The sequence below is a fragment of the Camelus ferus genome, chromosome 6 (assembly GCF_009834535.1).
Source record: "Camelus ferus isolate YT-003-E chromosome 6, BCGSAC_Cfer_1.0, whole genome shotgun sequence".
Classification (NCBI taxonomy): Eukaryota; Metazoa; Chordata; class Mammalia; order Artiodactyla; family Camelidae; genus Camelus; species Camelus ferus.
Window position 1 is genome coordinate 70,326,089 of NC_045701.1, and position 119,253 is coordinate 70,445,341.

The 119,253-nt window shown below is 44.0% G+C and overlaps 5 protein-coding genes and 1 long non-coding RNA gene across 34 annotated transcripts; 2 read left to right on the top strand and 4 right to left on the bottom strand.

The window, feature by feature from the left end:
* Positions 1-4,945: 4,945 nt before the first annotated feature.
* On the bottom strand, positions 4,946-18,112 carry PGF (placental growth factor). 10 transcript variants are annotated; one of them, XM_014559141.2, is made up of 7 exons: positions 17,181-18,108; positions 15,934-15,973; positions 11,435-11,631; positions 10,591-10,667; positions 8,536-8,565; positions 8,369-8,431; positions 4,946-5,720 (listed from the first exon to the last, which is right to left on the bottom strand). In XM_014559141.2, the coding sequence occupies exons 1-7, from the start codon at positions 17,253-17,255 to the stop codon at positions 5,693-5,695; spliced, it is 510 nt and encodes a 169-aa protein (XP_014414627.1). In that variant the 5' UTR covers positions 17,256-18,108; the 3' UTR covers positions 4,946-5,692. The 10 variants fall into 10 exon arrangements, 9 of the variants coding, with proteins under 9 accessions (XP_014414627.1, XP_006184536.1, XP_032338271.1 ...); XM_006184474.3 differs by having other exon boundaries at positions 15,934-15,976; positions 17,181-18,103; XR_004320836.1 differs by having other exon boundaries at positions 5,596-5,720; positions 8,294-8,431; positions 15,934-15,976; positions 17,181-18,107.
* Positions 18,113-29,972: 11,860 nt separating this feature from the next.
* LOC106729595 lies at positions 29,973-53,226 on the bottom strand. Its single transcript, XR_004320838.1, has 2 exons — positions 52,645-53,226; positions 29,973-30,103 (listed from the first exon to the last, which is right to left on the bottom strand). It is a non-coding gene; the product is annotated as an uncharacterized LOC106729595 (long non-coding RNA).
* Positions 53,227-53,357: 131 nt separating this feature from the next.
* Positions 53,358-65,303, top strand: EIF2B2 (eukaryotic translation initiation factor 2B subunit beta). 4 transcript variants are annotated; one of them, XM_032482384.1, is made up of 8 exons: positions 53,358-53,604; positions 53,724-53,844; positions 53,999-54,147; positions 55,043-55,206; positions 55,837-55,932; positions 56,519-56,656; positions 57,654-57,720; positions 64,265-65,303. In XM_032482384.1, the coding sequence occupies exons 1-8, from the start codon at positions 53,442-53,444 to the stop codon at positions 64,315-64,317; spliced, it is 951 nt and encodes a 316-aa protein (XP_032338275.1). In that variant the 5' UTR covers positions 53,358-53,441; the 3' UTR covers positions 64,318-65,303. The 4 variants fall into 4 exon arrangements, with proteins under 4 accessions (XP_032338275.1, XP_014414626.1, XP_032338276.1 ...); XM_014559140.2 differs by lacking the exon at positions 64,265-65,303 and adding an exon at positions 58,971-59,531; XM_032482385.1 differs by lacking the exon at positions 64,265-65,303 and adding an exon at positions 64,107-64,180 and having other exon boundaries at positions 53,359-53,604.
* A 3,803-nt stretch (positions 65,304-69,106) lies between these two features.
* MLH3 (mutL homolog 3) lies at positions 69,107-98,173 on the bottom strand. Of its 11 annotated transcripts, XR_004320839.1 has the most exons (14): positions 96,626-96,757; positions 92,079-95,420; positions 88,983-89,081; positions 88,183-88,268; positions 87,345-87,449; positions 86,256-86,328; positions 82,350-82,442; positions 80,970-81,081; positions 79,812-79,971; positions 74,994-75,017; positions 74,810-74,888; positions 72,222-72,373; positions 70,831-71,110; positions 69,107-70,145 (listed from the first exon to the last, which is right to left on the bottom strand). XR_004320839.1 is itself a non-coding variant. In XM_032482386.1 (13 exons), the coding sequence occupies exons 2-13, from the start codon at positions 95,353-95,355 to the stop codon at positions 70,988-70,990; spliced, it is 4,383 nt and encodes a 1,460-aa protein (XP_032338277.1). In that variant the 5' UTR covers positions 95,356-95,420; positions 96,985-98,173; the 3' UTR covers positions 70,709-70,987. The 11 variants fall into 11 exon arrangements, 7 of the variants coding, with proteins under 7 accessions (XP_032338277.1, XP_032338279.1, XP_006184533.2 ...); XM_032482386.1 differs by lacking the exons at positions 69,107-70,145; positions 96,626-96,757 and adding an exon at positions 96,985-98,173 and having other exon boundaries at positions 70,709-71,110; XM_032482388.1 differs by lacking the exon at positions 69,107-70,145 and having other exon boundaries at positions 70,709-71,110; positions 96,626-96,922.
* Positions 98,174-98,645: 472 nt separating this feature from the next.
* On the bottom strand, positions 98,646-111,475 carry ACYP1 (acylphosphatase 1). Of its 2 annotated transcripts, none has more exons than XM_006184470.2 (3): positions 111,169-111,475; positions 105,572-105,669; positions 98,646-99,076 (listed from the first exon to the last, which is right to left on the bottom strand). In XM_006184470.2, the coding sequence occupies exons 1-3, from the start codon at positions 111,329-111,331 to the stop codon at positions 98,861-98,863; spliced, it is 477 nt and encodes a 158-aa protein (XP_006184532.1). In that variant the 5' UTR covers positions 111,332-111,475; the 3' UTR covers positions 98,646-98,860. The 2 variants fall into 2 exon arrangements, with proteins under 2 accessions (XP_006184532.1, XP_014414544.1); XM_014559058.2 differs by lacking the exon at positions 111,169-111,475 and adding an exon at positions 106,090-106,215.
* A 101-nt stretch (positions 111,476-111,576) lies between these two features.
* Positions 111,577-118,906, top strand: ZC2HC1C (zinc finger C2HC-type containing 1C). Of its 6 annotated transcripts, none has more exons than XM_032482397.1 (3): positions 111,577-111,940; positions 112,566-113,401; positions 118,341-118,492. In XM_032482397.1, exons 2-3 carry the CDS (start codon positions 112,585-112,587, stop codon positions 118,352-118,354), a joined length of 831 nt encoding a protein of 276 aa, XP_032338288.1. In that variant the 5' UTR covers positions 111,577-111,940; positions 112,566-112,584; the 3' UTR covers positions 118,355-118,492. The 6 variants fall into 6 exon arrangements, with proteins under 6 accessions (XP_032338288.1, XP_032338284.1, XP_006184651.1 ...); XM_032482393.1 differs by having other exon boundaries at positions 111,582-111,972; positions 112,566-113,916; positions 118,341-118,906; XM_006184589.3 differs by having other exon boundaries at positions 111,582-111,940; positions 112,566-113,916; positions 118,341-118,906.
* The last annotated feature ends 347 nt before the right edge of the window (positions 118,907-119,253 follow it).

Genomic DNA, 119,253 nt, shown 5'->3' on the forward strand with positions numbered 1-119,253 from the left:
CCTGGTGTTTCCATAGTAACGAAGTTACTTCAGGGACTAGAAACGCACCATCTTTTTGGCCTGGAGCCCCGTGGCCTGTGAGGTGGGGCCCACAGACGATTAGCAGGGGCCAGGCTCCCATCTGCCTTAGACATAGCCAATGTTGGGGGAGGGGGAACGCTCCAGGCTTGCCCCAGGAAAGGGAAGGGTCAGCCTTCTCCAGGAAAACAGCTGCTGGGCTCTGGTGCTGACAGAGCCATCTTTCCACACCAAGGCTCGGTCCTGTCACCGCCCTGTCTGGAGCTTGGGTTTCCCACCAGAGTTTGTGGAGGGGCCTGTTCTGTCGACCCACCTCACAGATGTCTGGCCTGTTTCTCAGGTTTGGGGCAGACACAGTCCTCCTCCCCTCTGGCTCTCCTCTGCTCTCCATCCTGAGAAGAGATGATGTGGTGAGGGGTAGAAAGCACAGGTTTTGGATTCAAATCTGAATTTAGATCCATCTCAGTCACTTACTGATAAACTGTGAAATTCTGGCCCACCTGACTGCCATGGCTTTGAACACACCTGGCCCTCAGCTTCTTCATTTGTAAAATGAGGAGGCGGAAATGGGTTCTCTGCACATTTTCTTTCAGCCTTGAATTCCAAGATCATGTCACCCTCCTGCTTAAAAAATTTCAGTGCCTCCCGCTGCTTTGCAAAGCCCTAACTCCCTGGATGGCGTCCAGGGCCCAGCCCAGCTTCCAGCCTTGTCCATCAGGCCTCTGCTTCACATACCTTAAGCATCAGCCAAACTGAAGCACTTGAAAATCCCTGGGTTTTCCACCTCTGGGTCTCTGTTAACGGGTTGCCCCCACAACGCCTTCCTCAGCCATCTCCTCACACCCCATCCTGCCTAGCCCTCAATGTCACTGACTGCAAAGCTGACCCTGATTTCCCCCACGTGTCAATCATCTCAGGTGGCCCAGATTGCTTTAGTAGCAATTCACCTGTATTTCCGTAAGCTCAGTGGGCTTCTTTCCTTCTATTATGATCACCTGTGCGTATCTGACCCCTTTGACTAACTTTAGGATCAGGGACAATGTCAGCTATCTCCGTGCAACCCTGGCTAATCCGGGTGTTCCACTGGGCTCGGTCTCTGCCTGAGAACAACAGGGCCTTCAACATGAGGGAAATGTAGCAACATTCCCCAAACCCTTCACTCCCCACGATGTCTTATCATCAGAAGCTCCGAACAAAACACAAGGCTCTCTTGCTAGCTCTCGCCCTGAGGTCTTTCATTTTCCTCTCCCATCGTGTCTCCTCTTACTTCTGTAGGTAGACATCGAGCCTGTCCAGCTAAGACCTCTCTCCTTGTGCTTATTTCTTCCAGAATGGGATCTTCTCTAGTAAGTGGGGAGACTTGCATGTACTAATATATCGTGTCCCTTCACACATGTATTTACTACAAAATGCCTGGTCCGAGACTCAAGAAATGTTCATAAATGAGTGATCAGGGAGCCCACGTGCATAATTAAGACCAAACTACCTACTTCTCTCCATCTCCAGTACTTCTTCCTAGACAAGCCACCATAGTTGGTTGCCTGGTTTTGCTGTCCCTTCTAAGTGGAATTTGTACCTCTGGTCCTGCACTCCTAGGGTCCATTCGCCACACAGACGGCAGAATGATCTTTCAAATGTCACTTCATTCCCCTGCTTGAAACCATCCAATGGTTTCCCTCCACATTATAAAAAAATGCAGACTCCTTACCCTGCAAAGCGCTTCCATGATCTGCCTGCCTCAAACTTCACATCTCCTGGCCCTTCCTCCCTTGCCCGGCACACTCCATCCACACAGCGATTCCTTCTAGGCCTTTGCATCAACTGAGTTTTCTGTTTGGAAGGCTATTGTCTGTTTTGGAGTGATCGTCACATGACCAGCTCCTTCTTGTCCTTCAAACTTCACCATAAATATCACCTCCTTAGAGAGGCCTTCCCTGACCTCCTGGTCTAGACAACCTTCCCCAAACACTGTCTCATCACCTTTCCTTACTTTCCCTTCAGCCCCTATTGCTGCATAACAAACAGACCCCAAACACTTTGTTATTATATCTCCTAATTCTACAGGTTAGGAAATCAAACCAGGCACAGTGGGTACAGCTCATCTCTCTTTTCTCTGTGGGGTCTGGGGCTTCAGCTGAGATGACTGTAATGCCTGGGAGCTGGAGCAACTGGGGCTGGCTGAGCCTCTCTCTCTCTCTCTCCCTCCTTCCTCCCCACACAACCATAAGTTTGGGCTTCCTTCCAACATGGTGACCTCACAATAGTTGAACTTCTTACATGGCAGCTCAGGGTTCCAAGAGATCAAGGCAGAAGTTGCCAGTCCTCTTTAAAGGATTTGGAACCATTATAGGGTCCCTTCTGCCATATTCTGTTGATCAAAGCAGACCCTGGTCAACTCAGATTCAAAGGGGAGGCCATCTCTAATATGCCAGAACCATATTCTGGCCATAAGACATTTTCTCATTAATTTCTTTGTTTACATGTATAAATTGCTTATTGAGCAAACAGTGGGAGAACAAACAAACCAGTTTCTTTCTCTCATCATTGTTTCTAGTTGAACCATGTGGACTCTCCTTTTCCTGTTTCTTAATAGCATCTTGGGCAGATCTTCTGATGTTCCTGTCACTTTAATTTATTAAAGATCCAGCCCCATCTGGGCTGATCTACACAATTTAAGACTAACCACTTTCTCTCCCCCTGGGCAGGGCCTGGATTTGGCTCAAGGGAGCAGGAAGAGGCATGGTCTGCCCTTGTACTCCTCTCCAGAGTCCCTTTTTCTATTTTCTCAGGGTCAGGAAGGAGAAATGAGGGGAATGTCTCTCTCAGCTGTGCCCGTTTCTTCTCTGGCTGTAAATGTGCCTGATATGACAGGCATCCAGATGCCAACTCTCCTGTGGGTGTACCACAGGGTCACCCCGCAGCACTGTTCCCTGATGTGTTCCCCTTCCAGACCTATACCTGATACCCGCCCTCTATTGCCCTGACCCTGACCCTGCACCCACAGCCTGTAGCCTGTGGGGTCTCCTCACCTGCATGTCTCCCTCTTGGGAGAACACGGGCAAGGCAGCTCACTGCCATCCACCTTCCCCCATGTCCCCCTGACCCATAGGAAACTCCCGCCGGATGCCCCGAGGTGTCCGCTGTCTCTGTCCTCTGTCACTATTCTGTTCTCCCCCACCCCAGTTCCCAGCCAGATAGCACATGGGCTAGTCTGAATGGCAAATCCAGCTCCAGGGAGAGAAGAAGGGGTCAGCAACCCAGGTCTCCGGGGACTTCACCTTCCTCTCTTTCCCTTCCCCCTCCCTCGTTGTCTGTTTATGGAGACAGAGGCAGGCGTTTCTGGGTGATGTTTGGGCCTAGCAGAATTACTCTGGCCATCTCTTAATCCTGTAGGCAGATGTGTCCAGCCCTAAATTGTTTCTTCTTTGTTTTAGAGCATGGAAGACTCAAGACTGCTTTTTCCTAAGCTCTGGTCCAGTCCCCAGTTCGAAAAACAATAAAGTCCACCCAACATCCTGTAACACCTGATTTTGGTCTGTCTCTCCACTCAAATACAAGATCCGTGAAAGCAGATCCTGTGTGTTTTATTCTCCGCTAGGTCCTTGGTGCCTCGGACAGCATCAGGTACACAGGTGGGGCTCCACAAATACAGAAAGAGCAAATGAAACAGGGCTTGTAGGACCTAAACCATTTGAAAGGACTGCCAGTGTGGCAGAGGGACAGTGAGTTCCTTTCTCACTCGCTCCTGCTGTGCGGCTCCTGGCCATGGATGTAGATTTTTGTTTCTGGCCTCTGGATGCTCCCCTGGTCTCTGTTAGTTCTCTCCAGGGGTGGCTGGTCTGGGTGGGGAGGTGGACCTCCAAGTGGGTGACTTTTGAAGCCAAGCCTGCAAGGGCTGGGCAGGGGTCCCTGGGGCCCTGTCAGAGCCTGACCAAAGGGGAGGGGTACTCATCCCACCTCTCAGTCCATCAGAGGCAACAGCTCAGAATGGGTGCCGCCCCAGAGTGGAGAAGCAGGAAACAAAGCGAGTTTCTTCTGCAAAGCCTGTCCCCCAGGGCTGGCCCACACCCACTGTGATCACCAGCCAGAAGCACATTCTGACCAGAGTGTCCTCCAGGGGGCCCAGGCCTCGGTGAACTGACCACCAAGGGCAGCTGCCTCAGCAGGGCCACCCCACCCCACCCACCCCACTGGACCATCCATGGCTCCCCTCCAAAGCCTGAGGTGGCCTCTGCCCCCTGGGCCCTATGGCTTTGTCCTGAGCAGCCTCCAAGGAGAAAGAATGGGGATTCCCCTTCTTCTGCAACACAACAGAAAAACAAACACACCTTGCAGGTCAGAGGCACAAGGGAGTCTTACAGTAAGTGGTTTGGATTGGAAAAAGAAAAAAAAAAAGCATTTTTTTCTCATTTCATGTCAAGGCGCTCAGGAGGAAGACAGAGGAAGATGGAAGATGGGAGACAGAATGAGGACGAAATCAGGCAGCATCTGCCACTCCTTGCACTCAGCAGCCAGAGTGAGCCGGACATGGTGTGGTTCAGTCCCCTGGGGCCAGGGTCTGTGGAACCTAGGAGTCCCCCCATTCAGGCTGGGTTTAGAGGGCTGGGCATCGGGCTGGGTGTTGGGTAGCCCTGTGGGGAGGGGAAGGGGATGGTGCTCTTGAATTTGAGGGTAGCCAGTGGTGGCTGGGGTCAGAGCCCCCAAGTGTGGGGCCAAGACTCCATCTCAGGAACCCCTTCTTACGGGAAAAGTGGACCTCAGGGTTTTGCCTAAAGCAACCGGGAAGTACACACCCCAGGGAGCTGCAGGAACAGGCTGGAGCTACCCCCCGGGCAGCCCGGGAGCCCACAGCCCCTTTGTTCTGTCCTGCTTCCATTTCCTGCAGTTGCCCACTGCTCTGGCAGACACACTCCGCTGGACAGCTGTATTCAGACTAGAATACTTTATTCAAGAGAATCTGACTTGGCAGTCAGACAGCCACGTGGGGGCAGTTTGCTCCATGTCCAGCCTGGGGCCCACTCTTGCCATGTCCCTGAGAGGGGCAGGATGGTGATGCCTTGGCTACAAAGAACAATGTCCCAGCACAAGCAGTGGCAAGATGTGAGGTGAGACCTAGGGGACAAGGAGTGGCAAAGGCCCCCAGGCAACCACTGTTCTCCGGAGCCGAACGTTCTGATCTCCAGGGTGCAGAGCTGCCGCCAGGAAGAGGCTGTAAGAACTGCTGCTTGCCCTCCCTCCCAGCAGGGGCCTTGGCGGCCAGAGCAAGCTACCCCACACCACCCTGGCCAGCAGCTCCCCGAGCAAGGGCTGCCTGTCTGTGCAGAGCCCAAGGCCCAGGGACAGGCTGTGGGTCCCTATGTCCTTTCCTCTCCAGCCCCCTGGACACCTCTGGGGCCCCGAGGGCCTGGCCCGCCCCTCACAAAGCCACATGGCTGGCTTCTTCCCAAGCTGAAGCACACCTGGGTCTGTCTTCTTTCTTTCTCTCACGTTCTGTTTAAGGCACTGAATTCCTGAGGGTCCTGTCCCTCCTGCTTCTCATCTTGGAGGGGGTGAGTCATTCAGCAGGGATACAATTGGCTAATAAATAGAGGCAGGTGCCAGCAGGGAGGTAACTGAGAGTGTGACGGTAATAAATACACGAGGCGGGTGTGGGGTCTCTCCTCCGAGGGGCTGGTTACCTCCGGGGAACAGTATTGCCACACCTGCCAGAGACCAAACACAGAAAGCGGGTATTAGCACAGGGTGGAGGGTGGGGTCCCTCCTATGGGAGGGGGGACAAACCCAGAGGGGAAGCTTGGACAGGGAGCGCAGGGAGACTGCAGCGCTCCTGGCTGTCTGCTTGCACCAGCCCAAGAAGAAGCTAGGAGTCGCCCTTCACAGAGCACTTGCCCAGGTGCCCAGCCCTGTGCTAAGCACTCTCTCATTTACCCTTAACAATAGCCCAAGGGGAAGGCACAGCCACTATCAACCTTTTGCAGATGAGGACACGGAGGCTCAGAGAGGTTAAGAAACTTGCCCAAGGTCATACAGCTAGTCAGTGACAGAGCCAGCTTTGAACCCAGACTGGTTCCATGCACCAATGCCTCTGGTTACTCTGGGACAGCTGTCTTCAAACGAGGATACGGGCACTCCTAGGTGGACAGGAAGATTATCCAAGGTGTATGTGAATATTGATAGTTTTAAAGGAATCTGTTTTCAGCCTCCACAGGTACTCGGCCTGAAAATTGTCTGCATGAGAGGTTTGTTTCCTACCATCTCATTTCCAATTGCCCTTCTCCCTTAGAAAGGGAGGAATTATCACATTCATTCCAAATTCTGTAACAGTACTTTGACCCAAGGTAAAAAGGATTCCAGGGGACACTGCATAAAAGAACAATTTGAGATATGGGTGTAGGTGTTGAGAAAAGAAATATGGTGAGTGGGTAACTGAGCCTTTTGCAGGTTGGGTGGTTTCCAAGTCTGCTTTCTACAAAGTTGAAGAATAAGGTAACCGAATTGTCAGCTAATATGTCATGAGAAGAAATTTTTGTAGCAGATCACCTTGAGGTTTTTGTCAAATAACTTGGAAGGAATTCGAGTGACTGAGTGGAATGAATGCTGAATCCTGCCTCAGTCTGGCAGGAGGTAACATTCATTACTGAATTCATTAACTAATTGAAATGAAGTAGCTATAGTCATTTCACTGAGATGCATTCCTAATTAAGATTGACTGTACTTTTGTGTTTAGCATTTAGTAAAATACGATGTATTTGTGCTGTTTTGATCAATCGGTACCACTAGCAATTATTGTGATAATTCATTCCAAGAGAAAATTTAATTTCAAGTTTTTTGCTCAGAGGAAATTTAAAATAATTCAAACTTATATACCATTGTTGTGACAGATAACTATGACAAGGTGATACATAAAAGACTTTTGAATATTTTAAAAAATTATATTATGCTGAAATTCGGTGGGGAAAGTGAAATACAAGTTCTAGGAAAGAAGCAGCAATGGAAATATTAAAGGAGAGCATTCATGTATTTTTCTTGTTGCTGTTGTGCATTCTTTTAAAGGTGGATGAAAGTGAGTATTAAATTAGGATGGCTTGTTCCACAGGATACATCTGAAGAGTTAAATAATGGCTTTATATTAAAATATGATAAAATGTAAATGTATAATAAAATAAAATATTATATTACATTAAAATATAATATTCATAATAGGTCAGAAATTATATCCTTTGCAACTATTTACAATTTTGATGAAAACTTCATGGTCAACTTCAAAATGAACAAAGAAGCACATGGGCTTCTGAAGTCCTTTCAAGAGATTCCCGAATGAAACATTTGAAGACTGCTGTCCTAGCAGATAGAGCGACAGGCTGCTTTCTATTTGGAGCTGCCCAGCAGGGGAGCCCTGCATTGACTACACTTCCAGCTTCTCCCCAAGTCACTGATTTGGTCCAGGGGAGAAATGAGGGCCACACGCCTGCGGGGGACCAACTTCCCCAGAATCTCTATCTGCACGGAGCGGAGTGGAAGTCCCTGTCAGTGCAAGGACGGGCTCATGTGGTAGGACTTGGATCAGCTCCAGTCCCATGGCATGAAATGATTTCTTGAGTCTTGTTGCTGGGAGGAGACGGGCCCTGAAGGAGAACCACGGGGAGACTGAGTTACCGGGCCTGTGAAATATTTTCTTTCTATTCTCACAGTGTGGATTTTCCCTTCTCTAATCCTTCTCTCCCAGCCACTCAGGCCTGGACTTCTGCCTAGGCCTCCAGATGTGAAGCATCTGGATGGGCAGGTAACATGGGGAGGGAAAGGGAAGCTAGTGGACCCTGGGCTTCTACCCCGAGGTGGAAGAAATACTGGTCTGGAAGCCCATGGCAGGACTGCACCTTTCCCAGGGCCACCAGGAAGCAGCCCGGCTTAAGCCTGCAGCTGTTGGACTTTTTATCACTGGAATGAAAGCACTGTGAGAGTAGGAATCTCGTTGGTTTGCCCACTGACATACCTGGCAGACATAAGCGTGAATGTTTGTAGAATGACTGAATTCCTGGTGAACCCCCTGACACCTCATTCTACACACAGAGGAAAACTAGGTTCAGAGAGGTGACGTGACTTGCTCAAGGCCACACAGAGACTTAGAGCTAAGCCAGGACAAGAACCAAAGCTTCCTGGTTCTTGTCCTGGTTCACCTGAGGCTTGCTAGACCCTGGGATCTCTAGGTGTGCAGCTCCCTGTTCTGGCCCCTGACGCTGCCCCAGCCTCGCTTTGCCCCTTCCCGACCACTCACCCCTGCTGGCAGGGCGGGGGCTCCCCTCTGGCCCAGCCTCCTTGCCATCCCTGGGCCCCACCCCCGCGCACTCACAGGTGGCAGTCTGTGTGTCTCTGCTTCTCTCTCTTCCTCTTCCCCCTGCCCTTGGGTCTCCTCCTGCAATAAGCCAAAGCGTCAGGACAAAGTAGCTGGGGGCCCCCATGCTAGGACAAGGGCTGTCAGGCCCGAGAACAACCCGGTGCCCCAGCCAGGCCACTTACCTTTCTGGCTTCATCTTCCCCCACAGAGGCCTAAGAAAACAAAGACAGGGGAGGAGAGAATGAGGAAAGCAGTAACTGGGGGCTCCCTGCTCTCTGGCCATTTCTCCGCAGACATCGCTAGTGCTGGTCCTGTACTTGGCACTGAAGCCACTAGGGGGTAGTATAGAGCTAGTGAGGGAGAGATGCCCAGAGGCCTGGGGGCTTCCACTCCCACTCTAGGCTCTGGTGACCCCACCCAAAGAGGCGAGAATGCCCTCTTGTGGGTCCTTTCCACACCCCTCTGCTCTCATCTGCCTCTTGGCATCAGATCTGGGGACTGAGTGTTCTCTGCTATCTCTCTCTGATCACTTCCTTCCCTCATCTGCCCTTCCTTCCAAGGTGCCCTCTGGGAGTTTCCTCAGGGACGGTGAATGAGGTCAAGGCCACCTGTCAAGGCACAGCTGCCACCCCTACCCTGGGGACCTGTGACTCTGCAGGCAGCCACAGAGGGCGCAGGTGAAGGGGTGGGGTGAGGGGAGGGGAGCGAGAGCCCCACAGTCACCAGGCCTGTCCTGGCTCTGCCTCCCGGGGCTGTGGCTGTTGGCCCAGAAGAAATAAGAAAGGTGGCCCTGTTGCCCAACCCTCTGGAAGGGGCCAGGGCCTCAGTATTCCCTGGGAACCACAGTGCGAGCGTGGGGCAGTGTGGTGACAGTCAGCTTTGGGGCCAGGAAAGGCTGCCTTGGGCTGGCTGCCTCCCCTGGGAGACAGGGCAGGGTACCAGGGCCTCCTGGGACTGCCTGGTCATGTCTCTGCCACCTGGGATCTGTCAGAGACACTCTTGGACCCTTAGTCTCCTCATCTGCCTGCTCGACAGAGTGGCTGTGAGGGCAGAGGTGATGTGGAAGGTGAAAAGTCACTGTCTAGCACTGTGACCAGAAGGGTTCATTACTGAACTATTGTTACAGAGCCAAGCCTTGGCAAGAGGGGATGGGAGGAAACAGATTGAAGCTGGGCCTCTAACAGTGGGGTGGGTCCAAGAGTGTGGCCAGAGCCCTGGACACCGGGCAAGACCAAGCCCAGGGCAGTACTGAGGCTCCTGGAGAGTGTGGTAACAGCCACGAGAGGTAGCATGAGAAAGGGCAGACTTTTGGATTAGGCTGGGGTTCACTCACTAGCTGTGGCAAATCATGTAACCATACCAAGCCTCGGTTTCCTCATCTGTGAAATGGGATAACAATAGTACCTACCTCCCTGGGGTTGTTATGAGAGCAGGGACCTGTCTGTCTTGCTTACCACTGTATCTCAAGCATCTGGGATAGTGCCAAGCATAGAGTAGGTGCTCAATAGATGTTTGTTGAATAAATGAGAAAACATATTCAGATGTCTAGCGTGGGACAAGGCACAGAGGAGGCACACCATAAATGGTGGTCCTCCCCATCATCCCACCCCAGGAGAGGGCTCAAGATCTCTATTCTGGTGCCTTTATCCATGGTCTGAGGGTACCAGGAGAGCATCTGAGCCCTTTTCTCTCTTCCCTGAGCCTGGTTGGCAGTGCCAGGCCTGCTGCTCCTGGTAGCTAATGTTCAGAGTGCCCTTGGCACTGGCAGCAGGACTGGTGCTGGTGAGAGGCTCTGCCAGGTGGTGGCTCAGTGTCTCCTTCCCTCTCTGCCCCTTTCCTCCCGCCCCGGCTTGTCCGTCTCTGGGCTCCTCAGCCCAGTTGCCCCCTCCTGTGGGCACCACCCTGGGCCAGAACAAAGTCCAGGCACCTCTTCCAGGGCCATGGTAGCTGCCTCCCAGCTCAGGGAGGGAGGTGGTGTGCCCCACGCCCCTGTGAGTCTGGGAGGGACCCAGACCCCCTCTGTCCCTGTAGCTTCTCGGCAGCTGTGCTCCAGCTGCTGGGACCACCTCTCTGGGCAAAATCGTCTGATAGGGAGACAAAAGGCAGCTGCAACTGGTCGCTGATTTCCTTGGTCTCCCTGAGCCAGGAAGGCAATGCAGCCTGAAGAAGGGATGGGCAGCCCCTTGGCTGAAGCTGCCAAGTGGGTGGCGGGTGTTCTGCCACACCTGAGGACCCACCTGCACTCGCAGCGCACGTGCTGAGAGAATGTCAGCTCCACGTAGGAGGGCGGGTCCCCAGAGCGGATCTTTAGGAGCTGTGAGGAGAGAAAGGTTGGATGCCTGGACTGGGGGCTGGCCCATGGGTTTTCCATACTCTTTCCACTGTCCACTTTGGGGAGAAACAGATTCCCTATTTCCCTCCAGCCTTTGGACTACACACCCTCATTCTGCTTTGAGTGTGAGGCAAAAAGCTCCCCCGTCCCCCCATGTGGATCTGAGGGAGGCCCCTGTCCCTCCCTTCCCAGGGCCACCAGCATAGCAATACTGTAGGAGGGGGCCCATGCTCTGAAGTCAGAGAGACTTATGTTCAAATCTTGGCTCTTCCACCTGCTGAGCCAGTGAAATAACATCTTGGAACCTCAAGTTCCTCATCTGTGAAACAAGAATATCACTTGGCTCGAAGGACTGAAGTCGAGGTAACATTTAGGAAGCGTCTAGCACAGTGCTTGGCATTATTCAATGAGTGCTCAAAACACCACTGTGGGTATGGGTGTGTAAGCAAAGCTCAGGGCACCAAATGCTCCTGGTATAAACAGGGACTTCCTGAATCTGAATGGATTTCTTTTCCAACCTCAACCAGATATCCTGGGTCCTGGGGTAGGGCTAAGCCAGAGCCTGAGAGAGCTAGTAAGAAGGTGAGGGGGCTCCAGAAGGAGGGGAACTGTGGCAGAAGAGCCTGGGACCCTGGTCTGCCCTCTTTCCCTCTCCAGGTCCCTTCTCGGGGGAGGTTCTGTGGCCCTCTGATGAGCAGAGTGTGGACAGCGGGGAGGGCTGGGACAGGACACTAGGAGATCCTCCCTACCTGCATGGTGACATTGACTGTCTCTACCGGCATACAGTGCAGGTCCTCATCACCACAGCAGCCGGTGCAGCGCAGCAGGGAGACACAGGACGGGCTAAATATGTGCTCCACTTCGCTGGGGTACTCAGATACGATGTCCACCAGCCTCTCCAGTGCCCGGCAGTAGCTGCGGCCCCACACTTCCTGGAAGGGTACCACTGTGAGGAGGCACAGACAGCAGGGTCAGGCCAAGAGGGGCCGGCTCCTTGAAGCCCCTGCAGGGCTTTCCAGGTTCAGCCCACACCCCTCCTCCAGGAAGCCCCCAGCCTATGTATGCTCCCTCAGTTCTGAACTCGTGATGTGATCCCTCTGGGACTATAGCTGGACCCCTCAGCTCATCTACCTAATGGAAATCCCAGCGGAACAGAATTTCGCGACGTCCTAACCTCTCAGCTCTCGTCTCAACTCAGGCACCCATGTCTGCCTTGGTGCCTTGGGGCTTCGAGGAGCGTGCCCTGGCAACTCCCCAGGCCCTCTGGATCTTTCTCAGGCCTGACCTAGTGCTTCCTCGGTCTTGGGGAATTGGCAGAAAACAGTCAGTTCTGCAAGTTCTGTACAATTGGCTGGCAGAGTCCCACGGGGAGGGTTGGCCTTCCCCTCAGTCCTTATTTCCTGCCCCACTCTAGCCAGCTCCTCTGCCTGGGGGCCAAGATTGCAGCCAGCAATGTGCCCCATCCCCACTCTCCATTTTGGTCAGACCACCCGCGCACGAGCCTGGGCTGCACCCCCATAATTCCCACCTTTGGTCTGGGCTCCTTGCCCTCTTCTCATTTCTAACCAAATAAAGCCCACCACCCACTTCTCAAGGCCTGCCTCCCTGCCTCCTCTCTGAAGCCTTCTCCAACTTGTCCAGTACGAACAGATGTTCCTCTTTTGAGCATAACTTGTCCCCGCCTTATCTCTGTCACTGGTGACTTTTATCTCCTTTACAAGCAGGTCGATGCTCCCTGAAGACAGGGACCCAAGCACCCCGTAAACATAGGCTAAGTAACTACTAACTGATTAGATGATAGTTCACTGAAGATTCACAGGGACATCCCTGACCCAGCACGATGTCCTGGTGGGCGTGGCTGGGATCCTTCGGGGACTGATTTGGAGTCTCTCAAAAAACACTGGTCCTTCAGGGGAAGGCCTGGGGAATGGCCCCAAACAGAGGCTCACAGAAAGTGAGTAGCCAGAGCCAGAAGACCTGGCTCCTCATCCTGGCCCTACAGTGGCTGTATGACCTTGGGAAGGTCACTTCACTTTTCTGGGTATATCAGTTTCCTCAGCTGTGGAAAAAGAAGAAGGTTGGGCATAGATGGTTGCTAAGGGACCTCCCAGCTCTGACAGACAGACTGTGATCCGTGCAACCAGCCCAGCCCTGGGACTGCGGGCAGAGACACGTCTCCAGCCCTGGGTCATCCTGCCTCGCACTTGATGGGCGTCTTCGGCTGGTAGGGGAGGATGGGGAAGCTGGCATACCTGGGGACCCCACACTTCGGCCCAAGAGCAACGGCCTCTCCTAGCAGCCCCCTCACTTCCCTCCATGGCCCTTCCTAGGAGGCAGAAGGGCCAAAGTCCATTCCACTGACCCTATGAGGAGGTGAGTTGCAGGGTAATCTCAGAAGAAAAATAAACTTCAGCCCTAGAAGAGGCCTTCAGGAAAGGCTGCAAGCTGGTGGAAAATACCCAAGAGGCGGCGTGTCCACGTGAAGCTGGCTGAGGCGGCCACGGAGCCATAAACCGCGCTTATCTGGGTGTCTGCTGCTCCATTCTGCCCTGCCTGCTTAGGGGGCACTAGGGCTGGGCCCGGGAGTGGGCGGGGACCAAAGGTCTCTCTGATCCTACCTCTCTAGGTCACTGGCTCACTCTCCCTGGACCGTCTCCCCATACGTGGCCCAAAGATCTAGGGAAGAGGCCTTTGCAAAGAGAGCTAGGAGGAGCACCTCCCTATTGTAACTCTGTGAGTGCATGTTTAGTCTAAAATCTTCACGAGCACTTTGTAACTCTGAACATTTAATCTTCGCCTTGGAAAACACAAATAACAGCGGAGGAATAGCCAGCTGCCAAAGTGCCATTGAAGGCTCAGGCTCCTGCCTTGGGACCAGCCATCAGGGAGGGGATAGCAGCAGAGAAGGGGCACCCCAGTCTCCTACTATTCCGCAAGTAGACTCACCCAGCCCACTCAGACGGGCTGTCGGGCCAGGGCCAGGTTAAGCAGAACCGCAGGGCCTTGGCGGCAGAAGAAGGGATTTCCTTTCCTCACCCCCACACCCACCATGCAGACTGTGTCAACAGGACCCAGGCTCCAGGGCCCTGAAATTCACCACTTTCTGGCCCACATGGCCTGTCGGTGCTGTGAGAGGGCTGAGAAGGAGGTGGGCTGGGCCTGGTTTACCTGGCAGCCACTAGGAAAGAGGGCAGCTCATCCATGGGGCCTGCTGTCTGGGTGTGTGGGAGAAACAAAGGGGGCTGGGTGAGGGGCCGGCTGAGGGAGTGCTGTGACTGCTCCCAGATGTGGGCTGAGCCCCTTAGCAAAGCTCTGCTCAGCCGCTCCTGAGAGCACTTCCTCTAGCCCCAGACCTGCTCAGAGGCTGGGGTGGGCGGAGAGGAACGGGAGGCTGTGGCCCAGGCAGGCGCTTAGCTGCTCCCAGGGCCATGAATGGGCTCTCGGCTCTCTTGCCAACCTTTTGGGCAAGACTCCTATCTGGCTCCAGCTGCCTACCACCCAGGATGGAGGAGACCCCAGAAGGGAAATGTTTCATCCTGAGCACAAGCTTCTGGGGAGGCTGCTGGGAGGCGGAGGTTACGGGACTGGGCAGAGCCACTGGCCACTGGCCCAAGCCCAGCAGGTGTCCTTTCCATGGTCACTGGTGGGGCACACAGCCAGCCCACCACAAGGGACACCCTGCTCATGCCTGCTCAGCTGTGAGCCATGGGGAGGTTTGGTGCCAAGCACTCCAGCTCTGCCACATGTACTGAGGGGTGTCTGGGGATTTAGGTGACCCCAGGACCTCTCTGAGCCTCTTGGAGAATACGAGTGCCTTCCTTGTTCACAGCCTGTGGTCAGCACAAAGTTAGAGTAAATGCCTAGTACTGTCACCATGTGTAGTAACAGTAACAATTAGCATCTGTGGCCACAGAGGACAGGCTATGCTGTTTCTTGCCTGGTGTTAGGGGGGATGACACTTTTCGGATTTTGATAACTGGGGTCCAAACCTCTTTCCCTGGTCATAATATAGGCTCCCTAATTGATCAGGATGACAGGTGAGCTGCCCTAACACTTCCAAGCCTCCTCACCCAAGTCCCTGGTAGATATATACCCCTGTGTCTGATTCCATTGGAGTCAGAGAATCCTACAATCTAAGAAAAAGAACCTTAGGTAGCATGTAGTCTAACTCTTCCATTTTACAGATGAGGAAACTGAGGCTCAGATGTCTTTGGTAGCTGTTGCCTGAAATATACTAAAAGCATCAAAAAGGCCAGGGGTGGATAGAGATGGATGATGGATGATTCTCCAAATTCCAGAAAACATAATATTGTGCCAGTTCCAGAAGGCACAGCAGGGGGAGGGGGAGAGTGTCAATGAAGTCAAAGGCTACTCCCACCCCCACCATCTCAGTGCCCAAGGGGCCTGGGACTCAGATGTTAGAGCCAAGCCCGGCTCAGGAGAGGCTGGCCACCAGGCAGGGGGTGGGGGGGGTGTGGGCAGGCCAGCAGAGAGAGGGTGTTCCCAGCTAGAAGAGGCTACCACTCGTGTGCGTGTGCACGTCCCTACATGCTCCCTTTCTTCCGTGGGAAGTGGTGTGTGGCCCGGCTGCACGTCTTGGAGAGGCTGGGAGGGAGGAGCAAGGCAGGGGGCCTGGCATAGGCCTCCTGCCTTCTGCACGTATGTCTCTTTGGCAAATGTCTCGCCCTTTGAAGATTCCTTCTTGATGCAACCCCAGGCTGGGGAGGGCACGACTCATTCTGTCTGTTTGTAATCAATGGAAAGACCTGGACAAATTCCTGCAGCTTCTCCAGGGTTGGGCTGCTGGGAAGGTCCCCTTCCTGATCCTCTTGACTGCTCACCCACTGCATCCAGCTCCTAGACCTCCAGGGTGGCCCTTGGCACTCATTGCCTACACTGCCCTCCAAGACCCCATCTGCCTCCTTACATCATGCTGTGAAGGGGCTCTGAGCTAACCTGACAAACCCGGGGTATGTGGGCCCCAGCCCTGCTCTCTGTGTGCCAGGTGACCCTGGCCCAGGAATATACCTCTCTAGACCTCTGGGTCCCAACAGTGGGTCCCCTCAGGGTCTTAGGCCCTGCCAACTTTGTCAGCCAGGGCATCAGCCAGCTTACAGGCTCTCCCCAACTTAATATCAGCCTACTCCCACCCTACATGCCAATCCCTTCCCATCCTCTACAGAGGCCTGGGAGGTGAAGGCTTGGTGAGCTCATGCACACCACCCCCTTCCCCACCCAGCCAGCTTACCTTCCACCTCTGATGAGCTGTTCCCAGCAGACAAGGCCCACTGCTGTGGACAGAAAGGTGCAGAGATGAGGGGAACAACCTGGGGCCTCTGCACTCTGGAACCCAGTGTGATGGCAAGAGCATAGAGGCCCCTCTGAGCTCCTTCCCACCCGCTGCACATGCTCGGCTCTGTCTCAGAGACAACACTTTCCAGGTGCAACTAAAAACTCAGTGAACCCTGGGTGGGTTCCACCCTTCTCTCTGGCCTCAGTTTCATCATTTGGAAAGGGTGGGAGGCTGGAGGCTTTTGGAGACCTTTGCCTGCTGTGTCCCAAAGACCTTGACATCCTCTGGGGTCTCCCTTCTACCCAGCCCCCAGGCAGCCTTTCTGGGCCCTGTGCATCCCACCTTGGCTGGGTGCCAGAGCCCAGAGGGAGGCGATCAGCTGGTGGGAGCCGAGGTGCTGGAGCAGGTAGCGCCATGAGCTGGTACTGCCGGTAAAGTTACACCTCTAACCAGCCCTGCAGCAAGCGGGTAGTAGGGCTGTTCCACCCCTGTGGGACTGCCCAGCCCACCCACTTACTAGGCTGGGGCCCAGGACTCCCAGGGCAGCAGGACAGCACAGTGGGAAGGGAGCACATTGGCTTTGTCAGGATTTCACTGCCCAAACTGGCTCCTGGCCAGACTCACCCAGCTCCTGGGAAAAGGGCCCTGCTCACTTCCCCAGGCCCTGCACTCAGGACCTCCGGCTGCCCACCCGGGGAAGAGGGCACAGCAGGACCCTTGTCTCGCCCCCAGCCCACCCAGAAGCCATGGGCTCAGCCAGGAACCCTGGTGGGGGCAGGGCCTAACCTCTCCACCAATGGCTTCTTTTGCCGGTTTCCCCTCCACCAGGCCGGGTCAGAAGTCCTGGGGGCGCCTGCCTGGTCATGGGGCCTTGACCCTGACCACAAGGCCAGGGACTTGCCTGAGATTAGTGGAGAGATGCTTTTAAGCAAAGCCACCAGGGCTCTGGGGGCCAGACAGGAAACCTCCCTCCCTTCCCTGCGGCTTCCCCGCCCCCGCCAAGACAGACCCCAAAGCTGGAGTCTAGGACAGCCCAGCCTGAGGTCTCCTCCCAGACGAGGCGGTCCAGCCTGGCTCCTGGGAAGTGTGTGGACATCTTTGGAGATGCCGGTCCCTGGAATGAGTCTGTGATTTCAGAGACCCCTGCTCCCAGTGCTGAGGGTGAGAAGATCAGGGGAGCCAGGCTGCGGGTGGGTTCTTACCTGGGGGGGCACAGTAGGCAGCGCTAGTCCAGCCAGGAGCTGCAGGAAGCAAGTGAACAGCCTCATGGCAGGCATCTTCTCAGACGTACTAAGCCTGGGGGCTCCAAGGGAAAACCACCATGCTAGTCCCCTGGGGGGAGTCCTTGGCACACGAGGACAGGAGGTGAATGAGGGGCTGGATGCCCCCCTTTACTGCTGCCCCGAGGTCCCCGTCGGTGGCCCGAGCATCCTCTGAAAGCCCTGGAAATTCTGGAGCCCGCAGGTGAGGCTGCGGCTGGGGAACCTGATGCAGAGGCCCCGGCGGGGCCAGGAGGTGCAAGGCAGGCGGTTCCCTGGGGAGGGTCCGTCGGGCGCCCAGCGCGACCCTAGGTCCTCTTGTGGCTGGCCAGTGAAGATGCAGTTTCCTCCTCAGACAGCAGCTCTCTTCTGGGACTGAAGCTTGGCGGCGGCTGGGTTTCAGGGGCCGCGAATGGGGCGGGGCTGCAGGCCCGCCCCGCCCACCGCCGACGAGGCTCCAGACCCGAGTCCCAGGGAGCGGCCGTGAGCGCCGAGCCGTGTCAGCGGGCGGCCGGCGGCAGGGACCTGAGCGCGCTCGGCCCTCAGTGCGTGGAACTGCGATCCCGACGCGGACCTCACGGCCGCAGGACCCCAGCCTGCATCCTCCCCGGGGCCGCCTGGAGCCTGCTGCCCGGGACCCCGGCTGCCCCTTGCAGCACCCAGTGCCGGCCCGCGGAGAGGGGCCCATAGCTCCGCTCCAGCTCTTCCAGTCCGGCCACCTTGGGTAGGGGCAGCCAAGTGTGGAACCCAATTCCTGCGAACAAGGCTCATGACGTTAGCGGCCTCTGCAGAGACTGTAGCTCCAGGCCCCCAGGAAGGCAGCGATTTGGTTTGGCACTTCACGGTGCCACCTTATGGCATCCCCAAAATCCTCAGTGATGAAAGGATCAGGAACCATATTTTATAGACAAAGAAACTGAGGTTCCAAGAGTGCCCCTGCCTGTATATGTTGTACATACATATGTACTCTTGAAAAGTGTGTGCGTGTGCGTGTGCGTGTGCGTGTGTGTGTGTGTATGTGTGAGGAATTAACAGAGACAAAACCCAAGCCATGTGACTGTCTCTTCACCCCATGTACCATCCTCTTGGCCGGGCACTCAGGCAGCCAGCAGCCCAGCTGTGGGCACCTGGCTGGGGCTTCAGTACTATTTCCTCTTGTGGGAAGCAGTTTTCCCAGGCCCTGCCTGTAAACTCACCACATGTGGGTTGGAGAGTGGCCTAGTGCAGCATTTCCTCCTGTTCCCAGGAGGAGGAAATAATCCAATGTGGCAGGGGTCTGCCGACTGGGGTCTGTGTGTGTACATGTGTCTGTGCATGTGTGTGGGCATTTATGTAAGGTTGTGAAGATCCACGTGTGCTATTAGTCTCTGTGTGGTCTGAGTGTCAGTGTGCATCTGCTGTAAGTGCAAATGTCACTTGTGTGAGGGCCTGGTCTTTTGGTGTCTCTCTACATGCTTGTGTGATTATGTGTGTGTTTGTGTGTGTGTGTCCACTGTGTCTCGGCTGTGTTTAAAAGTGTGTCTGAATGTGCATTTCAGCAGGATTGTAAATTTATTTGCCTGCCTCTGTGTGTGTCTGTGTGTGTGTGTGTGTGTGAATATATCTGGACTGGCTTATGCGTGTGACTGTGCCCTCTCTCTGTGCATTTGTATGTGCCTCCCATGGTCCTCAAGCATTCATCACCACCACCACTCTCCGCGTACAGCTTTCAAACTGGCAGGAATTTGCAGCAACATGGATGGACGTAGAGATCATCATTCTAAGTGAAGTAAGCCAGAAAGAGAAAGAAAATGCCATATGATATCACTCATACGTGGACTCTTAAAAAAAAAAAAAAGGACACTATGAACAAAATAGAAACAGACTTGCAGACATAGTAAACAATCTTATGGTTACCGGGGAAAGGGGGTGGGAAGGGGTAAATTTGGGAGTTTGAGATTTACAAATGTTAGCTACTATATATAAAAATAGATTTTAAAAAAGTTTCTTCTGTATAGCTCAGGGAACTATGTTCAATATCTTGTAATAACCTTTAATGAAAAAAATATGAAAATGAATGTATGTATGTATATGCATGACTGGGACACTGTGCTGTACACCAGAAACTGACACATTATAATTGACTGTACTTCAATTAAAAAAAAAATGAGAACCAGGCAAGATTCAGGGTCATGGGTTAGGCTGGGCCTGAGGCTGGTGGGTGGTGGGTGGCAGTGGGAGGGGAGGGAGGCCTGAAAGGTGGCCCCTATAGCTCACATTCCATCCAGGAAAAAAAGAGGCCAGGGCAGCCCCGGCTCTCACCCCAGTGACCTCTGTGTCCATTGCCTGCCTGCCTACCCACACAGGGCTGCTGGAGACGCTACCTCCTGCCCAACCAGCCCTAAGCTCGGAGGTCCAGGAGCCAGGGGCCAGTCACCAGCCAGCTAAGTGGGGACTACAAAGAACTTCCTGATGAGCTCCAACATGCTAGGGCTCATGGAGCTGACAGATGCGTTCCTGGACCCAGGGTCTTGGTGGAGGACGCCGGGGCATCACTGTGTATGTATAGGGGTGAGTAGATGTGTGTTTGTATATATCTGGAACATATATTCTTGCCCATAATATCTGTGTATACATATGCATGTGTTTACATGTGTCTTTATTTTGGATTTGGATTTGTGTATGTGGGCATGGGTGTGCATTGTGCATGAGTGTGTGTACTTAAGCATCTGTGTATGCTTGTCTATAACTGAGTGTTTTGAGCACTTATGCACTGGGCACCTTTGCTTATAACTGTGTGTGTATAGGCGGTATATATTGCGCACATGTGTGTTTGTATCCATTCATTTGTTCCTTCATTCAAATGTGTTGCTTCAGCCCTACTATGCTCCAGGCACTTGGCATGTGATGCAGAGGTTCCCTTGACATTTACCTTCTCGAGGGATGGGGGTGTAGAGGAGGTACAGATGGCTGTGGATGTCACAGTTCTCTTTCTTTTCTCCAGAGTGAGCTCAATGCCTGGGCAGTGTCTGTGATTCCTGCAAGTGCACCTCAGTCTTTTTGTCACCAAACTGGAGACTGTATCCTTCTAAACCTGGCTTCTTGGGTTGAAAGATGAATTAGTTAGGCTAGACTAAGGGAAACCAATTAGACTTCAAAATGTCCGTGGGTCAAATAGGGGCTGACTCTTGCTCACATCCAGTCCAGCGCAGGTGTGCTGGTGGCTCTGTTCCCCCGGATTGTAACTCCAGCCCTTACCAGCTGTATAACTTCAAGGAACTTCCTTTGCTTCTCAGGGCCCTGGCTTCCTTCATCTAAAGTGGGAATAATAACAGTGCTTACCTCATAGGTGAGGACTGATAAAGCACCTGGGATCCAGGAAATGGTAGCTGTTAGGCATGATTTCTAAGTTAACTTTTGATTCTTATTAGAGGTATAAAAACACTACAGTTACAGAGCAGAGTCCTCACCTTCCTGGACAAGAGACAGAAAATGAAAAATCTCATGCTTCTGCCAATTGCAGGGGAGTGAAAGGACGGAGGGATTTGCACATGCATGTGTGGGCACACCCACAGGCACGTACATATACACACGTACAAATTCTCACAATCACCATCCAGGCGATCAGTCCCCAGCTGGCACTGAGGCTTTCTGAGTAGATCCAGGTACTGGGCAGATCCACTGGTAGAGTCATTGTTCACAACTCAACATTTAACTGTGTATCATCACAATCATTAGTTATTGTTTCAGGGAGAGAACTAGTGTTTATTATATGCCGAGCAGTGTGCCTGGTGCTTTAAACACTTCCACTCACTGAATTCTCACAACCTTGTGAGGTAGGTTTTAATTATTCCCATTTTGAAGATGGGAACATGGAGGCACAGGGAGTTTAAGAAACTGGCCCAGAGTCATTTAACTACCAGGGAACAAACAGAGCTGAGGATGAAGCCTAGGTCTTTCCCCAGAGCTCTTTTCAGTGAGCACAAGCTCTCTCTGCCAGGCAGATTGCAAATACATTGAAGGCAAGGCTGATGTCAGAACTTTTCTGGGTCTTTCCGTTACTGGAACAGAGTGCATGCTTGACAAACTCTGAAAGTTGATGTATGGGAGGGAGAAGCCCATCCCAGGCCCAGAGCTGACCCTGTCACAGGGAGTCAGGCAAATACAGGTAAATACAGGGGTCCAGGCCATAGAAACACCAAGCAGACCATGACAATAGTCACCATGGCAGCTGTGGGTTCTAGTCCTACATGCCAGGCTGCCTCCCAAGGCAAAACACAGGTCTTCCCACACCTTGCATTAGTCATGGCCTTAGCCTGAAACACCTGCCCCAACCCATCCCTATTTCTTGGCTTCTGACTTCCTGACTCATTTTCCCACGTTGGCCTGGCCTCTTCATAGTCTTGACCCTCTGACCTGTTTCCCAACGATGACCCCTCCCTTGATAACACTGGGCATCAGCCTCTGGAGCAGTGTCTCCGGTGGCTCTAGGGAAGCACACTCCCTCTGACCTTGCCCTGAGCCCCAGACCCAGGTGTGGCCAGAGGTGGGTGAGAAGCAGAGCATCTAAGGACTAGAATCCCGTGCTTCCTGGATGGAAGGGAGAGTGGTGGTGGGCAGCTCGGGCCGAGGGCCTTTCCACTTTATAGGCTGGCCATGCTGTAGCCGTCTGCTAGCCAAAGTCACCAGCAAGAAGGTGCTTGTTTGGCCTCTACGCCTTCTCCTCCTGCCTCCTGGGCTGAGATTTCCTGCAGACTCCTCCCAGTCTCAACCCTGAGCCCCTCTCCTGTCTGTGCACTTCGTCCAGGTTCCAACAGCCTCCCTGGCCGCCATCACTGGGCGAGACATCCTCCTCTAGGCTCCCCCAGCTCCTTGAACTGCCCTTGCATTATGGCACCTGGCCCTCAGTATCATCACTGCCCAGCTGTTTGTCTGTCTTTCCTCAACCTGTAAGATCTGAGAGGGCAGATGCTTGTTCGCCCTTGGATCCCCAGCACCTCACACAATGCGTGGCACATGGTAGGGGCTTAATTGATGTTTGCTGAGTTGGGCCAATCCTCAAAGCACTCTCTCCTCTTCCCACAGGGAAAACATCCCAAGCCTGCTCATTCCTTGCCCAAATGTCCTTCAGCCTTCAGAGGTAGCCCTTCTAGACCCCATGCTTGAGACAACGTGGGTGGGCCTCTCTGGTGGGGGTAAGTGTAGAAGAACAACCTCCTGTTACTGTGTAATCACGCCCTGGGTTGGTCACCACAGCCCCGCCAGCCCCCAGGGGACAAGGCTCGTGCCTCGGGCCAGAGACCAGAACCTGGTGGGAGGCCTGGGGTGGGGCCGAGTTGGAAGGGAGACAAGAGCAGAGCCCACAGGGGACCAAGTGGTTCCCAGGGGTGGGAAACAAGATGGCACCTGCCACGAGGCTGTGAACAAGGGAAGCCAGGCGGGGTGCCCGTGGCCTTGTCCCAGGCCTTTGGGGCGACGTGTCGTCACCAAAGAATTGGAAACCTGTACTTTGGGAACTTGGCAGCCAAGGCTGGGTTTTTCATGTTTTCTGTAATTATTTCCCCTTTGTTCTCCCTTAGTATTTAGTAAAGCCCTTTGTGAAAATGCCAGCTGGTCTCAGCTGTGCTAAGGGAGTGACAAGGGGATGCTCTCTGCATGCCTGGCCCTCTGCTTTAATGGAGGGACCTAGCTCAGTGGTGGCAGCAAAGTCAAGGAACACCAAGGACACAGGGAGTCTCTGCAGCCACAGCCAGCTCCTCGTGTCCAGCAGCCTCCCTGACACTGAACATCCTTCCAGGCTTTTCCAGGCTCCAGCCCGAGCTTTACTGAAACCAGAGGGGCTGGAGGGCCAGCCAGTCATGGTTGCTTTGAGGGAGGGCATTTGTTCAGATCCCAGTGTGTCCAAAGCTCTCAAGAAATCCAGGGGCTGGGCACCTGCTGTGCTCAGGGTACCCAATCAAGGGCAGTTGTCCCCAGCCTGGGGTCCTTGGCAAGCTGCTGCCCAGGAATCAGGCCCACGAGCTGGTACCATAGCTGCCTCCCCTTGCTGCCCTCACAACTCAGACCCTTGCTAAGCCTTGGTCCCCTGCCTGCCTGCTGCCCACCAGGGTAGACACAGCGGTTCCCTTCCCAATTGCTGGGACCCTCCACATCCCACTTCCTGTGACTATGTGCCCTTTCTCTTCCCAGCCCCTCCTTTCTTTCCCATTGTGTCTCAGCTCCTGGTGAGAGAGGGGCCAGGGAGACTGTCCTCCTCAGGAACAATCTCCCCTTTCTCTCTGTTGTGTAAGTGATACACGAGGAGAGGAAGCAATTTGTAACTAATCGGCTGTGATGTGGAACAGAGCTTTCTGAGAATGGAGAGCCTGGGATAGCTCGGGGCTGTCCGCCTCGGCAACAGCTGGGTGGCTGGCGACGCAGGTCACCCTTCCCCTCCCCCACTCCACCCCAGAAGGCCTGAGAGATGATGGCGGGTGGTTGCTCCTGTCCCTGTAGCACCGCCTGTGTGCCAGGCAAGCAGCAGAAGGGAGAGGGGTGGATGAGGACCAGCTGAGGCTGTACAAGGAGGCAGTGTTGGGCAGGGATTAAGAGCCTGTCTCTTTCTAGTTGTGTGACTTTGGACAAGTCTTTTCAACTTTCTAGCCTCATTTCAGAGGTTGGTTGTGTGGTTTACGTGAAAAAGTGGAAGTTGCTCACATAGCATAGTGTCTGGTACACTATGTTTAATAACTTTAGCTGTTATAGTCATTTCCTGGAGAGAGGGTAAAGACGTGGGCCAGATCACCCCCAATGAGTTTCAAGCAGACCCTGCCATGGTCACCAGGACCATAGTCACCATGGTCACCACTGATGGCAAGAAGGTCTTCCCAGAGGAGGCAAGGTTTCTGGGTTATTCCTCTGCCCTCTGAGGGGTGGAGCCAACCTCAGAAACCTCCTTCTCTATAGGGTGGAAATGTGGGGAGAGGGTGGGAGGGCACCCTAATCAACTGGGCCCTTTCTCTGTGCCATTCATCTAAGGAGTCAGAGATGCTTCCAGTTCATAGACAATCGCAGGTAACGATGAATTAGCCTCTGAGGAACCAGAGTCAAGGTGCAAAGTGCTACAGGAACATAGAGGGTGGGGAGGATGATGCTGGTGTGTGAGAGTGTGTGTGTGTATCCCTGTAGGGGATCAAAATAAATACTGGATCTCCCTGGCCTGGGAACACTTACCATCCCTTCTCCCAGGAAAGGCACCAACCCAGAAACTGGAAGAGTTCGTGCAAGGGGAATGGAAGTGGCCCCTAGAATCAGGGCCTGATGCTTCTTGGGGAAGGAGGTCTTAATGCCCCAGTTGTGTCTTCAAGGTGGCAGTGTGACAAAAGTCTTCTGCAGGGGCTCCCCAAAGAAAATAAAAGTAAAGCCTGCTTTCTGGGTAGTAACTGAAGAACTTCCTTGAGCACCTGGGACAGAGGGTGGGATTGGGAGGAGATAGAGGGAAATAGCAACCAAAAGACCCACACCCACCCTTCACCCTCAGAACACCATGTCCAGAGACTGCAGTCTGCGGAGGCAGCCAGTCTGTCCCAAAGCCGACGTTCGGCCTCCCAGAGCTGGCAGGCGACGAAGGACCTGGAGTCTCTTCGGAGCTGCCCTGATGTTGGGAGCCCAGGGAGCGGCGAGGGGCTTCTGTTCTTGTCAAGTTGTCTCTGTTATGGGTCGAAAGGTTAGTGGAGACAGTATAGACTAAACATCTCATAATTGGAATGGCGTGGGTCTGAGTGAGGATCACTGTGAGGGCCCGTATCTGTTCCATTTTAATGTCATCCCCTGGAGTGTTAGTCCCTTGTCAAGCTGTCATTCTGTACTTTGGAGGGAGGAGGGGGCTAGGCCAGTGAATTGGCAGGACTCTGAGCTACAATGGGGGAGAGGGAGCTGCGTCTTCTGTTGGTCCTTCGCTCATTCAGCCCTAATCAGTGGAAGCCCCTGGGCTCCCTGCGGGGGACACCAAGACAATGATAGCACTGGAGGAGCCTCTGATCCAGCAGGAAAGGCTTTAATGCTGTCTTAAACAATACCAAGTCCGTGCAAAACCAAGCCCTCCAGGTCCTCTGCTGCAGACCCTTGCTAGCACACAGGTGAGCAGCTCTGAACCTTAGCTGGCCATCTGCTCGTGGGCCTTCAGACATGTGAGAGGGTATTCCAGAGACTTCTGAGGAGGTCTACAGAGGAAGTAAGGGAGGCTCTGCATGGAGAAGACACGCTTGTGCAGCATCTCACAGAATGAATGAATGATTATCAGGAATCGAAGGGTGGAAAGAGCAGTGCAGTCAAGGGGAGTAGCTTGGCGAGGCAGGGATTATTTGAGGGACACAGAGGAATCTGGTGGGGCTGGACTGTGTGCAGGTGGGGAGGGTGTGCATCTGTGCCTGAAGATGAGGCTGGAAGGGAAGGCTGGAGTCAGACTGTGAAGAGCTTTCAAGGCCATAATGAGCATTTGTAGTTTATTCTAAGGGCTCCAGGGAGCCACTGTAGGTTTTCTTGAGCAAGGGAGTGAGATGGCCAGAGATGGAGGGTTCGACCTAGAGGCAGGAAGACCAGATCTGTGCTTACCACAGAGCTGAGAGTGGCCTTAACCAGGAGAGTGGCTGTGTGAGGAGACTGGCTGGGACCCAATCCCATTCAGATAAAAGAGTTCATTTCCCAGCTCTCTTTGGAGCTGGCTACAACCTTATGACTAAATTCCAGCCCACTTACCCCCTTAGGGCTTCTTAGAGTTCTGGGTGTTAAGTGACAGTTTTGGGTTTGACCCTTGGAAAGTCTCCTTAAATGAAGGAGCACATCTTTCTTCTCTATCTGCCAAGCTTTTGCCTGGAACTCGAATATGATGGTAGGAGTTCTTGCAGTCACCTTGGACCTTAAGGATCAGTTGAAAGGAAACTGGACCCCTGAAAACTCTGCAAGGTCTTCATACCAGCCCTGGCTTATTTATATCCAAAATTACATTATGTGAGGAGAAAATAAATTTCCATCTTGTTTAAGTCACCATTATTTTGGAATTTTCTGTTAACACGAGTGCTATTCCACATTTTGCCTTATAAAGTTTAAGAAAATGAGTTCCACAGTTCTCGATGAGTTTTATAGAAAAAAGGCTGCATTCTTCCATGACTTATCTTGGAGAGTGACTCAGATCACTGTTTCCTGGGAAGAACTGGGGCTCTCCCACCTCTTGTCAGTTCGAAGCAGGAACGGGGAGGCCACTGTTAAGGATGCAGATGTTGTGGCCCAGCTGAGCTGGACCTGCCTCCCCAGCCGCATCCCTCTTTCCCCAGCTCTCATCTTCTCTCAGAGAGCACAGGAAGGAAACTGTGTTGGGGGCAAGGGGTGCAGAGGGGAGCCAGATTAGTTCCTCTTATGGTTGGATTCCCAGGGGTAGAGGAGACAGAAAGTCTAGCGGAGCCTTCAGCAGACAGACAGTGGACCTCTAGCTGGCCCCTTAGGCCCCAGGCTCTCCTATGAGTCAAAGAACACTTGGCTGTTTCTCCAAAGATCCTCCTCTGTCTCCAGCTCCCCTGATCTTAGAGAAGATCAAGGACCTCGAATATATAGGCCAGGAAATGCTAAGGGGCAGCACTGGCTCCCGCCTTGTGTAGTATGGGGTGGAGGTGGGAGATGGGAGTGCAGGTGGGGCTGACAGCTGCACTTTTACTCTAAGTTTCCAGTTCTAGCTTTAGATCAGGACAGATTTGGGGAGTCCAATTCTCCCCAGTTATGAATCAAATGCTCCACATGACATCATATACCATGAATCACTTCCCTAGTTTTCTTCCATGGAACCTGCAGGAGTTCTGTGGAACCCACATTTACTGAGCATGTACTATGTGTCAGGTCTCATGTACACATGTGCGAGCTCACACCATCCTCACAATAGCCCTGAGAGTCTACATTGCCCCAATTTAGCAATGAGAATGATGAGGCACAGAGAGGTTAAGTAACTTGCCTCAGGTCACTCAGCCAGTAAGTGACTGAGCTGGAACTTGTCACGTGATACTAGTCATGTGACTCCAAAGACCAGGCATTTGTGCTGGACAGCACCGGGGAGCCCCAGTGGCAGGGGAGGCCTAGCCCCGAAATCAGAGAGGGCAGTTTCCAGGTCATCTAGATCAGGTTGTGATGGAGGGACCCAGTCCTTGGCATTCTCCCTTTCCAGCCCTCCTGTCTCTCACCTCATCTTACCACCCTCTTTTCCCCCAGCCTCATCTTCACTTCTCATTTTCTGTGTGCAAAAAGTTTTGAGTGACACTGGATTTGTGATTTGACCAATAATAGTATTAATGAACCTAATAGAGATTTTCTGATTTCAAACCCATTCCACATACTTAGTGTGCTGAAAACACCCCTTGAGGCAGTCGAATGAGGAGATGGAAGGGACTTGTCCAGGGCTACACAGCTATGAGTATAGGGGTCAAGACCAGAACTCAGTTTCCCGGTTCTCGGTTGGTACTTGGGTATGGTAAATACCATACGCTGCATGGAGCCTGACTTCTGATGTCAGGTCTCGTACCACTTTCTGAATGACATCTATCATGTTCCAGGCCCAGTATGGGGTAGTACTGGGGGAGATTTTGAGACCTAAGACACTCTTGGCCCCTGAGATGTTCAAAACCCAGCAGTACTAGGAAGAAAAAGCTGAGGAGTCACCCCTAAGATCAGAGCCAGTGTAAGCAGCGATGGAACTGGGGGGGTGGGAGGGTGGGGATCTCAGAAGAGTCAGTTGGAGGAATCACTCCCCACAAAGGTGTCTGCATCCCTCCAGGGACCAAAAATCTTCACAACCACGTGTCACATTCAAGAAGCTTCCCATATTCAAGTACTACCTACACTATTATTTATTTGTTTGTTTAGACTGATTTTTTTGACTTAAAAATATTTTAAAGGAAACTTTATATCACTGCCTTACATAGCAAAATAACTGTAAAAATAAATTATAGCTAGATATTGCCAGTAAAGGCTCTGAGCCTGAGGTCTGCTCTTTGTTAAAATAGGACACTTAGAAAGTGTTAATGAAATAAATGTTAGAGACACATTAGCCCCTAACTGAGGCTTGCAGATGTTGTGGCCCAGCTGAGCTGGACCTGCCTCCCCAGCCACATCCCTCTTTTCCCAGCTCTCATCTTATCCCTTTAATTCCTTAGGTGGATGCAAATAGGATTGTTAAGAGGACAATTTTCTCACTACATGTTTTGATACTACTAAAAGCTAGCTAAAATCATCTCAAACACACCTCAAATCATCCCATATGTCGTTCATACTTTGAGAATCAGTGGCATAGAAAAACAAACATTCTAATTCAACAGTCAGGGTGTAATTTCTGGGGAGCAGAAACTCACTGGCAAGCCAACTGGGCAATTTGGAAGGGTCAAGCCATTCTCTCTCTGAAAAAAAACACAACAGGGATAGGCAGGCTTCTCAGCTTTGGTACATCCTTTTACAACTTGCGAAGGGATTTTTTTTTTAAGCAGGTGAAGCTCACAACCTGATGCAGCCCCAAAGACCTCCGGGTGATTCTCCTCTATTATGGCTGAGAAAGCTCAGGTAGAAAAGATCACAGGGCACACCTAAGGTCATCCAGTGGGTTACCCCATGAAATACTGTGAAATGCTTGATGGTCCTCTCAGTAACCCTTCCTCGGTAGGAGAACGCAGCATCCACTTTGTACAGGAAGCCTGTCCCGCACTGCAGTAAACCCAGACCCTCAAGGCTGGCCTGGAAGAAGAGCTTCTGAGTCATCCTGGTAGTCTAATCTCTGCCCTGAAACCAGATTCACCTTCCCGTGGGGGTCTCTCTCTTCCTGATTCCCGCTTCTCCCACCCTGTTGGTCCTAGTGGGTACTCAAGGGAAGGAAAGAGAAAGGAGATACAAATACCAAGGGAAAGGGAATGGGAACAGGAACGGGAATGGGTCCAGAGCCTGAGACATCTGCCCTCCAGTGTTGAGGGCCTGGGGTGAAGCAGGGGGGTGGGAGGGGTGAGGAGGACTCAGTTCCTGGCCTGCACCTGCCTCCATGAAGATGGCTCACTTGCAAGCCTACCATCTAGGTTTCCTCCTACATTTGCAGCCTCTTCCTGGTCTGGGTCCAAAGAATCCTACTCCCAGGCCTCTGCCTGGCAGGCTTTTCAGCTCAGGGCTGGCTCTCATGCCAAGGGACACACTTTTCATAACTGGTCTCAGCTGAGCTTTCCCTTCCATTGACACTCACCTCTTACAATCAGGGTGTGGCCTAGCAGTATAAACAGTCACTTTGTTTTAATTAAACAATATACAGTCAGCCCTCCATATCTCAGGGTTCCCAATCCAAGATTCCCAACCAACCATAGACTGAAAATAGCAGGGAAAAAAATTCCAGAAAGTTCCAAAAAGCAAGCTTGAATTTGCTGCACACTGACAACTATTTACATAGCATTTACATTGTATTAGGTGTTATAAGTAACTCAGAGATGATTTAAAGTATGTAGGAAAATATGCATAGGTGATATGCAAATACTACTCCATTTATAAAGGGACTTGAGCATCTGCAGGAGGTCCTGGAACCAATCCCAGCAGATATCGAGGGATGACTGTATAGTCGTTGTAGAAAATATGAATTAGCATAAAGAATAAAATAAAAATCACCCAATCTCATTGCCCAGAGAAAACCTCTATTAATATTTTGCTTTATATCCCTCCAAACATTTTTCTCTGCACCCGTACCTTTTGTCTTATAAAAATGGCATCATATTGTTTGTAGCATGCTCTTCTTTATTTCATCATATTTTGGTAATGTCTTTTCATATCAGCAGTAAAAATTCTACAGCCTTGATGCTCAAAGTGTGGTCCAGGGACTAGCAGCATCGGAATCCCCTGGGAGCCTGTTGGAAATGCAGAATTTTAGGTGTCATCTCATACCTGTTAAATCAAAATCTTCCATTTTAACAGGATTCAGGGATATTCTTGAGCACATTAAAGTTTGAGAGTGCTGCTATTTGGCATCATAGTTAAAGGTTGTCAGGGAATACTTTTCACTGCATGGTTAAATTTTTCTTTTCAAATCCACCTATAATTGGGCATTTAGGTTACAGCTAACATTTTCTTCATTATTAACAACACTACAGTGTGTTCACTGTACATATTTGTTGCTTGTGTCCCTTAAATTCCTAGAAGCAGAAATTCTGGGTCAAAGGCTTTTGATGCTTACTGTCAATGTCCCTGCAGTAAATCTGTTCCCTTCCTCCCTGCAATGCCCAGAATGATGAGATCCCTACACCCTGGCAGTTCATGGTATTATCATTCTTTTACATCTTTGCCATCAGATCTGGGAAAGTCATGTCTCAGGCTGGTTCTGGATACATTTTCTCGATTACTCGGTAGTTGAGATTAAGTATTTCTCCAAATGATTATTGGCCACTTGCATTTGTTCTGGCTGAGTGTATGCTTGGGTCTTTTTAACCCTAAGCGCATCAAGATAGTGAGAGATGTTGCCAGTGTGGGCTGCAGGGACAGTGGTCTGAGTCCAGTCCTGGTGTAGAGTTCTGTTGCTGCTGCCGGAGGGCATAGTGGTCTTGAGCCAAATTCAGACCCCACCTGCCTCTCTTGAGCTGTGTCCAGACCCCAGAACAAGTGCCCAGCCAAGCCTCCGCCCCCTGGCCTGGTCAGGGCTGGGGGCTGGCTGCCACCCAGGACACTGTTCTGATGCCTGGCTATGCACCCCATGGTTCCCCAGGCAGGCAGCCCTGCCAGGTGTGCTGGGGGAGCCGGCAGCGTGGACAATTCAGGGAAGTGACCCTGCCCCATGGCTGAGCACCTGCCCCAGTGAGCATTGTGAGCTGACCACTGGCCACTGCTGCTGAAGCTGCTGACGATGGCAGCAGGAAACAGAGCTTACTCAGCCCCGGCTGCACGTTTGCTGCCTCACTCCGCCCAGCCTTCCTCCCAGGCACAGCCTGGCCAGCCGGCAGCTGGGAGAAGCAGTGCGTGGGGAGGAAACAGGGGGGACCACCCCCCACATCCCCCACAAGGCTGCACCTGCGCTCTGCCAGCCCTGCCACCTGTTGCCTGATTGGACATGAGGACTGCCTAGGGCCTCTGTGGCCAGCAAAGCACAGGGCTGGAACATGGGGTGGATTCTGGCCCAGGAGCAGGCAAGCTTGGAGTCACTGGGATGTAAGTATTATTATTTCCCTCTGACAAACAAGAAATCAAAGCTCAGAAAATAAGAGTAATAATAGCCTAACCTAGAGATTGCGTGTTAGGTGCCAGGAATTCTGCTGAACGCTCTGCAGATGTTGGTAGATCCATTTTTGCCAAGGAAACTGAGGCATGGAGAGGTGAACGAACTTGCTCTAGGTCACATAGCCTGTGAGGGGCAGATCTAAGTATCTCACTCCAAAGCACACACACTTAACCATCCCTCACCCTGGCCCACCAGGTGACACCTCCAGAGCCTGAGACCTGGGAGGACAGTAGCTGTGAGGAGGGGCAGTGGGAGGGGTCAGCCCACTCCCTCATTAGATTGTCTCAGCAGTGGCTCCACCTCACACAGGAGGATCCAAGCTATCCTTCGAATGGGCTGCTCAGCGGGAGTCTCTTGATCACCTCCCAACCCCAACTCTGTCTCACCATCCACTTCGGTGTCTCCTTCTGTGACCAGGTATCCTCAGGGACCGTGTCAGAGGCTGTGTCCTCTGGCTGTTTCTATCTTGCTATTTGACCCTGACTCTGGGTTCCTCTGGCTCTTCTCTCTGATGGGCAAAAGGGGCAGGGAGAGGGAATTTGCATGGAATTTGGTAGACGAATTGTGGCACGAGTTACTATGGGCAACAGAAAAGCGTCTCCTGGCTGGGAGCTGAATGGGTGGAGGATAAAGCAGAGGGAAGGGAGGGAGGAGCCTGTTCAAGGGCTGGGAACCCTCAGGGCAAGTGTCTGAAGGATGAGAGGTGCCTGCTCCCCAGAATTGGGGGGGTGCAGCAGCCCTGGGCCCCCACACACCCAGCCTCCTTTCACCTTCCACAGCGGAGATGGTGGCCCCAGGCTGCCCTGAGGGCTGCAGCAGCTGTTGCTGCTGATGCAAGCTATTGGCTGTAGGAGGCTGAGAGGGCCAGAGGAAGGAGGGAGTTGTTCTCAGAGTGAGAGTCTCTGCCTAAGCCTGTTGAAAAGCTATCAAATCTGCAAGATGGGACTCCCGGTTCTCAACTAGATTCACTTCTGTCCCAAGTGGGGCTCAAGGCCAGGACTCTAGGCCTTTGGCAATCAGGGTGGGGTCTAACTGCCAGCTGTTACGGCAACCTGCATCTCTTACGACTGCACAGAAAGGCTAGAGCCTGCAGCCCAGGGGACCAGGGGCTCAGAAGTACGTGGCAATGGGCAAGCCCATGGGTGTGCCAGGGAGAACCTTACGGGGTAGGGCCCAGAAAGCACCCCAACTTTGGCCCAGCAGCTTCCTTCTAGTGCTTGCCTCTTCCCAGCAGTGTCTCCTGAGTCTGGCCTAACTAAGCTGGACTTCAGCCAAGCTGGCTGGCCTCCAGGTGGATTTGGGTCAGACAGCTGGGATGTGGTGTTTCCCGCTCTGAAGAGATGGAGGCTGGAAATGGGGCCATGGTGGGGATGGAGCTTGGAGGGCTGGGCTGCTTGGCCACAGATCTCAGCAGGATGGTGGGGTCATGAGTGGGCGGAGGCTGGCTAGAGTATCTTTTGCAAGGTTTGCCAGCGAGGGGATGTGTCAAAGGATCAGGGCCAGCTGGTCCCCATACCTTTACCCATTCTTTATCTGGGTGTGCCTGAGACCTGAGCAGTCCCTCTGGAAGGCCAGCCAGCTGGCCCTGAAGCCTCATCCTGTGTCCTCGCCCTATGGTTCTCTCTCATTCAGGAGAAAAGTTCCTCTCCTCTCTGAGGTCAGGTCAGCCTGCCCCAGGGTAGCATCAGGCACTGGCTTCATTTTGCATGTCCTGGTAGACTTGGTCAGAGCTACCTGGACTCCTGATTCCAGCACAGAGACTGTATTCAGCTCCTCAAGACAACTTACGCTTGGCTCTATGTGTTGCATGTGAATAACACACCTCTTCCCCCTACCCTTCAGCTGCCAGGGTCAGTTTCGGACCTTCTTCCCATCCTTCCTTGTCCGGACGACTGCTGTCCATCCCTGAAGGCCCATGTCAGATGTGAAGCTGTTCCTGCTTCCCCCATCTGTTCCAGGCAGAATCCTGGAGCACAAAGCACTGAGTGAATGAAGCTTCCCAAAGAGCCATTTTGATCTTGACCCTCTCCTGCTCAAACATTTGCCATGGCTACCTTTTGCAAAAAAGGCCTTTTGCACTATTTGGCTGCATTATCCCCTAGCATCCCCTAGCCGTGCCAGTGAACCCCCCACTCCAGGAAAGCCATCCCCCTGCCTTGCCCCAAACTTGGCCTGAAACTCCCCCTCTCCACTTCCTTGCTCAGGTGAGCCCCTCTTTCTGGAACACACACCACCCATTGAAATCCTACCCACTCTGCAAGGCCTGGGGTCTCCTGGTTCCCGGGAGGCTGATGGCTCCTGAAAGGGCATGAGAGAAACTTCCCTTGAGGGCCCAGGATTCCTCTTCCACTCCTTCCCTGCTCTCTAGAGCCAATGGCTTTTGAACAACCTCCATCCTATATTCCATAATTTGAATCAAGCAGTAGCTGAAAACCTTCCATTAATGTTCCATGTGAATGCACATGAAGCAAGTCATTGTATGTGGATGAACGTATATGTTCATGGGAAGATACTGGGCAGCATGTGCACAGGGAGCTACATGTGTGTTTGGAAATGTGTGGGAATGAATGTGCCTCTGCACGTGTGAAAGTGGGTGTGTGCACACATGTGTGAACCTGTGTATGGACATGAAGCTGTGAAGGTGACCCCATGCTTATGTGCCAAAGCATGTGCGCACATGTATAGGGGTGTGTGTGTGTGTAAGTAGGCGAATCTGTCTGTGCACACAGGTGTAAGTGTCCTTATGTGCTTCCTTCTGCCCAGCCCATGTGTACTGGGGAAGGCGAAGGCTGGTCAGTCTGCCTTCCATGCACATGTCCCCAACCTCCAGGAGCACGGGGGAGGCACGCTGCATCCTGACTTTTGACAGAGATAAATGAAGCATCCCGGTGCAGTTGCCCAGCCATGGCAACAAGCAGCTGTGAGTAGCAGGGGTCTGGCCCCACGGTGACCTGGCCCCTGGCCTCCAGCCCTCGGCACTCCCTGTCCCCCACATAGCTGGTAACCAAGACTAGGAGGGCTCAGGAAGGGTCTAGCAAGAGGTAATGGTTCTGTCCTTGTCCCAGGCAACAGGAGTTGCATATATTGCATACTGGCAGTGGGGACAGTGACAGGGCCAGAGTATCCACAGAATGCTAGGGCTATGGTCCTCTTTCCTCTGGGGAGTGAACTTTAGAAGAACAAAGCAACAGGTTAATGCTGAGGGAGGGTCCATTTCTGTGAACTCACTTTAGGTAGAACAAGGAGCTACAGGCTTAAAGTGCATCAAGGAAGCTTAGGCTATACCCAAGGAAGAAGCACCCTTCACTGACCAAGGCCACAAAATCTGTCTGCCAAGATTCCTCCCTAACCACCCACATGGTGGTGGAGGGAGTCAGAGGCAGGAGACTGGCCTGGGTGTCCTCTGCAGCTCTGAGGGGGTCTAGAGGGGAGTCTGGGGAGAGGATTAGCCAGGCGCACTTTCTGGACACTGCTCCCAAGACCCCTCCCTCCACTCCTGCCTCCGGAACCTTCTTATCCTCCACTTCCTGCTGCCCTTCTCTCACCTCCAAGTGGCTGCCCCAGCCTTGCCCCCAAAGTGGCTTCCTCCCTCCCTCCCTCCCTGCTGCTCCAGAATTCGGGAAAGAAGCCACATATTCTCCCAGAAGACCACTCCCAAAGGCCCAGCCCAATCCTGCCTGGTCCCTGGAGTGCAGCCCTAGGTCTCTCATCCACAGAAATGGTGCTTAGAGACCCAAACCAGGAGGGGCACCCCTGGAGTGCAGGGAGAGGGCATGCCTCAGTGGGCATAGTCCCCAACAGGGTGGTCCTGTGGGAGCCAAGGCTGACTGAACGTGAGTGTGTGCCCTGGGGCCACCACCTCAGTCCTGGGTCCTCCTTCTCTGAGGAGCTTCTCTCAGGGGCCTTTCCTGGTGGCTTCCTCTTATTCTCAAGGGAGTGGCTATGGGAGAGGTGTTTGGGGATGGTATGGGGATGGGGGATGCCCCTCATGCTCTGGGCTCTCCACCCCTCCTCCTGGAGTTCCCGTGCCTTCCCTGAAAGGTCTGACCCAGGCAAGCGCAGGGACATGGGGAGGAGGTCATTAATCACCGTTATTTATTATTTCTTATGTAATGGGTATTATGAAACATGGGACCTTGTAACAGGCACAACTGGGAATATGTGGAAGATGGTCCCTACCAGTAAGAGCTTCCTGTGGGATGACTAGGTAGGCCAGGAGCCATCAAACCACCTGCAGACCAGCCTGGAAAAAGGGGTGCCGAGTAGGCTGGGCTCTGGCAGGAGATGGGTTGGTCTGCTGTGATCGCCCACTACCTCTAGGGGCCTCAAGGCAGGAAGGGAGCTGGGTTTGAGGCCCCCTGCACCACAACAGGCTCAGATCAGTTCTGGCTCCAGGGTGGCCTGGGTCACAGCTGGAGTTGTCACAATATTGACCCAGGGAGGAGATAACATCCACAGGGCTTGGAGTCCTAGTCGGACAAGGAGGGGGATGTCGCCGGAAAAGATCCCTGGCCCCCAGAGGGATCAAACTAAATGGGGCTTTAATAGGTCTCTTCCAGCTCAGATTTCATGGGTAATTGGAAGCAGGTCCTGAGCTGAGCAGAGTGGGCCGGCCTAGTGGTCTGCTGGGCGGGTGCCGCCTCCATGTCACCCCGCACATCCCACTGAGGCCTCACTGGGGGCTTCTGGACTCCTTTTTCTCTGCTTCAGAAGTGCTGCTGTTTTAACCCCTTCAGGGAAAGAAGGTGGATAAGTGAGGGGAGTCAGAGTTAGCTTGGCAGGGGGTAGGGAGTAGGAGAAGCATGTCCCCTCACCAGGTTCATCCATCATTGATTCATTCATTGATTCATTCATTGATTCATTCAAAAAATATGCATTAACATTTAAAGCTGGCAACAACCCTTTAAGATCAAAACCCTACATTTTTAAAATTACAAAAGAGGTACATGTTGAAATAAAATTCAAGAAATGTCTAGATACATTTAAATAAAAAGTAAAAATCCTCCTCCCCCCACATTAATGCTCTATTCCCATCACCACTCCCACACTCCTGGGGTAATCTCTGTCTATAATTTATTGGATATCTTTCCAGATCATTTTCAATGCATTCCGTGTTATATCCTGCTGTTTTCAGTCAACAGTGCATCAATAGTACCCTTCCAAGGCAGTAAGTGGAGTGTGGATAGTCCTAACTCTCATTTTAAAGATGAGAGAACTGAGGTTCAAAAAGGTTTTATGGTTGTCCCAGGCTGCAGAGCCAGGCCTTCTTCTGACTCTGCCACAGCTTCTAGCCCCTTCCTTGCAGAGGGTGGATATGACGCGGCAGAGAGGCTAGGGAACCCGAGGGAGGGTTGGGATGGGAGAGAGCAGCTGGCAAATGAGAAGGAAGCAGCAGCCTAGGGAGAGGGTGCAGGCTCTGCTTGGAGTGCCACAGTGCCCCTCCTCCAGTGTCCCCCAGAAGCCAAGCTGTACTCATGCCCAGGGGCCTGGGCGGGGCAGGGCTGGTCAGCTAGCAGTAAAAGGGTTTTCAAACCAAACCTGGCAGGAGGGAAGGAAGAATTGCATTTCAGCTCCCAACATGCCTGATGGGCCTCTGTTCTCCCTCTAGGGCTACTGTTCTACATTCCCCTGCAGCTCGTAGCTACCTGGCCTCTAGCATGTCCTCCAGTGGAGGATGGGCTGCCCCTTATCCCAGCCAAGACCCTGAGCATCCAGGACCAGCTCCTACTCACAGATGGCTTGGGGCACCCCCTCAGGAAGGGGACTGAGGGAACAGGCAAGTGGGAGGCCAGCCCAGCCTACGCCTCAGCTTAAGTGTAAATAAGACAGGCTCTGAAAAGGTTGTGACCCAGAGTCCTCCACACCAGACACCTACCCTTCCTACTTCTTGCCTGGGACCTCCAAGGGAGGGACTCTGGGAAGCTGAGAGAACACAGAGGATGGACAAGAAAGAAAACATCCAGTGTTCTTTCCCCCAGCCGTACGCATGGACGTGCACACACACACTAATGCAGGAAGGGAGAACTCAGCCAGAGTGTAGCACAGCTGCCCATCAGAGATGGATTAGGAGATGCTGCTCGTACACAGGGGCGTGGGCCAGTGGCCATGGACCAGAGCTCTCTATTCCTGAGACTGGAAAAATGCTCCCACAAGGACCACCCAGACCTTGAAGGGGATCACGGAGAGTCTCCCAAAAGGCACTCAGGCCAAACAGGGAAGGGAGCACTGATCTGCTCACTCTGCTAATATCCTTGACAAACCTACCCTGTGCCAGGCACCATGCTGGGCCTAGGAGTACAGAATGTGCCAGCACCACTGGGCATATGGGAATGAGGGTCCCTACTGGCAAGAGAGGGGCCAATCCCTCCAGATGGGATTGGCTGAGCAGTCACTGAGGGGCTGCAGAGTGGTCTTTGGCCATACCTAGGATGAAGATCCTCATCCCAGACCCCACCTCAGCTAGTGCCCAGGAAAAAGTGCCCCAGAAGACCCACATCTCCTCCCTGCTCCCAACTCACCCGTCCCCACAGTTCTGGCCTTGGCTGGGGCCCCAGAAAGAAAATCACTAAGGAGGATTGAGTGTCAATTCACAAGCTAATCCGATCAGCGCAAAGAGCTACAGCACATGCTGTTCCCCGCACCGCCACCACCTCCCCTGCTCCGCAGACCCTGGCGGCTGCCAGCTGTCGGCCTGGCCCCTGCCTGGCTACGAGGCCAATTACAGCAGCCTTAATCACCACGGTGGCGGCGGCGTTAACAACTGTCTGCCCCTCAGTCTCCTTCCCGGGGCGTCGCGGAGGGGATGACCCCTTGCAGCTCTCCTCGAAGGAGCAGGAGCGTGAAACTGGATCCCAACAACAAGCCGGTGGCCGCCATCCAGGGTAACGCCCGGCTCCTCTCGCTGCCTGCTGGTCTCCTGTGTGTTTGCTGGGCTCTTCCTGGCCCTAGGGCGGAGAGCCCACCAGGACAGGCCTGGGGTCTGAGCATCCCCTGAGCACTAACGCCATTACTCCCTTCCAGCCACCATTGCTGCCAGCAGTAGAGCTGGGGAGGCGTTGCTTTCTGCCAGCCGCCGGAGCAAAGTAGGTACCCGGACGTTGAGGTCTGCTTGGCATTTCCTCTGTTGGCTTTGGCTGGTGAGGCCAGGCCAGTAGGCCGCCCTCTTGACCCGAGCTGAGTCAAACAGGCACGTCTGGGACTCTAGAGCCCACTGACTTCTGCTCTGTGCCCCATAGGGAATCCTGTTCCGGAAAAAGAAGATCACCCCTCCCTGCCTGGGATCCCACTGAGCTGCCTTTCCTTGCCTTGTAGGGTGCTGTGACCGCATGAGGCCTGGCTGGTCCCCAATCTGGCTCATCTCAACGCATGTTCCTCAGGCTCAGGAATGGAGCCCACAGAATTTGAAAATCTCTGAGCCTCCCTGTGCTTCCTGGATGTGGTGAGGCCTCTCGGGCTGCAGGCTTTCAAGGCTGGGGTTCACTGGGGTGGGCATGGGGGATCTGAGCTCCTCTGATCTCCTGCCCCCATCTGTCTGTGAAATAATTTCCTTAGCCCAAGGCCTGTTCTTTGCCTGGACCCCAAGGGGCAAGGAGGCTGCTCTGGGCATCAGTATCCAGGTTCCAGCTTGGGAACATGCAGGAGCTCACATGCCCAACCCTGCAAGGGCCAGCTTCACCTACAGCATCAGCATTGCTGGCTCCAGTTCCTCAGCCCATGTTTTCTTTGGCTTTGGGTCCCTAGGACACCAGATTGTCCAAAACAAGACGACTTTGTGATACTCATTTTCCCAAAGAGCAGAGTCTGCAACACAATCAGACTCTTTGTGTGCAGAGCGGTCCCCAGCAGCTCCCTCCCGGGTGGCCCCCATCCCTGCCCCACCCAGGTCCCCTTGGGGCATAGAGCCCTTCTCATTCCCAGTGAGCAGGGTCTCTGGCTTAGGATTTGGGCAGGCTGGGCAGAGAGGGCAGAGTGAAATTCCATTGCTATCACTGGTCCACAGCTCTTCCTCTCTCCCTCTTGGGGTGCCAGCAGAGCCCCTGTGAGAAGAAGCAGGAAATGGGAATAGTCTAGAGCACAGGTTCTAGAATTAGAGACACCTGAATATGAATCTCAGCTCTACTACACACCAGCTATCTGCCTTGAACTAGGGACCAAACGGCTGTGGAATTCAGCTGCCTTATCAGTAAAATGGAGACAACAGAGGTACCTATGGCCTAGGGTTTGTGAGAGGAGTCAATGGCCTAGCATACAGTAATCCCTCAATAAATGGCTATCCCTTTGCATGGGGTTGGCTGAGCAGTCAGTCACTCAGGGGTCTGCTGAGTGGTCCTCAGGCCATATCTAGGATGGAGACCCTGAACCCCTACCCCATAGTTGCTTCCTTGCAGGCTGGCTCTGCACTGCAGTCTCCTTGAATAGGCTCCAGGCTCAGGCTGGCTCTCTCCTGAACACTGCCCCATGGCCATCAGGGACTTGCCATCTCGACTGGACAGGCCAGCCCACTAGGACAAAGCAGTCTTGCGGGGGTGGGGGCACTCAAAGATGGTTGGGTACCTGAAACCCTACTTGTGGAGGTCTCCACCTTTCTCCAGGGGAAGAGAAGACATAGCACAAACATCCTTGGCTCCTCAGGGCCAGGCACATGAATGCTCAGAAATCTGCTAAATGTGTAGTAAAGGAAGTTAAAAGGCTCTGGATTTCCTACACTGCTCATGGGAGGAACAACAGACATAATTTTTCTGGAAAGTTTAGGGTGATATTAATCAAGAAGACTGAGGAGGGTTTATCACCTTGATGAGCAAGTTCACTTCTGGTACTCTCCCTTGGGAAATAATCTGAAATGCCAGAAGTCAGACAAGGCTTGAGGAAGGCCCATAAAAATTTCTACAAAGATGTTCTTCTCAGTGTCGTTTATAATAGCAAACAAACAAAAAAAACAAAGAAGATACCTCAGTATCCAATGGCAGGAGTATATTATGCTATATCCATCCACATAAGGAATTTAAAAGAGTAAGCACTAAAAATTATGTCTAGGAAAAAATTTAATAAAATGGCAACATCTGAGTAAAAACACAGCATATTTAATTGCTGACATAATCTTAATTATGTGAAAAACAGGTTATAAATGGATGAACAAAATGTGAAAGATATATATTATATATATAATAATAATTATTATTATTATTACTGTTACCATTCAGCCTTAAAAACGAGTAAATTCTGACACATGCTACAACATGAATGAACCTTAAGGACCATCATGCTAAGTGAAATAAACCAGATAGAAGAGGACAAACACTGTATGATTCATATGAGGCACTTAGACTAGTCAAATTCATAGAGACAGAAAGTAGATTGGTGGTTGCCAGGCTGAGGGGAATGGAGAGCTATTGTTTAATGGGTACAGGGTTTCATTCTGGGAAGGTGAAAAGTTCTAGAGAGGGGGATGGCTGTACAAGAATATGAATGTACATTTTAAAATAAACTGTACTGTTAAAAATGGTTAAAATGGTAAATTTTACATTACGTGTATTTTACCACAATGTTCTTAGTGAACATTTTCGAGTGGAGGGATTATGAGTGATCTTTATTCTTTTTAGTTTCCAACATTTGCCCCTAGTAAATGAGATTTTTTTGTTTTGTTTGTTGTTTGTTTTAAGGAAGCTTGCTGCAGCATCTCCCAGATGTGTGAGGGGGTAGGGTAGAGGGAAGAGGCTCAGTCCGGCTGCAGCTGGAAATGAGGGGAGAAGTATGGCCTGCTGGGGGAGGGCTGGCGCAGAGAAGGCCTGGGGTCTCCCCTAAGCTCTCACTCCCCACCGGCTGGCCTCTTTCTCTGCCTTGCCTCCACACTCCGCCCTTGCCCAGGGACCTCTCCGTAGGAACAGCACATCACTAGCCTGAAAGGGCTTTCCCAGCCCTAGTGGGAATGCGGGCTTGGGGCTTTCTCAGATAGTCAGTACCCGAGACGCCTTCCCCGCTGCTATTCCGCCCCAGCCCAGCTGCAAAAACAACAGCCCATACCCAAAGCCCTGTTATTGTAGCCCAGAGTGGAGCCTTGGTGCGCAGCAGAACGAGTGGGATTGAGGCTTGCCAGCCCTAAAGAGATCTAGGGTGGTTGGAGGGTCCCCTCCTGCTCCCCTGGGGAAACCTGGCTCCAAGGTGTGGGAGTAAAGGGCTTTGGGAGGCCTGGGGGACTGAGAGCCAACTCTGCTAGTGGCCTCCCTGGTTCCCTGGGGACTATAGCGGGTGGTGGCGGAGGCGGGGTGGGGGGGTGGGAGGAAGTCAAGCCACTTGGGAACCCACTGAGCCAAGCCGTGGGCAGGAGGAGGCACCACCATGGCTCCCAGGCAGGCCAGGGCCAAGGCTTTCCCACGGGGTGCAGCTGGCCACCGGGCTCTAAGGAGCCATCCACCCCAGCAGGGCCTGGGAGCCCTGGGAGGTTTCCATGCAGTCTTCCCTTCAGGGGGTAGGGACCGGCAGGAAGAGACCCCTCTCCACCCACCACCACCCTCAGGTGTGTGCAGGGCACCCTAGCGAGGACAGGGCACAGGCTCGCAGAGGCCTGCCACTCAGCTTTCTCAGCATCAGCTCGGATCTCATTCATCAGCTCCTTACTCATGTGACAGGTAGGAACGCAGAGTTTATATCCCCAACATCCTGAAGACCTCAGGCTGGTGGAAGCCTAGCCCATTTGACCCCTAATGACCATTCCTCCCACTCTAACGTGAAGAGAATAGATGTTGTAGAATTAGGAGGCACCGTGGAAGTCTCTGGAGACAGACAAACCTGGATTAGAACCTAAGCTTTGCCTCATTGGCTATAAGTCTGGGCATATCACTCAACCTCTCTGAGCCCCGGCTCCCTCCACTGTAAAATGAAGAAATAACATTTACCTTGTAGAGTATTGGAAAGTTTAGATGTAATATATGTCTCTGGAATAATGTAGGTGCTTAGTAAGTGAAGGACGCTGTGATTCTTATTTCTCAAGCCTCAAGAAGTGATACTAGTTGAGATTAGAAAGAACCTCCTGATCTCAGTGCTCAGCTCAGTTCTCCCTACCCGCCACGCTCTGCACAACGTACACAGCATGCTTGAGAAAATTCCTTATCTTTCCTTTTTCTACTCAGGTTGGGAAGCAGTTAATCAAACTACAGTTAGACAATGACTGCCTGTTGTTAAGGATGTTCCTGGCCACAGGCATCAAACCAGGGCTAGAAACTGTTCCAGGGAAAGGAGAGCCAGACGGGAGTGGGTGGGCCAATGGAAGCTACTAGCAGTCTCTGTCTGCAGGTTAGTTGCTGAGTGTCACTTATGCACCAAGAGTGGCAGGAAGCTGCTCAGACCCAGGCTTCCTGACTGGGTTGCACCATCATGAAAGGTCTGTAGGTGTTTTGAAATGCTCTCAGGTGGTTACGCTAACTGATTCATGCTTGAAAGAGATGAGTTATAGAAATAAAAGCTAGTGACTAGGAATAGACTTACCATATGACCCAGCAATCCCATCCCTGGGCATATATCCAGAAAGAACCCTAATTCACAAAGACACCTGCACCCCAATGTTCACAGCAGCACTATTTACAATAGACAAGACATGGAAACAACCTAAATGTCCATCAACAGATGACTGGATAAAGATGTTGTGGTATACTTATACAATGGAATACTATTCAGCCATAAAAACAACAACATAATGCCATTTGCAGCAACATGGATGTCCCTGGAGAATGTCATCCTAAGTGAAGTAAGCCAGAAAGAGAAAGAAAAATATCATATGATATCACTCATATGTGGACTCTAAAAAAAAAAAAAAAGAAGACAAATGAACTTAAATATAAAACAGAAACAGACTCACAGACATATAATACAAACTTGTGGTTGCCAGGGGGGAGGTGGGTGGGATGGGACAGACTGGGGGTTTGAGATTGATGGATACTGACAGGTACATATAGAATAGATAAAAAACTTTATACTATATAGCACAGGGAAATATATACAAGATCTTGTGGTAGCTCATGGGGAAAAAATATGAAAATGAATATATGTATATGCATGTATGACTGAAAAATTGTGCTGTATGCCAGAAATTGACACAACATTGTAAACCGATTACAATTCAATAAAAAAACAAAAAAGAAAAGTCACATGCACCCCCATGTTCACAGCAGCACTATTTACAGTAGCCAAGACATGGGGAAAAAAAAAGAAATAAAAGCTAGCATTATTTTTATCAGGACTACCCAGTTTTCAAAATTACCACCACATCTTTATTAAGTAAATTAGAATCACCTTCTATGGAGATTTTTAAAAATTCTCTTGATTATGTAATGAGTATCAGGACCTACTGCTTTAAAGATCAATAGTAGTATGTCTCTAAATCTTTAAGATCATACCATTTATCAAATATCACTATTATTATCATCTCCACTGACATACGAGATCACATAGTTTTAGGAGGGGCAGGACTGAGATCTAAACTGAGATTCATATGACTTCCAAACCCAAGCTTTTGAACAGTTTAGCATTCCATTACACAGCTACCACAGCTAAGAGGGTAACTGTGGGCCTTGGTCTCCACATTTTTTCCCCCCAGAATCACAGACTACTTGTTTTTTTTCAACCTATGTGCTTGGTACAATTCTCACTTAGGATGGACCTATCAATTGTAGAATAACTGATGTCTTGACCAGAACCAGCTCACTTCATATGGCTCTTTAGAGATGAAAGGAAAGAAGGAATATGAATGTCTTCAATAAAAGGCAAAATCCTCTAAGTGTAAGAAATGATGCTGTTTATTACTACTGAGTCTCCCCCAGTACAGGAGTTGTTTTCCAATATGCTATATAGTACTTGGTATAAAGAAGCTCAATAAATATTTGTTGCATATGGAATATGTTGCTCTATGAAGAGCAACTGTTAATACACAGTACTAATAACACCAGTGTAGTATTTTTTCTTTTTTTTAAACACCTTTATTGTGGTATGGTTCCTGTACATATTTTAGACATGCAATTTGATGAATTTTGATAGATGTATACACCCATGAAACCACCACCAGAATCAAGATAGCTAACATTTCCATCATTCCCAAGAGGTACAATTTTCAAATTCCCAATTTATCCCTTCCCACCCCCTTTAACCCCTGGTTAACCATAAGTTTGTTCTCTATGCCTGTGAGTCTGTTTCTGTTTTGTAGATAAGTTCATTTGTATCCTTTTTTTTAGATTTCACATATAAGTGATATCATATGGCATTTTTCTTTCTCTTTCTGGGTTACTTTACTTAGAATGACGATTTCCAGGTCTATCCATGCTGCTGCAAATGGCATTATTTTATTCTTTTTTATGGCTGAGTAGTATTCCATATAAATATAAATATAAATATAAATATAAATATAAAAATAAAATACACACACACACACCACATCTTCTTTATCCAGTCATCTGTTGTTGGACATTTGGGTTGCTTCCATGTCTTGGCTATTGTAAATAGTGCTGCTGTGAACATTGGAGTGCATGTGTCTTTTTGAATTAGAGTTTCCTCTGGATATATGCCCAGGAGTGGGATTGCTGGATCATACAGTAAGTCTATGTTTAGTTTTTTAAGGAAAGTGCAGTAATTTTTCCTAATCACATGCCCTGGGACCACTACCGTGTCTCTCATTAGAATTTCCCTCCAAATTCCTAGCAATTAACCATGTTTAAGTGGCAGGGAATCTCAAGAACAGAGCCAAGTTTCCACAAGAATATAAATCCACATTTAAACAAAGCTTAGCTTCTACTCGAGCAGAATCAACTAGTAATACATTCTTACCTGGGCTAAGAATAGGGTTGGGCCCCTTGGAGGACAAAACAGAAGCTTAGTTAAGGCTCCAGCAACTCAAAAAGTTAAGCCAAAGGGGAATTTGTTGAGAAGTCCAAGGGTGGCTCTACCTTCAGGCCTAGCTAGCTCTAAGGGCCTAACTCAGCTCATTTGCTCTTTGCCCTCTCACTCTAGGACTTGGCTCTGCTTGCTTCTGCTTCTCCTGGAGCAGCTGCCTGACTTTCTCCTGCAGACAAGCTTTCTCCATGAGGCAGGAAAGGTTGCCACTGATAGTCCTAAGCCATCCTCCCTACAGTAGAAGAGGAGCAAAACCTGCTCTCTTCTGGGGGTCAATAAAGTCAATCACGGGGAAGGATTGAATGGCTTTGCACAATCAGGCAGCGTGGAAGTGGAGGACTGACCAGACTTGGGTGGTGTGCCATCCTTGTGGTGAGGGGCCATGTTGGGGCACCAGGAGGCCCTGGGATTGACAGTTCCACCTGAATGACACATGCGATGAGGAGGGGCAGTTCCCAAAGGAAAGGGGGTGCAGGGCAGACAAAAACAACAGGTGTCCACTACAATAGCACTTGTTCTCAGGTTGCGTAGAGACATGACTTATCCACCAAAACAATCAGAGAAGGATAAAAACAGTAGTGCATTCACATGCCCAAGCATTGAGTCAAAGCCCTTCAGGAAAAGGAAGTGATATGATGGAGATTCTTTAGAACTGAAAGAGAAAGACACAAATATTTTGGTCGGCCTCCCTCCTCCAAGTTGAGAATCATCATCATACTCACCTTACTCTCCAAATTAAGTTTGGAAACTGTTATTATGCAGATAATTAGTCAGAATGTTTGAAATTGGGATACTTTGGAAAACTCTGGAAGATTTGGTCAATTTACTCCTGCTTGAGAGAATGGGCCTGATGAAGGATTCTTCTTTTTCTTACAAATAACTTTTCTATCTGACTATAAATGAGATATGTTTATTGTAGAAATCTTGGAAAATACAGAACAGCACACAAATGAAAATAAAAATCACTCTTGTATCTGTTAGGATCAGGTGTGACTGCAAGTGATAGAAATCCCAAGGTAACAGCTTAAACGAAACTGAAGTTTGCTTTGCTCTTAGCTACATGAAGTCCAAAAGCCTGGTCTGGCATGGGAGTTCTGCTCCACAAAGGCCTCAGGACACCGAGGCTCCTTCTAGCTCCCTGCTCTGCCATTCCTGCAGTGAGGCCTGCATCCTCATCATCTAAGCCGGCAGAAGAGAAAGGCAGCAAGAAAGAGAAAAGGACAAAGAGGCTAAGGACCCACGTCAGCTATCTGGTAGGGAAGGTTCTCAGAAATAGCAACACAGCACATCCACATCATTGCATTGGGAAGAATGTAGTCACCTGGCCATATCAACCTGCTGGGGAGACTGGGAAACGTAGTCTTTTTTTCTAGGTGGCTATTTGCCCAGATAGAACTCTACTACTATAAAATAATGGCTTTTGAGGCAATCAGGGGTCTCTGATAAATCTGTTATCATGCCACCCAGAGATAACTACTGTTAATATCTTGGTATATGTCATTTATACAGACACAAACACACACATACACCTATATATAGACAGATAGATATAGATACATGAAGATATATATAAAGGTATATGGTGTATGTATATATCTTTGTGTGTAAGCATAAGTGTGTATATGTTTATATATATATATTACATATGAATAACATATAAATATTTTAAATGAAATTGAGATCCCACCAAATATACTATTTTTATCCTGCTTTTTTGAAAAACTGCAGATCTGAAAGTCTCTTTTATTATCTGTTTTAGTATTGAGTCATTTAATGATCCTAGTTAGAATAGTGTAATGCTTTATGATTCTCTCTTTTTTTTTTTTCTTTTTTTTTTTTTTGTGGGGGAGGTAATTAGGTTTATTTATTTAATTTGTTTTTTAAGTGGAGGTAGTGGGGATTGAACCTAGGACCTTGTGTATGCTAAGCATGCGCTCTACCACTTGAGCTATACCCTCCCTCCCTTTATGATTTTCTTTTAAAGAGATATTTTTATTTTATAAATCCTGGCTTATGGAAGTTTTTGTTTATTTATTTTGAAGTAATTGTAGATTCACAGGAGGTTGAAAGGAATACATCCAAGGCCCATGCATCCTTCTCCCTGCTTCCTCCAGTGGTAACATCTTATACAACTACAGTGCAGTATCAAAACCAAAATATTGACACTGGTACAATTCATAGAGCTTATTTAGAATTCACCAGTTATACATGGACTCATGTGTAGCCTTGCCATAATCAAGAAACTCAACATTACTATCCTTTGTGTCACTTCTTTATAGCCACACTCATCCCACTCCCACCCATCCCTAACTCCTGGCAACCACAAATCCATTCCTTATCTCCATAATTATGTTACTTCATGATATGTAACATTCATGAATTAGGCAGTATGTATGCTTTTGAGATTGTCTTTTTTCACCCAGTGTAATTTCCTTGAGGTTCACCTACATTGTGAACAACACATCACAATAGTTTTGTCCTTTTTATTGCTGAGCCCTATTCTATGGTATGGATGTACCACAGCTTGTTTAACCAATCATTTGGGTAGTTTCCAGTTTAGGACTTATTACTAAGAAAGCTGCTATGAACATTCATGTACAAGTCTATTTGGACATATATGCTTATATATTCTCTGGGGTAAATGACCAAGAGTGCAATTGCTGGACTGTATTATAAATCCATTTTCAGTTTTGAAAGGAACTGCCACACTATTTTCCAGAGTGGCTGTATGTGACCCGCTTTTTAAACTTAACAATATGTTGTCAACAATTCTCCTTATCATGAAGAAATTCCTACATCATTAAATAGCCTTCTAAAACATGATATTTCATTATATGGCTGTACTATAATTTCTAAACAATTTCCAAATTTTGATTATTTAGGAATATTTCTTATTTTTGTGTAATAAATAATAAAGTGAAAAATATTGTGGATAAATCTTTGTGCCTATTTTGGATTATTTTCTTAGGATAAACTTCTAGACATAGACATGCTGGTTTAAAGGGTATGAATGAACATTTTAAAGTCTTTTGCTTTTTTTTCTCAAATTGTCCTACTAAAGGTTTCAATTTACAATCACATAGCAATAGATGAGAATTGGGAAAAGTTTCTAAAAACACTAATATTTCAATACAAACTAATTCAATTCAAAGTCAAATAGTTGGTATACATAATGTATAAATAGATCTTATACGTCAACTTGAAAAAGATAAATACCCAATATCAAGATGCTTTGGGATACAAGTGACAGAAATTTCCAATTAAAACAATAAAGAAATAAATTTCCAATATAAACAAAGAAATTTATCACTCCACATAATAAGAAGTCTAAAGGTAGGGCAACTTCTGAATTTATTGATTTCACTCACACAACTTTAAAAAAAGGCACCACAGTACAAAAAATAATGATGCAGGCCCTGAAGCTAGATTGTTGGGTTTATATTCCACCCCTTCCACTTATTTAGTGTACGACATTGAGCAAGCTACTTATCCTATTTATGCCTTAGTTTCCTCTCTTGAAAATGGTTATATTAATAGTATCTATCTCATAGAATTATTTTATGGATGAAAATAGTTAATACCCATCAAGTAAAATACCCATCAAGTGTTGATATTATCAAGAGCCTAGGTTCTCTCTGTTTTTCTGTTCTGAAATCCTCAGCATGTTAACATTATCCTCAGTCTTGAGATCTCATGGTCACAAGACAGCTACAGTAACTCTAGGAATCATATCTAAGAAGGCCAGAAATATAAGCGACTAAGCAGTCTTCTCTGTTTCTTTCTTAAGAACAGGCAAATCTTTCCAAGAAGTCCCAGATTTCCCTCATATCTCACTGGTAGAAAATGAATTACCTGACACAAATCAGTAAAAAAAGGAGAACAGAATTACCATGGATCAACCAGGATTTACTCATAAGCTAAAATCACCGTCTCTGTGGGAAGAAACCAAACAAAATCAGTTCTTTTTAACAAGGAAGAAGGGAAAAATGGAATTGAATGGACAATCAGAATGTCTGCCATACCTCATATTAGAAAAATGGGCAAACCACATGCATCAGCAACTCATAAGAGAGCAAATGCAAATGATAAATAAAACATGAAAAAATGCTCATCTTGATTAACGAGCAAAGAAATGAAAATTAAAAGGAGTTTCTATATTTCCTCTATCAATCTGGCAATGATAAAATGAAAAATAATCATCTACAATAGCAACACACATATAAGGTGCCTAGGATTAATTTTATACACAAGATATGCAAGACCTATATGGAGAAAATCATAAAATTTTTACTGAATGACATTAAAAAAGACCTAAACAAATGGAGATATATACATACTGTTCGTGAACATATATTATATGTTCACAAACAGTAAGACTTAGTATCTTAAAGATGTTAATTGTCCTCAAATTGATTTATAAATTTAAAGCAATGCCAATCAAAATCTCAATAGAGTGGGGTTTTTTTTTGAAAAATAGACAATTTATTTCTAAATTATATATGAAAGATCAAAGGCCCAAAACTAGTCAAGACACTCTCAAAGAAAGGCATATGTAAGGGAATTTTTCTTACCAGATAGCAAGACTTGAAAAAATAAGACAACAGTAATTAAAATAATGTAATATTGGTTAAGGGATAAGCAAATTTAGCAATGGAACAAAATAGAGGGTCCTCAAACAGATTCACACAATATAGAAACTTCACATACTACAGTGGGAGCACTGAAAATCACTGGAGAAAGAATGGAAAAGGAAAATAAAGTTCGATTCCCACTCCTCATCCTTCATAGAAAGTAATTCCAAATTATGTGTAAAGGTGAATTTTTTAATTATTCAGAAGAAAATACAGGAAATTGTCTTTATTCCCTTAGATTAGGGAATGATTTTCTAAATAAAACACAAAAAAACATTAACTATAAAAGACAAGGTTGATACATTTAATCATTTTAAAATCAAGAACACTGTTCAAAGACATCTCAAAGTGAATAAAAAGATAAGCCATAAGCTATGAAAAAAATTAGCATGCATATTATATAAAGAACGCCTATAAATCTATTAGAAAAAGATTTTAAAAATAAAAAGAAAGTAGGTAAAAAGACACAAACCCAGATTACTTCACAAAGGAGAAAAAAACATATGACCAACAAACACTTGAAAAAAGGAAATGAGTCACCTCATTAGTAATCAGGAAAATAAATTAAGATTCCAATGATACATTCATTTATATTCACCTGATCCACACACCCCTCCCCCCCAAAAAAGTTGATAATATCAAGTGTTGGTAAGAAGGTAGATGAACTAAAACTCTTTAAGCCCTACTGGAGAGAGCATAGAAGGATTTAACCACTTTGGAAAACTAGCACTGTTTGTAAAGTTGAATATTCACATAGCCTATGACCCAGCTGTTCTACTTGTAGGTATGCCAAAATATACACAAGAATATTTATAGTTTATGTTCTCCCACCCTCAAAAAAGATTGGAAACAATCCAAATATCTGTTGAAGGAAAGAGAATACATAAATTGTGGTATAGTCACATGATGGAACATTACGCAGCAGTGCAAACAAGAGGACTATAGATAATGTAACAACATGGATGAATTTTAGGCATGTCATACTGAGTAAAAAAAGCAACTTGTAGAAGATTACATTATAATATCATTTGTAAAAAAACCCCAAAACAAGTAAAATTAAACAATATATTGTTTAGGGATTATAAATATATAATAAATTTTTTAATAAAGCAAAGGAATATCAATCAAAATTTACTTTAGTGGTTTCCTTGAGTATAGCAGAAGGCAGGGAAATGGGGTAGGAGAAGAGCACATTGACATGATGTTACTGGCAGTATTCTAGGTTTTTTTTTTTTAATATCACATGTGTATTGATTTTTTAATATTGTGGTAAAATGCACATAATATAAAATTTACTATTTTGACCCTTTTTAAACGTGCAGTTCAGAGGCATCAAATGCATTTACATTGTTGTACAATACAAATGCACATCCATCATCAACCATCCATTTCTAGAATGCTTTTCATCTTGTAAAACTGAAACTGTCATTAAACAATAACTAATCCTTCACTCCAGCCTCTGACAACTGCCATTCTACTTTCCGTGTCTATGAATTTGAGGTTTTTTAAGTTGACAGATGGGTTCATGGGTGTTTATTTCATTGTCATGCTTCATAACTTGCATGTATATATTATATACACACACACATATATACTTTTGTATGTATAAAGCAGTACATATTGGCTTTATTACCTGGAAAAATAATGACAATATTCCAAAAATGACCAGAACATGGTAGGTGCTAGCAAGCATGTAAATTAAAACAACTTTTAAGACATTTCAAACTTAACACACAGTAAAAGTGAAAAATATTTTATGGCTTTGGGGAGCTATTATGTTTTCAATTTTGGTTTCTTATTATTCATTGACAGTATGTAGAAATATGATTGATTTTTGTGTGTTGACCTTGCATTCTTGCTAAACTCACTTATTCTAGGAGGTTTTTTGTTATTATTGATTCTCTGGGATTTTCTATGTAGACAACGATGTTTTCTTTGAATAGGGACAATTTTCTTTCTTTCCAGTCTGTTTTTAAACTTTTTTTCTTGCCTTATACACTGACTAGATATTTGAGTATGATGTTAAATAGGAGTGGTCCTTGGCTTGTTCCTGATCTTAGAGAGAAAAGCAGTCCTTCACGATAAAGTATGATGTTAGGTGTTCTTTATCACACTGAAAAAGTTCCCTTCTATTCCTAGTTTTCTGAGTTTTTGGGGTTTTTAAAATACAATTTCTGTGGAATTTTGTCAAATGCTTCTTGCTTCAATTGATATGTTCATGTGGTTTTACTTAGATTGTTAATATGGTTTCTCAAATTGATTGACTTTCAAATATTGAAATAGCTTTGCATTCCAGGTTTAAATTCTACCTGATAATTATATATCAATCTTTCATGTATTGTTGGATTTGGTTTGCTAATCATTTGTTGTAGATTTTTGCACCTGCATTCATGAAGGACATTGGTCTGTAATTTCCTTTTCTTGTACTGTATTTGTCTGACTGTAGTATTGACATATCTTTTTGGAGGGCAATTTGTTACCTGTAACAAAAGTCTTAGAAATGAGTGTGCCCAAAGATTCCACTTCTAATTTATCTTAAATAATAAGAGATTTTCAATACACACAGACTTTAGGTTCAGATACACCTGGATTTAAATGTGAACACATCCCCTTACTAACTGCTTCAATTCTGTAGCTGTTTCCTAATCTGTAAAATGAGGGTAAGAGGACCTACCTGTCAGAGTTGCATTAGATGAGACAATTCACGCACAGTGCCAAACATCTAGTAAATTTTAAGTAAATGGTTCAGCCTCTGTAGTCTGTCCAGATGGAAGGAAATCATCTTTGCTCCCATATTAGCTCCCAATTCAAACTTCCTTTTTGGTGGGTATTCAGTCTCCTCGTCCCTGATTCCTCTTACATAAGGCGTGCTGGACGTTAGGAATGCAAACGCAAAAAAAAAGATACCGCCCCTGCCCTCAGGCAGCTGAATCTATTAGAGACACAGGCGCAAACCAACCAGTATCATGCAACATAACAATATAGGTGGTGGGCGGAGGTCTGCCCAAGGGGCAGCAGGCCCTGGATTCGCACTCTGAGCGTCTGTGTCAGGAGGCTGGGCGGTCACCGGAGCTGAAGAGCCGGAAAAGAGGGCGGCAACCTCTCCAGCGTAGCCTCGGGTTACGGTGGGGGAGGCACAGACTAGCTGTTTCCACAGCAACGGGGCTAGCCACCCTCTCGAGACCTCACGAGTCAGCTTTTTTCAGCGTCTGAGAAGGCAGGAAAGGCTTCCGGCCCTCCTGCCGCGGAGGCGCGCGGACGCCCGGCTGTGACTGAACCGCTAGAGCTCCAAGTCTCTGATTGGCTCAGGCAGGTGGAGGGGGCGGGAGGAGGCAGCGAGGGGCGTGACCCTGCCGTCTCCCGAATTGGAGTTTTATATCGCAGAGCGGAAGCCGGCCTCCCCTGCCCCGGAAGTGCAAGCCCTGAGGTCGTGCAGGTGTGGATTCCGCCGGGAAGGCGGCTTCTTTCGTGATGCCAGGGGCTGCGGCCAAGGGCTCGGAGCTTTCCGAGAGGATCGAGAGTTTTGTGGAGGCACTGAAGCGGGGAGGTGGGCGGCACAGCTCTGAGGACATGGCTCGGGAAACCCTGGGGCTGCTGCGCCGGATCATCACGGACCACCGCTGGAGCAACGCAGGTGAGGCAGGCCTAGCTCCATCGCCTCCCTCGCCGCTTTCCGTTCTCGATCCCCAGGCGGAAAGTCGCTCAGGGCCCACTGCGCGTTTGCCCCGCTCACCCTCTCTCTTTGGACGGCAGGGGAACTGATGGAACTGATCCGTAGAGAGGGCCGGAGGATGACGGCCGCGCAGCCCTCAGAGACCACAGTGGGCAACATGGTGCGGAGAGTGCTCAGGATCATCCGGGAAGAGTATGGCAGGTCAGGCCCACGTCCTGGGCCCGGGGTTGGACTCACTGACGATTTTTGCACAGGCCCCTCTGTTTGGAACTTTTATGGGACCTGAGCAGCTGTTGTTACCTCAATGACCACCTCTCTTACCCACCTCCCTCTTTGGGTCTTGTTGCCTCCATAGACTCCACGGACGCATTGACGAAAGTGATCAGCAGGAGTCCCTGCACAAACTCTTGACATCCGGAGGCCTGAGCGAGGATTTCCGCTCTCATTATGCTCAACTCCAGTCCAACATCATTGAGGCAATTAATGAGCTGCTTGTGGAACTGGGTGAGTCCTGATCCCTAGGGGGACAGGACAGGTTGCAGGCAGCTGAGGGAAAAGAAGACCCAGGAAGTTACTCATTAGCAGAGATGGGAGATAACCAGTCCTCTGTTTCTCAAGGGTTTGCCCTCCATCCTGATTAGGAAGGGTTGAAACAGGTGGCTGGACTAAGATAACCCTCTCCACATTTCCTTACAGACCAACCCTTTTTAGACTGTAAACTCACTGTGTCAGAGACTCTGGGAAGAGCTTTATTTTTATTTTAAAGGAGGTGAACCCCCTACAACTACAACTGATGGACCCTCCTTCACTAAACATCTTGAATTTTTATACACACACACATATACACATACACACACACATACACAGGCCGTCTCCATCCCCCTTGTCTTTGTGACCCAGGAGACCTGCAGATACTCATTACAGTCAGAGTTCCCAGGAGAGAAAGAAGCTAGATCTGTCTGTGCACTGAGCTGCGACTTCCAAATTCATCCCCTATTTATTCCATGGCCTCCCTCTCTGGTGGAGGTGTGTGGCCACCTTTTGGAGGAGGAGTTCTTTTAGGGAGAGACTCTGTTTACCCTACTCTCAGAACTTCAGAATTTCCCAAATTGGACCATTTCTTGCCTGAATACATTGTCTTCAAAAGTTGTAAGGAGCTAAGGGCAAGGGTGATGGAAGTAAGTTGATGAGTTGGGGTATTGCTGGGCAAAAAGAGCAGGCTAAGAACTTGGGAGGCAGAAGGTCCCAGGGAAGTGGAGCTTTCACATTAAGTCCATTTACCCTGTGTTACGAGGATCTGTTTGGTGGGCAGTCTGTGTGAAGGGCACATGTTCTGTCATGACTGTCTGTGTTGTAGCACGGTGTTTCATATTTTCCTTGCAAAATTGGCTTCTTGCAGAAGGGACAACAGAGAACATTGCAGCCCAGGCCCTGGAGCACATCCACTCCAATGAGGTGATCATGACCATTGGCTTCTCCCGAACAGTAGAGGCCTTCCTCAAAGAGGCTGCCCGAAAGAGGAAATTTCACGTCATTGTGGCAGAGTGTGCTCCTTTCTGTCAGGTACAGAGACTGCTAGAGTTACTACGATAATTTCAAATGCAGAGGGAGTAAAGGAGGGATAGGTGGATTCTGTGCCATCACTGAATTGATAAGACATTGAGAAAATAGAGTAAAACATAAAGAGAATTTTCAAGTTGTTCATCCTGTGAACATTCTTAAGCCTTGATTTAGAAAGTTGGATGAACTGCTAGGTTCAAGGAAAAATAAATATTAGTTCTTTTAGGAATCAAAATAGGGTAAATTACCTTGAGGATGACTGGTGCTTGGTCTGACCTCATTCAAACTTTAAGTAAATAATAGGTCTCAAAAAAGAAAATATGTAAGAATGCAGGATGTAAGTGAAATAATGAGCCAGGAGCTATCTTGTCATCTCTGCCTGATGACACAAGCAAGTCATATTTCCAGTTTTGTGGCTTTTCTAGTGCTACTATGGAGTAATAAACATTTATTAGCTTCTGCTGGGCTTCCTGCCATTTACCAGAGAATACCGACCAAGTGAGTTAGTTATTTCTTGGAAATTGTGTGTTGGATATGCCCAGTATCACAGAATCCATCAGATCCAGTTACATTTGAGAGATCTTTCACTTCCTGACTCATTCTCCCAGCATCAGCCTTTCTCTCCTGTTGCAGGGTCATGAGATGGCCGTCAATTTGTCCAAGGCAGGTATTGAGACAACTGTCATGACTGATGCTGCCATTTTTGCTGTTATGTCGAGAGTCAACAAGGTGGGTGTATTTGGGGTCATGTTGAATTCATGAAGATTATACTTTTAAACTATTGATTCCCTCCCACCGCTGCCAGCCCATAAATATCCCTGAAAGGAAAAGAAAGTTTCTAACACCATTTGAAAATACATACTTGGGCCTTTTTAGTCTATTAACTGATTTTTCCCCCTTTATCTGTATCATTGTTCCTGACTTGGAGGAGCCTCTTTTTGGTTAAAGCATTGAAAAGAATGAAGTGGGACTAAGCTAAGTGTGTCAGCTGCTAGAGGTCAGGTGGAGCTTGGCAGTGGTGGATGGTGACTAAGAAAGCTCCTCACTTCTCAGGAGGTGTGACAGCGAGATTTCCAGGAAAGACAGGGCTAAGAGCAATAGGTACTGCAGTTTTCCGTCTTACTACATTCATTCTTTCCTTGAGAATCCACTTTTATGCTTGAACTTGTGTTCTGAGCCTAGAATTCCTTTCCCTCTACTGGTATGTGACCCTCACAATGCCAAGACTGAGGTCTGAGCATTCAGACTCTTGTGCCCAATGGCCTGTTTAAGGTACTGTTCCCAGAAGTCTCACCTTTTTCTTCCTGTCCCACAGGTGATCATTGGCACAAAGACTATCCTGGCCAACGGTGCACTGAGAGCTGTGGCAGGAACTCATACTCTAGCTCTGGCAGCAAAACACCACTCCACCCCACTCATTGTCTGTGCACCTATGTTCAAGCTTTCCCCACAGGTACGTCTGTCTGTCTCTAGCTGGTCTCTAGTCTGTCTCTAGCCCACAAATGGGAGTCAGAATATAGGCTTGAACTCTGGGCCTTCTACCTTCTCACTCTGGGGCTTCTCTTTATCTGCATTTACTCAATGGATTAGATCACAGAAATGTCTTGATCCAAGAAAAGCCATTGATAATTCCACCCTGTCAGCTTCAGGGAGTCAGAACTGGAAGGTCAGGACAGTATGTAGTTGGAGAAGGCCCTTTGTTTCCATTGCCACCACTCCCTGCCCCCTCAATCGTTTCTGAAAATGCCAAGGAAGTTGAAACTGGGAACATAGAATTGGTTTTATTTGTCATAGTTTCGGAGACTGTCCTCTGTAGCCTGAATGCAAGCAGTTACTGAGTGAAGAGCCATTTCACCAGTGATAGAAACTATTTGCTTTGAAAATATCACCCTATCTGTAGGTGTCTCCTTTTTTAAAAATTGAGGTGAAATTCACATAACACAATCATTTAAAAATGTACAGTTCAGTGGCATTTACTGCATTCACAGCATTGTGCAACTACCACTCTCTAGTTTCCAAACTTGTTCATCATCCCAGAAAAACATTCTGTACCCATTAAGAAATCACTTCCTATTCCCCTTTCTCCCATCTCCTAGTAATCAGTAATCTGCTTTCTGTATCTATGGATTTGCTTATTTTTGGTATTTCATATGAAAGGAATCATATAATATGCACCTTTTTGTTTCTGACTTCTTTCACTTAGCACAGTACTTGATTCCTTTTTATGGCTGAATAACATTCCATTGTATGGGTATACCACAATTAATTTATCCACTCATCTGTTGATGAGTATCTGGGTTATTTCCGCCTTTTGGCTTTTGTGAATAATGCTGCTGCAAATCTTTGGGTACAAGTGCCTATGGCCATTTGTTTTTTATTTCTCTTGGGTATATACCCAGAAGTGGAATTGCCAGATTTCCATTTTTTTCTTCTAATTTTTTCTTTTCCAGTTCCCTAATGAAGAAGATTCATTTCACAAGTTCGTGGCTCCTGAAGAAGTCCTGCCTTTCACAGAAGGTACAGAAGTTGCTTGAATGTATGTGTGCACATGCCTTGTGTGCTGTTTGGTTTGTGTGTGTGTGTGTGTGTGTGTGTGGTTTTGTGTATGTGTGTTTTTGTATGTATGTGGTCTTTTGGTTTTTGGTTTTGATGGTCAATGAGATTGAATGTTATCAGTTTGTGTTTTTTAATACTACTTCTTGTGGGGACTCTTCTCTTTAGCAGTTTAAAGTGCTTGAGGACCTGATCTAAGCCATGTTCACTTTCTTATGAGACTAATATATTTTAGCTGCATTGACTGGATTTGACTTTGCAGGTTGTTTGAGACACAGGCAATGACTCAGTGGGAAAACGTACTTGTTTTCAGTTGTTGCAGGGAGTCATTTAAGCAGGCTCTGAAATATTCTTACTCATGAAACTTGTCTGTATCCTTTTGTGTGTTGGGGTCCTTTTCTCTGACTTCCAAAGGCAGCAGCTTTGCTCAGTGAGCCTGCTGCCTCTTCAGCAGTTAGTATGGTCTTCAACACCCTCTGGGAGCAGTACTCCGGGTGCTGATTCTTCTTGGAAGTTGAGTAACTTCACCATTTATTCAAACATTCATTCTTTTCAAGAAATGTTTATGACTATTGAGCACCCACTGTGAGTCCAGCACTATTCTAGGCACTAGGGATGTAACAGTGAACAACACAGACAGGCCCTGCTCCCCCAGAATTTACGTTATGTTGCAAAAGATAGACCAGAATATGTCAGATCATGGGATGTTTTAGGAAGAAAATGAATATGGATGATGTGATGGAAAGTGACTAGGGGGCTACTGTGGACTGGGGAAGGATCTTAATGAGATGATGTTTCAGTTGAGTCCTTTAGGAATGGAGCCTGCCATGTGAAGATAGAATTTTCCAGGCATTGGTACAAAGGGCCTGAGTTAGGTACATGCTTAACCAGTTGCACAAAGATGGCCATGTGGCTGGAGAGCAGTGTGCAAGCAGGAGAGTGGTACGAGTTACAATTAGTGTAGGGCGGTGGGGAGGGGCCAGATCTTGATGGTTGCAATCCCAAATTTGAATTTTATTCTAAGGGCAGTGGAAAGGCCCTTAGAATAAAATTGGAGCATTATAAGCATAGGGCATATCACGGTCTGAAGTCATCTCTTCTGGTTTGCATTTTGCTGCACCTACCCTGCCTTAGGGTAGTGAGTATCCCTGCATTACTGAGCCTAGAATCTATATGATACTTATTATGGAGCAGAGTCCTCAGTTTATCTTTAGCTCATGTGATTGCCTTTCAGGGGACATTTTGGAGAAGGTCAGTGTTCATTGCCCTGTGTTTGACTACGTCCCCCCAGAGCTCATTACCCTCTTTATCTCCAACATCGGTGGGAATGCACCTTCCTACATATACCGCCTGATGAGCGAACTCTACCATCCTGACGATCATGTCCTATGACCACCACCCATCCTAAGCAGGAGCTGCTTAGGCAAACAGAACGGAGAGAGGACTTCAGTGCTATGGCCGAAACACATCTTCTTTGTAATGGGGACGTGAACTGGAGTTAGCCCAAGAAAACCTGAAACTGTTTACTGCCACTTGAGTCCTCCCATAACAAGGATGCACATCCAGGAATGTTTTTTGCTTTTTGGGTCTTAACAGAGCATCAGGGCTTGATCTGTTGTTTTGGAGCCTCTTAATCATTATGGGGTGTCTGTTTCAGGAACTTAAATTTTCTGGTTCAGTGGTGTGTTCATCACACCACTGAAGACCTGTTTTTGCTCAGAAATGACTATCGCACCTTTTCCGAAGCTGTGCCAATAAAAGCTGCTCGAAGGTTCCTGGGTTAGTTTGTTTATTGTTCTGCTCTGACCGAACTGCCTGAAATGGCAGCAGCAGAGTCCTTTGGTGTTTTCATGGAGGGCAGTAATTAGAGGTAACAGCCGAAGACAGAAATGCAGATGAAAGTATTTACAGTTTCCTTTCTAATTCACTGGAAGTGGTCCCAAACAACTTATTAATAATCTAAGACAGTGCTTCCAAAATCACTGATCATCCAAATCATCTGGGAGCTTAAAAAAATACTGTCTTGGGCTCCATCCCAGACCTACAGCATCTAATCTCTGGGGAGGCACCTAAGAATCTGCTTAAAGCATCCCAGAAAAGAACCCACTCATGTACTGTGAATAGGATTGTAAATTCATGCAGCCTTTTCCAGGGCAGTTTTGAACCTGCACATCTAGAAGTATTTTTCCAAGCACATGAAGACACAGACAAGAATGTCCACTGTAGCAGCTGTAATGTCACGGCCTAAGTGTCCAGCAACATAGCGTTTTGTGTTCTGTTAAAAACAAGAAAGGGTTTTAAATAAGTATGATGTACGGTGGAACATTATGTATACACTGCAACAGAGGTTTCCAAAGGTGGCTTGAGGGCAATGTGTCTGGATTGAAGACATTTTGGCTGGTTCATCTAGTATTTAATTTGAATTAGTTGCCAACATTTAAAAATCTGGAGATTGCACACTAAACAAATTCACATTTCTTGCTTCTCTTGAAAACTTGGAAAATTTGGTGACTCTGAGCCCACATTCTCAAATGGCAGCAGTTGGCTCTAGTTGGATAGCTTTTAATTCCATTATGTGGAAAACCTTCAGTTTTCTTCAGTTCTACCAAGGTCCATGGAATTCATTTATGTTGTCTGCCTAACCCGCGTAGGCATCTGAGTTGTGCCCCTTGTGTTAATGAACGGATAGGGCTGTAAGCAAGTCTACTTTATATTTTCTTAACCAAAAACCAAGCTGGAGAGCAATATGCATGATATGACCCTTACTTCATTAAAACCAAACAAAATATGTGCATGCATAGGATAAAAGTGGAAGAACACCACCAAACAGTGGCAAGCAGGAGGACTTCTAATTTTATTTAGTGTGTTTGTATATTGTTTCCATTTTTTACAACGGGTACTACTTTAGTAATTATGTTTTCAAAAAGTCTCCCCAGGTAGTCCAGATGATCTGGCATGTTTGGGAAGTTTGGTCCAAAGCAGAGGTCCAAGGCGGACCCAAGTGTGTAGGGGAATCCTCTGGGATGTCATCACAAAGTTGGCTGCCTCCTGCACCTGTGTCTCTGAGGTAGAGGGAGGAAGCAGTAGGAATCTGCACGTTTAACAAGCATCCAAAGGGATTTTAACAGGTGATTTGGTAAACTGTTTTTACCAAATATGTTTTGGTAAGCACTGGCCAGAGTTGGGTTATGAGGGAAAGGCCTCTATTCTCTGATACGTACATGACATGGACAGATCTTTGCTCAAGACTCTTGCCTTCCCTGATCGGGGCAGCGGGGCGGGGGTAGAGGGTGGGGAATAAGACTGACCTAAAAACTCTGACTCAAGAAGAGCCTGACTCACTCAGGTCTCCATCTGTCAATTATTTCTTAAAGCATCCAAGACCGCAAGCCTTCTTAAGTGGCTTAAGCTACCAATTTCGAGAGTTTCCTCCTCTGAAGGCACCAATTCTAACAGCAGTTCACTTGGGTACAGTCGTGGTCTGGAGTAAGAGCAGCAGTGAGTCCAGGATCTTAAATCTGTTTCTGTCTCCAGAAATGCTTTATGATACTTGTCCTTTGTGCATTTTAGTCTCTGGGTTTAAAATTAGTATCAACATCCTTCCCAGGCTTAACTGAGATGGACTAAGGTTACGAGAGCAGAGGCTCTTTCTCTGGTCAACTCACAGTGTCTAGAACAGAACTGCACAAATGCATATTCTTTAGAATCTTTAGGACCTCAATCAAGTAAATCCCACAAATGCCTAGTTTTTCTATTTATATGCCTCGGTTTTCTATTTCCCTCTCTCCCTTTTCCTATTTGAGGAAGAGTAAATATTGGAAAGGAAGAACCTGATCTGATCAGGGAGAAGCTGAGGAGTTTGTGTCAATTTACAACCTGTCAGCCTTTGGGTTGCCTCCCACCCCTGCCTTTGCAGGAGAACCCAGAAGCTCATTAAAAAACTGTTGTAGCTTGGAGAGAATTAAAAGAGGATTCCATGGATATGAAAGTCTTGCTGAATATGCTAAATAAACCAAGTTAGATCACTTACTCAATACAGTTTGTAAAGACACTTTTTCCCACGGTTTATATCTTTGAGTTTGGACGGAGGGCAGGAAAGGCACAGTTCTTGGAACTCAAATAAGGAACAGGAATTCCTAATTTAGCCTCATAAGAGAAGTCTCTGAAAAATAGTCTACCAAGAAAAACTTAAGTGTAAAGTGATACCTCAGAGAAAGAAGTCCTAGTACTCATAAGATCACAAGTTTCACAGATGTGCTTCAAAACCTACTCCCCCATCAGCAAGGACACCTGCTCAACAAGAGCAACATTCTCCTAACATCAGCAAGACAACTCCTTAAAAGATAACATTCCTTCTTGATCTTGTAAGGGGTCACATGACCTGCCAGGATGATGCTTAGATCTGGATTATGTAAACTGTCAATTATACATCATTTGATGAACGGCCCTCTGTGTCCTATAGCTGTGTCATGTAACTGTCTTGATTCCTAACTGGTGGAACAGTTCTCAGAGCTTTCTGAAATGCTCTTCCTGTGTTATAATCCTCAAATTTGGCTTGAATAAAAATTTTCCATTTCTTTCTTAAAAAAAAAAAATGAAGGCTGCCTGTCACACCGTTCCACCATGGAGCGCCATGACTCTGTAACGCCACATACGTAGAACTCAGTACATCAGAACTGTTTTGCCGTAAGATAGTACCAGATGGTGATGTGATTACTGTAAAGACCACATACCGTCCACCTGTTCTCCCAAAAACTCCCTCTGCAGACACACACCTAGTTAACACAAAGGAGCTATTTTGAAATGTGATTTGGAAGTGTTTTTATATCTGGCCTACCCTTCTTTGAATTATTCTTTCATCCACCAAACAGCTGTGCAATGGCTAAGCAATTACCATTAATAAAGAGCTATAATCTAAGCTTTCAGTCTTAACGCATAACGGAGGGCTGCCTTGAAGCCTAACCACACTTGAACTGCTGATCGCCTGATGTTTATATTAAATACTGTGCTGAGGAGGAGGAGCCTTTCAGTGGTGTTTTTACAGGCAAGCTAGTGACATTTAGAATTAAGGCCTGCCTCGAGAAGGAAGCTACTTAAAAACTTGACGAGATTCCCAAGATCCATAATTTATATGTAAAATTCTACAATTAACTACTATAAAAGAGAGGTGATGAAGTACTTAAGTAATGATAAACTAATAACTAATAGCAGTAGCTAACTCTAAACTACATTAAAAACTTTTTTTTTAAAGCATGATTGGACGCACCTTGCTTTTGAAGTAAATAAGAGCAAGTTGTTTAGTCAGGCAAGTTGTACAGATAAAGTCCGGCCGAATCTTGCTTCTTCACACCACTGCTTGAGTCATGGTAGCTTAGTGGCTTGATAGATTCCAACGTGTAAGACACACAGATTCCCACAGGCTTTGATCGAGTTGCCTGAACTTTATCGTATGTGTCTGGGTAATACTGAGTGCTCTGTGACACACGGGCATGGGGTGAAAATGATCCAAGGGCTTGAAAAATCCTAAGCCACACGATAACTTCTTTTTTCTTTACATCTTCCTACAATTTCTGCTGCAATACGTTTAGAAAGGACTCAATGTTACTGAGTGATAATAAATGAATAAATGGAGGCATAGAAGGAAGGAAGGGTTTATTTGGTGCAGATTATCCAGATTTTTGGTTTCCCAGGCCTCCTTCTTTTCTCTTCTGAGCCCACCTTTTTGCCATCTCACTGTTGAGGAGCCACTTCGGCGGTGAAGGGGTGAAAATAGGCAAGGTATTCAGTGGCACACACACCAGTCAGTTCTCATTGGTAGCCAGCTTTTGGAAAGGGTTTTGAAGGAATGAGGTGCACTTCAGTGGAAAACAGGGCAAGAGAGTCCGGTTCTTTGTGCCGGAAACCGCCCCTCCCTCCTTTCAGGTGTGCGGTCACTGGCTCCCACCTGAAGCTTCGGCTGAGCCTGGTTGTCAGTGCTGTCTGGGGACTGATAGGCTGTCTGTTCTCACTTGGCTTGGCTCCCTCAGCCCCTACATATTGGCCTTAGGCCCCCTCCTACTCTGCTTGTTTTCGATGCCTTGTTCTTTTCACTGTTAGGCCCAGATCCCAGCTGTTCACTTCTGTCTGACTTCTGCCTTGCTCTGATGTCTGATTGCTAGACCCTCTCCATTCTCAGCTACTCATGGAATACCAGATCCACGGCTAGGACCTGGACCTTGCCCTAGTCCCCTCCCCGGCCTCTCCTTTCCTTCTGGCCTACACTCTGTTTTGCCTTAAGCTTTTCTGATCCTAGCTCCTATTGCCATCTATAGTCTTAATTCTGATAGTAGAATTATCTCCTTTTATTTCAGTAATAAAGACTTACCTGTAACTCAATGATCCCTAACCTAGAGGAAGTTACCAGAATCTATCATCAGTTTCCTTATATCTCTCCCCAACTGAAGCTAGGCTCTTTGAAGGTATGCACCTTTATTTCTCAATAAAGTTCTGAGAAATGTTACTATTAAAGGAATTCTCAAGAATGGCTTCATTGCACGTCTCATCTCTCAAGTTACACTCTGAAGTTAACGAAGCCTCTACCAACCAGAATCAAAGAAAGTTAAGCAACTGAGTTTACAAATGGGTAAGTCTATAATAAATTAAAAATATATACAGCAGTGTAGAGTAGTAACGGGAAGGAGGGTGCAATGTGAAGTCACACAGGCCTGGGTCTGAATTCTGGCTCTTAGCAAACCAGTTAACATCTCTGAGGCTTAGTAGTCTCATTGCAAGAGAGCTACTAGCTTCCTAAGAGAACTGTTGTAAGGCTTAGAAATAATGTATATACAAAGCATTTGATGTATAATGCCCTCAATAAATGGTAATTATTATTCTTGTTCTTGCAGCCAGAAAACTTGGATACCACTCTCTGCTTTACTTCATAGCTGTGTGATCTTAGACAAGTCTCTTAATATTTTTCAGCCTTAGTTTCCCACTTTGTAAAACAGGGAAAATATATAAGAATATCACCTTATCTCATGGGTTGCCAAGAAATTCAAATATGGTAGGAAAAATTATTTGTAAACCTTAAAACACCACATAAGTGTTAATGATTACCATCAAGTGTTGAAAAACTAAATCTGTCTTTTCTCTTATGGCACCTGAGTTAAAAAACAAAACAGAACAAAACAAAATCCTAACAGGTAATAAAAGTAAAGTTAGATATTTGTGGCTAACTGGTTGGTTTTAGGCTGATGCAAGCTACTGAGTTTATAAATTATTAATATAGGATAATTCTCAGGGTGGGTGGGGAAGATAGGATAATTCTATCTTGCATTGCTAAAATCAGGATGGCCAGGAAGATTGGTTACACGATTTTTGAAGAACTTTTCCTAATCCTCTGCTCTGAGACACAGGGGTTTGGGATTATAGCAAAACCTTGTGAAATCACACCCCATCATCTTAATAGAAGAGGTATCATAACACTTTTTTTTTAATTGAAGTATAATTGATTTATAATATTGTGTTATTCTTTTTCATTATAGGTTGTTACGAGATATTGAATATGGTTCCCTGTGCTATACAGTAGGTCCTTGTAGTTTATCTATCCTGTACATAGTAGTTTGTATCTGCTAATCCCAAACTCCTAATTTATCCCTCCCCCACCCTTTTCCTCTTTGGCAACCATAAATTTATTTTCTATGTCTGAGCCTCTTTCTGTTTTGTAAATAAGTTCATTTGTGTCATTTTTTTGGATTCCCCATATAAGTGATACCATATGATGTCTTTTTCTGTCTGACTTACTTCATTTAATATGATAATCTCTAGGTCCATCCACGTTGCTGCAAATGGCATTATTTGATTATTTTTATGGCCGAGTAGTATTCCATTGTATAAATAAACCACAACTTCTTTATCCAGTCATCTGTTGATAGACATTTAGGTTGTTTCCTTGTCTTGGCTATTGTAAATAGTGCTGCTATGAACATTGGGGTGCAGGTATCTTTTTGAACTGGAGTTTCCTCAAGATACATGCCCAGGAGTGGGATTGCTGGATCACCATATGGTAACTCTACTTTTAATTCTTTAAGGAATCTCCATACTGTTTTCCATAGTGGCTGCACCAAATTACATTCCCACCGCCAGTGTAGGAATGTTCCCTTTTCTCCGCATCCTCTCTAGCATTTATTATTTGTAGATTTTTTTAATGATGGCCATTCTAACTGGTGTGAGGTGATATATCTTTGTAGTTTTGATTTGCATTTCTCTGATAATTAGTGATATTGAGCATCTTTTCATGTGCCTACTGACCTGTATGTCTTCAGTGGAGAAATGTCTGCCCATTTTTTGATTAGATTGTTTGTTTTTTTTTGTTATTGACTTGTATGAGCTATTTGTATATTCTGCAAGTTAAGTCTTTGTCAGTCATGTCATTTGCAAATATTTTCTCCCAGTCCGTAGGTTGTCTTTTTTGCTTTAATTATGGTTTCCTTTGCTGTGCAAAAGCTTGTAAGTTTAATTAGGTCCCATTTGTTTATTTTTGCTTTTATTTCTATTGCCTGGGTAGACTGACCGAGGAAGACACTGCTACAATTTATGTCAGAGAATGTTTTGCCTATGTTCTCTTCTGGGAGATTTATGGTGTCCTTCCTTATGTTTAAGTCTTTAAGCCATTTTGAGTTTATTTTTATGTACTGTGTGAGAGAGTGTTCCAACTTCATTGATTTACATGCGGCTGTCTAGCTTTCCCAACACCACTTGCTGAAGAGACGGTCTTCTCCATTGTATATTCTTGGCTCCTTTGTCAAAGATTAATTGATTGTAGGTGTGTGGATTTATTTCTGGGCTGTCTATTCTGTTCTGTTGATCCATATGTCTGTTTTTGTGCCAATATCATGCTGTTTTGATTACTGTAGCTTTTTGTAGTATTGTCTAAAGTTTGGGAGGGTTATGCCTCCAGCTTAGTTTTTTCTTCAGTATTGCTTTGGCAATTCTGAGTCTTTTGTGATTCCATTTAGGTTTTAGGATTATTTGTTCTAGTTCTGTGAAAAAATGTCCTGGGTAATTTGATATGGATCACGTTAAATCTGTAGATTGCTTTGGGTAGTATGGCCGTTTTAACAATATTACTTCCTCCAGTTCAAGATCATGGGATATCTTTCCATTTCTTTAAATCATCTTTAATTTCCTTTATCAATGTTTTACAATTCTCAGCAAATAAATCTTTTACCTCCTTGGTCAGGTCCTAAGTTTTTTTTTTTTGATGCAACTTTAAGGGATTGTTTTTTAACTTTCCTTTTCTGATACTTCATTGTTAGGTAACACTTTTTTAAAATCCCCCAAATTGGTCTGACCTAAAAAGATTTGTAAAACTCTCAGGACAGCTGGCCTCTATGTAGCTCTGGAGAGTGGAGGCAGAGGTCCAGAGGCCACGGCACCCCACTGGGCCTGGAGGCAGAGCCCCTGAAAACACCCTCCTTTTTAAGGTCATATCTTCCAGTCTATGAAACCATTTATATGTATTTAGGAGAATAAAGGCCACTTTTAGACAGTGGTGCCTATTCTTCAGGGCTCCAATTACGTAATTCTACAAGGATCCCCTTGAAAACTGACGAAGGCTTTCCCTGAACCTTCTGTGAGGCACATGCTAGTGAATGTACTACTTCATTGCTCCTGTAAGACTCACTTCAGGGCTGCTGGCATACAAACTTTTTCTCCCACAGCACAAATTTGTTTCCTGTATTGAAAAACGAAGAAAATCATTCCATCTGATGCAAAGGCCAGCGTGAGCAGGCTGGTCGGGAAATACAAAAGTGGAAATTCTCATTGCAACATCTTTCTCATTGTATGACATCCCAGTTGCAATAAACATTACCAGCTGTTTTTTTTGCTTTTATTTTTCTTTTGTAGGGCTTTCGTCTATTGAGGCTAATTAACCAGAAATCAAGTCATCTGAAAAGGTGGGAGGGATACATATTAAGAGTGGTATAACAAGCACTTGCAGAAAGATCAGTCCTGGTCCCAAATGAAATTATGAGGCCATTAGATAGGCATACTGTATTAAAAACAAGATATAATTTGAAAGGGACCAAATAACACTTGTCCCCTGAAAAAATGCAAAGCACATACCTGATTAGATTGAAAGAATAAATGCTGCCTTTTGATATGAAAATTGCTTTCATATAAAGAGATACTTAACAAATTTTTTTATTGAAGTGTACTTGATATACAATGTTAGTTTCAGGTGTATGGCAAATTGGTGGTTCAACTATACATACACATACATTTATTTTTTTTTCATATTCTTTTCCATTATAGCTTATTACAAGAAATTGAATATAATTCCCTGTGCTATACAGTAGGTCCTTTTTGTTTTATCTATTTTATATATAATAGTATGTAACTGTTTTCCCTTTGGGTAACCATAGTTTATTTTCTATGTCCACTAGTCTATTTTTGGTATGTAAATAAAACTTGTATCTTTTTTTAGATTCCACATATAAGTAATATATCATATGATATTTGTCTTTCTCTGACTTACTTCACTTAATATGATAATCTCTAGGTCCATCCATGTTGCTGCAAATGGCATTATTTCACTCTTTTTTTGGCTGAGTAATATTCCATTATATATGTATACCACATCTTTATCCATTCATCTGTCAATGGACATTTAGGTTGTTTCCATGTTTTGGCTATTGTAAATAGTGCTGCTATGAACATTGGGGTGCATGTGTCTTTTGGAATTATATTTTTTTCCAGATATAACCCAGGAATGGGATTGCTGGGTCACATGGGAAGTCTATTTTTAGTTTTTTAAGCAACCTCCATACTGTCCTCCATAGTGGTTGCACCAATTTACATTCCCACCAACAGTTCAGGAGGCTTCCTTTTTAAGAGAGGTACTTTTTAAGTACAGAAAAATTTTTATTATCATACTAAGTGAAGTAAATCAGCCAGAGAAAGGCAGATATCATATGATATCACTTACATCTGGAATCTTAAAAAAACGATACAAATGAACTTATTTACAAAACAGAAAGAGACTCACAGACATAGAAAACAAATTCAACAATGGGAAGGAGGGGAGGGATAAATTAGGAGTTTGGGATTAGCAGATACAAACTACTACATACAGAATGGATAAACTACAAGGTCCTACTGAATAGCATAAGAAACTACATCCAACATCTTGTAATAACTTATAATGAAAAAGAATCTGAAAAAGAATATATATATATATATATATATATATATATATATATATATATATATATATATATATATATATATATATATATAAATAAAATGAATCACTATGCTATACACCAGAAACTAACACATTGTAAATCAACTTCAATTTAAAAAATTTTATAAAACAAGCTCATAGTACTTTCACCATATTACTGGTTTGGGATATGAACAATATCAGTCTCTGAAAGAGGGGGTTTTATTTTTTTCCTTACATTCTTTTATTTATTATACATATGCAAATATGTTTTATGTACAATAATTGTTTCTATCAAATAATCATACACTCTATTGGTAATCTTCCCCAAAACAAATTCAGGTGAAATTAGATATTTGTGCATTTCATGGACTACCAAAAACTTGAGATTTCATTACTGATTTCAGTTTTGAGGTCATACACACAATTTAAAATATACATGAACTGGCTTAAGGTGATAAAAGTGGGCTGAAAGAAACCACAGGATTCAGAACAATTAAACTGTATTGTGCTTGCATTAGAGCCACAAGGTGAACAACAAATGTGGTGCGTATCTCTAGTTCTTTTACCATGGGGGGAGGGGGAGCAAACAGCTGATATGACCTACCGGACTGAGGCTTGGCCAAGGGCTCCTTTCTTCTTCACTTCTGCTTTCTTGGGTTCTTGTTTCCATGTGTAATCAGCCAGGGCAGCCTTGACTGCACCTTTAGCCAGCAGGGAACAGTGCAGTCACAGGAGGAAAGCAGAGTTCCTTGGCTATATCCAGTTTTGTTCGTTTGTTTGTTTGTTTATTGAAGTATAGTCATTTTACTGTATGGGTTTTGATGGTCAAGGCTTCCACTACCATTTTCCCTTTAACCTATTCAATGGCTAACCACCTGGAGGCCATTGCAGAACCACAGCCAAATCTTTTAAACCGTGGTATCCACGGTCTTCCCCTTTCATCCACTTGAATCTGTAATTTCATTACATCCACATGCTGGAGCCACCACCAATCCAGTTCCAGCGTTTTTAGATGTCTTGTCAAGGGGCCCTTTTCTAGAATTTTCACATGATCAACAAGCTTGTGACAGAGCAGTATAGAGCTGACAGCTCCCGCGCAGGCAGGTGGAGGTTTTGGAGCTGCAGGGCCCACGCCCACCTGGGACACCAGCTCCAGCCGCTGCCTCTTGTACACTTGTGCCTGTGTGAAGAGTTTTTTTTTTTTAATCCAAATCTAATTTTATTAGTGACCCCGACTAGACTACCCGAGTGCCTGAGGTAATGCTTGCTTTGCTGGCTTCCCTCCTCCCACAACCTTCCTCCAAATCCATTGCTACGGAGGCATCCTCAAGAGTTTTTAAGGCGGCAATAAAACACAAAAAAACAGGAAAAGGACTAAATTTTCTCTATCCCATCCCTGTCATTGCTTCTCTTTATCATTAGTTGTTATCCCTAAAATAATCTAACTGCAGGCCAGGTGGAAGATGCAGGGAACATTTTTAAAGAGTGCACAGAAACTCAGTGTCTGAGATGCAGAATGTAAAGCAGCAGCAAAGTGAGGTGAAGGAGGCTGGAGGGACGGGAGGGGCCGACCGATCACGGATGTGGGGGTGTCTAAGAAGGCAGACTTGGTCTCTGGGAGTTCAGCATCAGGTAAATCACATCAGTGCAAATTATGAGGCTGGAAAAAAACTGCAAAACAAAACCAAAAAAATTCCCATCCCATCCCCCCAAAATCCCACAAACCAACCAACCAATCAATCAGACAATTAATCATTAAATTTTATCCTTAAATAAGTTACAAAAATAGGTATTATAGGGCAACTTCTTGTGTGCACGGGTGCCAGTGAATGAACTGTCTTTAAGCTTGAATTCCATCTGGGTACCTGACTGGAGGAAGTCAATCTGCTCAAGGAAGACGGATATGCTAAGCAGGTGCACTGGAACCATTCAGTCAAGACTGCCGGTGCCTGCTGTTCACCTCTCCACTTAGAGGCCTACAGGCAGCATCCTTTTGGTTCCTTAGAGACAATAATTCTGTTCTCACGAGGGCTCACAAGGAGGCATGGATGTCTGTAGGCTTTGCTTTGTATCACATCCTTCTTTTTTTCTAAAGAGCTGCCACGCTTGGGCCATTCTGCGAAGTTTAGCAAGATTGGGTTTAACCTATGGGAAGAATGAGAATAACTCCTTTTAGCAGTATGAAAAGCCAAGTAGAATATAAGTATTTCCTAATAATGGCTATTCAAATCAGTTTTGATTTCTAATTTCTGGACTCAGAAAAGATTACAGATTTCCTTTAGGATAAATGGGACTGAAAACTCTTAAGTCTAGAGGCCCATCTCTTCAGGAATGGGGACAAAACTTTTTTCATTGTCATATGAAACAAAAAGTTCTTTTTTTCTTTTAATTTAATCCAATTTTTTTAGAGGGGGAGATAACTGGTTTATTTATTTATTTATTTAATGTAGGTAGTAGGAATTGAACCCAGGACCTCGTGCATGCTAGGCTAGCACTCTACACCTGAGCTATACCCTCCCCCAAAAAAGTTCCTAATGGAGCAAAATCTACTAGCTGAGTCAGAAAACATTAGTACCTGAAAACGCCATGCAAGAAAAGACTTTATAGCCCTTGGCAGGAGAGTTAGGCAAAAGAAAAGATTTTGGAAAGCGGCAACATAGACATTCCTATTATGCTCTCATGTTCTATTTCATTTAAGATTATAACAAGGATAGAACATGTTCTTTAATTTAAACCACTCGGTGCCTTTATTGCATTATCCACATCATTGTTCCTGGACTGCTGAGTAATCAGGGCCAAAGAATAATGTGAAAATCTCCTAAACTTGGTTCCCTGCCCGATGATCCTCAAATCATTACTCTAGAGATGCTTGGAGATGGCTACCATTTCCACCAAGTACTGTCAAGCAACTGGCTGTTTAGGCTACAGTTGCCAGCAGGTCATCGGCTGTGTTTCTACCGACTTTCTGTAGCCCCAGAGAGAACTTCTGCGTCTCATCAAACCTAAAGCCAGTAGGCAGCAGATGTTCAGGATACGTCAATCTGTACATGTGTGAAGCTTAAAAAATACAGTCATCATGTGTATAATCTAACAGTTCAGCCTAAACTCCATTTTGAATTTGAGCTAGAAGATGAAATGGTGAGACTTTATATAAAGCCTCCAGTGCTTATTTTTCAAAACTCTTATATTTGAGAAAGGATTAAGACAGATTACATTTGGATAACAGGAGCTAGTCTCCTGTGAGTCATTACTGTACCTGGATTTCCTGCTCCAAGTGGTCAACGTCAGCTAATGGCAGCATGGAGGGCCTGCCATGAGCACACTGGAACGGCAGCTGGCAGCAGGACAGAGCTTCAATGAGGCGACAGCTCTCCTCTAGGCTCAGGACATCATTAAACTTAATGGCCCCTAAATGAAAGACAGGAACAACAGGTATGGTGTGGTATGGCAGGAAACCAGTGCTGACCCTGGGTCAGAGCCGAATATCTGGGAAGAGCAAGATGGTTCTTAGGCTTCTTTCATGTTTAATACTGCTTGAAACTGGCACTTACATCCACAGATGAAACTAAGGCTTCAGGACTGACCTGTCTCTCAGCTTTTCCTTATGGAGTCGTTGTCTTCCTAATCCCTGTAGCAGGCGTTCCTTAACTTGTTAGGATTTTGCCTTCAGAGTTTTTTTCAAAGAGGCAAGAGTAATACTTTTGCCTACTTCTTACAGTGAAATCGAAGTCACCTTTCATCCAGGGCCAATCTATCACCAAGATTTCTGACTGTTTCCCTACAATGTCCTTTTATTGGGGGGGGGGGAGGCAATTAGGTTTATTTATTTTTAATTTTTCTTTTCAAATGGAGGTACTGGGATTGATCCCAGGACCTTGTGCATGCTAAGCATGTACTCTATCACTGAGCTATACCCTCCCCCAACAATGTCCATTTTATTTGCTTCTCTTTTCTATTTCTATCATAATCTTCCTACTCGTAAGTCCCATATTGTCAGAACCTGCCTTTATGCATACATTAATTCACACAATCGACATATATTTATTAAGTATGTACTCTGTGCTGGAACTATGCCAGGCAGTGAATGAGATGGATGATCTCTACCGTCATGGAGCTTACAGTCTAACAGGTGAGACAAACAGTAAGCAAATAATTACACAAGAATTTAAATTATAAATATAAGTACTATAAAATATAGAATGTCAAATAATATATAACAGGAAGACCAAACCCAGTTTAGGAGAAAGGCTTTCCTGGCAAGATTATATATATATATATATTTTTTTTTTTAATTAGGAAAGAAAATGATATTTAATCTGAGTTCTTAGGTTAAGAAACACATGGCTAGTTGAAGAATGAGCAGAGAGGCGTTTCAGAAAGAGGAAAAGGGCAAATAGAGAATTCAGCACACAAGACTAAGACCAGGAAGCAGGTGGATTGTGAAGGGCAAGGTGGAGGGTGATGTGAGAAGAGACTGGAGAGGCAGGCTGGGGCCAGACCATGCAGACCCCTGGAGGACACGGTAAAGAATAAAATGTTTATCCTAAGAGCAGTAGGTAGTCACGGACATGTTTTTGCTAGGAGAATGATGTGCTCAGAGGAATATTTCAAAAAGATTCCTCTGGACACTAATGAAATCATCTACAAAATAGAAACAGACTTGCAGACACAGTGAACAATCTTACGGTTACCAGGGGAAAGAGGGTGGGAAGGGATAAATTTGGGAGTCTGAGATTTGCAAATGTTAGCCATTATATATAAAAATAGATTTAAAAATCTCTTCTGTATAGCATGGGGTACTATATTCAATATCTTGTAATAACCTTTAATGAAAAAGAATATGAAAAAAATACATGTAGGTATATGCATGACTGGGACATTGTGCTGTACACCAGAAATCGACACATTGTAACTGACTATACTTCAATTAAAAAAAAAAGATTCCTCTGGGTGCTGAGGGAAGAATGGCTTGAAGGGGAGCCAAGATAGATGTAGGAAGACAAAGTATGAGGACTCAACGGTGGCAAGAACTAGGGAGGTGGCAGTGGAAACAGGTCACATCACAGACATTTAAGATGCATTATGAAGGTAGAGGTGATGAGATCTGGTGATAGAGCAGACATGAGGAATAAAGATAGGATAAAGGGGTGAAGGAATTTACATATTTGTAGGAAACAAATGAATGAGGGACAGAGGTTACAAAGCCAGAAAAGACAGCAAGTGAAGAGAGAGATTATGGGGAGATCAAATGGAGGAAGGGTCTGGAGTGGAGACCCCACCATGGTCATATGATTGTTGCAGGGGATTCAGTAGCTGTCATGATCCCTAAAGTTCCTCCAATACCCTTTTCTATATTTTATCGTATTACCCCCCAATGATTCTTGCCTTCTGTATGAAATCTAAAAGTTTTGTTGTGACCTTGCAGCCTTCTATGCTTTCTTACCAGCCTCATTCTTGATATTTTCTGCTGCTCCTCATATAACTAATTTGTTTCTGCCTCTGGATCTCTGCACAGGATATTTCCTCTCCCTGTAGTAAACTTTCCCTTCCATCCCATGAATCCATGTCCCTCAGCTCATTCAAAACTTGACTCAAATGCATCTCCTCTAGGAGCTACTCCCACTCAAATAAGTCAGTCTGCATTATGGTCAAATATACATGTTGCTATTTTGCTTTGTAAAAGCAATTTTTTAGTGTTCATTTTTAGTGTACTTAGTTTCTTGATCTAAATTGTACCCTCTAAGAGGTGGGTGGTAAATGTGCCTTCCACTCCTTTCATAACTGGGTACCTGCCAGTGCTTCGCAAGCAGAGGCACTCAGGAGCTGGTGTGCTGAGAGTCTTACCATGGCAGGCTTGGGAGGCCAACACCTTCTGGACAGTTAGTGGCAAAGTCCTTTGGATGCCTCCTGTGGTCTGGAGTAGCTAATGCAAAAACACATTCTTTATTAATGGAAAAGCAAATGGGACAATGGAGCCTTGTGTGTGTGGTGCCTCTGTATGAAACCCCAAAATAAGAGAAAAGCCTACCTCCACTTGTTCTCGAATAAATTCCTACAAAGAGAAAAGGAGAACAGCTGTTACTCTACTGTTATGTTATAACTGCCCTTTGATAGTTTACAAAACATCCCAATTTTCTTCTTTAAAATATGTCTCTTGAAGAAGAGGGTTCCAGCAATATAGCACTTCGGTGTAAATAATTTATTTGTTGTAAGGCATTCTGAATATGAAATAGCAAGACAACTGAAAAAACTCTTACTGAACAGAGAATATATTTAGCTACTGAAGCTTCCTCCAGAGATAGCACACCAACTCATGAGGTTATGTAACTGGTAGCCGTAATGACTCAACTAAATTTCAGGGAGGCTTCTCAGTAAGAGGCTGTCTGTTTGTATTTATAATCTTGGCCGGAACACGTGTAATACAGCACATAAACAGAATAAATATACAGCAGTCATCAACATGACTGCACTCAGTTCAACACTTGCTTAAATATCATAAACATAAACAGTCACTTAGTTCCCGCAGGCTTTTTTGTGTCTGTGTGACAATTCACAGGCGCGTGTGTGTGTGTGTGTGTGCGCGCGCGGCGCGCGCGCGTATGGCAATTCCCTTCAGGTCAAAAAATCTTATGTTCTGAGGCATTCTGTTGAAAAGTTTCTCCTCCTTTGCATATCTCTGTCCTGAGGGTCACCTTTTCAATAGTTATATCCCTGCAGATGTTAATATTTACAAAAGGACTTTTAAGAAATTTAAAGCAGACACTATGTCATGCTACCAATTTGTTTAACCTCTGGAGGTTGAAAACTGTTTTGAGATATGGCACATTTAATAATTTATTTGTAAGAAAGCACAGGATTTCTTTACTCCTAGAAAGGCTATGTATAAATTAGCTTCCAGGATTACAACATAGTACATTTCTTTTTAAACCAGACTCAGAAGAAAATTCCCTCCCCTTCCTCATTTACACACTAGTCCACCATACTTATAGATGAGCACAGTTACCAAGAGCTAGGTGGTAGACACTATATATTTTTTAAAAGTTACATATTTTTCCAAACAAACCTAAACAGAAAGATGTCTCATAATACCTGACCCACTAACAAAGTTCATTGTGGATACAGATCAAACCTGACTTCTTTGCTATTCTCTCTTGTATTTATGCATCTGGACTTGTAAGCCTGGAGAAGGGGAGAAGGATCTTATTCTCTATTCATTTCATAATTTGGTGGTTCAATTAATGCTAGGTAATTTAAATAATCTTCAAAAGGCTCAATCATTAGGCTAGAGGATAGACCTTGATAGAAAGATGTATTAGGTCGCTATTTGGATCCTTTCAGCTGCTAGGATCCAAGTAGCTACCTCCTCTCCAAGATGCCAGAACTGTTCCAGCTTCTTTCAGAATCAACAAAATCTCTCCTGATCAGCCTGACTTAACATAATCAAGATTTTTCTGAAACCCTAAGCTTTGTTTCAATTTGAGGTAAACTTCTTACTAGTAGTCTTTGAAGTCGCTTTAGGAAAGTTTTCATGATAATTTTCTGGTTAAATACTAAAGGATTAAATTACAATAAGAGATTCTAACAGATCCTATCTTTTGGATTTAAGACAATTTGGAGGAGGAGCCTTGGCGAAAATAAGCTCTGCTGGGAGAAGAGTGCTGCTGAAAGCCAAGCAGAGGTGGTCTGATCAAAGGGCAATTCTGGGAAGGGTACAGTCAAGGTGATCCCAAAGCTGGCACGTTAGCTGCCTCTCCTCTCAAATGTCTTCTCATGCTTGGCTTACAAACATGCTCAAGTCTCTCCCATATGAAAACAAACAAAAATCTCTCCTCCACCTGTATCCTGCCCCATACTTCCCGAGACCCCTAACCTTTAGCTATCGGCTCATCTAGAGTTCTTGAAAGAGCGGCCTACCTAGCTCCCCTTTCTCCCTTCTCTCCTGACCCACTGCACTCTGTCTCCTCTTCCCCATCCCTCAACCCCGAATGGATTCCAAGGCAGGCAACGTCCCCATGACAGCCAAATCCAGCTTTTCAGGCTTTTACTCTCTAGCCATTGTTGACCATTCCCTTCTTGCTTAAAACTTCCCTTGGCTTTGGCAATATTACTTTTTCCCAGTTTTCCCCTCCCTCTCTGACCAAATATTTTCAGTCATCCTTTACAGCAGTAGCTTTCCAGACCTATGCTGAAACATATACACCCTGAATGCTGGTGTTCCACAGGCTCCACCCTTTGCTCTTTTTTTTTCTTTATATTCCCCCTGGACAATCTCACTTCTTTTAGACCCTTCTCCAGCTTCTGATATTATCAAAATATATACAGGTGACCCTTGAACAATGCAGGAGTTAGGGCACCAACGCCCTGCGCAATAGAAAATCCTGGTACAACCTTACAGTCAGCCTTCTGTATCCTTGGTTCTACATCTTGGAATTCAACCAAACATGAATCCTGAGTACTGTAGTATGTATTAATTTTTAAAAACTCACATATAAGTGGACCTGCACAGTTTAAACCCATGCTGTTCAAAGGTCAACTGGATACTGTTAACCTCCAAATAGATACTACAGCCCAGACTTCTTTCCCAAGTGCTAGATCTGGAATTCTGTCTATCCATTGCACATCTCCATTTGATGGCACATTCAGCGTGTCTAAACTTAGACTCACAACCTCACTCCCCAGCCAGCTGTAGTCTTCCTCCTCTATTTCCTTTTTATGTCAATGGCACCACCATCCCTCCAGTCATCCAAGAAAGAACCCTCAGATCATTACTTATCTTTTCTCTTTTATCTCTTTTATATTCTATTACTCACCAGATCCTGTTGATTCTGTCTTCCAAATTATGTTTCAAATATGCCCCTCCTCTCTAATCCCATTGCTACTGTCTTAGTCAAATCCTCATCCTCCCTTGTTTGCACCAGTGCAATAGCCTCTCAACCACTCTCCCTACCTCAAATCTTTCCCACATCCATCTATCCCACAATTTATCCACTAAATCTATCTTCTACTTTTTGTTGTTAGATATTACTAAAGTAACTCAGATTTTTGGATAAAAATGGTAGGCCAAGTTGATGTGGATTTGCTTGTGCTCCAAACAGAAAGAACTAGAAACAAAGGAGTTAAGAAACCACAACGAATAAAATAGGATACCATAAAAAAAGAACAGATAGGTTTGAGAAAGAACCAAATTAAAATTCTGGGGAAAAATACAGTTATTGAAATAAAAAACCCAGTGGACAAGTTAAACATCTAATTAAATAGTAGAAGAAGAGGAAAATTTAATTTACTGTAAGTTGAATGAGTTTTCTAGAATGTATCACAGAGAGATAAAACCATGGGAAATATGAAAAAGAAGTTAAAAGACATGGAGAATAGAAAGATAAGGTCCAGTAGAGATCTGACAGGATTTCTAAGAGATGGGGGTGGGGGGAGAAGCAATGTTTGCAGTGATAATAACTGTATATTTTCCAAATTGAAGAAATAAGATGAATCGCAAGAAGGAAATCAAAATAAATACAAAGATACATCACAGGAAAACTGCAAAATACCAAAGACAAAGTGAAAATCTTGAAAGCAACCTGAGAGAAAATCAGGTTACCTACAAAGTAATGATAATTAGGTTGACAATGGACTTCAATAGCAAAAATAGAATGTCAAAAGTAATGGAATATTTTTGAAATGCTTGAGGCATAAATAAGAATATAGATTTCTATTTTTAGCTAGGCAATCATGCAAATGTGAAGGCAAAATAAAGATATTTTCAGAGACAGTTTATTATTCATTGACTCTTAATGTAAGAACTTTTAAGAGATTTACTTCAATAAAAAAGAGAACACCGAACATAAAGAATAAGGATGCAAAAAGCAACAGCAAACAAAGACTGGAAAACATTTTGGTTGATCTAAATAAACGCTGACTATAAAATTAATGACTACCAGGAGGATTAAAAACAAGGTGGAATTAAAATAGGCAACAGATGAAAGATGGGAGAAGAGTGATAGAGGATAAAGGGTGGTAAGGTTTGTGCACAGTTTAGGAAGAGAATAAAGAAATGAATTACCTTTAAACTGTGTTAAGTATGCAAGCTAAAATTCAAATTCTAAACCAGTAGAGGGAAAAAAAAAGAGAAATAAAGAACACTCTAATAGATGTGGAGAGTAATTTTTTTAAAAATTAAAAAAAAGCAAACACAATTTATTTTGTCTTTGTTGCCTTTTCTTTCCTCCTTTCCTGTTTTCTAATATTTAAAATGTAATGCTAAAATGTATTTTACTCTTCTTCATTGGCTGCCTACGGGATGAAATGCAAACTGCTTAGCTGAATATACTAAATCCCTTTATAGGTTGGCCTTGACAACCTATCTAGCCTCATCTAGGCCCACCACCACCCTTTGTATATTTTAATTTGAGCCATATATATTGGCAGTTCCTTAAACACAGGATCGGCTTCAAGGCTCTGACATCTGTTATTCTGTCTAAAATACCCTTCTCCCCTCTCTGTACTTGGCAGGCTCCTACTGTTCTACAAGACTTTTCCTAAAAACAAGCAAAAAACGCTTTTCTGTGACAGTTTCCTCGACCTCCACCCTCCTGGGCACAGTAAACATTCTGTATTTCTAAAGCGCGTTTGAACATACCTCTGCTGGCCAAATTTCACTGTATTATAATTATTAAACATCCTTCTTCCTCACCTTGAGCTAATTAATTCATCTTTGACTCGCCAGCACTTGGCACACAGCAGGTATCTCATAAATGCATGTTGAATAAGATATGAATATAGAGAATTTCTAAACAACACGGGCGCTTACTAGCACTCAGCAGTTTGCTTAGCATCTGCAGCCATGTCTTACCTCCACAATGCTCTTGGTCACAGTAGATCTTCCTCTTCGAAGTTCATTGGCTTCTCTTTCTACAAAACAGAGTGGTACTTTTCCTACAAGGACCAGAGAATCACTAGCATCTGGAAATATGATTTCAAGGCCCAGATCTTCCAGGTTTTTGCGGTAACACCTAAATAAATAACCTCAAATGTAAAAGAATTACTTTGTTCACATTTCAGTACTGGTTCCAAATACGTGATAATTTCTCAAAAGCTGCACAAAGCTTTAAAAGTTGTACTGTTTTCCCACACTTACGATTGTTTACTTAGGATTTTACTATCAAATTTCCTTTTTGAATTACAGTAACTTTCTTCTTCTTTTTTTTTTCTCTTTTCCATTGAGAGAATCAATTTATTTCTATTTCCTGTTCCTAAATTTTTACTTTTCACCGAGGAATTGCTAACTTCTTGCTGGCACTTAAAGAAGTTTGGCACAAATAAAAGTGCTGAGAATATTTTGAATCAGCATTAAAGCAGAGCAGTAATTAACAGCCTGAGGAAATGAGAAGTCCTGATTAATGGGATGTAAATAAATGGATCTGCCTCTAATATAAATTATGCCCCAGGGAAAAAGATTTATTGGCAGTCGCATAGTCCCAAACCTTAAACAAATTTAGAGACAATTCTCTATTTCATTTCCAATTATTTGTGCCGCCCCAAAGTGGGAAAATGTCCTATCTTGATTTGCTCCGTCCTTGTGGCCCAGTGTTTTACTTTCTTCCCAGTATGATTATGGTAATGAAAACTAAGACCCTACAGTGCACTAAGGCAGAGCAGAATGGAAGCAATTACTGTAGTAACTTTGCTTTCAGAAACAGTACAGCATAAATACTGACCGTTCCAAGAAATGTTAGTATTCTAAGCCAACTGCTGGAAAAAATTATCAGGGAAACTCTATCCTATACTCAACAGCTGTGATACAGTGGAAAGAACAGCATCTGGATTCAGACAACCTGCATTTGAGTGTCTGCTCCACCGCTTAATAGTTGTTATGACCTTGAACAAGTCATGTAACCTCTTTTGGTCTCAGTGCCTCATCTGAAAAAAGGAACAGCAGTTATGCTTGTACCTCACAGAAGTACTGTGAGGATGTGCATCGTCAACATCACATCCTCATGGTGGTACTAACCATAAGAGTCTCCTTTGTTCCTCTGTCACTGTTACCTCTAGTGGAGGACTTATAGTGGAAGACAGTAACTTTTTTCGACCAGAGCCTTGTGGCTGTTGCTTCTCATAGGAATCTATTGGGAGAAAGATGAATGGGTTAAGAATAGGAAGTAACGTCTTCTAGATTCAGGTAAGAAGGAAGGCACAGGCCTGGAATTATTATAGTGCTTAGCAGTGCATTCAATATTCAGTTTTAGGCTTTGAATTTCCATTATTAAAGTCAAACTAGTAAATATCCAGTTTGTTTATTCATTTTAGCAGTATCTGCTAAAATAAGAAATGTAAGACTTAAATCTGACATTCAAATGAATAATGCAATTTTCCTGTAGATAGTCAACAAATGTTTTAATAACAGAGGTTGACTAATGTGGATTACTGGGGAAATAAAAGAGGTTTACTACACAACCCAAAGGTTCAAGAAGACTTCCCCATTCCTTTAGAAGGATTTCCAAGTCTCTAAAGAGACTTAGTAATATTCTCCAATGGTCCAGGGCCTATTAATTAATTAATTTTTTCTAACACTGTTTTTACTGTATCTTCATTTTATAAGGAAAAGTGAACATGGAAGTAACATCATTGTCATTCTCGTCCATGAAATACTTCCCTAGGTCCTCACCTAACTCTTTAACATTCAGGTTTTTGTTTTGTTTTGCTTTGTTTTGTTTTGTTTTGCTTTGTTTTTTATTACTTGACTATAGGAGTAAAGATTTTCCTGGTATTTTACATCTTGGGGAACACACTGCCTCATGATGAGAAAAAAGGTAGCAGCAGAGATTAAAAAGCACATATTGACTTCGGAAGACTACATACCAAATTAGTGATACAGGCTGCCTCTAGGGAGAGAAACTAGTATGGATGAAGGACAAGGGTAGAAAGGAGACTTTATTATATTCCCTTTTGTAGCTTTCAGACTTAAACCTATTTGATTATATCACCTACTCAAAACCAAATTAAATTTTAAAACAAAAACAATATATTGGTCCTTCTGAGCTGCTGGGGTTCCCTGCCTGATGAATGGTGAAGAAGGTCTACCATGATCATATGGGCATATGGAGGTGCAGATCTTTGTGTCATAGCAAAGTAGCCAAATCTCAGGGTTAATGATAAACAGGTGGCAAATATGCCTTTGACCATGTAAGACCCACAAGTTTGAATTAGTAAAGTGAACTACATTCACTTTGAACATTCTTTCAGTTATAAAAGAAGCCATACCAGCAGACTTCAGCTTAATTTTTTAAGTATACAATTCATCTTTTTTCACAATAGTCACAGGTAGAAAAATTCTTTCAAGTATATTCTACTGGAGAGTCTTAGTATTTTCTAGTCCTCAGCAGATTCTTACCAATGATAAGCTGCTCCAATCGGATGCGCTCATGGGCAGCATGTTGGTCCACCAAGACTAGCAGGTGTCCACCTAGAAGATCAGCAAGGACGACTGGGGTTTCAAATTCTCACATCAAGATTATTAAAATAATCATGTTGTGTTGAGGGAGAAAAGGTTAATTCAAACTACTTAACAACAAGAGCATAAGAGAAGCATACAAACTGAGTAGTAACAATTATCTTTTATTTCTTAAAAAATTGAAATTATGGGAAAAACTACAATAAATGTACCCCTGATGAAAAACCCTTTAGCTCATCAGTATTTCATTTATAAAACAAGGTGAAAGCCCTACATTCTTAATGTTTAAATGCTGATTTTGTTTTATTAATTCAAATTTGATACACTGAAGGATCATTAAAGCACACATTATTAGTCAGCTCACCTTGATTTGCAAGCTACTCTGGGACTCACGAAGAATGTAATTCCACTACACTTTAGATCAGAGGTCAGCAATTTTTTTTGAAGGGCCAGACAGCAAATATTTTAGGATTTGGGGACAATAGTTTCTGTCACAACTACTCAACTATTCATTCTGAACCAAAGTCGACTCTCCTCCAGAGAGGAGCAGAATGTCCTAACCCCAAAGCCAATCTACAGGGAAATCCCTTTCTCACTGACAGGACAACTGATTCTCAGTTACATTAGTACATCTTTTTAGCTTGTAATTTTACTACTTTTGGCCAAAGGGTTGAGGTTTATTGTTATTGATTATATTGAAATAAAAATTTTCCCCTTGAATTTGACAAAAACAGATAATACTTGTTTTTCCTATTTCTACTTAAGATTAAAAACTTGTTTCTACAAAACCATCAAATTCATGGCAGAAGAGCTTCAGACTTTAAAAAAAAGAAGGATAATAATTTTTCTGACAGCATGTTCAACCACAGAACTGGCCCCAAATGCTGAATTTTAAACTCCTTTGAGGACAGGAGTTGCAGCTGGTTGTGATGAATACTGAACATCCTGTATTGGGCAAAACAATGGAATAAATAATAAATGGTGAGGGCGTAACCTCAAACTTGAGACTAGAGCCAATGTGAATTACCAAGAGTCAAGGACCCTAAGAAATCAGTCCTGCACCTGACTCTGGAGGAATCATTTATAGTCTACAAAATGTTCACATTTTCTCTTCTTGAATGAAGTAGGATACATGAAGGTAATTTACTCATGTCAGAGCTGTGTTTTTGGTATTGCAAAACAACTGAATAGAAGGTTCATAAGGACAAGGATTTTTGTCTGTTATATTCCCAGCATGTATAGCAGCACTAGGCACATAATAGGTGCTCAATAAATACTTACAGAATTAATTAATGAATCTTTGTTCCTTAGGGTATCATAACTGTATTTTATTGTAGGTGGAAACAGGCAATAAAAACTACCATTATGTGGCATTACCTTCACTATAATTTAAAACAGTAATGTATTTGTCCATTACAAAAATATGTGCAAATGTTAAAATAAAAGTAAGCCAATTACAGGAATAGGTTGCTTTTGGTATTCATGAGCAACAATAAAAACACATACATTTTGATTTAGAAAAGTGTTTTTATCTAAAAATATTCCTTGGTGACAGCTAACCAGTACAATAAAAATTTAGAATCTTGAGAAATTTAAATAGGTCCCTTTTACTTCTTTAATAACTGGAGATTCTGTGGCTCCACCCACCTCTGGTGCCATTATTAGAGATTTTGTATTAACCAACAAAGAATTCCAGGTAATCCAAACTTTAGAAAAAAAATCTATTTCTGGAAACAGTGAAAGCATAGAATTTAACCTTCACTAATTCTGTATTTATTATAATTATGACAGAACTTTCGGTTAGTTTGCCTTTGATATGTTATAACATTTACTAAATAAATTTATACTGTAAATAAGATAAAAGGAAATATTTTGAAATACAAAGAGAATGAACTGCTTTCAAACTTTAGAAGCCCTTGCCTGCAGATCTACCCATTGGGAGCCAACTCCTCCTGTGGTGCTCAGGGCTCTCAGCCACTCAGGCCTTTTCCAGAACCTTACAGGATCAAGCATTCCTTATAAATGGCTCAAGAATAGCTCAAGGGTCTCCCAGTTAAAAAAAAAAAAAAAAAAGCCTTCTCTCAACCTCTTCCCCATCACAGATTTCTACAGCCTGTCAGCATCCTGCCCTATCATCTCTTCTCTGAAACAGCTCTCATTTGCTGAAGTCCTTGGCCTTCACTGTCAGGAAATCTAACTGATATTTTTGGTCCTCATCTTACTTAACCTCTCGGTAGCACTTAGTACAAAGTCTTGGCTTTGCAACACAACCTTTGCCTATTTTCTTCCTATTTCTCTGTTCCTCCATAATCTCTCTTGCTGGTTCACCCTTTTCTACCCAGCTATTAAATGATGGAATTATCCTAGATTCAGAATCTCTTTTCTCCTCACTCTTCAGTCTTCCTCTAAATGACACAATTTTTGCCCATGACTTCAATGACCAACTTTATGCTGACACCTCAGATTTAGATCTCCATGTCAGAATACTCCCCTAATCCTAGACCTGTAATATCCAACCACGTTCTTGACATTTCTTCCTGAACATTTCAAAGGGACTGCAGACTGAACTCATGACTTTCACCTTCCCTGCCTGCTTCTCCTCCAACCTGGTCCTGCAACATCATCCACTTTGTTATGGAGGTTAGAAAACCAAGAGTCATCTTTGATATACCTTCCCCATATCCAATCCATCACCAAGTCCTGTTGACTATATCTCCTAAATATTCTTCTCTCTAGGCCACTCTGGTCCTGGCTAACCATCATTTCTTAGGTATTGCAATATCCTCCTAACAGTCTCTCTGCAGTTACTAGGACTCCACCTTCACACCCAATCCCCGCTCCACACTGCAGCCACAGCAATATTTTCAAAATGCAAATGTGATGCGACACATGCTGCTGTGAAAACAAACAATGATAAAGAAAACTAGAAGCTTTCAATTGTTTCCAACTGGTGCTGGGACGAAGACAAAGCTTGTAACTGGCATTTAATACCTGGCTGCAACCTACGTCTCTAGCCTTGGTTCCTTGCTCTCACACTAGGAAGGGCTTGCCCTGCTTCCTATTACTAAAGAGGAAAGCACAAATTGCATTCGTTATTCTCTCTGTCCAGAATATTCCTCCATCTCTTCTTTATCTAGTTAGCCCATACTCATACTCCAGATCTCACTTTACCCAGAAAATCTTCCCTGATCTCCCTGACTAAATCAAATCTCCAATTACAGGTTCTTACAGCATCTTGTTTCTCTCCTCCATAACGCTAGCTAGAGTTAAAATTTTAATGTTTGTGTGATCATCTATTTCTCTTGCATGTACATTTTTTCCCACCATTGTATCCCTAGCACAGTCTCTGGCATGCCATAGACACTGTAGTCAATATTTGTTGAATGAGTTATATTATTATTTATAAACTATTACTGTCTTATTAAAGCAAGTCACCAAAAGATTGTGTGTAACTGTTGACAAACCTAGCAGAGTTCATTATATAAACTTTCTATTATTGTACAGGGAACACATTAAAATATTATTAAAAGTCAAACAATATAAAATATTTTAAAGAGTAAAAGATGAAATTTCCTCCTTGACCACTTCCATTCTCATTCCCAAGGTAACCACTGTTAAACAAGTTCAACATGTATCTTATATAATTATATCTCTATGTGTATATATATAAAACTGAATGCACTTTAAAACTGTTGTTTCATAATATTTAATTAAATACTAAATTTAATTTAGATTGGGTTTCCCTAATCTGTCCAAATGACTGAAACTACATTGTATATAAAAAATAATCTTAAAAGGAGGCTATCAGAAGACCAGCTGGTTATTGAGGCTAAACTCCATTCTTACCTTCATCACCATTCTCTTCAGTCTTAGTGCTCATTAAACAGGCAATAAACTTGTTATCCACTTGCTGGAGAACCTGGCAGACATTCAAATAAGTGGTACAATACTAAATAAAAACTAACAAAGGTTTATCTGCATAGAGAGAGACAAAACTGTACTTCATTTAGAGTCACCTGCATTATAACATTTGTATCTAAGACCGAGGACAGGTGCTCATGGACCTGAGGGAGTCATTAGAAAGGATAAAAGAATGGGCAAGTAGAGAGACCAGGAGACATTTTTATGGCATGTTAAAGGAAGGAAACTACAAGGGAACACAGACGAAGGCATCTAAGAGGGTTATGCTAATAAAACTTCAGAGTAGACTTGAAATGTTCCCAACAGAATGACTCACATTAATTGGTAATATGACTAGAGAATTATTAATATGACCAGAGACTGCTAACAAAATAGGGCTGAAAAAAATTTGGAAAATTTGTGCAAAAGCAAGGAAAACCATTCTGAAGGAGCTAGTTCATTAAAGCAGTAAGTTAAAACCCACCGGTGGCTTTAGAGCTTGGTGGCTCCTCTCTACCCAGATGTGTCTAAGTTCCTAGTTTATTTCTGTATGGAAAACAAGGAGGCGAGGACAGCCTGAGTGGTGTTGACAGAGGGCAAAGCAGAAAAGCGGTTGAGAAAGGGGTCCCTTCTGTTCATGGAGCTCCTCAATCTTGGGTCTCCTAAGCCATGTCATCTGAAGCCTCATACAATAGAGGGTGATGTTAAAAGGGGCATTGTTGCACATTTAAGGACAATGTCTCTACAGTACTTAGTTGATTTATAAGCTATTGTCAAAATATACAGTCAATATATAATCCTTGAAATTGTGAGCCTGAACCCATAAATCATCCCTCCAAACCTGCTCACACTACCAAGGACATTTTTTTCTTTGTAATTATAATCAGTCCTTTACTTTTTCTTCTGATGATAAAAGTTCCAGTAAGATTTTTTTTTTAAATATATGTGCCTTGACCAGGGTGGTCTATGTCATTAAATAAATCCAATTTCACAAGTTAGTCTAGTTTAATGAGATTTCAAAGTCAGTTTTTTTACCTGCACCGAATGAATCATTTCTTTGGTGAAGCGGTAAGGATGTAAGATGTTGTGAATTTTAACTGCTAGGCTCTCAGCCTGGCCGCTGCTTACATCAACAGCAACCTGGAAAGACCCAGCACAAACGTCATTTACATTGTAATCTTTTATGCCTGCAGGACTGTTTTATCAACGATCTCAAAGTGCTTTAAAAACATTCATTTTTCACAGAACCTATTAGAAGGGGGTTAAATTCCGGGAACTTATGAAAATGCAAAAGGCTTTATGAATTATTACTCTTAAATAATAATTTTTGTTTATAAACAAAATTACTGACAAAACCCAATATTGTTTCAGAATAATAATTTGTCTGTGCTCCATGAGCAAGGCCTTAGATCTTAACTGATGAATCAGTAATCAAATGCTCATCTACTCTGCATCCTTATTACAACACACTGAGCACATTCTGTGATAACCCACTGAGGAGAGAATGGACACTCAGGTCCAGTGATGAACTGTTCCTCCAGCAGAAGATTCACTGCGTTCTCTAATTATAACAGTATTTATCACCACCACCCTAAATACTTTGCCAAAACTACAAGTCAGGGTTTGTGAGAGTGGTAGGCACATTCGCCATTCAGATTACATATGTCTAATCCAAAATGTCTAAGCTCCCAAAATGCTATGAATTCTGATTCCTCCACTCTACATTAAATATTAATTTCCAAATAAATTATCTGGAAACATCCTCACTTTCCATTTATAATTACAAATCAATATAGTCATTCATGCCCATACTCAATTTAAATGCAATTTACATTTTTAAATAACAAGTGAAGAAAAATTTCTGCAGACCTACCTCTGGATAACGGGCAAATACTGGATTGTGCCATTCTGAGAACAAAGACTGAAGCGATTCGCGACCCACAGCATCACCTCCAGTATCTAGAGCAAAGGGGGACAAGTAAAGTTGGCATCAAGAACCTCAAGGAAGAGGCCAAATGGCGTTTCATGCTTGGTGTGGTGTAGCCTCAAGACCAAAGATCTGACACATTGTTCCGATATTCTACAAAAGTGCAGTGCTTGCTGTATCTCTAAATTGTTTTGATCTGTTACTTTTTAAACTTGAGTTGATGACTATCTTCTGGCATTATAGCTTTTCCTCCAAACTGTTTTCAGGAGATATTTCAGAATACAAGTCCCAAAGAAACTGCTTCAAATAGGTAAAGACCCAGCACAAAAATATAGGTATTTAGGTAAAAACATATACCTTATCTATTTTTAGAAACAAAAGAAAAATAATGTCTAGCTTTTTTTGCAGATAAGAATTAAGAATTTTGCTTATATAAGACTACTGCAATATGGAGTCAACTCATCAACTCCAGTATTTAAAGTTAAGAAACATTTTCTCTATCACAAGACACCACAGACTGTGCATAATCACCTAGTTCTGACTTCGTCTGGAAAAGTAATTTCTAATCTAAATGCATGTACTGAATTACTTAGTTCTGCTGTTAAATAGGACCATGGGGAGTTGCTGGTTCCAGGAAGGCACAGCTGGCACTGATCAAGCTTAATAACCAACCGTGCTTTGTCTTCTTTGAGTTAGGTGGCACGGTATGTACTAGATGTCCCGGCAAGCTCTGTTAATGCCCCTACCTCTGTTATTCTGTCTCATCACAATCCTCTCTTCCGGAGCTCTAGGAAGGAAAGGAAGAACGAGGTCGCTTCTAAAAGGATGACACCTGTACTGAGATCCTAAATATCAAAAAGAAAAACCTAGACATTTGAACTCAAAAAATAAGCTATTAAAAAATTAAGTTACATAAAATCTCTTTCTAAACAAACTGAATTAAGACATAAAGCAGACTACTAAACACTAGATTGAGTCAGTCCTTTAATTAAATTTTTCTGCCAATTTAGGGATCTACATTAATGCTTAGACCTATTATCCACCTACATGAGACAGAATGAGGACTCAAAATTGATCCCCAATTTACATGTCTCCCCAATATACGTGTCTACATATGTGTGTCCCCAGTATGTGTCTATTATAACATTTATCTCATCATATTATAATTATGTTTAGATGGCTGTCTTCCCTAATAGACCATGAACTCCTGACAGCAAAGTCAGTTAATTTGCAATGTGGCAGCCCCTAGCACAGTGTGAATGATCAATAAATGAGTGAATAAACAAATAGATGAATGAATGAAAAGCTCTCAACTTAAATTCCAGTCCATTATGTGAATTTTACACCTTTTATGATGACTATTTTTGGTGGAGTTGAAATGCTGTTTTCATTCTGCATTTGTGTAGTTTGGTGCTTTGTTCAAGGTTAAGTGTTTTCAAAAAAAGTATCTTTTGCATGTATCTTTTCACAGCCTAAATTTTGACTGCTGAAATTTTGACTTCTATTGTATACAGCTTCATTTAAAAGATTTTTCTACGGAATCCAGGGTATTCTGAAGATCGAAGCCTGTGTAGAAAATACTACCACATGGCAAAAAGCAACAATAAAGTTTGGTTTTTACTTTTCTTTGTAACATATTATTGCTTAGCAGAACTGTTCAGGTTAGGCTGTCAATAGTAAATTCAAGACAAAAATGCCTGTTATCCTCTAATTCATGAAACATGCCATAGTTAATGTACCTGCAATTAAGTGTTAAAAATTATGCTCTATAATTCTATACTTTTAGTATTAGAGCTAAAGATCTTTCTATACTGCAAGTGCTTGATGCTTATATAAAAATAAAATAAAGTAAAATTCCAAAGTCCAGTAAGATCTGGCCCAAACTCTACTCTTATCTCTGAAGGACGATATCAGATTTGAGTTTTAGAAACAATGCTGAATTTGACAGTTTTGAACAGGGGCAAAACATGATGAAATTATTATTTCAAAAAGATAAATCTGTTGGACAATAACGGGAGAGAGATGATTTCAGAATGATAAAATTTAAATGTGAGGTGAACTAAGGCCCTGTCACTGGTAACGGAAAGGAGAGAGTTAAAGACATCTTAAAGGAAAAAAACTGCCAGGGCTTGGAGACTTGATGCTACTCCTTAGAATTATCTTTATAGATCTCCTCTTCTGTACAATTAAATCTACCTCTTAATAGTTCACCTTCTGTGACATTTTATGTGTGGTTCAACAACGCCCTGATATCCTGCTACACCCCAGCCATTTCCAGCAAGGTGACCCTTCTTGTGAACGGTGGGTGCTCGGGAGCCATCTCTTCTTGGAACTAGTTTCTAGACCCCAAAGACTTTATTCTTCATCACGAATCTCTGACTTAACATGACTGTCAGAAGTTCACTACAAGACTTACTAATCCAGAAGTTAAGTAGGTTGAAGCGTTTTAAATATCTAGATTATTTAACAGGAACAGATGTTTATGTTGAGTCTGACAGCCAAGATTTCCCCCCTTTCTTTTAGCAACAACCATCTCACTTTAATATAAGTTTTTTTTTTTTTTGTCACCATATCAGAAGAAGTTGCATTTCAGGAAGATGAGGTGCCAGTGCCTTAGCTTTACCTCTGATAAGCATTCAGTATAAATCAGGACATAAAGCTACATACACTGAAAAACACATGTGTCTTTAAGAGCAACCTGACAGTCTCAGGAGCAGTATTGAAAGGAAAGAGTTTTCTCCTATTTAATACTTAGAAAGTGACTACAGTGATTATCTTTTTTCACAAGGAAAAAAACTTGAAACCATTGAAAAATAAAAATCTTATTTAACCTTAAATAAATCAGAGCTTCTTGCTAGAGATATTTATACTAAGGAGAAGTTATAAGGTAATTTGCAATTACCTTCATACAAATTTACATTCTTTTGCAACATTCAAGACTTTTAATACAGATACACATTTAAATGTTTATCCTCCTGATGCAAAACCAAGATTATTGTCAGGTGAAATCAGTTTTACCATCTCCCAACATCTGGCCAAAACAATGTCACTTTTAAAGTTGACTGAGACTCAGGAACTCAGAAGTCCTAGCCTAGGCTCCCATGTGGCCTTGTGGTCTGATCTAAAAGCCACATTACTGTCTTTCTGAATAATAGCCACTTATACAGATCAAGTGGATTAGCATATACATTATAATAAAGTACATTTGAAAAGTATAGTTATAAAAATACTCACTTAAAGTATATTCCAAAAATTTATGGTCAAATCCTATTTTCTTTAAAAAAGAAAAAGTTCATAAATATGGTACTGTACTGAGCCATAGATTTTACTGGGGAACCTAGGATGATTACAGGACCATTCTGGCCTTTTACCTGGGAGTTGCAGAGAGCTACTTCCAGAAAAATACCACACTGGCATTGCAGGTGCCTTTAAAGACAAATTTCTAAGAGAACATGAGAGAGAGGGGAAAGTAGGGCAGGGAAGTACTGTGGATTTTCTCAACTATCAATAGCACCATTTTCATTAAAAACTGTCTCACCTGTTACACATACACACACCCACAGACATATATATATATATATATATATATATATATATATATATATATATATATATATATATATATATACACACACTTGCATTCTATATCATTCTTCCATTGTACTTCTAGACTTAAAATAGTATTGGACCTAGACAATCTTCATATACAATAAAACACATTTTATAATTGAACTTCAAAATGTTCTATCTGTTGAGATAGTTTCTTTGGACAATGATTCTCTTACTCCTTGGCCATTATTCCCATCTTCAAAAACATTCATGCCAGTGAACATCATACTTACCATTCTCGAGTAGAACATCCACAGCCATAGTTGTCAGATCTTTAGTACAAGCAGCCTGAACGTCCTCAGCAGGAGCAATGAATGTGCTAAGTCCAGTGAGTTTGTTGATGTAGACCATCCTTCCCAGGGCTACATCAAAATGCTGCTGCCAACCTGAAGAACATGTGCTGGACTCTTCATTTCCAGAACAAGCTCTTGCTATAGATTCCTCACTCTGAAAACAAGTTCCATTTTGGGCAGCTGTGGCATCTTCTACTTGACTCATTAACATTCTATTTGGAGAGTCAGGATTTCCAATCTGTTGTTCTGCAGCTATCAGAACATCTGAAACTTTACTGTTAACTGTGGAATTATTATAGGGCAATACCAAAGGAGTTTCTGATATCACAGGGTTCTCTGTTGTATTGCTGTTAGAATGCATTTCACTGTCGTTATTGAACGGATTACCCTGTGTGCCAAAGTCTGACATTGGGATGATGCCATTTTCTGTTTTTTTATGCTCATTTTTAAATAAGTTACAAGAATCTAGGGTTAACCCACTGCACAAGTCACTGTCTTTCCTACTGGAATCTGATTGTGGAAGTTCGTTAAAATGACTCCTCATCTCAGTTGTCTGAGTCTCTCTTTCAGAACCCTTCATTCTGGATAATTTAGAGGCTAGTGATTCAGGTGAGTTCTCAACATTCAAAGGCTTTCTGTTAAAATGAGGTAACTCCTTTAGAGCTATAGGACTTTCTTTTAAGCAAGGAATTTGTTGTTCCAAACAATCTTCTTCCTTGGAGAACGGAAACTTTTCTGGAAAAAACATGTGACTTGGTGGGTGACAACTATTTGAATCATTATGTTTCACAGTAGTGATTTTACAAATACCAGAGTTGTCTATGTGGTTTTTGTCTTTCCATGGAATGTCAGGTTCAACCTGAGGACTGAGATTGGTAGTGATTTCTAAATTATTTTCCTTCACTTCAGTATTCAGAGGATTCTTGACCTTCCCATATTGCTTCTTAAACTTCTCTAAAGATCCTAGTTGTGAACTTAAGCTTAGCTTCTTATGAGCTATGGGTTTGGCGGAATCCATCAATTCATCTGTTCTCTTACTACCATTTGAAACAGGGTTACACCAAGAGAAAGAGGATGTGTCAGGTAAAAGGCAACCTGTATGTGATTTTTTACTACCTTCCTGAAAAATAGCAAAATTTTTGTAAGTTGCTATAGGTTTGTTCTCTACCCTATAACTTGTATTTGTTCTGCACAGTTTTTTGTTGGGCAGTTGAGCAAATTCTTTACTTAAAGTGCTGGTTAAATCTTTGGTGTTTGGAGTCTCAACTGAATGGCGTGTTCTATTTCCAAATGCTTCTTTGGCACTCACAGGACAAGGCTGAACACAGTTTTTAAATAAATGTTCTGTTTCGGTTGATTTTGTTTGCTCATTTTGTACCACATGAGTTATAAAGCCAGTGGAACACAATTTAACTTGTCCATAACTAAAAACTTTTGTTCTTCCACAATTACTAGGTTCTTTTTTTCTTTTCTTATCCTCTCTCTGAGCACTGGGTACTCTCAATAATGTTGTCTCAAAAGGCAGAGGTCGGCATTCCATTTCAGTAGCATCTTTAAATCTCTCTGGTTGATTCTGAATTCTATTATTTTTCAGGAAGTTGACAGCTGTGCCATTAACAGCAGTACTCACTGTCTGTATTTCTTGATCTTCTCCACTCTCCTCAAAGTGATATGTCTGAAAAGGGCCTGCAGACATTTCTGAACTGGTTCCACATGGATTTTCCAAAGAGTTAAGTTCCAAGCAAGATTTTTTAGGTTTCTCATTTTCTCCTGATTCTGATGCTTCAGCTGTCTCTTGTTCTAAGGTCTTTGATTCTGAACAAGTTCTGTCTTTGTTCTGTAAAGACAACTCAGTCATTTTACTATGGCCTGGGCCATCTGATTCATAAGTGTACAAAAATGAACAATCTGTCTTTTTTCTGACAGCGTCTGAATCCCTAGAACTCTCTGTGTTTATGTCTTCTATAGGAGCTTTTCTTTTCACAGCTTTTGATTGCAAATTAAATATTTCATAGGAATCCAAAATATTATTACATGCTTCTTGGAAACTGACCTGGTCACACTTCTCATCAGAGGACACTTGCTTCTGAAGAGTGGCACTGAGTAAACTAAAATCATTATCTTCACTGAATTCCTTAATGTCCTCATTTGATAATTCCATAAATAAGTTTTCTTTCTTTAAAAACTGTTTTATTCCTTCTTGAATGCAAACTAAAAGAGTATCCCAGTTCTGAAACTCAATCAGAGTTTTTGCTGGCTCCATGCACACATCATACTCACAGAGCTGGCACTGCACATTGATCACATATATACCATAGAGGAATTCTGGGTTAGACCGATTTGAATTCATTTGCCTACTGGCAGAGCCATTCCTTGGCTTGCATATAATACTTTCTTTTCTTAATAAAAAGTCAATGAGTTTATTCAACTTTGTCCTTAAAACTAGCCTTTTGTTCACAAATAAAAACTGCATATTCTTATTATAATGTGCTTCACAGCTGATATAGCCATTAAGCTCAAACTCCTTATATTTATAATTTATTTCTCTTAACTTTTGGGACTTACCCAGTCCATAAATTTGACAAAAGCGGGAACATACGTCTTTGGTTTTAGGTAGCTGAAGAACCATGGAACCAGAAACATCATTTCTCAAAGAGAAAGAAATGGAAGGGTGCATGAGTGAGAGAGCTTCTATCCTCTGCCTAACCTTTTCAAACTCCAGTCTAGGATCCATGCATTTCCTCCTGACAGGTAACTGATTAAACAGGTTGTGTACAATTACTGTTGTCCCGGCACTTGGTCTAGTCAGGTCCGCTTCACAAGCCTTCAGGGCTTTTCCATTCTGAAAGAGTTTCACAAAAGTTTTCACTGACTTGCTTTTCTTGGATGAAATTTCCACAGCACTGGCCATGTCAGCTATACTGGCCAAGGCCTCCCCTCGGAAACCATAAAACCTTGGGTTCTCCAAGTCCTGTACAGAGTTGCATTTACTAGTGAAATAACGATTTCCCACCTTGTCTACATCATCCCTTCCCATCCCAAATCCATTGTCTATCACTTGAACTTGGAAGGTTTCCACATTCACTCTGACAGCCACACATTTTGCTTCAGCATCAATACTGTTGAGGGCAAGCTCTTCAACACACTGGCCTAAGGAACATATAGCCAAACCAGAACGCAATCTGGCTTGTGCTTCAACTGACAAGCACTTGATCATGGCAGGTAGAAAGCTGGTGAGATTGCCAGGCACTGGTTTCTCTTTCTGACTGGAAGTAATTGCCTCTGGAAGGGGGGAAAAAGGAACACACACTATTAAAGCTTCAGACTTACACGGCAGCAACCATTTCTCTCAAGCACTATGAAGAAATAGTTGAGATAAATGAGACCTCTTATTAAACCACATTGTAAAACAAAGCAAAACAAATTATAGCTCTGATCTCTAGGCAGATCACACAGCTTATGTTTGGTGTAGTGGATTTAACATCCAAAGCAGGATTCATAATTTCATAATTTTTATTGCTCCTCTCTAAATTCCACATTCCCTAAAGTGAAATCATAGACACACTTGAAGTTGACCCATAAGACAGTTTTCAAAATTCTAATCACTTCACCAAAAACAGATGCCTAAATTCCACTAAGAAACATTAGCTAGAAATTATTCATGAAAAAAAAGTCCAAGCTAGTTTCATAACATTCATACATTACACAATAACCATGACTTTTAGAAAATACTTATAATGAAGTGTTAAGACACTACAGTAACTAAGGTGAAGAAACAGAAGGGAAATAAAGTCAAATTGCTGTAACAAGAAGAGATGGGTATTAAGATTATTAATAATTACTATTACTATTATTGGTTAAATGCAGTTACCTCAGGGGAAAGAGACTTAAGAATGGGAAAGGACGGGGTGGGGGTGGGGGTGTAGGGCGGGGTACAGCTCAGTGGCAGAGCGCGTGCTTAACATGAACAAGGTGCTGCGTTTGATCCCCAGTACCTCCATTAAAATAAATAAATAAATAAATAAATAAACCTAATTACCCCCTACCCCCACCCCCCAAAAATGAGAAAGGATAGGGCATGAAAATTCGTTTTCACTGTAAGCCTTTCTGTATCATTTGATTTTTAAATCTTGTTCATATATTACTTTCAAGTTTTCAGAAGGTCCTTACTATTGTTCTGAATTAATATTCTTGGTCTTTCCCGATAGCATCAAAGTACTTTGGTAATAATAATGATGGCCAGGGACTGTCTAAACGTGATTTTAAATTTTTCCTGCAGGTAAAAAAAAAAAAGATTATTCTGCAGTTAAGGTCCCTCAAGCTGAGAGCAGCATGGGCTGGACCTGTCGCAAGTGGTAGGCAGGGCTAGTTTTTCAAACTCGGGAAAATCAGAGCTATAATTGCAGATCTGACGATTTCTAAGATAATGAACTTTGCAGCCAGCAGCAAATGAGAGATAAATATTTAGTAAGTATTCCGGTCTGTACCCAGCTCAAAGATTTCCTGGTTACACTCCAGTTCTTCCAGGGCCACAGCTCCTGAGACAAATGGTCCGATTCGATCCGGGTCCTGAGCTAAGAAAGCTTCGGGGAGCAGTGTTGGGACCGCAGAGCCCCCCAGGCTCAGGCTGCACCCCCGCCCCCTCCCCAGCCAACCCGAAACCCCGGCCTGCGCAGGCTTGGTGGCCAGGCTGGAGGCAGGCCGAGAGGCCTCCCGGAGCCTTTGCCAGCTAGGTCCGTCAAGCTGGCCCGCAGCAGTCGCCACGGCCCTTTTGGAGTTAGAAGAGCTCCCAGAATCTTCCTTTCATTGCGTGCTTTCCCCAAAGTCACCCCGAATCCCTCCTCACCAACTCGCGTAAACCAACCGCCTCCGACGCCGGGCGCGCGCACGTTGGCTCGCGAGGCTCATGCACGCGAGACTCATGCACGCGCGAGCTCGCGAGCATGCGCTTCTGAGCCGCCTCGCTGAGAGCACCATTTAGTCCGCGACACCCCAATGCGCATGCGCACCAGGTGTTACCGCCCTGGGGATTCCCGTGTCCCAAGGTCTCTTCACATTGGTACTCTGAATTCTCAGTCCTTATCCGTTTTAGCACGGCTTGAAAAAGCTGTTTCTAGCAATGTTTACTTTTGTTTTTCTTCTTTCCATTTCTCTCATTTATCTTTTGCACGTACTACCAATTAATTGAATATATATTTTGCTTATGGTCTGTCACCTCTCACTAGGATATAAACTATATGAACGAAGGGATTTTTGTCAGTTTTGTTTGCTGCTCTATCCCCATGGCAAGAACAGCGCTTTATGTTAGGCACTCAATTAATGAGTAAATCCAGAGCCAGAACTATAGCATTTCAGAACTGGAAAAGACCAAGAAACTGTCTAGCTCAGTTCTTAATTTGCAGATGAGGACAAGACTCCCTTCATTGACTTTTTTGGTATCTTCCCAATACCACTGCATCTTCTTTTTTCTTTTTCTTTTTTTTTAAGTGGTGGTCCTGGGGAATAGAATCCAGGACCTCGTGCATGCTAAGCAAGGCACTCTACCACTGAGCTATTACCCACCATCTGCATCTTTTCTAATGAAATGAGAGTGGAACTCCAAGGACACTGTGTGAATAGGTACTTGGGGGAATTGTTCACCAACGTTCAGTTTTTGCTTTGTCTTGTTTTCACTGAAACCTTTTATTTTTAAAAATTGGAATTTATGAGAAACTTGTCAAACCCAGTAAGCATTTGATATATACATTTTAAAATGGCTGACTGAACCAAATCAGGAGGTATCTGAGGCTGATGAAGCAAAATGCTCATTGCTTGTATTAGTTTGCTAAAGCTGCCATAACAAAATACTGCAGACTAAGTGCCTTAAACAACAGAAATTTATTTTGTCACAGTTCTGGAGACTAGAAATCTGAGACCAAGGTGTTGAAATGTTGATTTCTTCTGGGGCCTCTCTCCTTGGCTTATAGATTGCTGTCTTCTCTGTCTTCCCATGTTCTTTCCTCTGTGCATACACATGTCTGTGTCCAAATTTCCTCTTCTTATAAGGACACTGGGGCATACTGGATTAGGGCCCATCCTATCAATCTCATTTAACCTTAACTATCTCTACAAAGGCCCTATCTCCAAATACAGTCACATTCTGAGGCACTGGGGGTTGGGACTTCAATATATGAATTTTCGGGGGACATAAATTAGCTCATAACATCGATTTATGTTAATTCCTTACCCAGAAGACAGGAATGACAGCAGAAACTCCAGAAAATGAAAAATAATTAGTCCAAAATACGATTTGAACAGCTAAAAAATTGAACTTGTAGTATTTGTTCTTAATAGTTGTGCAATTTCCTGAAGAAAATTTCATTGAAACTATTTAAAAGAAATGATTAAAAGTAACTGCTAACTTTTTCTTTCAGACTTCTTTAAATTACCTCAAAATTCTCTTCCCAAAGATGTTTACTGAGTAAATCCCTCTTATTTTGCCCAAAATGAAGTTCACCAAAGAGAAAATAAGTATCCTACACAGAAGGTACTGTGTTTTTATTGATTAGAACTGTGTACAGCTGTAATCCTTCCATCATACATATAATATACAGTAACTATCAAATATCTGATACTAAAATAACTTATTGACAAATTCTAATATTGAACACAGAATAGCTCTATCTCTATTAACAATAAAAAACAAAACCACTGGGTATCTTGGAAATTTTAAATTGAGACCATTATTTCACAATTTGAAAATCTGAGTAATCCAACTTTAAGATGACTTTCTCATTGTTGAAGCTTGCTCTGTCAATGTGCGATTTGGGACTTCCTTTTGTCTCAAGCCATTCCTGCATATGACGTACTTTGGAGGTTGGACCTTGCAATTGTCCTTGCACTGTGCCCTGGTCCGTGTTCTGGACCCAGCCTACTAATCCAAGCTTCTTACCCTCAGCCTAAGGGAAAGAAGAAGACAAGAGAGAGAAATGCAGTGAGACTGAACAAAACAAAGCAAGACTACAATCTGTTGCCAGAATCTTGGCCTAGAATCAAGCCACTGAAACTAATTTGATATTGTCCAGAACAGTCAAAACAGAACTACAGCAAGGAGAATCTCATTGCTGATCTTAAGATGAAGTGTTGACCACCTGACTCCATTTCCTTTTTCTACCCTATGAAACCCAGGCACCAGAATTTTTCATTATGTAGTCAATTTGGGTAAGATGCTTTCAAAATGATTCCCTAAGGCTGATTGTTGTTAGAATACTGGGCTACATCTTGTTCATTTTCCTTCTCCTAGTCAAAAATCTATTTGGTATATTAAATAGAAAAGCATGAAGTTATCTGATCCTTTTCTTTCTCTTTAACCAGCACCATACCTAAACAAATCCAGATGATTAAGTGTCCATTATGTCTTTTAAGATCAGTAGAGAGTATTTCACGATTTCCTGGGCTACTCATCCCATTGTTCTCACTGTAGAGAAACTGCCTAACCCAAGATCTTTATGTTGCATCCAAAGCTCACTTCCTGTTATCCTCCTGGGAAGAAAACAGCAGCCTCTGAACACCACAGTTTCATGAGACTACATTTCATGAGAAACCATTGACTTTCTTCACTTCTGCCTAAATAATCACAATTCCCTTAAGGTTGAATAAGCTTATGAGAACTATCTAATCATTGTAGTTATTCTCTTCTTAGCCTTTCCAATGTTCCTTCCTTTAAACCATTAATTGTAGAATGACTGAAAATTGGGGAAAGGTAGCAATATTCTAGAGGTAATTTTATTTTTGTAAGATTTCCAAGTAAAGATATTATAAAAGTTATTGATTGTTACATTTTATCTAAATAGAAGAGGCTGGATTACAAAAGAAAATGGGGGTTAACATGATTGCATATCCAAATGCCAGACTAGTGACCTAGTAAATGTGGGGAATTGCTGGAGTTGGCCAAAGAAAATGTTATGCATAGGAAAACTATGTTTGATGAGGAACTGAAGTATCCATCAAATTGGTTCTGTTTAAAGCAAAAGATATGTTTGCATAATGAACAAAAGAGACTTTGGTCAAATAAATAAGTTTAAAGGATACAGAGGAAATTAAGGAATGAAGAAAAATAAGAGATACCTACAGCATGCATTAAGTGTTGAAGACTGTGGCATTAAAAAAGAATGCAGAGAATCGATTTTGAGTAAGACTCCACATCCAACTGATTTTGTGTAACAACGACATTCTTCTACCCAAGGGAGTGGGCTATCCCTAGTTCTTAGTTACCTTATATGGTAATTAGCTATAAAAATGATTGTGTTGAGTTCTTGAGCAGGAGGTTATTAACAGTCAAATTTTAAATTGCAATGTGATTTATCTAAACTCCTGAGAGTGAACAAAACACTCCCAGTTTTGGTGTTGAGAATGGGAATTTCCTATGGGTTTTATTTGTGCACTCGATTCTGTTCCTATTTTTGAAATGATAGCATAATGTTGCTGATTCATGTTCAGTTTTGAATATCTATCTAAACAACTAAACAGTTTTTTCCTAGGAAAATTCTAAAAAACTAATTCTTCCTCATAACAATATTTCTGCTTGGACAGTCATCTGGAAACATTTTAAGGAATACAATCACCAGCTTTAGTCTCAATCTAAAAAGAAAGACCCTCAAACCAAAAACCTAGGCTTCCACCTTAGGAAACTAGAAGGAGAGCAAACCAAACCCGAAACAAGCAGAAAGAGGGAAAGAATAAAGATTAGAGCAGGAGTTAATAAAACAGAGACAGGAAAAAAGAAAAAGAAAAAGAAATGAAAACAAAAGTTGATTCTTTGAAAACATCAACAAAATTGTCAAACCTTATGCTAGCCTGATCAATAAAAAAAAAGAGAGAGAGAAGGATCAAATTACTAAAATCAGAAATGAAAGAGGGGATATTACCACCAAATTTACTAGAAAAAAAAAAGGATAATAAGGGAATAATATGAACAACTATATTCCAACAACTTAGATAACTTAGATTAAAAGGGCAGATTCCTAGAAAGACTCAAAAAGTACAGAAACTGAATCAAGAAGAAATAGAAAATCTGAATAGACCTATAACAAGAGATTGAGTTAGTAATCAAAAACTTCCCTCAAAGAAAAGTCCAGAACTAGATGGCTTCATGGGTGAATTCTCCCAAATGTTTAAAATAAAATCCTTCACCAATCTTTCACAAACTCTTCCAGAAAAACAAAAGAAGAGGAAACACTTCCCAAATTATTCTATTAGGCCAGTATCACTCTCATGTCAAAAAGAAAGACATCACAAGAAAAGAAAACTACTGAATATTCCTTATGAATACTAATATAAAACCCCTCAAAAAAATAAGCAAACCAAATCCAGCAACATATTATAAAAAATGATTATACACCACGAAAAATCAGAATTTATTCCAGGAATGCAAGGTTGATTCAACATACAAAAATACAGGCACACCTTGGATGTATTGCAGGTGCAGCCCCAGACCACAGCAATAAAGAGAGTCACAAAAATTTTTTGGTTTCCCAGTGCATTTAAGAGTTATGTTTACACTATACTGCAGTCTATTAAGTGTACAATAGCATTATGTCTTTAAAAAAGTACATACTTTAATTTAAAAATACAAAACAAAAATATTATAATAGTAACATCAAAGATCATTGATCACAGATCACCATAACAACAGCAATAATGAAAAGTTTGAAATACTGAAATTACCAAAATGTGTCACAGGCACAAAGTGAGCAAATGCTGTTAGAAAAATGGCACCAATAGATATGCTTGATGCAGGGCTGCCACAAACCTTCAACTTGTTTAAAAAAAAAAAAAAAAGCAAAAGCAATGCCTGTAAAGAACAAAACAGTGAAGGACAATAAAAGAAGGTATGCCTATATGCCATATTAATTAATAAAACACTATATTAATAAATAAAACAGAATGTAATATGCCATATTAATAAACAACCAGGTGATCATCTCAACAGATGAAGAAAAAGCATTTGACAAAAATCCAACACCTTTTAATGATAAAAACACTCATCAAACTACCAAGTCCATAAAAACTAGCAACATTGCACCTCGCAGCCTCTCTTGCTCCCTCATCTTCAGAGATGCCCACACTGTTACTTTAACCAGCCTCCCCAGCCCCCACCCCCGTGTACATCTTTCTAAATAAATCTACTTTTACTCAAAAAAAAAAAAAAAAAAAAAAAAAAAAGAACTGGAGTCCAGAAATAAACCATTACATTTATGATCAACTGATTTTTGACAAGGGTGCCATGACAATTCAATGGGGGAAATAATAGTCTTTTTAACAAATGGTACTGGGACAACTGGACATCCACATGGAAAAGAATAAAGTTGGACTCCCTACCTCAGACCACATAAAAAAAAATAACTCAAACTGGATCAAAGACTAAAGCTAAGTGATTAAACTATAAAACCCTTAGAAGAAACTTTCAGAAGAAAACAGGCATGAACCCTCATGGCCTTTGATTAGGCAAGGGTTTCTTAGATATAACACTAAAAGCGCAAGCAAAAGAACAATCAGATAAATTAGACTTCATCAACAGTAAAAACTTTAGTGCTTCAAAGTTTTCATCAAGAAAATAAAACCTGAAAAAAAAAAGAAAACCTGAAGAATAGGAAACTATTTGCAAATCATGTAAGTGATAAAGGCCTAGTATTCAAAATATATAAAAGTTCTGACAGTTCAACAAAAAGACAAATAATTCAATTAAAAAATGGGCAAAGGATTAGGAGACATTTCTCCAAAGAAAAAGTATCTTCTTCCATGTGCCAATAAGCACGTGAAAAGACGATCAATATCATTAATTATTAGAAGAAGGCAAACAAAACTACAATGAACATATATACACACACCAGAATATTACTGAGCCTTAAAAGGAAGGAAATTTGGACATATACCACAACATGGCTCATTCTTAAGGACATTATGCTAGTGAAATAAGCCAGTCAGAAAAAAAAAAAACAAATACTGTATGATTCTACTTATATGAGGTAGTTAGAGTAGGCAAATTCATAGAGACAGAAAAGAGAACTGTGACTGCCAGGGGCAAACAAGGTCCCCTCTCCTTTAGGAGTTATTGTTGAATGAGTACAGAACTTCAGTTTTGCAAGATGAAAAGAGTTCTGTGGGTGGATGGATGATGGTGATGGTAGCACAACAGTGTGAATGTCCTGAACTGTACACTTAAAATGGTTAAAGTGGCCAATTTTACATTATGTGTATTCTACTACAATTTTTTTAAAGTATGTTATATAGTTTCCAAATATTTGGTGATTTCCCAGTTATCTTTCTGTTATTGATGGTAGATTAGTTCTATTATGATCAGAGGAGAACATGCTTTATATGACTTAAACCCTGTTAAATTAATTGATATCTCAAAACAGAACAAAACACCACAATGAGATATCACTTTGCATCCACCAGGATAGCTATAATAAAAAAGACAGACAATAACAATTGTTGACAAAGATCTGGAGAAACTGGAATTCTCATGCATTGATAGTGGGAATGTAAAATGGTGCAGCTTCTTTGGAAAACAGTTTGGCAGTTCTTCAAAAAGTTATGCATAGAGTTACCATGTGACCAAGCAATCTATTCTTAGGTATGTAATAGGTACAGAAATGTTCACAGCATCATTATTCACAATAGCTAAAAAAAAATGGAAACAACCTAAATGTCCATGAATTGATGACTGGATATATATATATAATGTGGCATAGCCATAAATGGAATATTACTCAGCCATAGAAAGGAGTGAAGTATTGACACAAGCTCCAATATGGATAAACCTTGAAAACATGTAAAGTGGAAGATGCTAAACACAAAAAGTGACATATTGTATGATTCCATTTACATTAAATGTCCATTATAGGCAAATCCATAGAGATAGAAATGAGGTTAGTGGTTGCCAGGGGCTGGGGGGATGCAGAGTGAGTGCTAATGGGCATGGGGTTTCTTTTTGGGGTGATGACATGTTCTGGAATTAATGCATATCTTTGTAAGTATACTAAAACCACTGTATTATACATTTTAAAGGGGAATTTTATGGAATATGAATTATATTCCAGTATTTTTTAAAAGTCTAATGACTCATTCTAGGAGTGATGGAATTTAAGAGGCTAGATGATATCAACATGTAAACAGACTGTAGTAAACAAAATAATTATTAAAATGAACATATATATTTAAATGATTATAAGCAGTCAAGAATAAGTTACAAGTCTAGTTAAGGTGAAAAAAGGATGACATTTTCCTTGCAGTTTTCCAAATCAACATTTGTTTTTCTGCATTCTTTTATTCTCTCTTTAAACTGAGGGGTGGGAGGCACAGTAGAGAAAGATGGGCTATACTGTCATCTGGTCCTTAAAAACTTTAATTAACCTTTGAAGCTGCCACCTCCATTTACTAAATCACAGGAACTTATCCCACATAATTGGTAGCAAAGCTGACTGGAACATAGCTTTTGCTATGACTTTCAGTAATTCTTTTTTTGCCAACAGGCACTTCATTATATGAGGATGAAACAAGAGGAAAAGATTTTCAAGTCATTGGGAAAAGAGGTAGTGACATTTAACATTCATATTTCAATGATTCAGGTTTGAATTTTAAGTACTACAACCCCAGGAATGTGACACCTGGCAAGTTCTGCAGGCTTAACTCATTATCTTTGAGGTTGAAGGGATGCTGTGAAGGCAATAGCCTGATACCCACCCTATAAAAGACACAAGGCAAACCGAGATTGCATTTGTGTGTGCATATTGAGGGAAGGTTAGTGACATTAAGGTAGAGGCTGTCAACAGTTTGTTCATCCCCTCAACTACTCCTTTATATTCTCATAAGAATACCAGGCTCCACGTTCAATGTTACCATTACTTATCCTGGAGTGGATAAAGTATTTTCATTAGAAAAGCTTCACCTGGAAAAGGTAATTGTTCTTTCAAAGCTAAAACGAGTAGAAAGGAATTAAGTGGGGGAATGGGAGAAGGTTGAAGAGGGAAAGAGGTCTGAAGAAAATGTAGCAGCTGCAGAGGAAGCAATTACATAAATGTCATGAGTTCATCAAAATGCCATCTCCTCCATCAAGGTTAGCTTTCCTACAAGAATTGTGACTTGGCTTGATGATGTCACAACAGGGAGAAATGGGGAAGCCCTCTATTCCCCTTTGGAAAAAGAGAAGCTCATCCATATGTGTCTAGGCACTCAAGTACCACTGTTAGGATAATCACAGCAGATGAGTCTTCCATTTACATTGTGTTTTACCCATTACAAAGCATTTTCATACCCACTGCTGTACAAACCACCTCTTTGCCATGCAGCTACCAAAGAGCCAGCTTCTCCCAATGCACATTTCTCAGGAACATGTGTCTTGTTCCCATGCTCATAACCTATGTATGTTCCCAAGCCTGTAGGCCACATACCTGAGTGTACTTGCGGAAGAACACCCCTTGCACCTTCCCAAAAACTTCATAATCCACTGATATCAGGGTGTCCCCTTCTGCCATGCTCATGCTCAAACCTGTCAGAGACCAGGAAAGCAGAAAAGTAAAGAGCTCATTATCCTATTCCAGGGCCCCCAACCCTGAGACAGAAAGGGCCACACTGCATCCTTAACCACTGCGACGTCTCCCTGACCTTAAGGTAGCTGAACTTCGGAGTAAGTAAACGGATGGTTGTAAGCGCGGGTGTGTAAAGTAACAGGAAGACACCTGGGCAAGGAAACTTCAGGTCGCGACTGCCCACAGAGGCCTCTTTTGGGGCAATTACCTGCTTATCCAGTTTCCTCCCTACACCCCCCCTCCCCCCGGTCCCGTGCCTTCTCCATCCTTCTCTCTTCCCACGGACCTGGCTTCCACGCGGCCGCCAGAATCTCCTCCTACTGAGATTTTAGGGCTAACCGAACTAATGGACATGCCGCGGGACCCCGTCCCAGGCTCACCCTCCTCGTCCTCCTCTCAAGAGTCTGGGACCACCCGGCAGACCACCAGGCCAACGGTTCCCCAAGGCGCGTAATCGCCGCGCCCGGAAGCCTAGAGCGCGGCTCCTCCTTCGCTGTCTCTCATGCCTATCACCTCTGCAGGCCAACCACAGACGGCGCACTCGGCCCAGAGCCCGCCCAGAGGGTGGGATTTCAGGACGCAGTAGTCTAAAAGCATCAGAGCCTCGGGTTCGCGGGATCTGTCCAGGGTTTTGGACACGATTCTACAGAACGAGCCCTCACCCCATCTCGGTCACTAAGCACACCATTTTTTCCATCCATTTTCTCAAAGGGAGAAGGAAATCGACAAAGAAACACTTTAGATAAATCCAATTATTCTGTAAATATTTACTGACAGCTTCTGTGTGCCCTGCACAGTTCTAGGTGCTTGATATACATTAGTGAACAAAAAGGATCCCTGGCCTGGAGGAGCTTAAATTCTGGAGATGGAGACAGACGATGAACATTAAACACCATAAACAAAAAAAATTAAATAGTTACAAAGTCCACAAATGATAAATGCTTGAGAGGGTATGGAGAAGGGGAACCCTTCTACACTGGTGGTGGGAATGTAATTTGTTGCAGCCACTATGGAAAATAGTATGGAGATTCCTTAAAGAATTAAAAATAGAGTTACCATATGACCCAGCAATCCCACTCCTGGGTATATATCCAGAGAAAACTCCAATTCGAAAAGATACGTGCACCCCAATGTTGACAGCAACACTGTTTACAATGGCCAAGACATGGAAGCAACCTAAATGTCCATCAACAGAAAATTGGATAAAGAAGTTTTGGTGTATACATATATGGAATAATACTCTGCCACAAAAAAGAATGAAATATTGCATATGCAACAACATAGATGGACCTAGAGATTTTTATATTAGGTGAAATAAGTCAGACAGAAAAAAACAACTATCATATAGTATCACTTATATGTGGAATCTAAAAAAAAAAAATGACACAAATGAACTTACTTGCAAACGAGGAAGAGACTCAGACATAGAAAACAAATTTATGTTTACCAAAGGGGAAAGGGGGAGAGGGATAAATTAGGAGTTTGGAATTAGTAGATACAAAGTACTATATACAGAACAGATAGTAAGGTCAAACAACAACTGTATAGCACAGGGAATTATATTCAATAGCTGTAATAACCTGTAATGAAAAAGAATATATATAACTGAATCACTATGCTGTACACCAGAAACTAACACAACATTGTAAATTAATTGTACTTTAAAAAGAATTAAATAGAAGACATACAACTTTTCTGCCCTCTCTTTTTCAGATCTTCTTAAATTCTGGGTCATGTCTAAGTCTGGAATTGGGAGCAGGGGAGATAAGTGTATAGGAGGTCCCAGTGGAGGTTATTTTTCTCTCTGATTCTGGAAGCTGCCCACCAGAGTCTACTTTGCTCAGAAAACTCCAAACAATGCTTATCTAAAGCAATCAGTCAATCACCAGCACAAGCAAAATAACCCAGGGCTCCAGAATCACAATTGAATTAGTCAATCTAAGCCTAATGACCAAATTGCATGTGTTCATTTTGGGAGAAGGAAATTGTCAAGGGGAGATGTGGGTGAAGTTTGTTAAAAGTAGGATCACCTTGCAGGTGTTTGAATCCATATACCCTAATGATTAAGAATGTGTATGAAGGAAAACTGTGGTATTTATTATCCCTATCTGGATTGCTTGTGTACATTACATCTCTTCATAACATAATACTCCATATGTGAATATGCCAGGTTGGCAGATGAGGCAAGGTGAGATGGATTTGCAATGGAGACTATGGAGATTCATTATTCCACTTCCCCACTACAAAGTGAGGATCCAGATCCTGGAGCATCATATAACCTCAGTGGGAGTTGGGTGAGAAACTGGATTGAATGTTATGCTTGGCAATATTTGAAAATAATGCTGAACAGGGTACCTGGCTGAAGTTCTTTCTTTCTCTAAAATTTATTTTTTTAAAACTAGCTTCTCTGTAGAATTAACCTTTTGAACATCTACTATGTATGGGACACTTTTTGTAAGATATACAAAAATAAATGGTACATAATCTTTGTCCTCAAAGAGTTTTTTAATTTAGTATAAGGGACAAATATGCATGCAAATAATGACAATACAGTGCACAGAATGCTAATTCAATTTCATCAACATCCATTGAGAGCTCATTATGACCCTGCTCTGGGCTATAACAAGGACAGAAAATATTATAAGAGCACAAAGGAGCAGAGAGATTCATTCCGACTGGGAAGACTGGGAAAGTGTTCTCAGAGGAACCAGCATATTATCCAAGGTTACACAACTACAAACAGTAAGTGATGGAGCTGGGATTTAGTTCCAGGCAGTCTGAGTACAGCGCCTACTCCCATGACTGCTGTTATGCTCTACCACCTCCCAGGAGTTTGAAGTAGCATAGTACTATTGCAGGAAAATGGGGCACAAGAGGATGGTCATGGTCCCTGAGACATGCCCCACCAAGGGTCCTTGGCTTCATGCAGGAAAGAATTCAAGAGCAAGCCACAGTGAAGTGAAATTAAGTTTATTTAGAGAGATACACACTCCATAGACAGAGTGCACACCATCTCAGAAGGCATGAGGCCCTGGGGGTGTGGGGATGTTTCGTTTTTATGGACTGGGTAATTTCATATGCTAACATGTGGGAGGATTATTTCAACTGTTTAGGGGAAGGGGCAGGGATTTCCAGGAATTGGGCCACTGCCAACTTCTTGGACTTTTATGGTCAGCCTCAGAACTGTCATGGAGCCTGTGGGTGTGTCATTTAGCATGCCACTTATTACAATGAGCATATAATGAGGCTCAGGGTCTTCTGGAAGTCTAACCTTTGGCCATCTTGTTGGTTCTAGTTGGTTCTAACCAGTTTTTGTCATATCTTCGAAGGCTATGTCATTCTTTTAATGGTTGCACCTGTCCCCTTCCCTCCTGTCCTGTCCTGTCCAGTATCACTGAGGTTAAAAAAGTACAAGTAGTCAGGTGTGGCTGGACGAAGGGTTCTCAACCCTGGCTGCACATAGGACCTTGGGAGAAGCTCTTAAAAATACTGATTCCCAGGTCTTATCCCCTAGAAACTGCTTTTGAGGGGGTCCTAAAGCACAGCCAGGGTTGAAAGCCCCTGAACTAGACTCTGAGGAGGCAAGGCTGGAAAGGGAGGCTGAACCTAAATAACCTGGCAAGTTGAAATACCATGTTAAGTTACACGCTTCAGCTTTATAGGTAAAGAACAAGCCACTGTGTAGGAGAATGATAGGATCAGAAATATTTAGGATAATTATTTTGGCAGCAGCATGGAGGATGGGCTTGGAGAGCAGATGAATAGCAGTTAGGAGAGTGGTGCCATCCCAATGAGACAAGAGGAAGAACTCACCTAGGGCACTAGAAATGTAAAGGAAGGGTCATATATAAGAGACATTGCAGAGTAAATTCAACGGTCCTGCTGACCAGTTAGAGAGAAGGGGTGACAAAGAGGGAGAAGTGGAAGATGACTGCTGCTTTCAGCATGAGAGGGAACACTGAAGAAAAGTGGTTTGGGGCATAGGGAAGTGATCACGAATTTGTTATCTGTCATACTGAGGTTCCTGAGGAACATTCATGTGGAGGTGCTACATGGGTAGTCGGAAATTTAAGTCTGTAACTAGGAGAGAGAGCTAAGCTAGATATCATTTAAACATAGGTAAGCCCTGAAATTTCAGCATTAGGTTGAAATCATTATGGAAGAGAATGTCTGGAACTGCTTTTATATGATAAACTCCTAAATTTGGGGGCGGGGTGGGGAAGGGCAGGTAAGGAAAAGACATAAATGCCAGATACCTGTAAGAAGAAGGAGTACGGACATGAAAGAAGAAACCAAGAAGGCACAGGAGTAAGTGAGAAGAATTCCAAGGGAGAAAAAAGTCAATAAATTGAAAATGAGTAGGCTGAAGAAATAGCAGCTTTTGTCTTTGGTCATTGGAAGGTCACTGGTAGCCTGGCAGTTACATAAAGTAGAAAGCGGGAGCCAGACCACAAGGGACTGGACAATGAAGGGGAGATGAGGAAGTCAGGGGCAGCAAATGTAAAATTTCCTATTAAGAAGTTTCGTGGAGAACAGAAGAAATGAATGGGTCCCTAAGGTGAGAGGTCAGGTTACGGGAAATGGGGTTTGTTTTGCTGGGGAAAGTTAAGCATATTTTAAAACCAAAGAGAAGGAGTGTGTGAACAGGTACCACTTGAAGTTAACAAGATGGAGGGGTAAAGTGAGTCAACTTCTGGAGGGTACTGAAAAGGACCAATTCAAGAGAACTCGTGGAAAGACAAAGATTCTTCATCCTCAGAAACAAGAACAGAAATCAAGTTGGAGGGAGGCACCCTGGGAAATTCTGCCAGACTTGGGGGCAGGGGGTAGCTTTTCCAGTTGATGACAGGCAAGCCCCATGCTGAGATAATTGGGACCTTGAAAAGAGTGGGAAATGTCTGGAAGTGCATACAGAAAGAAGGCAGAAGAGAGTCAACTAGAAAAGAAAACAAGGCATAAAAGGACTGCCCTGGAGCGCCACCAAGGAATTTCTTTTTAACTTGTAAAAGCTGTAATATGACATGTTGAAGTATTAACACCGACCACTGCTGTCTATTATTATTTTCCATGTGCATGAATCTTTTTAGTAGTTTACAGGGAGAAAAGTAAGCAGCCTGTTCCAAACAGCTTACACAAATGAACTGAAACATGAAGACAAAGTCTTTTCTGATGTTAACAAGTTATAGAGTATCTTTAGTGTTGAAACCAGGTTATACTGAGTATTTTCGACCTGGTAGTTAACTTTATTATTATTACAGTTGGCTGAGTCATTCTCGGGCCTTGAGAAGAGAGAGCCAGAGTTACCAGGTGAGAGTAAAACATTATATCAAAATAATTAGATTGGCTACATAAGAGATACTGCGGAAAAGACACTGCGTAGCAAAACCTAAATAAGTTGCTAAAATTTGAGCAAGCTCCAAACTGTTTACAAGGAAAAGCATGAGAGTATACAGCCGTACCTGGAGCCCTTACAAAGCAGCTGAGCGTGCTAAGAAAGGCTATCAGCAGGCCTACTCCGGCTAAGTAGGCCAATACCGGAATCCTGCGGCAGAATGACCTGAAGGCACAACTAGGGGCTCCGTCCTTTGCCAGAGAAGGGCACACCCCAGGATCTGAGAGCATCTCCCTGAAAAAAATACAAACTCTTTGATAGAGCCTCAGAAAATCCTCTCACACCCTCTTCTCCATTCCCTAAGGGCAGGGCTGGACGAAGCTGCAGACTTGGCAGGACACCGGGTCAAGTGACTCTCTGGTTGACCGCGCCCGCTACCCTGGCAGCGCCAGTTCGTGTGCGGACTGCGCCTGCGCACACTGCCCAAGCGGAATTCTCGGCGAGGTAGGGCCGGGCGCGCATGCGCTTCCGTCTCCAGGCAACGGGAATAACAGAGGCCCGCTGAGCGCGCGTGCGCGGCTGTCGGTTGTTGAGGGGTGTTTGGTGCGGAAAACTAAGTCTTGGGGTTTCGCCTGAGCAGGAACGGTCGCAGCGAGCCTCAGGTAGACGGAAGGGTGACAAGACATGGGGTCAGCACCTAGTCCTCTCAAAGGCCCGACGGACCGAAGAGTGAGGGCTTGTCCCCAAAGCGGAATCTCCAGTGGGGGCGCCCCGGCTGACCCTTCAGGACAGAACTCGGCTTCCGCATTCCAGATCTAAAACCGGCAGCGGCCAGTTCAGGTGGTCCCCGCCTCTCAGGTTACAGACTTTCCTCCGTGTTCGCCGCGGGGACTCCTTGGGTGAGAGTTTGTCAGCCACGCACCTGCTGCAGGTCCTAAGTGGGCTCTGTTCTCTTTGGGGTCAAGCACGGTTCCAACAGGAGAGAAGCCCTGAGAGCTCTTTTTGCCAGTCACTTACTATTGGGCCGCAGTTTTCTTGCCTGTAAAGTGATGGGACTGGACTCAGAGTCCTAAGGTTCCTAAATTACAGTCATGAAACTCTGAGCGAACCCTCAGTTTACGGGTGAAGAAACTGAAGCTAGTGAGGGGTAGCTGCTTGTTCTGTGTCACAGGCCTAAAAACTGACTTTCAATTCCATAGCTCTTTGCACCTGCTACGGAGTAAACTGTATGTGCAGGAATGTCACTGTATGGCAGAAGCTGGTACTGATGTAAAGGAAAGTGAGGTGGCAGGAACTCCTCTATCAGATTGATTTTTCTTTCCTCGGGGCCTAATGAGCACTCACAGGACATAATAAGCGCTCACCAAATGCTTACTGAGTGAATGCTCTGGCAGACCCAGGAGCACTGTCCCTAAAATGTCTGAGGGAAAATGTGGGTAGGACAAATATAGAAACAGTTTACTTTAGCAGAGAGGTGAACCTCAAACAAACTCCTCACATATGTCTGGTTTAAATCTCCCCTAGGCTTCAGTCCAAGCCCTGAATGGCTGGTCTCCAGTTGGCGCCGCCTCTACCTGTGGGCGTTATGCTCCCATATAATAAAACAGAAGCTCCAAGGCTCCATTCAGCTAAGCAAGAGCCCTATGAAAAAGGTGACTCTCTCCAGCATTCCTCTATGGGGCACCTGAGGAACAATTTCCAGCAGAAGCTTTTGAGTGATGAAGAGCTGACACTGGATAATCTCTACACTCACCGCAAATGGAACACCTGCACAAAAGCCCGAGGCTACTCCTATCCCTGCTGTGCTGGAATCAGCCAGCAAGATTCGAGAAGCAATCCCCAGGGCCAAACAAAGGGTTTGCTTTACTCATCGGGCCTTCAACCCCGGTATCCCAAAACAAATAGCAAGGAATTCATCCCTTTTACAAAGAAGCGAGTTGGAGTGGACCGGGCATACCCACTGAAACCTGTGTTTCATCGGAAGTCCCATCATACAGGTGAGGCTGACACTGATGGGGACCAGAATGTCTCTCCAAGGCCCCCTGAGCCTAGAGAGTTTTCATACAGTAACTTTGGTTCGAGAAAATGGGTTTATTCATCTGTGATTGGTACAGTTGCTGCCACTCAGGAAGAGAGGGTCATGGCAAACCCCAACAGAACTGAGTGGATGCAAATCCAAAGACTAGAAGCTGCAGGGGAGAGCTTAGAAGAGGAAATCCGAAGAAAAGAGACCCTTCTGAGGGAAAAGCTGAAGAAAACAGAGGAAGAACTAAGAAGGATCCAGAAAGAAAAGGAACAGGCTGAGGAAAATGAAAAAAGAGAGCTACAGAGAATGGCACTCCCCAGCAGGAGAGTTAAAGGTAACAGCAAGACCACATACAAACCTATCTTCTCCTCAGAATTCGGGTCTGAGGAGGTCTTCAGTAGAGACAAGGGAGGGGATGAAACTTGGGGATGGTGTCAAGAAAATTCTGGTCCATTCCAGGCCTCTGAGTATGGAATTCAGAAGCTCAAAAGGGAAAGCTTGGTGGCAAGCAATAACAAAATCCGAGACCGAGCCTCTGGGTCATTGAAGGAGGAGAAGTTTACTCAGGCTTCAGAAGTGCCACACAGTGCTTTTCAAGGAGCCACCAGCGATTCTAGCTCGCCTAGGGCACCAGACTCCTCGGGTTCCAGCTGTTCCACTAAAGAGCCAGAACTGGGCGAGTGCAGCCACTGTGGACGAAAGTTTCTCTTGCTTAGGTTGGAGAGACACTCCAACATCTGCAGCAGGATGCAGGGTTCCAAGAGGAAAGTGTTTGACTCCTCCAGGGCCCGGGCCAAGGGCACAGAACTAGAGCAGTACTTGAACTGGAAGGGAACAGCCTCCGTCAAGGTAACAAGGGCCTTATAGATTTGCTTTTGAGTGGGGAATCATTGTAAGGCCTGTTTATAGCCTTATCAGTTCTCTTTAGAAAAATTTCTTGTGTCATGTAGGGAGAAAGCGAAAATTAGAATTTATTGATTACTACTGTTTACCAGTCACTGTGATGGGAGCTTTTCATATGATCCTCACCACAACTATGTGAAGATTTTATTATCTCTTATCAATTCAAAAATCAATTAAAAAATCAGAGAGGTTAACTTGCTTGAGATCACAAACAGCTTTAAATTACAGAATCAGCATATAAATCTGAGTCAGAATGACTCCAAAATCTAGACTTAAAAAATATATATATATCCTTTTGATTATAGAGGTAATAAACATTTACTGTAGGAAATTTAAGAGACATGAAACATATAAAGAAAAAAATTATGCATTTCATCACCCTGAGAGAATTCCTTTCTTTGCAACATACTCTGCCACCTCCCAAGATGAGGAGGTGTTACCACTCCTATAACTGCATCTACTTTTTCTAGATTAGCTTAATTTTGATACACCTTCTTAGTAAATACATGAAACACAATTAAGTTTGGAATTCTTTCTCTCCCCGTTTAAAGTGTAAACACCTTAAAGGTAGAGAGCTTTATTTCTTATGAACATTCCTAGCTGCAGAAAAACTAGGTTGTAAAAAGTAAGAACTCTGAGACACTACCATAATTTGGGGGTAACTTCTGGACAGCCAGATCTGGAGAAGATTGTCTTGTGAATAAGTTTACCACCCTGTCAGGCTGATACCACTTGGTGTGTTTTAGAGTGTTTCTCTAAATGTAGCATGCTGACAAGCATTTTTTATTTTAGTAATTTTAATGTGTATTGGAAATACAAAACATAGTAGGCCCTTGCTTTCTAAGAATCATGCATTTAAAGAAAAATTGAGTAACAGTAAGGGGGATAAAGTGAAAGTGGTATGCAAATAAAGTGTGGGAAAGCCTAGACCACATACATTCAAAGCCCCGTCCAACTCTAATAGTCTCGTAAACTATGAGAATGTTATTCTATTTTCATTTCTTTCCAACCCTCCAACTGCTGCGCTAGCACCTCGTTCATTAGCACTTTACAGTTTATGTGAGTATTTTCTGGGGCCTATATTTATGTGATGGCTGTTAGGAGAAGTCTCTTACAGTTAAGTTATTTCTTTCAGTACAACTTGGGAGATCACCAAAAGATAGTCCCTTCCACGTTCAGAGATGATCTTCCTGAAATCCAGTTTCCAATGAGAAGTCAACATTTTGCTCTTGCAGATAATGACATGATCACCAGTTCCTGTTCTTTCCTGCTTTCTTTCTGGTCAGTCCAATAATCGACTGGGGTATTCTCTCACTATAGTGGTTTATTTCTGGCCAGAACCTAAAAGAACCTTGTGTTTCTTAAATTCCTAAATACAGTAGCAGTGAAGCAAAAGAATTGGGTTTCTGAGATCAGAGGCTTTAGCTTTGTGGAAACTAGTTTGAGGAAATACATTGCATTGAGGACACTGAGGCAGAAAGGATCTGGCTTGCGATGCACTCCCCTTCTTGGAATGTCCCAAGTCTTATTCCAAAGCTTTGTGCCTTTGGAAGCTAAGTGGTTTGTGTCTGTCACTCCTCCAGTGTACTCACAAGAACCGGTGATTTTCCTAGTATCATTTAATATTCACATAACTTCTGGCAGACTCATACTTCTGGTCTCTCTACTGGATCTTAGGCATTTGAGCACAGAGACTACATCTTTGTGCTTTGTGGTTAATAAGTGTTAACTGAATAAATTTCAATACAATGCAGAATTAAAGTTTAAGTATCATATAGTTGAGGAACTTTCCCCTAATTCAGTTCTAAAGGTTCCTGGATACCGTCTCTAATACACTGATTCTCTTGCCTTGTCTGTTTCAGTAAGACTCTCCTGATGGATCCTTCCTCTTCCTTTGATAACATCTCCATTATTCACCATTAACGATGTTAGTTCGCTAAGCAGCTACTTGCCTTCTTTTTTCTTCTTTTAAAAATTAAATTTTATTTTAATCTAAATAATATTTGAATACATTTTAAAAATCATGTAGTACGAAGTGACCTATAATGCAGATCAACAGTATTCTGCCTCATCCCTCTCCTGCCCATCATCTAGCCCCCAGAGGCAGGCAGCCTTCAGTTCTGATATGCATTTCCATATTTCTAAATAATGTGCTTATTTTCTTGATTGATAAATTTTGGATATCATCTGTTGACTTCCTCTTATGGATGCTGTGGGTTAAACTCTCTTTCATATCCCCTCTCCTCCCACTTTTCTCCTTCCCTTATCCTTCCATTGTAGTAGAATCACAATTTTGGGTTAAACCAGTAGTCAGCTTTTACATGATAATAACCACATACATTTTGTTCACTGGTTGAACAGATTCTGCCCCTGCCCACGTGCACCTGGAGTTAATAATTGACTCATGTTTTCATTTGCTTGGTTTCCTACATACCTATCTGTAACTTTTTCCCCTAAATGATCCATCTGATGTCAGGTACCTGTTAATATTTTTGTAAATGCTCAAACACCTCTCATATTCCATCAGTTTTTTTCCCCCCCTAAATTCTGGAAACCTCCTTCCCACCACTGTTTTTCTTCCTGCTCCAGTCAAACTGGTTCTCCAGACCTGTTGTCTTGGGAGTTCTTTTTGCTTCTCTCCTGTTTCTAGCATCCTGTGTCTTCCCTTTTCTAGCTTCACTCCTTGCTTTGCTGAAGCTTACTAAGAAAGGTGCATAGGAGGCATATTTTTTGTCTTGGTATGAATGAAAATATCTGCATGTCATTCCTTATATTTGGTTGATGATTTGGCCAGGTAGAGAACTCTAGGTGGAAATAATTTTCTGTTAGAACTTTTATGGCATTTTCCACTAGCTTTTAGCACCCAGTGTTACTGTTGAGAAATCTGATGTCATTTTGATTCCTGCTCCATTATATGAAACCCATTTTGGTTTTTTTCTTTTCCTAAAAGCTTACAGGATTCTCACTTTATTCTGAAATTCTGAAATTTTACAATGACTGTGTTGGATACTTGGTAGAGCATTTCAGTCTTAATTCTAGGAATGTTCATTGTCTTACTTCTTCAATAATTTCCTCCTTGTGCTTCCTTTATTCTTTTTGGAACTCCTGCTGGTCAGGTGTTGGACTTCCTGGATTGACTTTCTAGTTTTCTAATCCTTTTTCCCCCTGCTTTCCATTTTGATCCTTTTTCCCATTCTGTGTAATTTTTTGACATTATTTTACAACATTTCTACTTTTAGCTATTACAGTATTAATTTATAATAATTCTTTCTGGTTCTCTCTTTCCTTTTTCATAGCATATTCTTTATATATACAATCTCTTCTAATACTCCTTTGTTCATTACTATATGTAATTGGCAGGGACTTGTGACACTGCAGTATCCCAGCTTGCTTTGATGGTAGATTTAAAAAGTCATCCAGCCAACCTGATTTGAAAGCAGAGTACTAGCAACATCTGAAACTGAAGTTCCTTCCCTTTTTTTTTCCTTGACATATGAAATTCATTAGAAAAGAACAGCTACAGAGACACAGTGTGCTTTCCCCCGTCCCTACCCTTTAAAGTATATAAAGATGAGATTCCCTTCTGCTACCTGCCTTGTTGCTGCTTCCTGAGTGTGTGTGCATGTGTGTATTAATGTACTTGTTTTGATCTCCCCCTTGTTAGAGCTTTACTCAAATATCTTGTGATCCCTGACTGTCCACTTAGATTTAAGCTTAGTGGGTGGGGCTTGTTGACTGTGAGGGACTTCATATTAGGATTATCAAATCGTGAGCCTTTTAATTGGGGTCTCTCAGAGTCAGCATCTGATGGCTTTTCTCCCCACTGTTTGGTGCATCCAGAAAAGTCTTGACTCCTATGAGAGTGCCAATGTGCCCGGTACTCTCAGAGCTGAGTGAGGAAAGGAGGCTGACAGTTCCATAATCTATCATGTACACTTGCACTTAACCCCCATTTTCAGCCCCTAGATTAACCCTGTTCTCCATTGTGCCTGGGTGTCGAGTCTGAAACCTGTTTGGTTCAATTTCTCCAGAGAGGGTGCTGAAAGTGTTGGGCACGTGGATGTGCAAGGTTGAAAAGGAGCCCTGGGGGCCAACCTATTTGCAGCCCTGCACCTCCCCCTTTTCCACTACCTGTACTTCCAAGCACTGAGCCTCTCAGGGGTTCTGCTGGGAAAACTGGCTTGCCTCTCGGTACTGTCCCCCTTTGCAGGCCCTTAGTTTAAGTGCCTCCACTCTGGCAAGTCAATTATTGTTGCTCCTTTCCTGTTCTCTCTGACCTCATAGATTAACTTACTGTCATTCTAATGGAGTCTTAGGAAGGGGATGAGATAAATGCCAAGTTCAACGATCAGTCTTCTTTCAACTTACAGGCCGAACCTCCTAGGAAGAGCAACTGGAGACAGAAGCATGAATCTTTCATCCGTACCCTCCGTCAGGCTCGAGAGATCCAGCAGGTAATTGCCAAAGGTGGAAACCCCTCAGATCTGCCTCCTATCCGGCCTGCAGAAAATCCAGACTATATTCAGTGTCCTCACTGTAGCCGCCACTTTGCTCCCAAGGTGGCTGAGCGGCACATTCCCAAGTGTAAGACCATCAAGAACCGTCCTCCGCCTCCAAGGAAGCATTACAGTTGAGCAGACAGCAGTGGAAACCTCAATAGTAAAGAAGGCTCTGCTTCTCTTCAGCAGTAAATGGGAGTAAAATAATCTGATGCGGAGCAGAAAGAACTGAAACTTTGACATCTCCCAGATCTGCCTGCAGAGCTGAAATCAGTGAGGAGAGACCCACTGCTAAGCAGCAGGAGGTGGAAGGAAGCCTCAGCTTCCCATTAAATCACCACCTCAGGCTGATATGCCTTATGTTATTATCCTAAGAGCTGATAGGTGAAGACACGTAGGAGTAGCAAGGAGTCTACATTAAAGCTCTCCTCTTGCAAGCCTGACTTGTGGTTTGTGCTGGTTAAGTGCCTGCATTTGCTGTGCCGTCTTGCCATTGCCTCTGCATGTATGTCTGTGGTTCCTGTTAACTCTTCTTGTTCTTGCAAGAAGTTGGCTTTTTAGGATGAGCTGGTGTCAGAGGATCATGGTATCTCTTGTAAAAAATAATACAATTTTGCTGTAAGGCAAATGACCTCTCTGGTACATGGTCCTGGCCAAAAGCCAATACAAGTATGGAAGGTTAGGGTGCCAGTATGTCCTAAACCCTCCCGATGTACTGTGTAATACAGTGAACCTCATCTTTATGTACTTTACAGGGTAGGGATGGAGGAAAGTACACTGTGTC

What these genes read in the sequence shown, in the direction of transcription:
- PGF (XM_032482377.1), bottom strand. Translation starts at nt 17,255, where the DNA reads ATGCCTGCCATGAGGCTGTTCACTTGCTTCCTGCAGCTCCTGGCTGGA. An exon ending in CACGTGCGCTGCGAGTGCAG is followed by an intron (nt 8,566 to 10,590) that starts GTGGGTCCTCAG and finishes TTGTTTTCTTAG; the next exon opens with GCCTCTGTGGGGGAAGATGA. An exon ending in GGGAAGATGAAGCCAGAAAG is followed by an intron (nt 8,432 to 8,535) that starts GTAAGTGGCCTG and finishes GGCTTATTGCAG; the next exon opens with GAGGAGACCCAAGGGCAGGG.
- ACYP1 (XM_006184470.2), bottom strand. Translation starts at nt 111,331, where the DNA reads ATGCTCTCAGATCCTGGGGTGTGCCCTTCTCTGGCAAAGGACGGAGCC. An exon ending in CTGCTTTGTAAGGGCTCCAG is followed by an intron (nt 105,670 to 111,168) that starts GTACGGCTGTAT and finishes GGTCTCTGACAG; the next exon opens with GTTTGAGCATGAGCATGGCA. An exon ending in TCTTCCGCAAGTACACTCAG is followed by an intron (nt 99,077 to 105,571) that starts GTATGTGGCCTA and finishes TCTTTCCCTTAG; the next exon opens with GCTGAGGGTAAGAAGCTTGG.
- EIF2B2 (XM_006184473.3), top strand. Translation starts at nt 53,442, where the DNA reads ATGCCAGGGGCTGCGGCCAAGGGCTCGGAGCTTTCCGAGAGGATCGAG. An exon ending in CCACCGCTGGAGCAACGCAG is followed by an intron (nt 53,605 to 53,723) that starts GTGAGGCAGGCC and finishes TTTGGACGGCAG; the next exon opens with GGGAACTGATGGAACTGATC. An exon ending in AGTCCTGCCTTTCACAGAAG is followed by an intron (nt 57,721 to 58,990) that starts GTACAGAAGTTG and finishes ATTGCCTTTCAG; the next exon opens with GGGACATTTTGGAGAAGGTC.
- ZC2HC1C (XM_032482393.1), top strand. Translation starts at nt 112,585, where the DNA reads ATGGCTGGTCTCCAGTTGGCGCCGCCTCTACCTGTGGGCGTTATGCTC. An exon ending in AGGGAACAGCCTCCGTCAAG is followed by an intron (nt 113,917 to 118,340) that starts GTAACAAGGGCC and finishes TTCAACTTACAG; the next exon opens with GCCGAACCTCCTAGGAAGAG.
- MLH3 (XM_032482386.1), bottom strand. Translation starts at nt 95,355, where the DNA reads ATGATCAAGTGCTTGTCAGTTGAAGCACAAGCCAGATTGCGTTCTGGT. An exon ending in GGATGTTCTACTCGAGAATG is followed by an intron (nt 89,082 to 92,078) that starts GTAAGTATGATG and finishes TTTGATATTTAG; the next exon opens with GATCTCAGTACAGGTGTCAT. An exon ending in GATGAGACAGAATAACAGAG is followed by an intron (nt 88,269 to 88,982) that starts GTAGGGGCATTA and finishes CCTTTGCTCTAG; the next exon opens with ATACTGGAGGTGATGCTGTG.